At 51.3% G+C, this 142,835-nt stretch overlaps 5 protein-coding genes and 15 non-coding genes across 27 annotated transcripts in view; 13 read left to right on the top strand and 7 right to left on the bottom strand.

Moving 5' to 3' along the window:
* LOC144947153 (protein Wnt-7b-like) overlaps positions 1-3,100 on the top strand; it is a 23,708-nt gene extending 20,608 nt beyond the window's left edge. Inside the window, exons 6-7 of the mRNA XM_078876347.1 lie at positions 1,680-1,997; positions 2,995-3,100. Coding sequence (XP_078732473.1) covers positions 1,680-1,997; positions 2,995-3,100 — 424 coding nt within the window. The remainder of the gene's footprint in view (positions 1-1,679; positions 1,998-2,994) is intronic.
* A 21,850-nt stretch (positions 3,101-24,950) lies between these two features.
* On the bottom strand, positions 24,951-38,379 carry ATP5F1C (ATP synthase F1 subunit gamma). 3 transcript variants are annotated; one of them, XM_078876601.1, is made up of 10 exons: positions 38,267-38,379; positions 36,193-36,227; positions 35,085-35,216; positions 34,036-34,240; positions 33,215-33,358; positions 32,931-32,995; positions 31,405-31,560; positions 30,961-31,057; positions 29,677-29,706; positions 24,951-25,241 (listed from the first exon to the last, which is right to left on the bottom strand). In XM_078876601.1, the coding sequence occupies exons 1-9, from the start codon at positions 38,305-38,307 to the stop codon at positions 29,700-29,702; spliced, it is 882 nt and encodes a 293-aa protein (XP_078732727.1). In that variant the 5' UTR covers positions 38,308-38,379; the 3' UTR covers positions 24,951-25,241; positions 29,677-29,699. The 3 variants fall into 3 exon arrangements, with proteins under 3 accessions (XP_078732727.1, XP_078732728.1, XP_078732729.1); XM_078876602.1 differs by lacking the exon at positions 29,677-29,706; XM_078876603.1 differs by lacking the exons at positions 24,951-25,241; positions 29,677-29,706 and having other exon boundaries at positions 30,957-31,057.
* An 850-nt stretch (positions 38,380-39,229) lies between these two features.
* Positions 39,230-39,370, top strand: LOC144947386 (U4 spliceosomal RNA). The gene has a single exon (XR_013640044.1). It is a non-coding gene; the product is annotated as a U4 spliceosomal RNA (small nuclear RNA).
* A 1,158-nt stretch (positions 39,371-40,528) lies between these two features.
* Positions 40,529-40,669, top strand: LOC144947380 (U4 spliceosomal RNA). The gene has a single exon (XR_013640038.1). It is a non-coding gene; the product is annotated as a U4 spliceosomal RNA (small nuclear RNA).
* A 1,469-nt stretch (positions 40,670-42,138) lies between these two features.
* Positions 42,139-42,279, top strand: LOC144947379 (U4 spliceosomal RNA). Its single transcript, XR_013640037.1, has one exon. It is a non-coding gene; the product is annotated as a U4 spliceosomal RNA (small nuclear RNA).
* Positions 42,280-43,218: 939 nt separating this feature from the next.
* Positions 43,219-43,359, top strand: LOC144947378 (U4 spliceosomal RNA). Its single transcript, XR_013640036.1, has one exon. It is a non-coding gene; the product is annotated as a U4 spliceosomal RNA (small nuclear RNA).
* A 1,461-nt stretch (positions 43,360-44,820) lies between these two features.
* Positions 44,821-44,961, top strand: LOC144947407 (U4 spliceosomal RNA). The gene has a single exon (XR_013640062.1). It is a non-coding gene; the product is annotated as a U4 spliceosomal RNA (small nuclear RNA).
* A 934-nt stretch (positions 44,962-45,895) lies between these two features.
* Positions 45,896-46,036, top strand: LOC144947381 (U4 spliceosomal RNA). Its single transcript, XR_013640039.1, has one exon. It is a non-coding gene; the product is annotated as a U4 spliceosomal RNA (small nuclear RNA).
* A 1,461-nt stretch (positions 46,037-47,497) lies between these two features.
* On the top strand, positions 47,498-47,638 carry LOC144947383 (U4 spliceosomal RNA). Its single transcript, XR_013640041.1, has one exon. It is a non-coding gene; the product is annotated as a U4 spliceosomal RNA (small nuclear RNA).
* A 1,908-nt stretch (positions 47,639-49,546) lies between these two features.
* Positions 49,547-49,687, top strand: LOC144947401 (U4 spliceosomal RNA). The gene has a single exon (XR_013640057.1). It is a non-coding gene; the product is annotated as a U4 spliceosomal RNA (small nuclear RNA).
* A 1,065-nt stretch (positions 49,688-50,752) lies between these two features.
* Positions 50,753-50,893, top strand: LOC144947392 (U4 spliceosomal RNA). The gene has a single exon (XR_013640049.1). It is a non-coding gene; the product is annotated as a U4 spliceosomal RNA (small nuclear RNA).
* Positions 50,894-51,873: 980 nt separating this feature from the next.
* On the top strand, positions 51,874-52,014 carry LOC144947391 (U4 spliceosomal RNA). Its single transcript, XR_013640048.1, has one exon. It is a non-coding gene; the product is annotated as a U4 spliceosomal RNA (small nuclear RNA).
* Positions 52,015-53,247: 1,233 nt separating this feature from the next.
* LOC144947389 (U4 spliceosomal RNA) lies at positions 53,248-53,388 on the top strand. The gene has a single exon (XR_013640046.1). It is a non-coding gene; the product is annotated as a U4 spliceosomal RNA (small nuclear RNA).
* A 1,175-nt stretch (positions 53,389-54,563) lies between these two features.
* Positions 54,564-54,704, bottom strand: LOC144947406 (U4 spliceosomal RNA). The gene has a single exon (XR_013640061.1). It is a non-coding gene; the product is annotated as a U4 spliceosomal RNA (small nuclear RNA).
* Positions 54,705-55,624: 920 nt separating this feature from the next.
* On the bottom strand, positions 55,625-55,765 carry LOC144947382 (U4 spliceosomal RNA). The gene has a single exon (XR_013640040.1). It is a non-coding gene; the product is annotated as a U4 spliceosomal RNA (small nuclear RNA).
* A 998-nt stretch (positions 55,766-56,763) lies between these two features.
* Positions 56,764-56,904, bottom strand: LOC144947385 (U4 spliceosomal RNA). Its single transcript, XR_013640043.1, has one exon. It is a non-coding gene; the product is annotated as a U4 spliceosomal RNA (small nuclear RNA).
* A 1,593-nt stretch (positions 56,905-58,497) lies between these two features.
* Positions 58,498-58,638, bottom strand: LOC144947402 (U4 spliceosomal RNA). The gene has a single exon (XR_013640058.1). It is a non-coding gene; the product is annotated as a U4 spliceosomal RNA (small nuclear RNA).
* A 4,725-nt stretch (positions 58,639-63,363) lies between these two features.
* LOC144947152 (retroviral-like aspartic protease 1) lies at positions 63,364-73,437 on the bottom strand. Its single transcript, XM_078876346.1, has 3 exons — positions 72,734-73,437; positions 70,411-70,941; positions 63,364-63,462 (listed from the first exon to the last, which is right to left on the bottom strand). The coding sequence occupies exons 2-3, from the start codon at positions 70,927-70,929 to the stop codon at positions 63,364-63,366; spliced, it is 618 nt and encodes a 205-aa protein (XP_078732472.1). The 5' UTR covers positions 70,930-70,941; positions 72,734-73,437.
* A 739-nt stretch (positions 73,438-74,176) lies between these two features.
* Positions 74,177-107,345, bottom strand: LOC144947339 (inositol hexakisphosphate kinase 1-like). Of its 6 annotated transcripts, none has more exons than XM_078876609.1 (8): positions 107,194-107,345; positions 95,333-95,503; positions 94,395-94,550; positions 93,550-93,720; positions 82,956-83,196; positions 82,462-82,712; positions 81,938-82,113; positions 74,177-80,626 (listed from the first exon to the last, which is right to left on the bottom strand). In XM_078876609.1, exons 3-8 carry the CDS (start codon positions 94,504-94,506, stop codon positions 80,123-80,125), a joined length of 1,455 nt encoding a protein of 484 aa, XP_078732735.1. In that variant the 5' UTR covers positions 94,507-94,550; positions 95,333-95,503; positions 107,194-107,345; the 3' UTR covers positions 74,177-80,122. The 6 variants fall into 6 exon arrangements, with proteins under 6 accessions (XP_078732735.1, XP_078732737.1, XP_078732736.1 ...); XM_078876611.1 differs by having other exon boundaries at positions 93,550-93,717; XM_078876610.1 differs by lacking the exon at positions 107,194-107,345 and adding an exon at positions 105,173-105,372.
* A 29,201-nt stretch (positions 107,346-136,546) lies between these two features.
* Positions 136,547-142,835, top strand: part of HSD17B10 (hydroxysteroid 17-beta dehydrogenase 10) — a 9,850-nt gene continuing 3,561 nt past the window's right edge. The window contains exons 1-4 of the mRNA XM_078876599.1: positions 136,547-136,583; positions 139,545-139,712; positions 140,476-140,640; positions 141,336-141,464. Coding sequence (XP_078732725.1) covers positions 136,560-136,583; positions 139,545-139,712; positions 140,476-140,640; positions 141,336-141,464 — 486 coding nt within the window. The 5' untranslated portion in view covers positions 136,547-136,559. The remainder of the gene's footprint in view (positions 136,584-139,544; positions 139,713-140,475; positions 140,641-141,335; positions 141,465-142,835) is intronic.

Genomic DNA, 142,835 nt, shown 5'->3' with positions numbered 1-142,835 from the left:
TACCATCATCACTATTTCTACCACTGCTACCGCCACCACCATCGTCATTACCATCATCACTATTTCTACCACTGCTACCGCCACCACCATCGTCATTACCATCATCACTATTTCTACCACTGCTACCGCCACCACCATCGTCATTACCATCATCACTATTTCTACCACTGCTACCGCCACCACCATCGTCATTACCATCATCACTATTTCTACCAATGCTACCGCCACCACCATCGTCATTACCATCATCATTGCTATTTCCACCACCGCTATCACCGCCATCATCACCACCACCACCACAATATTCACCACCACGACCACTATCTCCACTCCCACCAACACCACTATTTTCACCACCACCACCACCACTACCACCATCTCCACTCCCACCAACACCACTATTTTCACCACCACCACTACCACCATCTCCACTCCCACCAACACCACTATTTTCACCACCACCACCACTACCACCATCTCCACTCCCACCAACACCACTATTTTCACCACCACCACTACCACCATCTCCACTCCCACCAACACCACTATTTTCACCACCACCACCACCACTACCACCATCTCCACTCCCACCAACACCACTATTTTCACCACCACCACCACCACTACCACCATCTCCACTCCCACCAACACCACTATTTTCACCACTACCACTACCACCATCTCCACTCCCACCAACACCACTATTTTCACCACCACCAACATCATCACCACCACAACCACCATCTCCACTCCCACCAACACCACTATTTTCACCACCACCAACATCATCACCACCACAACCACCATCTCCACTCCCACCAACACCACTATTTTCACCACCACCAACATCGTCACCACCACAACCACCATCTCCACTCCCACCAACACCACTATTTTCACCACCACCACCACCGTCACCACCACGACCACCATCTCCACTCCCACCAACACCACTATTTTCACCACCACCAACATCGTCACCACCACGACCACCATCTCCACTCCCACCAACACCACTATTTTCACCACCACCACCACCGTCACCACCACGACCACCATCTCCACTCCCACCAACACCACTATTTTCACCACCACCAACATCATCACCACCACAACCACCATCTCCACTCCCACCAACACCACTATTTTCACCACCACCAACATCGTCACCACCACAACCACCATCTCCACTCCCACCAACACCACTATTTTCACCACCACCACCACCGTCACCACCACGACCACCATCTCCACTCCCACCAACACCACTATTTTCACCACCACCAACATCATCACCACCACGACCACTATCTCCACTCCCACCAACACCACTATTTTCACCACCACCAACATCATCACCACCACGACCACCATCTCCACTCCCACCAACACCACTATTTTCACCACCACCAACATCATCACCACCACAACCACTATCTCCACTCCCACCAACACCACTATTTTCACCACCACCAACATCGTCACCACCACGACCACCATCTCCACTCCCACCAACACCACTATTTTCACCACCACCAACATCATCACCACCACAACCACCATCTCCACTCCCACCAACACCACTATTTTCACCACCACCAACATCGTCATCACCACCACGACCACTATCTACACTCCCACCAACACCGTCACTATTGCCACCACCCACCCACCACCAGCTGGAAGCCCCGCAAGCCCATCAGGGAGGAGCTGGTCTTCCTGGAGAAGTCCCCCGACTTCTGCGAGGAGGACGCGCGTGCCGGCGTGGCGGGCACGATGGGGCGCCGGTGCCAGCCTCGGCCCGGAGCCGGGGGCTGCGAGATTTTGTGCTGCGGTCGGGGATACAACACGGTGCTGCTCCACCAGCACCACGTGGACGACGTGGACGATGACGTGGACGATGATGATGATGACGACAGCTTGACTAGGGACGGCGATGATGGTGGTGGTGGTGGTGGTCGCGCTGCGAAGGGCAGGTGCAACTGCACCTTCCACTGGTGCTGTCACGTCAGCTGCTCCGCTTGTGCACGACACCAGCAGCAGCAGCGTTGGCGTCGTCGCAGACGCACGGAGGTCCACACCTGTAAGTAGGTGGTGCCGCCACGGCGGGGAGAGAGCAGGGGAGAGCGTGAGCTGTGATGATGATGGTGGTGATTATGGCGGTGGTGAAGGTTGTTGTGATGGTGCTGATGATGATGATGATGGGTAATTTATGACAGTGATGGTGACGATGATGGAGATCACAGTGGCTGGTGACATTGGTAACGATGATGGCAGTGGTGTTGGTTGAGATTAAAACGATGATCGGCAATTGATGCTTGTGATGACACTGGTAGTGATGATTAAAGATGTTGGACGTTGTAATAGTGGTGATGATGATGAAAGTGATGGATATTGGCATGGTCTTATGTGATCATAGTGGTGGTGGTGGTGCTAATGACGAGAAGATCATAGTGAAGATGGTCAAGTTAGTGATGATGGTAACAATGATAATTGTGTTGGCAATGAAGGTTGTGGTATTGCTGCTGCTGCTGCTGATGATGATGATGATGATAAGTACGGTTGCAAGATAATGTGAGAGTAAAGTTAACGCATGTGCAGCACATTTGGGATTGGATATCAGTGGCGAGGCAATAGCTAAAGACGCAAGCCAACAGACAGCTCTGTAGCTGCACTGTGTCCTGTGCTAAACCACACGAAGCTTTGTCAGTAAATAAAAATACCCCATAAAGTTTCATTAATGCTAATAGATATAATATAAAATGTGATTGGAGTGCAATATTATTCTGTACTCTGGGTAATAAATAATGGCTATTCACACCATCGTTTGCTATTTTTGGTTATTTGACACCGCTGGTAATCGTCGCCGGCAGGACAACTCAGCTCCACATCCTCCTGTCCCACATTAACCCACTTCTTCTCTAGCCCGTACCACTCAATCATCCACTCACACATCAGCCCGTCTCTTCTTTTGCCCATGCCGCATCCGTTTAGCTCCTTCTATCCGGCCAAACAGAAGCTGCTTGGGCAAGCGGTGGCTAGGCATGCGGGCCAAATGACCGAGTCAAACGCAGCCTCTCCTGCCGGAGGAGCTCACTGATGTTTCCGTATAACAAATCTCTCAAGAATCTGTGAGCTCACACAATCCAGTCTGGCTAACCCTGGGATGGATCATGGGCAGAGCAGCCTGAATGTTTCAAACCTGTGCAAGTGCCTTTGATGTGTCTGTGAGGTGGTGTGTAAAAAAAAATGGGTCCACGTTTCGCAAGCGTAGTGAAGAGGGCATACCCGTGGCAGAGAAGACCCGGAGCTTCATGTGCCGATGAAAAGATAATGGCCAGTCAAGTGATTCAAAGTGAAACCACCGCTGCCAAACCGGAGCTGGTCATAAGCACACTGCCCACGGTATGGGAATTCCTCCACTCTCTCCACAACTGGCCCATTACTCATGAAAAGGTTGAGGGGGTGCAGTGATTGATGACACCACCTACACAGGCGGTGGCTTTGTTTGGGTTGGGGCTGATGGTAAGGGCCCCACCTCTTCGTGGCACGCTCCGTGTCAGGCGCAAAGAGTTTGCAACTCCTCCAGAGTGAGCGGCAATTCCCAGATCAACCGCATACGTAACACAGTTCGCCAGTCGTGAGCCATCCCGACACAAGCACGCAACTGCACTGCTGCTGCTGTATATGTGAGGAGCTCCCAGCTGCTACCTCGCTGCTGCACTCGGTAGGGTTCAGGGCGATGCAGCAGTCGAGGTAATTGATTGGTGTTCCAGCGCGCACCGATTCATTGGGCTCACTCCCTCATTTACCCACTCACTCACTCACCCACTCACTCACCCACTCACCCACCCACTCACCCACTCACCCACTCACTCACTCACCCACTCACCCACTCACTCACTCACCCACTCACTCACCCACTCACTCACCCACTCACCCACTCACTCACCCACTCACTCACTCACTCACCCACCCACTCACTCACCCACTCACTCACTCACCCACTCACTCACTCACTCACCCACTCACTCACCCACTCACTCACTCACCCGCTCACCCAATCAGGGTGATTGATTAATGATCCAACGCTCACCGATTCACTGCACTAGCTCGCTCACTCACACACTCACCCACTGACTTATCCACTCACCTAATCACCCAATCGCCCAATCAGGGTGATTGATTCATGATCCAACGATCACCGATTCACCACGCCCGGCCGCCTTTTGTCTCCCCAGTGACGATTTTTTTTGCACACCGCACCAGGTACTCATTTGAGGCTGAGTCGACCTAGGGGAGGCCCCATGATCGGTTCAGATAATCGCCTCCGGTGTTGGCCGTGAGCGGTAATTGAACTGGGGTGGCCGGGTTCGCCATACAAGACAAAGATCCCCCGTGTAGCCTGCACAGACTGTTGGGGGCAAGTGCTGTTAGCGAGCACCTATAAAGGCCGCAACGATGCACGCCACACACACGCACTGCACCACGGCAATCGTGAGCAACAGACAAGGGAGCGGTTGGATGTGGCTACTAAAATCCTTCCCGGAGCAGAGTTCCCTGGACAGTTCCGGCCGGGGATTAAACGCCGCTGTTGGAGGCCAACAACCGCCATCAACAGCCTGTTGTGGGCAGGGACTCGGGCTCGCCATACGAACGTGGAATTCTCATCACTGGCTCGTGCGCTAAACGGGATGTTGCACGCTCGATTGAGCAGGAAGAGAGACAGCGAGTCTTAAACAAAAACAACTTTTCATCATCGGGGACGACGTCATCGTCACCATGATTTAATACAGGGTGGCCCAAAAATCAGAACACATGGGGTTATTTCATTTAAATTTCGATTTAAATGGTGGTTTGGCTGCTGCAGCTCCTTACTATTAAAATTCCTTCCCTTTATTACTGCTAACCCTACTTCCTCCCTTTGTTGCTGCTAATCCTACATAATGCACGGGCATAATATGACTTTGAGACCCCCCCCCCACCACCTCCTACGCATTCCACAAGTAGTGACTAATCCCATATCTGCATTTTCCATAAATATGCTAAATTCCTCTGTTGATATGCAAATTAATTTGTCAAGGCACCCTTCCCTCCTCTAACCCAGCTTAAATATACGCTGCCAAGCTTGGTGGTGTTCATTCAGACGCTGTCTTTCCGACAGACCTGTTCTTCACCCGAGGACGGCTGCTTGCGTTGTGGCCGAAACGTCGTGAGAATTGTATTTTATTATGTTTTATTTTTATTATTTTATTATTTCCCTTCTACGTGACTTTACCGAAAGAACCAATAAGGTTATTTCATTTACTTTAACAGTGGCATGAAAATTTTTTTACTGTCTATGCTTTAAGCTAATATGTATCTGTTATCGTTATTAATATGGCTTCTAATGGGGATCACCTCAAATGCGTAGTTTTTCAAACTCGAGCGAGAGCCACTGAAATGAATTTAGACATCAAAACATAATCGATTAATGTTTTTAATATTTAACCGTGTAGTCTTGACAACAACAAAAACAGTTCAAAAGTAACTTCAAAAGTAACTTAATTAAATACTGTAGCCTCATGCGAGTGTTAAAATAAGTATACTATCATAACCCTGACTTTTGGGCCAGCCTGCATATGCAATGTAAAAACTATTTTTTTTATTTTACCACGCAAGCCCCATTGAACTATAAAGCACTTTTTCGCAGCAAACTCGGCACAAATTATCGCCTAATCAAGTGGCTTTTCACGTGGCCGTTTATCGCGGTCAAACACTCCGAGCGCACGTGTCTCAAAGTGGAGGGGAAAACCGGAGGACCCGGGAAAAAATGCCACGCGACCACGTGGAGCGAGACCGGCAAACTCCGAATATACAGCAGCAGGCGTCAGGCTCGGGATCGAACCCACGACCTCCTGTATACCAGGCGAGGTAGTTAACATCTCCTAGCCACCGTGATGATGATGAGAGAGAGAGAGAGACGCAAACTCCAAATAGACAACAGCAAGCGTCAGGCTCGGGATCGAACTCACAGACCTCCTGCACACCAGGCGAGGTAGCTAACATCTCCTAGCCACCGTGATGATGATGAGAGAGAGAGAGAGAGACACGCAAACTCCAAATATACAGCAGCAGGCGTCAGGCTCGGGATCGAACCCACGACCTCCTGTATACCAGACGAGGTAGTTAACATCTCCTAGCCACCGTGATGATGAGGAGAGAGAGAGAGAGACACGCAAACTCCAAATATACAACAGCAGGCGTCAGGCTCGGGATCGAACTCACAGACCTCCTGCACACCAGACGAGATAGTTAACATATCCTAGCCACCGTGATGATGATGAGAGAGAGAGAGACACGCACACTCCAAATATACAACAGCAGGCGTCAGGCTCGGGATCGAACTCACATACATCCTGCACACCAGGCGAGGTAGCTAACATCTCCTAGCCACCGTGATGATGATGAAAGAGAGAGAGACACGCAAACTCCAAATATACAACAGCAGGCGTCAGGCTCGGGATCGAACTCACAGACCTCCTGCACACCAGGCGAGGTAGCTAACATCTCCTAGCCACCGTGATGATGATGAGAGAGAGAGACACGCAAACTCCAAATAGACAACAGCAGGCGTCAGGCTCGGGATCGAACCCACGACCTCCTGCACACCAGGCGAGGTAGCTAACATCTCCTAGCCACCGTGGCTCATACACTAGACACAGTGCCTGTGACGCATTTCTACCCGAAACTTTCCAGCGGATTTCACGACACCCCCCCCCCCCGCTTTCTTTCCGCTTTCTTCCCGCACCACGCGGTGTCTCTACGGCTGACAGCTCCGAGCGGCTCCCGTTACCAACCTCAAAGGGCTGGGGGCACAACGCACGGCGCCTGGCGTCTCCAACCCCGTGGTGTTCAACCCCCCCTCCGATCACCCCCACCAACACCCCAAAGACAAAGATCACCCGTATAGACGTACTAGACTGTTGGGGCAAGTGCTGTTATCGAGCAACTTTAAAGTAAAATAAAAAATGTTTACACTATGAGACCTCCTTTACCAGTGGCAAAATATAGTAATTGACTGCTTGTGTTGTGGTTATTGCAAACATGATGCATTGCATAAAGGTGTCAGTGTTTGTACCAGTTGAAAGGGTAAAAACCTACTACAAAAAAAAGTGTTTATTTTTTTTTTACCAGGTAAAGCCCACTGAGCGATGTGGCTCTTTTTCCAGATGCGACCCTTGGCCACAAATGATAGCTCAACGAAGTGGCTTATCACGTGGAAGTGGCATACGCGAAACGCACGTTGATTCTAAATGCGGACGGGAAAACTCGGAGGAGAATCCACGCAGCCACGGGGAGAGAGACATTCAAACTCCAAATGTACAGCAGCAGCAGGCGTCACTATCGGGAGCGAGCCCACGACCTCCTGTATACCAGGCGAGGTAGTTAACATCTCCTGGCCACGGTGATGATGATGAGAGAGACACGCAAACTCCAAATATACAGCAGCAGGCGTCACTGTCGGGAGCGAGCCCACGACCTCCTGTATACCTGGCGAGGTAGTTAACATCTCCTAGCCACCGTGGTGATGATGACATCTCAGCAACGTGGAGTCTCTCCTAGCCACCGTGGGTGGGTGGCCAGCACCACGCCCGGCCGCCTTTCTCTTCAGAGTGGCGATGCTTACACATCACACACCACCAGGTACTCATTTGAGGCTAAGTCGATCTTGGGGAGGAGGCCCAGGACCGGTTCAGATAATCGTCATTGGTGTTGGCAGTGAGCGGAAATCGAACTTGGGTCGCCAGGTTCGTAGCGCAACGCGCGCACCACGACACTACCGCTCCAAAGACAGAGGAAAAGATGCCCCGTATAGCCTTAACAGACTGTTGGGGCAAGTGCTGTCCGCGAGCACCTATGAAGGCCGGCACGGTACACGAAGCGGTGGGTGGCAACACCACGCCCGGCCGCCTTTGTCCCCCCAGAGACGATGTTTACACACCGCACCAGCTACTCACTTGAGGCTGAGTCTACCTAGAGGAGGCCCAGGACCGCTCCCCCACCCCCCACACACAACAACAACAACCGCCATTCGCCACTAAGTGGCAGTGACGTCACCACGACGCTTGTGCCAGGCCATGTGCACCTTGAGGCCACGTGAAGTGTCGAACGCCCGCTGGCAGGAGGTCACGGGGCAGACCCAGCAGGTGCCACGGGTCGACTGACTGAGATGACCGAGATGACTGGCTGATGCACCACCTGTGCCCCCTACTGTGCCAACTTGCTGTGCTTTAGCCACCCGGCGCTCCGCTCGTTGTTGTGAGCGTCGCTCCTCCGCCCTCGGTTGTTGTTGGAGGACGACTGCCTCCAACTGCCCAGTAGCGTCCTTCACGAGCCTCCTCCACTGAGGCCGATCTTGACACCGCTGGTACCAGTCATCGGCAAGTCCACCCAGCTCCACGTCCTCCTGTACCACATCACTCCATCTCTTCTCTAGCCCCCACAAAGATCCCCCGTATAGCCTTAACAGACTGTAGGGGCAAGTGCTGTTAGCGAGCACCTATAAAGGCCGGAACGGTACACGAGGGGGTGGGTGGCCAGCACCACGCCCGACCGCCTTTGTCTCTCCAGTGGCGATGTTTACACACCGCACCAGGTACTCATTTAAGGCTGAGTCGACCTAGGAGAGGCCCAAAACTGGTTCAGATAATCGTCACTGGTGTTAGCCGTGAGCGGGAATCGAACCCGGGTCGCCAGGTTCGTAGCGCAGCGCGCTAACCGCTACACTACCGCTCCCCCCACACACACACACACAGACACCCTCACCCCCCACCCGCCCCAGATCCATCACCGCGCTGCCCTCGTTCGGCACCGTCACGTCCCTTGAGGACGGCACAATGCGACGCTTTGTTGTCAGGAACATCACGCGCATCGCCAAGTGCCGGAGGAGACGAGGAGAGGGAGAGAGCGAGAGGTGGTGGGGGTTTACATAAAGCAAAGTTATAAAAAAAAAATACGAAATGATGAACGAAGCAAAGTGCCGAATACACCGAGCATCTTCTTGTTTCCACTGATCGTAAAAAAACACGAGTGGCGTGGGGTTGTAAGGGGGGTTTGGTGTCTCTCTCTCTCAATCTCTCTCCTCGCTCGCTCTCTCCCCTCGCTTTCTCTCGCTCGCTCGCTCTATATTTTTTTCTCTTTCACGATCAGTGGAAACAAGAAGATGCTCGGTGTAGTTTGCTTCGTTCATCATTTTGTATTTTTTTGTATTTTTAAACTTTGCTGTATGTAAACCCCCACCTCTCGCTCACTCTCTCTCTCGCTCGCTCTCTCGCGCGCGCTCTATCTCTGCCGCTGGCTCTCGATCTCTCTCGCTCACTCAGCCAGCCAGCATCCTCCTGAGGTCATTCATGGGCTCGAGTCCTCGGGGCTGGGTGTCTCTGTCGCAGGGGAGGTGGGAGGGGGATGCCGCGGGGCTAGGAGATGTTAACTATCTCGCCTGGTATGCAGGAGGTTCGTGGGTTCAGACCAGACCCTGACGCCTGTTGCATATTTGGAGTTTGCACGTTCTCTGTGATGTTTCTCTCCACTGTTAGAATGAACATCACGCGTTTCGAATGTTGGGCTGCTATATAATTTCCCCACGTGATGAGCCACTTCGTTGAGCTATCATCTGTGGCCAAGTCGCTTCTGACAAAAAGCTACATAGCTCAGTGGGCCTTTACCTGCTAAAATAAAATAATAAAAGTTTAAATCGTGAATGGCCATTTCAGAAGCACCCTCCCACCCCTCTGCCCCAAGCGACCCTTTGAGATGGAGGGACGGGGCGTGGGTAGAGTTGTCTCTGCTTCTCGCTTGATCTCTTTTTCTTTTTTTTACGATCAGAGGAAACAAGATGCTCTTCTTGGTTCTTTTTATTTTTATTATTTTATTATTTCCCTTCTACGTGACTTTACCGAAAGAACCAAGAAGATGAATCCCTGCAGTCGCGAAAGCTTTACATCGAAAGAAGATGCTCGGTGTAGTCGGCACTTTGTTTCGTTCATCATTTCGTTTTTTTAATGTGCCCCCCCCCCTTTTTTTAAATGAAAGATTTCACGCTCTCTCTTTCTCCCCTCTCTCTCCTCCACCCTCCTCCTCTCCTATCTCTCTCCTCTCTCTTTTTTATCTCTCTCCTTCTCTCTCTCTCTCGTGCGCTTCATATTGGCCAAAGGCTCGAAACGTCAAGCGGCCAGCAGCAAACAGCACTGTCAGAGGTGTCATAGACAAGAGTTGACACCCGCTTGTGAGTTGAGTAAGGTCTTCATAACAGCGGTGCGAGGGAAGAAGCAGAGGGGGAAGTGGGGTGACCTGCAGTGTGGTGAGCGGGTGGGTGAGCGGGTGGGTGAGTAAGTGTGTGAGTGAGTGTGTGAGTGGGTGAGTGAGTGGAGTGAGTGTGTGAGTGAGTGTGTGAGTGAGTGAGTGAGTGTGTGAGTGTGTGAGTGAGTGTGTGTGTGAGTGAGTGAGTGTGTGTGAGTGAGTGAGTGAGTGTGTGTGAGTGAGTGAGTGTGAGTGAGTGAGTGTGTGTGAGTGAGTGTCAGTGAGTGTGTGTGTGAGTGAGTGTGTGAGTGTGTGCGTGTGAGTGTCTGAGTGAGTTAGTGTGTGAGTGTATGAGTGAGTGTGTGAGTGTGTGAGTGAGTGTGTGAGTGAGTGTGTGAGTGAGTGTGTGAGTGTGTGTGTGAGTGTATGAGTGAGTGAGTGTGAGTGAGTGAGTGTGTGAGTGAGTGTGTGAGTGAGTGAGTGTGTGAGTGAGTGTGTGAGTGTGAGTGAGTGTGTGAGTGAGTGTGTGAGTGTGAGTGAGTGTGTGAGTGAGTGTGTGAGTGTGTGAGTGAGTGTGTGAGTGAGTGTGTGAGTGAGTGTGTGAGTGTGTGTGTGAGTGTATGAGTGAGTGAGTGTGAGTGAGTGAGTGTGTGAGTGAGTGTGTGAGTGAGTGTGTGAGTGTGAGTGAGTGTGTGAGTGAGTGTGTGAGTGTGTGTGTGTGAGTGTGTGAGTGAGTGTGTGAGTGTGAGTGAGTGAGTGTGTGAGTGAGTGTGTATGTCAGTCGACCCTTGGCACCTGGGTCTGCCCCGTGACCTCCTGCCGGCGGGCGTTCGACACTTCACGTGGCCTCAACGTGCACCTAGCCTGGTGACGTCACCGCCACTTAGTGGCGAATCGCGATTGTTGTTGAGTTAGTGTGTGAGTGAGTGTGCGAGTGAGTTAGTGTGCGAGTGAGTGAGTGTGAGAGTGTGTGAGTGAGTGTGTGAGTGAGTGAGTGTGTGAGTGAGTGTGAGTGTGTGAGTGAGTGTGTGAGTGAGTGTATGAGTGAGTGTGTGAGTGTGCGAGTGAGTTAGTGTGCGAGTGAGTGTGTGTGAGTGAGTGTGCGAGTGTGCGAGTGAGTGAGTGTGTGAGTGAGTTAGTGTAGCGAGTGAGTGTGTGTGAGTGAGTGAGTGTGCGAGTGAGTGTGTGTGTGAGTGAGTGTGTGAGTGAGTGTGTGAGTGACTGTGTGCGAGTGAGTGTGTGGGGTGACCGTGTGCGTGAGTTGTAGCCGGCAGTGTGGGCGGTTGAACAGAGTGTGTGGACGAGATGAAACGGTCAGTGTCTTATTGACCGAGTCATTCACGTGCAGGGTTGGAGGATGAATCGGCGAGCGAAGCTCACGGTGTAAGTAGCGATGCGAGGGCGACACGGAGGTGACACCAACTCGTCCCAGTGGGTGCTGGATCACCACGACTGGGACAACACTAATTCAGCTGCGGATGATATTTCAGACAGAAGCAACTTTCGCCCCCCCCCATCGCTAGGGACGTGTTCCGACTCTGCACGAATCTCCTGTCGCCGCCAGCCTTTGCAAATTCTCTATTCTTTGTGTCTTTCGGTAGTAGCGTAGAAAGGTAAAAAAAATATTTTAAAAAATTAATAATAAAAGAAACAAAAAAACTACGACGTTATCCCCCGCCCCGGGGGGTGGGGGGGGTGAGTTTGTTTTATTTTTATTTATTCTCTTTTGGTTTATTTTTCTGGGATGGTGGCGGTGTTGGTTATTGAACACGGGAGCCTAGGGGCAGAGAGAGCGGGGGGGGCGCGGGGGTTGCTTGAGACCTCGTGTCGGGCGAGATGAGATGATACGGCTGTGTGGGTGTGTCTGTTGCGTGTGCACCTTCACGTACACACATCGCTGATACAGGTGTAATGTAGTAACTCGGCGGGAGACGACTTCACGGGTAACACACTCTTTATTTTATCAAACTCGTTTACAGGTGACTAACACCTACTTTGTATCTCGGGTGACAAACACCCACTTAGCTATCTCGGGTGACAAACACCCACTTAGTATCTCGGGTGACAAACACCCACTTAGCTACTCGGCGACTAACGCCCACTGAGCTACTCGGATGACCAACATCCACTTAGCTACTCGGCGACTAACGCCACTGAGCTACTCGGGACACTCCCTGCCCGGGGTATCCGTCTCGACTGTGGGTCCCCAGCCCGACCCACGGGGGCGTCGGACCCCGGGTCCCACAGCCTCGCCTCCGAGCCACACAGGGCCCCGGTCCCCACAAGGACGGCGGGACTAGGGGTCTCGGGGCACTAGGTCTTCAGCTCCGTCTTCGGGTCTTCAACTGGGTAACTCTCCTCGAGTGCTCTCGCGCGTCCCCCTTTATACCCCACCTGCGGACGTCGCTGCGAGCACCCACTTATTCGACCAATCGCCGGGCGCTGGCTACGATCCTCTTTTCCCACATCTCATCGTGCCTCACCACCCACGCCGCGCCGCCCCGTCATCTGTCACTCCCGGCGCGCGCGTCCACACCACGCCCACAACGCGTGCCCAACCCCGCACCCCGCGCCGCCCCGTGATCCATCACTGTCACAGTCGGCGCACGTCAATACCACCACTACATCACCCCCTACCACATAGCTCGCAGCCGACCCGGCTGCTATAAAAATATACAAACCGCCCTGTGTGCCCCGTAACACAACACAACAACAAGAACAACAACTAACTTAACAACACAACACGACGCGAACACTACCATCCGCAACCCTCAACCAATGCCACCGCGACAATAGAACAATATATACAAACCGGCGAGTGACAATAGCAATGTGTATGCAAAAAGGAAAATAAATGGAAATTTTTTTTTTTCTTTCGACTCGTGCAGTGTCCCCTTCTTCTTCCGAGCGTCCCTACAACGGGACATTACCCCGGCAGAGGGGAACACCGGGCGAGCTCGGTGTAGAGAAAAAACGTCTTCATGAAAATTGTTGAGACCTAGCCCGAGTCCGCCTTGCCGGTCCGTCGTACGGCACCAGACGCGGTTGAACGTCCAGTGGTGCCGGCGGTTCAGGAAGACATCGGCCAGGCATCGAGGACCCGTGCGTGCCCCGGGGTTCAGGCTCTCGACGGTCAGCAGCCGTCAAGCCCGAGGCACCTGGGGGTGGGTCAGGTGGAGACACGTGAGGATCAGCCTGCGACACCTCCCTCCCCGAGTCGACGGTCACATCACACGCCCGGTCGTCACGGCACAGATTTAATCTGTATACTCTGGGGTCGTGCAACCCGCACAATTTCCACCGGTCCCCTCCAAGGTCTCAACAACTTGGGGGACGTAGCCAACGGTGCATGTGGACAATGCAGCCAGGCCTTATCGCCTGGTTTCCAATCATGCGTATGCACCCTCCGCTCATGCAATTTCTCGTTCGCAATTTGCCGCGACCGCGAATTCAACCTTGCCGCCTCCCGCGCTTCAGTCAATTTGGCGATATTAAATTTGATGTGGTCTGCCAATTTAGATTTTGCACGTGGCTGGGAAATCCCCAGTTGGACGTCCATGGCCGGATCGGCCTCCCGCCCATACATAAGAAAAAATGGGGAAAACCCCGTCGCCGCATGAGGGGCCATTCGATAGGCCGCGAGTACCCCCGGCACCTGTAAGTCCCAATCAACCTGATCGACGCAGACCTGTTGGCACAACATAGACGTAATCGTCCTGTTCAGACGCTCAACCATCCCGTCAGTCTGCGGGTGGTAGGGGGAAGTACGCACTTTCTTTGTACCCAACAGGTCGCACACCTCGCGCAACAAAACGCTCGAAAAATTCTTTCCTTGATCCGTCAGCAAGCGTTCGGGGGCGCCCTTGTCCAAAACATAACCCTGGACAAAGGCGTCCGCCACCGCCGCAGCCGACTGGTTGGCGAGCGGCCATGCCATAGGCCATCGGGTGAAGTATTCCACGCCAACCAGCAGGAACCTATTTCCCCTTGGTGTAGCCGGAAAGGGCCCCAAGATGTCCAACGCTACCAATTCGTTTATACGCGAAACCTGAATGGATTGCAGCGGTGGATTAGCTGCCAATGGTGGCGGTTTCCTTTTGGCGCACCCTACGCATCCCTTAAGAATATTCGCCACGTCGTTACCCATCCCCGGCCAATAATAGTCTCGCTGGATTAGGGCGAGCGTTTTGTGAAAACCCAGATGCATGAGCCGTTCATGAGCTGCCAGAACAACCCTACCCCGCATAGCAACAGGCACAACGAGCACGTGACGCCGGGACATGTTGTCCCACTTCATCAAAAGGCCCTGTCTGCACACCCAGGAACCGACCCGCGCCTCCCCTTCCTCGGGAGCGCCAACTTTCCGACGTAGCGTAAGTAGGGAGCTGTCGGACATCTGGAGGCGGCCCCACTCAATGAGGGGCAACGACAACAGCGAATCCCTCCCCGTGGGGGCGTCCTCTCCCGGGGTGTCAGTGGCGGCGAGCGCAACTCCCGGGGTGCCGGCGACCGGGGGTTTGCACCGCGCCGATCCCAACAAACATGTGCAGTCCGTGCACGGAGGCAACCGCGACAAGGCGTCCGCATTTGAGTGTCGCAACCCCTTGCGGTAAATCGTCGTGAATTGGTAGTCTTGAAGGACCTCCAACCATCGGGACAATTGGCCCGATGGCTGTGCCACGCGCATAGCGTATTGTAGAGCCGCATGGTCCGTACGGACCGTAAAATGACGGCCGTAAAGATACGGCCTGAATTGCTGTGTAAAAAACACAATGGCTAACAATTCACGACGAGTTACGCAATAGCGTTGTTCGGCGGGGGAAAGAACTCTACTACCGTAGGCGACCACCCGTTCAACCCCCCCGACCACCTGTGAGAGCACCCCCCCGATACCCGTATTGCTGGCGTCCGTGTCAAGCAAAAACGGTTGTGTGAAATCGGGGTAACACAAGGGGGGAGCCTGCACCAAGGCGTCACGGAGGGAGCCGAACGCAGCCTCCTCTTCCGCCCCCCAGTGAAACCTCACACCCTTAGCCGTCAAAGCGTGCAGGGGCTTGGCTATGGTGGCAAATTGCTTGACAAAACGACGGTAATAGGAGGCGAAACCAATGAAACTACGAACCTCCGTGACCGAGGTTGGCGTTGGCCATGAGCTGACGCAATGCGTCTTAGCAGGGTCCGTCGAGATCCCTGAACGACTCACGATATGGCCCAAATACCTGACCGATTCCCGAAGCAGAAAACATTTAGCCGGTTTAAATTTAAGCTTAGCGGAACGCATCCTGAGGAACACCGCTCTCAGTCGCTGGAGGTGCTCCTCGAAAGTCCGACTAAAGACGATGATATCGTCGAGATAAATCAAACAGGTATCCCATTGGAGGCCCGACAAAACCAATTCCATGAGTCTCTGGAACGTGGCGGGAGCGGAATGTAAGCCCATGGGCAAACGGTTGAATTCAAATAGGCCCCCAGGTGTCCGGAAAGCAGTTTTAGGTTTAGACTCGTTATCGAGTGGCAATTGCCAAAATCCAGAAAGCAGATCGAGTGTGGAAAAAAACTGCGCTCCCGCCAAGGCATCCAGCGACTCATCCATCCTGGGGAGCGGATACGCATCCGCCATCGAGATTTTGTTTAAGCGGCGGAAATCGACACAAAACCGCAAGGACCCGTCCTGTTTCTCTACTAGGACAATAGGAGCACCCCACGGACTAGAAGAGGGCGAAATGATATCGGCCGCCAACATATCATTAACCGCCGATTGCACATGTTCCTTCTCGGCTGGGCTGAGCCGGAAGGGATTCTGACGAATAGGGGCCGCGTCCCCTGTAGCTATGTGGTGGCGCAACAGGTCAGTGCAGCCGATATCGTACTTATGTTTGCTGAACACGTCAGCAAACTCGATTAGCAAACCCCTCAATGCTCCCAATTGCACCCCGGACAAGTTAGCAGAACCGGCACACAACGAGTCCAACCACTCAGTCCCCTCATCACTTGGAGGATGCGACTTAACAGTGAAATCTGCTTGAGCCACGAGCCGTTCCTCAACGGGTAGCGGCGCGGCGTGAGCCAGCACCGTTCCCTGCACAATTACGGCCGGCCGCGACCCCGTATTCAGGACCATTACGAACGGCTCACTGTCCCCTCTCACCATGGTTTGAGCAACCGCTAAGTCGAGGCCCCTACTGGCTCTGTTAGACGGCCCCAACAGCACCCCCTGTGCCTCCGCACCCACCTCAAGTGGCTTCCTGAACCGAAGGGGTACTAACATTTGCGATCCCGGGGGCACCCGTACAGTGTGAGTCGCCAGCGCCTGCACCGTCGCACAAACCGTGCGCACTTTGGTAGGGCTCGACAAGAACGCAACCCGCCGACCTGACGGAAGCTCTATGCAGGCCTGATCTATAAGAATTTTGATGGGCATTTTGGACAAAAAGTCCGTACCTAGCAAACAGGGAACGGCCAGCGATGATGATACAAAAATAGGGCCCGCCAATTTGATGTCACCAATGCAAATAGTCGCCCGAATCTGGCCGATGATCCCCAGGGATCCCCCATTCGCCGCATAAAATGGCACGTCTACTGGCAGAAGGGGTCTACTTTGGACGGGAAGAATGTTATAAATAAGGTCCGAGATGATGGTGGCCGACGCACCCGTGTCAACAAGCACCCGGACCTCAACCCCGTCAATGAACCCCGTTACCACGGACGACCCCGCCGACGCAGCCACGATCCTGTGGGCCAATTCGGACCACTCGACTGCTTGCGGGCCGCGTACGGACCCCCCTCGCCGAAATGAACCCCCGGCACCCAGCCGCGAACCCCCCACCGCGAAGCGGCGACCCGAATGTGCCGTGTTTGTGGACCGAACGTGTGAGGTGCCGCGACTTGCCGGGTTTTGTTGGGATGACTTGTGGCCCTGGTCGTCGTCCCGACGTGGTCCTGTGGCGCGCTGACGCGGGGCCCGGCACCCGGCTGCGACGTGACCCCGAAGGCCGCAGTTGTAGCAGACGACGGACGTCGTAGGTTTCGGTTGCTCCAGCTTGCGGGGCGAACGTGTGGGCGAACGACCTCCCGTTCTCCACTCCCCCGGACGTGATGCAGCGAAGGCCTGCTCCTGCACCGCAGCTGGCTGAGGTTCGGCGATCGTGGCGGCCAGTGCCGCGTTCCCCGCCCATTTGCAGACGACCCCCGGCTTGCGTTTGAGGACCTCGTACGCGTGAATGCTCGTGGCGATCGCCAGGGAGCATATATCCATCTCGTCCGCCACGTTGATGGGGACCCCCAACTCGTGGGCCAACACCAGCAGCTGCTCCGTCACCATGGCGTCCTTCCCCTCCTTATCCATGCGGGGAAAAGCTGCGTCCGCCAAGGCGAGTAGTGCCGTGCGATAGGCGAGCGTCGTTTCTCCAGCCACCTTCCGCCGATCGTAGAACTGGTGGCGACACGTGGAGGGCGGCCCGAACACCTTCGCCATCAGGTGTAGTGCGGCCTGGAGCGTAGAGCGGGACGACCTTGCAGCAGATGTGAAGGCTGCAAGCGCGTCGTCGTCAAGCATCGCTGGCAACGCACGCAGGGCAGTGGTGTCGGACCACCCCGACATCTCCTGATGAGCGAGGAACCTTCGTTGGAAGGCTCCCCAGTCGCCCCCATCCGCCTTGAACGCCGACAGCGCGGGCAATCTTTGCTGGAGGACCCGATCGTCGTCGACGTCGGAGAGATTTTCCCGTGCTCCGCTGTAGTTGTGTAAAATGTCGGCTCGGTTGTCAGGCGCAAAATGGAGGGCTCCGGCGCGCGCTGATGACGTGGGCTGCGCTGCGCGGAGGTGTCCGGCCACGTGGCGTCCGTCTTTCCCGCCAATCGGTGGCGGCCCCCCAAAAACGGCGGCAACTTCCAGACTTTTGGCGCGAAGCGCCTTTTGGCGGGAATCCTCCACCGTCGCTTCCTCCACGACCCCCGCAGCCGTTTTTCCGCTCGCCGGAACGGAGATGTCGGCCAAGACAGCGGCGGCGGCGAGTAGCAACTCCGCCAACCGGGCGTGCGCGTCCTGGAGGCTGGTGTCGGAGGCAAGCGGAGCGTCGGCCATCACCGCGAAGTGCTGCATCGGCGGCAACTCCTCGTCCTCTACTCCCGAGGTCGGTGTCCCCGGTACGCCGTCGTCGTCCCGACCTCGCTCGTGGGTACGGGTAGTCTTCCTCGTGTCCATACTCCTTGAAGACAGGTTTACTTCTGACGCCAGTTGTAATGTAGTAACTCGGCGGGAGACGACTTCACGGGTAACACACTCTTTATTTTATCAAACTCGTTTACAGGTGACTAACACCTACTTTGTATCTCGGGTGACAAACACCCACTTAGCTATCTCGGGTGACAAACACCCACTTAGTATCTCGGGTGACAAACACCCACTTAGCTACTTGGCGACTAACGCCCACTGAGCTACTCGGATGACCAACATCCACTTAGTATCTCGGGTGACAAACACCCACTTAGCTACTCGGCGACTAACGCCCACTGAGCTACTCGGATGACCAACATCCACTTAGCTACTCGGCGACTAACGCCACTGAGCTACTCGGGACACTCCCTGCCCGGGGTATCCGTCTCGACTGTGGGTCCCCAGCCCGACCCACGGGGGCGTCGGACCCCGGGTCCCACAGCCTCGCCTCCGAGCCACACAGGGCCCCGGTCCCCACAAGGACGGCGGGACTAGGGGTCTCGGGGCACTAGGTCTTCAGCTCCGTCTTCGGGTCTTCAACTGGGTAACTCTCCTCGAGTGCTCTCGCGCGTCCCCCTTTATACCCCACCTGCGGACGTCGCTGCGAGCACCCACTTATTCGACCAATCGCCGGGCGCTGGCTACGATCCTCTTTTCCCACATCTCATCGTGCCTCACCACCCACGCCGCGCCGCCCCGTCATCTGTCACTCCCGGCGCGCGCGTCCACACCACGCCCACAACGCGTGCCCAACCCCGCACCCCGCGCCGCCCCGTGATCCATCACTGTCACAGTCGGCGCACGTCAATACCACCACTACACAGGCACACGACATACGCGTAGGGGAGCGGTGGTGCAGCGGTTAGCGCGCTGCGCTGCCGCTACGATGAGCTGGCGGAGCCGGGTTCGCGTCCAGCTCACGGGTCGACACTGAACCGGTCTTGGGCATCCCCTAGGTCGACTCGACCTCAAATTAGTACTTGGTGCGATGCGTAAACATCGCTACGAGGGAGACAAAGGTGGCCGGGTGTGGTTGTTGACCACCCCACCCCCTCGTGTGCTGTGTCGGCCTTCATAGGTGCTCGCTCCTAGCACTTGCCCCAACAGTCTGTAGGAATATTTGTCTGTCTTTGTGCATCTTCACGTACACACATCTCACACGCACACATTATGCACGATACACACGTACACAACACACACTATACACTACATACATGCACTATTCGTATATACACTATTCATACATATGTAGAGGGTTCACTGGAGACACACACTCGACTTTGGAGGCAACACGGGATAACGATATAGGTGGTAACTACCACGGTTAACTCCACCACAACGGGGTAACTACATAACTGGGTCAGGTCAGTAACACACTGCCTGACCCACGGTGACGACTGAAGCCCGAAGATCGAAGATACGTCGCACGGCGAGTTTCATTCCAGACGACAGCCCCGATTGGCTCTCGGCACCTCCCTCTTATGCCCCTGAGCGTGGCCTGGCTCCGCCCTCGGCCACGCCCCCCTTCTGGATCATACTAGAAGGTTCTGGGCCATACACCACGTGTCTCTCTCATTCGCTCTTGGCACCCCTCATTATCCTGTCCTGGTGATGTGCCCTCTGGGGTTCACCCAGACTCTCACCTCCTCAACTGCCCTCTCTCTCTCTGACAGTCACCAGTACCATGCCCCCTTCCATGCTGGCGCTAACGCGGTAGTGACCCAATATACGTCACTACACATACACAACATGCGTACACTATTCATGCCTATTCATGACAATAACCGGCGACCCCAAGACTGTGCCAGGCTAGGTAGGTGCACCATGAGGCCACAGGACAGACCCAGGTGCCATGGGTTGACCAACTGAGATAACTGGCAAATGTACCAGCTGTGCCCCCGACTGTGCCAACTCGCTGTGTATGGCTCCACACGTTGTTGTGAGCGTCGCTCCTCTGCCCTCCGTTGTTTCTGGAGGGGCGACTGCCTCCAACTGCCCAGAAGCAGCGTCCTTCACGAGCCTCCTCCACAGAGGCCGATCTTGATGACATGGCTGGTACCGTTCATCGGCAAGTCCAATCATCTCCACATTCTTCCGTGCTCTTCTCTAGCCCGTGCCATGCCCTCTATCCGGCCAAACAGAAGCTGCTTGGGCATGCCGTGGCCGGGCATGTGACCCAGGCAACGCAGCCTCGCCTGCCGAAAGAGCTCACTGATGGGACTGTGTCCAGATCTTTCAAGGATCAGTGAGCTCCTCACAGAATCCAGTCTGGTGAGACCCAAGATTTCGTGTGCTTTCGATTTACCAGTTACCGGTTATCAACGGTACTTTATACCCACACACTTCATAATATTTACCCTCCATACAATTGTAGTGTGCTAATTCACAGACACTAGTAAGGAGGTCCTCTCTCTCTCTCTCTCTCTCTTATTCCGGCCTTCACAGCCTGAGGGGATGACTGCATACCAGCTCGGGACAGCCAGCACGCTGCCAGACCCACAGCTTGAAAAGGGCGAAGATCACGATGTTCACAGCATGACGAGTTCCACTGCAGATCGCAGCAGCCCCGACTGAGTGGGAGCTCGCCTTTTATCCTCCCAGCGTGGCCAGGCTCCGCCCTCGGCCACGCCCTCCTCTGGATCCCCCAGGTGGCTCCGTGCCTTGCCCACAGGTCAGCTGGTAGAACGGGCTGTTACCCCTAATTGTATTGTCTACCAATCCCCCAGCGGCACGCGCTCCAGTGACTCATTCAATGTCACTACACAAAGACTATTCATGCATTCTAGATTGGAAGCTTTCGTGACTGCAAGGATTCATACTCTTAGTTCTTTCGGTAAAGTCACGTAGGTAAAAAATGAAATTAAAATAAATAAATATTACATACTTCATGCAGCACACATTATGCATATGCGATTGTAATAAAACACCTACAGACACTGTTAACAGTGTACACAATACACAAACGCACTTTAAAATAGCATGCATCGACAGCAGCAGCCATTTGCCACTTAGTGGCGGTGACACTCGTTGTACCAGGCTAGGTGCATGTTGAAGTGTGGAAGGCTCGCTGCTGCTGGCAGGAGGCCACGGAGCACTGCGGGCCTGTGACATGATGTTATAGAGGCGCACTAAATAAAAGAACAATATTAAAACACACAAATATTTAACTTGGATAGTAAAGTAACTGTATTTTTTCATTTGCTACACAGCCAGATAATACGACAAATCGCTAACTTTAAACACCCTGTCGTTCATAAAAGTTGAAGGCAGTATAGTACTATAGCGATAGAGCAAGTGCAGAATCACTGAACCGGAATTGATAGCTTGAAAGCATTTAGCACGGAGCCCGTAGCATATGCTACTTGTGCTACTGGGATAATCCGGCACTGGACAGACCCAAGTGCTATGGGGTTGACTGAGATGACTGGCAGATGCCGAAAATAACACTGGTAGGAACCTCCTGGTTCTACCAGCCCACAGGGGATTATTGTGCCCGTCCGTCCGTCGTGAATCCAAAAATGGGAGGGGTGGGGCTAGGTGGAGAGGGGAGGGTGGGGAGGAGCTAGGTGGGGAGGGTGGAGCTGGGTGGGGCTGGGTGGGGAGGGGCTGGTCACCCCGTGGTGCCCTTATAAAACTCTACGTTTAACCTACTCACGCCGGCTTGTGCCCGCCCTCACAGTCGGCCATATTTGCGGAATACACCACGCCGCCGTTGACCCTGGCCATTGACCGAGCAACCCAACGTTCCTACCAGCTCCCTCCGCAGGAATGTGTTGCCAGCACCATGCCCGACCGCCTTTGTATCTCCAGTGTTTACACACCGCACCAGGTACTCGCTTAAGGCTAAGTCAACCTACGGGAGAACCAGCGCCGGCTCAGGTATTCGTCACCGATGTTGGCTGAGTGGGAATCAAATTCAGGTCACCGGGTTCGCAGCGCAGTGTGCTCGCCACCACATTTCCACTCCTCACCCAGTAAAACAACTCAGTACACAGCACCATATAAACAAATTGAGTAAAAATGATGCACTCATCTCAATGCTCACTAGGCTCATTGATGATGGTGATGGCATGCAACCAACACAGATCTGTACGGCGCATGAGAAATGCAAACCGGACAGATTTCATAAGAGAACAGCTCCCTCTAGCGATTATTTTTGTTATAATAAAACACTTCGTATTCAAAAATAGTTGAAAAAGCCTGTCTTCGCCAGGCAAACGTTTTCAATGTATAATAATGAACCTATTATTTTTTTACAATTTGTATCTACGATCAGACACTAACTACTACTAATAATTGTCTTTTTTTATAATAAAAACATTACTAAAAATTATTAACTTAATAATCTAGGCGGAGAAGCTCCTATCTTGTACGGTTTGCAAATTATTCAGATTTGAACATCATAAAATGCGTATTTTTTCGTTCAAACACGCTTGAATCCGAAAAATGTAAAAAACTAAAAAAGACAGAACAATGGTTTTCGCTTTACTTTTATTTGCTCTTTAACACTCTATCAAACGAAAAACCCGCAATCAAATATTTTGAACGGTTCCTAAATTACACTACGCACAAACATGTTTATGGGGCACTTAAATCGAGATTTGGGGGCCTTAAAATGAAAAATCTCGGATTTTCATATTGTTCCTGTTGTCTGTGTCCCAAAAGCTATTTACAAAATTTCATCTTTCTATCTTGGTAAGTACCCTAGAAATTATTGAGACTAACAGATTAAAGTCTTCATTTATACAGATAAATTACGCACCTTTCCATCCGTATATTAAAGTTGGGGGTCCGTCTTATTATCCTTCAGCGTTTTGTCCACGCTTGTGTATGCGAGCGTGTCCGTGTGTGTGTCTACTGCTGCAGCAGCGTATCCAAGCAGCTTGTTTAGCCGGATAGAGGGAAGAGGCTAAACGGGCACCACACGGGCTGGAGAAGAGATGGAGCTGATGCGGTATGGGAGGATGTGGAGCCGAGTGGACTTGCCGGAGATTGCTACCAGCGATGTCAAGATCGGCCTCTGTGGAGGAGGCTCGTGAAGGACGCTGCTACTGGGCAGTTGGAGGCAGTCGCCCGCCAGCAACAACGGAGGGCGGAGGAACGACGCTCACAACAACGTGTGGCGCGCCGGGCTGATACAATACAGCAATTATTTTTGTGGTTTCACGCTTCAACACACCGGTGGGCTTAAGCAGTGAACTATGTCTTTTTTCAACGTGACACTTTTTTTCCGATTGGCCGTGTCGGGTGGTGGAGGGTTACGACACATTTATAAATAACGCGATCTAAACCCAAAAACGTTGATTATGAATATTGGTCGCGAAAGCCTACGTGTCAAACAATACAGCAAGTTGGCACGGTAGGGGGCAGCACAGCTGGTGCATCTGCCAGTAATCTCAAAATCATCCCACGGTTCCCTGGATCAATCCGGCGACCTCCTGTCAGCGAGCCTTTGAAACTTCACGTGGTCTCAGAGTGCACTTGGGCTGGCACAGGCGCCGTGAACAGCAGCGGCTGTTGTTGTGGGTGTGTGCAGGTCTGTGTAACGTTGACACCGGGAAACAGTTTACGGTGCATCTTTCTTTTCGAAGGGCTTTAAAATCCAAGAGACTGTCCGATTTTAGCATTAAAACAAGTTGTGCGTCCATCGGAGTTTTACAGAAATATTTCCTTTCCGGGCAAGCCAGAGGTTTGGCATTGCCACAACCCTGGGTTCAATCAGATTCTCGGTCGCACAAACCGTGACAGGAATGGGTCTCTCAAGTGCAGCGAGTGGATGGACTTCAGCGTGGTCACGATTGATTTGCAGACTTGCACAGGGGGAACAAATTCACGTAGAAAACCAGACTCGTGTAAAGTGCCATCAAGATTTGAAGCTTTCGTGACTGCAAGGATTCATACTCTTTAGGTTTTTTCGGTAAAGTCACATCGGTAAAAAATAAAATTAATAAAATAGAAATAAAATATTAAATCACTTATTTTATTTCTTTTATTAATTTTCATTTTATTTTTTACCTACGTGACTTTACAGAAAAAAACCTAAGAGTATGTGCCACCAAGAGTTGCTCTGGCCACGATGGCATCTTGCAGACGCTTCCCTCGCCGTCTGCACCCAAGTCACACTGTATGCACCCACCTTGTCAGATGAGACGCGATGCTGGTTGAAACCTGGGATAGATTGCCTGCCAATGTCACAGGCATTGTCGGCTTGGGCTGGACAAATTGTGCATTGGTGGTGGCACAGCATTACAAGTTGAACATTATTATTACAAAGACAAATGTTCCCCGTTTAGCCTCTAACAGGCTGTTGGGGCAAGTGCTGATAGTAGCAGCACCTATTATGGCCGGCACGGCACACAAAGTGGTATTAAGCTTTGGGGGAAAAGTGAAAACGCATAAGTGTGTGTGAACACAACAGAATTGTATTAAAGCCATACCATCCAAAAGGTGAACATTTCATGAGGGCAATAGGTTTTTATTTGTTGCAGTACAGAACCACACGTTAGACCCAACGATACGCTCTAGTGCTGCCAATGTGTTTATTATCAGGACACACACCGCTATTGCATGGGTGTTGGCCACGTAAGTCAACAATCAATACGGTGGTGGTTGTTGTTGTGGGTGTGTGCAAAAGTAAGTCGACAACAACAACACGATGGTTCCTCCGCAGGCTCTGCACGACACCCAGGATGCAGCGATTCCAACTTCTCCAGGCGCCATCCGGCGGCGGGGGGAGGTGTGTTATCTGCAAGCACACGCACGGAACAGGCCGTATCAAGGCACCAACCCCACAGCTGGGACGATCACTCAATTACGATAAATTTAACTTTTAACAGACTTTTTTTCTCGTCATTGAGATTGGCTATTTGTGCCATTGTTTGACCATACTTCACCGGTGCGGATCGGAGCATGTTAACGAGGGCAGGAAGCGAAGACGCGGGAACAGAGGTACGGTGCAAAGGGATTCTGCTACACTGCCCCAATGTGGGCCACAAGTTCCACGAGCTGACGATGTGCACGTTTAAAGTTTATTTTCATCTATATTTATACACTTCCTTAGCTTTCCCATACTGTGCACTCCTCTTGTTCTTCGTATTGTTTGCTGTTGTTGTAATTGTCCAACGCGCCCCCACTGGACTATTGTGGAGAAACAAGAACTTCACAGCTGATTAGATTCTTACAGTCCAAATCAAGATTCGGATTCTGACCCGCACCCCGCGTGGGCCCAGGTTGATGCACGGTGGTAGCCCACACACGGCGTTATACAGGCCAAGAACCCTGCTTAGCTTCTGGGATCTGATGCAACTGGGGGGGGGGGGGGGTGATTTTAGCCATAAAGGATATCCAATTATTCTGATGATAAATGAGTCTACGATTCATCAAAGACAGTCTCACGATAAGGCTGGTCAGTTGGGATGTTGGCGATTGTGTACGTGTGTACAGTGGTAAAGTCACGTATAAAGATAAAATAATAAATTAAATACTAGCATACGACGTTTCTATTGCAACACAAGCAATCATTATCAGGTATAAATGAAATAGAAACACAAATCTAGTATACTGAGAAATGGAATGCAATACAACAGAGAGTCAGAAACTAGATTTGTGTTTCTATTTCATTTATACCCGATGATGATTGCTTGTTTTGCAATCGAAACGTCGTATGCTAGTATTTAATTTATTATTTTATCTTTATATGTGACTTTACCGAAAGAACCAAAGAGTAATTCCTGCAGTCACGAAAGCTCCAAATTAAGATTGTACAGTGGAATCTCGGTATACGTCGTTAATTCGTTCCAGAAGGTAGGACTTGTACCGAACATGACGTAGACCAAACTAATTTTTAAATCCTTTATATAAAGTTCACTTGCTTGCTTGCTTGCGCGCTTACGACCATGCAAATCTTTCGGTCGTTTTTTAACCCACTTCCCGTGATCAAATCGAGCTGACATTTTGCACACAGACTCATTGTGCGTGACAATTTATTTTCGTGAAAATTTTTTTCCAAAATTTTCCACTTTTTAGGAAAAAAATGTTTTCATATTTTATTTAAAATACCAATGTGATAAAAATGAAACTCTTACTCAAGAAAAACAGAAATGAATAATAAAATAAAACCGATGCCACGCATATAAAGGATTTATAGTGAAAAACGTTGTTTTTACGGGTTAATTTTTATTCCCACAAAAAATAAATGGAAAGGAAATAATCCGTTCCAGAGTATAAGAAATTATATTTTATATGGCATATTATACATTAATGGGGTTGTATAAACTAATTTAGACACTACTTATTACTAAAATGCATACATAAATTAAAATAAATGCATAAAAAAATAAAAATAAATAAAAATAAAATTTAACATCGCTTGACCCTCATGGTCTTATAGAAAACTTCCTGCCAGGCTTTGTGTATCAGAGTTACACAGTGCACAATATTAAAATGCTCTTTCCGGAACTCTCTGAAAATTCACAGAGAGTTCTAGCAAGGGTTGTGCACTGAACGAGATCTACCGTACAGGCTGACTGAGGAGCGGCGCTTTGTCTCAGTCGTGAGTGGGGTCTACGCGGGTACGCAGTGACTCATCCCGACCCATACAAGTTCTAGCAAGCGGCCGTATCCCAAGCAAGACGTCGTATCCCAAGACATTTTTTCTCTCGTCAAAACACGACGTATACCAAATTCGACGTATTTCAAAGCAGTCGTATACCGAGGTACGACTGTATGCTGAATTTCTTTCGCACCGTACGTATCCAACCGTGCTAATCGGAGGTGCGGAAGGAAGGACAACAAACTAGAGACAAAAAGCAGTGATTGTGAAATGTCTGCGATTGTTTGGGTGCAAGAATACATTATTAAAATAACAAACTAAATAACTACAAACAAGGCAACTTCATTCCGAACTACATAACTATGCATATATATCCAAAGCACGCAGTTAATTACTTAAAACGTTTGAACTCACTACGAGACAGACTGCCAAGGAATGTACGATATTTTTAATTATGAAAAAAAAAAGAACAGGGTTTGCCATTTCCGGCAAACTATACCAGCGTTAAGATATTAAAACACCAAATCGACACCAATTACAAGGTATCAAGCCTGCATTGACCTCACACGCTTGTGGTAATGCACGCAAATAAATGTTTTGACTATTACAATTTTAACATTTGTATTATAGCCTATTCTTCTTTTTCATCATTTTGAAACCGGCAAAAAAAATCCCTTAAAAATATTGAAAATTTCGTCCAAAACAAAAACAAAGATCCCCCGTGTAGCCTGAACAGACTAGTGGGCGTGTGCTGTTAGCGAGCACATATGAAGGCCGGCACGGCACACGAGGGGGTGGGGGGTGGCCGCCGCCACCACCACCACCACGCCAGGCCGCCTTTCTCCCCGAGTAGCGATTGTTTATACACTGCCCCAGGTACTCATTTCAGGCAGAGTCGGCCTAGGGGAGGCCCATGACCGATTGAGATAATCGTCACTGGTGTTGGCCGTGAGCGGGAATCAAACTCGCGGCGACGGGTTCGGAGCCCAGCGCACTAACCACTGCGCCACCCCAAAAAGACAAAGATCCCCCGTATAGCCTTAACAGACTGTAGGGGCAAGTGCTGTTAGCGAGCACCTATGAAGGCCAGAGCGGTACACGAGGGGGTGGGTGGCCAGCACCACGCCCGGCCGCCTTTGTCTCCCTAGCGGCGATGTTTACACACCGCACCAGGTACTCATTTGAGGCTGAGTCGACCTAGGAAAGGCCCAGGACCGGTTCAAATAAGCGTCACTGGTGTTTGCCATGAGCGGGAATCGAACCCGGGTCGCCAGGTTCGTAGTGCAGCGCGCTAACCGCTAAACTACCCCTCCCCATGCGCCACCCCAAACAGACACACAAGCGTGCGCGTACACCGGCAGTGTGAATGGATAACCTTGCAATTAAATTATCTTTTAAACTTGTAGTTTGGGGGGGGCGGGGAGGGTGAAGACATAGACCTCGGTCGTCTGTTTTTAATTGTTGCTCATTAAAGTAACCGGGGAGTCCCTGCCGACACGTTTGCGGCCACGCGGGTAAACGGAGTCCCTGACGCTCGGACGAATGGACAGCAGCCAATGAACGAGCAAGGAAATTAGAATTTAAAACCAGCGCGGTTAAATCTAGATTTGAAGCTTTCGTGACTGCAGGAATCCATACTCTTTGGTTCTTTCGGTAAAGTCACGGAGGTAGAAAATACAATTGATCACGACGTTTCGATCGTAACACAAGCGGAACTGCTGGATTATATTTTTTTATCCGCCTGAGGACGACCGCTTGCTTGTGTTGCGATCGAAACGTCGCGATTTATTTTAATTTATACCTACCTGACTTTATCGAAAGAACCAAAGAGTATAAGTGCGGTTGAGTTAATACGCAAATCCGTACGAATCCGCTCACGTACATATTGAGATGTTGGCCGACATACATTTTATCAGAAGTTTGGGTTAGATCGCGTACGTATAAATGTGTCGTAACCCTCCACTATGCGACACAGCCAGTAAGGTTGTCACGTAAACAAAACGTGGCAATTAGTTACTACTTCAGCCCACCGGTGTGTTGCAGAGTAAATCCACAACGTTTACAATTTGAGTAGTACGACGTTTCGCTGGTAATTACATCCAACATCATCGGGCGATTTGTCAGAATACGACACATTTATACTTACGCGATCCAACCCAATTTTCCACACCGTCTTAACCCTTTCCCCATTCCGATGACGTGCGTGATGATATAAAAAAAATTTCTTCGGGTTCCGTTTCGATCGAAAATCAAAAGTAACTTTATCGGTGCCGAGGCTCCCACTAGACCATGCGAGAGGGCGTGTGGCACAGTTTTGGCGTTAGCCATCGTAGAGAGTGCAGTGTTCGCGTCGCTACGGTTCTGTGGTGAGCACAATGCCTTTCAAAACCACGGCGCTACTACGCCTAAGTAAGATTAACCCAGAGCCGCTTGCACGTTTCCGAGATTCAGTGGTGGACGTGACACCCACGCCCCCCCCCCGCAACTTGCAGACATCATCTGAACGGTAAAGGGTTAAATGACCGTATCTCAAGAGCGGTGTTTCATGCGACGCTTTTCTGCAGCGCGCCGCCTATCGCTCTGAGGGTTTGGTAAAAACTGACAGTGCGACATCAAACGTAAAAGGCACCTTTATCGATGGCCTCTCAACTTCTATGTGCTGATTAGATTGGAAGAAAAAAGCCACGTGTTACGCATGCAAGAGGCATTAATAAGAGACATGCATTGATTCAGATATGAGAAAACACGAGATATGCAACGTACTGTAACAGTTCTTGAGTTGTGTGTGCAGCGTCGCCGTTCATTCAAATTCCATTTCTCGCAATAGCCGAGGAATGCGGCGGCGGCAGCAGCCAGGCGATGAATCGGTGCTACCGAAAATTGGCCAAGATCTGTTGCCCTCTCTATGTCAACATGTTTTCAGCCAATTACTTAGTGTTTATATGTGTGGGAGAAAACACGGAGCACTCGGAGGGGGAAAACCCATGCCATGCTGTCAAAAGCGTGTTAAATCGAGTTAACAAACAAGAATTTGAGACGCGTACGTAGACGTGTTTGGATATTCACGAGGATTCCGATGAAAATTATTGTCCAAGAGATGGGCCAATACAAACGAGGCATTACAAATGAGAGAGTACAAACGAGATGGATCATACTGATAACTCGACACTCACGGGGGCACACGAAGGACGGGCGGTACAATTGGAAACAGAATTCACGGGACACGCAAACACACAAACAAGGCAGGCAGAACACACAAGACATTGCAAGCGAGACAGATAATTAGACGAGTCGGTACGCAAACGGTCGACATGACAGGGGTTTGGAAAGTATGAATGAGAAACGCACATTGCAGAGCGCACACAGGGAAGACAGTACAAAGGAAACGAATTACGTAAATGACACGTAAGAAAACACAAAAGTACAGGTGAGAAACACAACGTGAAATGGGACCCATTACAAATTAGTAAGCTCAAAAGAGACGGACAAATATAAGTGACAATTATCACTGAGAAAAGTCCAACAATGAGAGGTACAATGCCCAATGCGCACAGCGTATATGGGCCGGGCAGTACTAACAATACAAAGACAAAGATCTCCCGTATAGCCTTAATAGACTGTTGAGGCAAGTGCTGTTGGCGAGCACCTATGAAGGCCGGCACAGCCCGGCCACCTTTGTCTCCCCAGTGGCGATGTTTATACACCGCACCAGGTACTCATTTGAGGCCAAATAAACCTAGGGGAGGCCCAGGACCAGTTCAGATATTCGTCACTGGTGTCAACCGTGAGCGGGAATCAAACCAGGGTCGCCGGGTTCGTAGTGCAGTGCGCTATCCGCTACGCTGCTACTCCCCACGCAAACAAAGAAGACAGAGACCGGCAAGACAAGCCAATGCCGCTGGGTGTGGCTTACAGGGCGGCAGCGCCAGAGATGATCTCGATGAGCTCCTTAGTGATGACAGCCTGGCGCGTGCGGTTGAACGTCAGAGTCAGCTTGTCGATCATCTCCGCTGTGGACGGGCGACAGGAAACAACCACGACCGCGGTTAACCCACAGACGCGGTTGCACCACAACTGCCGGTTGTATCACAACCACGGTTAAAGAGCCACGGTGAAATCACAACCCCCGGTTACTCTACAACTGCGCTTAATCCACAACCGTGGTTATACCACAATGGCAGTTAAACCACAACTGCTGGTTATACCACAACCGCTGTTATACCACAACCACGATTTACCCACCACAACGCCGGGGGACACACACACACAGAGACGTGTGGTTGGAACACGAAGACGTGGGGTGGGGTCAAGGAGACGCAGGAGGAGGACACGGAAACGCGAAGGGGACACTACTCACAGGCGTTGTTGCTGGCGCTGTCCATGGCGGACATGCGGGAGCTCTGCTCGCTGCAGGCCGACTCCTTCATGGTGTAGTAGACAAGGTTTACGAGCGCAAACTCCTGGTAGTTGCGCAACACGTCCGCGTCGATGTCATCGTAGATGGTCATGCTCTCTGCGGTGCGACAGCGTCGTTTTGGCGGTCAGCGGGCGAAGGAACGGCGGAGAAACGATTTAAAACGGGGAAGAAAGATAAACGCAAACGCATGGATCACGGAAGGCCTTTTCAACGCGCGCTTGCCCTCGGCAGTGTTTAACATATAATGTCACGATGCCCGATCCACAGATACGAAGGAGACATCACGGCGATGATACACTCCACGACTCCTGCCGTGGTTATTTGTGCTCGACCACCCGAATGTGAAATTGTAGTTGTTGCTCTGTATTTACATCAGCATTTATATGAACTCGCAGAATTAGCGATAACGATGTTATGTTTCAAGCTGCGCAAGGCGGTGGCATCACGTGACGCTTGACGTGTGGCATCGCGAAGTGTGATAATGGCATCAAGGAGAAATCTTTTTTGGGTTGTTTTTTTTGCGACAAGTTTTGGACACTAACCCCTTTAAATCGATTTCAGAGTTGTTTTTTCCTAGGGGCGAGTCCCCAATAGCTACACAAACTTTACCTAAAGTTTTCTTCAAATTGCATCATCTTTACGAGAGTCTTGCTGGACAAACGTATAAATATAAATACAGATGAGTCAGCCGCTTAGTACGCAGCTGATAATTCACTATGTAGCACGATTTTTGTTCCTGGGTAGTAAGTGTTATTTTCTAATTGTCATGCCTCAAAAATATAGAAAATGGCTATTATTTCCCACAAACTTTGCTTTTGTGATCAGAACTTTACGTGACACAAACGCACACCACGTTTTCTCATTGAAAATAGGCAAATTTCAAAATAGCACTGTCCTGGTCACAATAGCAAAATTCATTTCCTGCACTTTTGAGGCATAAGCAATTAGGAAATAACACTAACAACCCAGGAAAAAAAAAAATATATATATTGTTTTGTTACACTGTGTATAATGATACCCTGTATTTATCCAGTAAAGTCACACTAAGACTACCGCGCTGGCATGCGTCCCAATTAGAGGTCGTGCGATGAGTTGATTAAGTCGATTCATCAACGACAAATTGATATCCTTCCATCTTTGTCTTCAATCACCAGGCCACCTTGGAAAACGGTGGCCCGCACCCACAACCTGCCTCTCGGAGGCGGGAAAATCCCCCCCCCCCCCCAGCGTGACGCGACCGAAATGAAGCCCGGCCCATCACCTCCCGTCCAGCGGCACACAGGTTGAGAAAAGGTGAAAATTTCGTATCTGCGACTCTTTTCATGCGGATCGGTCGAGTAATTGAAACGATCATCGGTAGAAGAATCGACTCCTCTAATCGTTGGGAGAGCCCGGCTCTGTCACAAATGCTCACAAATTCCACCACCACCACCAACATCGATCCTATTAACCTCCTGACCTCTTACCAGAGTTGGAAATGGTCTCCAGAGAATAGATGGGCTTATTCTCGGTCTTGTACGACACCACTGACCTAAAAAGAAGTAAGCAAACACAGCGCAAAATTACGCACAGCGTACAAGCGGACGCAAGCGTTCGAGCTGCCACACGGCAGAAAGACCCCAGTGTTACCCCCGAAGCGAAGAAGTTTCACACTCGGGGGAGGGGGGGGGGATGTTGAGAAGAATGGAATTCGTGCAACGCAGATTGCGGTGTATCTACGCTCGATGTTATCTCCCCTTCCGGCGCTCACCGGAAGCGGTTGAAGAACAGGGTCCCCTGGTCGAACTCGAAGCCGCAGTCGAGCAGCTCCTTGGCGATGAAGCTGGCGTCGGCGAAAGAGGGCGGCTTCTTTCCCACCTCACGGAAAGTCATGTACAGGTGCTTGCCGTGGGTCCTGCACGGACAATGGACACGTACACGCGGGCGTACAGGTGTTGATACTCGTCCAAAGAAATACCGAGGATGTTTATACACACGCGCAAACTAGATGTGTGTTCATGAGTATCGGCTCATCAATCGGAATATAATAGAAAATTAGCCCTAGACAAAAGTTTATCTGAACGGATTTTTTTACGAAGGACACGGAAAGTATGACGTCACGGGACACGTCACTCTTATTACATCGCTTCCGCCAAACGTGGCTGTCGCTTGGCATTTGGGCGATGCCAGTGGTGTGTTTGCGCTTTCAATTATTACATCATGCTCATGACCCAAAAAATCCCACAAAAATATGCAAGTCCTAAAAAAAAATCCCAAGATTTTAAATCCTAACATCATCACTAACACCTACACACCTACAGATGTTGATATACACACATCTGCAGAGTTGTTGTGACACACTTAAATATAAATGTCTTTGTCTTATGACATGACACCAGTAGCATAACTAGAATAAAACCGAGCAAATATTATGAAAATGCCAAGAAAACCAAAAGCATCTTAATTGACCCGTGGAAAAAATTAAACGCGTATTTGTAAACTATGCTGCTACTCGTTCACAAAATGCATCAACTTTGCAGAAAAACGATGACAAACGCCGCATTCGCCGCAAAAATAAGCCAAATAAAACACCTCTGCAGGATGCCGCGCACTTTGTCGCCAATTGACACCACCATGACGTCTTTGCCCTTGGAGGTGAGGTCACCGATCTGGAGCTTGATGGCCTTGGAGATGTTGGAGTGGATGGCCCCACAGAGGCCACGGTCCGACGACATGGCCACGATCACATGCTTGGGCTTCTCCTCCGGCGCTTTGATATCCGCCTTCTCGTACAGGGCTGTGCAATTCGGAGCAACGGCGTCAAACAAATTCAGCCGGTGCAGAAACGCGCGGAAGCGAGTCTCTTCCATCACCCGGGACGCGTGAACGTAACCACTTAGCGCCTGCGTTGACGTCCTTTATGACGGGTGCCCCAAACAACGAACTAACTCCGGTAATGGGGAAATCAGTCCGGTCAATATTCGCTTCTTCCCCTTAATGTGTACAGTATTTATTACACTACGTTAATTTTAGAACTTTCGTGACTGCAGGAATTATTATTTGGTTCTTTCGGTTAAGTCACGTCTAAAGATAAAATAATAAATTAAATTAAATAATAGAATACGACGTTGCAATCGAAACGTCGTATTCTATTATTTAATTTAATTTATTATTTTATCTTTAGACGTGACTTAACCGAAAGAACCAAATAATAATTACACTACGTGTTTTTATTTTTAAATAGGTCAAAATCGGACGAATAAAAGTTGGAAAATTAGTTGTACAATACATTTACAGTACTTTGGTCTTTAAAAATATTTTACAGTACAGTGTCGTAGATGTAACAACACGACAAAGGTGAACAGTTATTGCTTGACGCTTGGAGAGTTTCAACAGAACAGGTTGGTATGGTGTTACAATACTGTACTGTATTATTAATGTAGAGGTATTATTACGGTTTGATTTTTCTACTATGAAAAGCATTACAATATTTTATAATGATCATTACTAAATTATCAATAGTTTGGGTGCTGTCGGGTGTGGATTTAGTGCTCAAAGTACATCATTTGTCCATTAACGGAGGGTTCACTGTACATACGTACGTGTTTGTGTGTGGGTGTGTGATTCTGCTACTCACTCACCAAGGGCACCCTGGCCGTACGCACGTGCCGGCTTAAGTTCCCGCTCTGCACGAGCATACTTTGCGGCAGACACCATCTTCATGGACTTGGTGATCTTCTGTATGTTCTTGATGGACTTCAGGCGAAGGGAGACTGGGTAACAAGGTGGGGGGTGCATGAGTAACAACGCACATGCAATCAGTCGTCTCCTTATCTCTCTTCTTTCACTACTAGCATGGCAACCGTTCATGAGCTTCATACATTTGTTTTACAAAAGCGCAACCCACGTGTGGAACAATATAATTGAAATTGCATGATGTTCATCTCGATATTGACTCCATCTTAATGCGCTACTTGGTTTCAAAGCCATTTCTTTTCTTAAAGTATATTTTACATGTATGCAAAATGTTTTAACTATAAATGGCCACAAATGCAGAAATAATTTACGTTCGGTTAACGTCAGTTTATTTTTCTTAACCACGTGTGACCAAGGGACCAGAATTTAACGCGTGGGCTTTCACGAACATTGTTTTTTTTTTTTTGGTCAGATCGCATGAATGCAATCGTGTCAGAAAGCCAACACAGCCAATTATAATAAAGGCTGCCACGTGAACAAAACGTGTCAATGAGTTACCACTTCGGCACACCGGTGTGTGTGTCTTTTCTCTCTGCCACACCGTCGTGCGGTGACTTTCATCCATCAGCGGCTAGAGCATGACTGATGATAATAACATAGCGTGGGAAGACCTTCATCCAGCAGTGGCCGAACCATGGCCGATGGTAACAGTGACAAATGGTATGGGGAATTCCTCATCCAACAACGGACAGAGCATGACCGATGATACTAACATAGCGTGGGAAGACCTTCATCCAGCAGTGGCCGAACCATGGCCGATGGTAACAGTGACAAATGGCATGGGGAATTCCTCATCCAACAGCGGACAGAGCATGACCGATGATAATAACATAGCGTGGGAAGACCTTCATCCAGCAGTGGCCGAACCATGGCCGATGGTAACAGTGACAAATGGTATGGGGAATTCCTCATCCAACAGTGGCTGGAACAGGGCTGCTGCTGAGGCCAATGACGACGACAAAGTCAATGTATGACGTGCAAAGCTGTACTTACTGTCCTTCAGGGTAGCCATGCTCCTGACTTGGCCACTGCAACGAGCGCACACAAGCACGCATCTTTACTCGCACGGCTCATTCGTTTTATGCAGACACCGCACGTAATTTGCAATCGTATTGCACTGCATTGGACAATGCCATTACTGTAAAGCGTCTAGATGCGACCACGTTTCAAGACGCTAGGCAGAGACGGCGGCATTTTTTTTTTCGGAAAGATGGGCAGTGGAAAATATTGACGTCTTGAGCCTGGATTTGAATCGAGCAAAATTCCTGATCAAAGTAACTATGAACACCCCAACCCCAGATTGCATTACCAATAACCCCCTGAAGGACACAAAGATCCCCCGTGTAGCCTTAACAGACTGTAGCGGCGATGTTTACACACTGCACCGGGTACTCACTTGGGGCCGAGTCGACCTAGGGGAGGCCCAGTACCGGTTCAGATCATTAATCGTCACCGGTGTTGGCCGTGAGCGGGAATCGAAACCCGGGTGGCCGGGTTCTTAGCGCAGCTCAGCGCTAAGCGCTACACTACCGCTCCCCACCACTGAAGGACACACGAACAGACGCCTGACATTGCTCAATATCCGACAGCCCGCAGGGGTCGGCAACTTACGACTCATGAGCCGCGTGCGGCTCTTCAAAGACTGCGGGCTTCGTGATCGTGATTTTAATTAAGGACCACACCGCCGTCTCGTATTCTCCGCACAATGCATTGCGGGCTCTTGAAATATTGTGGGGGGTTTTTGTTGTTGTTGGGTGTTGTTGTGCGTTTGACCGAATTCGAACAAAAACATGTCTCATCTTCATCATTAGACCTCATTTGCCAGTATCAAAATATAATAATAGGGTTTTTCCCCTTTGTTAATAGTATTATTATACCTCCTTTGCCAGTACCAAAATATAATAATAGGGTTTTTCCCTTTTGTATTATTATATTTTGGTACTGGCAAAGGAGGTCTAATGATGTAGATGCTCACCCCGAGCCCTCGTTACTTTGATAGTGAATTGTCTTTGAGCTGTGCGCCTTTTGGCGTCCTCTGGTCGAGCACCAATTGGGTCGAGGCTCAAAAGAAAGCTGTCTCTGGTGTGGACCAATCAGTTTCAAGGACAATGCATGTATTATCATTTGGAGTTTTTTTTTGCATTTTGACGGCAAGTATTGTGGTTAATGCAGTAACATGAATCTTTGTTAAAAGGTTTCAGTTTTGTTGCCAGAAAAAAGGGGATAACCCCTATTATTACGTCTCATCTTATTATTTCGGTTTCCGATCACGTCCCCTCCACTGAGACAATGGCAACTGAATAATCACCGGGGGTCATTAATCTGTGTCAGCCACCCGACTTCAGATTCCCCGGCCAACTAACATCGAGTGGCGTGTGACATCTCCCCGGGGCCCAGATCTCCGACCCACCCCTCCCCACCTTGACTTACCCGCACTGACCAGCGCGGTGAAGTATGTTCGAACGACCCCATGACTGACACGACGAGGGGGGGGGCGCGTCTTCATCCAGCAGTGGATTGAGAATGGTTCGCTATAGTTTGTAGATCCCGGCAAGTTGAGTGCCTTATCACCACTAAGCTCAAGTCCCCTTGACGTGAGGGCAAAGTCAATGTAACCTCAACGCTTGAATCAACCCAACCGCACGCAAAGTGTGACAATTGCAAACAAGTGCTGCTGCCGGACAACGATGTAGCCGTAGTTCGATTGTTTAAATTTTAATACGGATTAAAAGTTCCCCTAATTAGTACAAATCGTTAAACGTGTCCCGAAGCGCTCTTTACATTTCCAACCACGCTTAAGCAACCTCGGACTCGTGCCTCGCTTGCTATTGGTCCAATGAGCATCACGTGTGCCAAACGCACCAACCCGCTGCGAGCTTCCGCCCATCGCGTCTACCAAATCTGAACGGCGGCTCGCGGCCTACCCGCGAAGGCTTTAGTGCTTAAACCGGTGGCAAAGCGCTCCGCAACTTTAAAAACAAACAAAAAAACCCCCACGAACGAGGAGCCGAAGCTCGCTCTTCGCCCGGCGCGCGACGCCGATCTAAACACCGCCGGGGACTCTCACCATTGCGGCTGGAAGACGTGCAGCGAGACGCGGGAGAACATCTTTGCCCAAGCAATGAAGGTCAACTCACGAGCCGAGGACCAAGAACACCCTCAGCCCCTCCCCCCCCTCACTGACGCCTGAGAGAAGCCCGCGTCTGATTGGCGGAGAGCGCCTCATAATTTAATTTATGCGACAGATTGCACGCGATCCTCTGCCAGGGGGAAATGGGCTTATTTCATTGGTTGAGAGCGGCATAATTTATGAAACATAGGCAATGGCAATATTTCATTGGTTGAGAGCGGCATAATTTATGAGTCAAAGGCAATGGGCTTATTTCATTGGTTGAGAGTGGCATAATTTATGAGCCAAAGGCAATGGCAATATTTCATTGGTTGAGAGCGGCATAATTTATGAGCCAAAGGCAATGGGCTTATTTCATTGGTTGAGAGCGGGATAATTTATGCGATAGATTGCGAGTGTTCATTTGCCAGGGGGAAATAGGCTTATTTCATTGATTGAGAAAGGGGTAATTTATGAGACAAGAGCAATGGTCTAATATTATTTGCGATTTAACAGGATATAATACATACGCGATATATATACCGTCAAACTCTCACACTACACGCTACAATTGGTTTAAAAAAGAGTTTCCGTATGCGTGGACCACTTAAAAATATATAGGCGGACACCACTTCGAAGTCACGTGTTGTATACCGATGACGTCAGCAAGCCCCAGCCATCACCTCCCGTCCAGCGGCACACGCCGGAAGAAATACCCCAAATGTAAACATTTCTCATCATCCAAATAGTCGAGTAACTGACGTTCCTTCAAATATTGAGGCATATAGTAACATCTTTTCGTGATATATAAGCAAATTAATTTTTTTTTGTGGATGTGTTAGTTTTAGTACTTGCATGATCCCATGGCGTTGAGGTAGGGCCGCGTGACTTAAGAGGGAACGGGGCCGGCCTCAACAAACCAGCTTTGCGCAGTGGCAGTATCGTAGCCAATGAGGTTTATCCGAGGCGCGATTATTGCTAATTGAAAACTTTTCCCAATACCCCGCCACGCTGACTTGAAACACAGTCGGCGTCGGCAATTTTTGCAAGCTCTTTCGGGAGTTTTGGGTTGTATAATGAAGTGTAGAATTGTATTCTGTCCCACGTATATGATTCCATACTTTTATTCCATGAAATCAACAGCAAATTTCGATTTAAAGCTTTCGTGAACGCAGGGATTCATCTTCTTGGTTCGTTCGGTAGTCACGTAAAAGGGAAATAATAAAATAAAACATAATAAAATGATTCTCACGACGACGACTGTTTGAGTTGTGGCCGAAACGTCGTGAGAATTATTTTATTATGTTTTTATTATTATTTTATTATTTCCCTTCCACGTGACTTTACCGAAAGAACCAAGAATTTCAATATCTGTAAGCTCTGCCCCTTTCTCCTTCGGGGCCGTCCATAAATGACGTCACGCGATTTTGGACCTCCGCCCCCCCGTCACACGGCGTCACAGAAAGTCAGACCCACCCTCAAATATGACGTCACAAAGCTCTGCCCCCCCCCCAAATAAAACATGCTTCAAATCGATTTAAGCTATTGTCATTGTAGTGTGTATTTAATGTGCCGCATCACTGATGCTGTAGGAGAAAACATTTATTAAAAGTCGATTTAATTAAGTAGAACGTGTTGTCTATATTTATTTAAAGTTGCGCATTTTTACGTGACTGTCACATTTCTCAAGCCCCCCCGCCCGTCACACATTGTTACGAATGTCTGACCCCCCCCCCTAGGTGCGTGACGTCATTTATGGACGGCCCCTTACAACCAAAAGTATAAGGGAACAGCCGATTTCTGAATAATTAAAAGGTAAATATTATTTAGCTTCTCAACCAAAAATATCCCCGGTATCACAAAGCCTCGCATAAATTATCGCACTCTTAACTTTATTTGCACTTTAACAGGACACCACTTCGAAGTCACGTGTTGTATACCGATGACGTCCCCAAGCACCAGTCATCACCTCCCGTCCAGCGGCACACGCGGGAAGAGGCACGGACAATGTTAACATATCTCCTCATCCAATTAATCGAGTAATTAACTATCGGTTTCATTAAATTATTAAAATATGTTTCGTAAAATCTTTATTGTATTATATGACAACATGAAAATTATTTTTTTAGTGGATGTGTTGATTTAAGTATTTGAATGTTCCCATGGCGTTGAGGTACGGCCGCGTAACTTAAGAGGGAACGGGGCCGGCCTCAACAAACCAGCTTTGCGCAGTGGCAGTATCGTAGCCAATGAGGTTTATCCGAGGCGCGATTATTGCTAATTGAAAACTTTTCCCAATACCCCGCCACGCTGACTTGAAACACAGTCGGCGTCGGCAATTTTTGCAAGCTCTTTCGAGAGCTTTGGGTTATTTAATGAAGTGTAGAATTTGCTTGAGGTTTTTAAGGTAGCAGAGCCAATACATGGTTATAAACACGTTTTTTTCGGAGTGGCCAGGTAGAAACTTGGTTGGACAGCGCATTAGTGCACGCCAGACAAATAATCCCTGGTGGACAGTGTGGAACCTGTTGTTCCGACCTGTATAATGTCGTGTATAGTGTAGTGTGTAGGTTAAACGTTGAGTTTTATAAGGGCACCGCGGGGTGACCAGCCCCTCCTCACCCAGCCCCGCCCCTTCCCACCCAGCCCCACCCCTCCCACCCCCCACCCAGCCCCACCCACCCTCCCCACCCCAGCCCCCTCCCCACCCTCCCCTCCACACCCAGCCCCTCCCCACCCTCCCCACCCAGCCCCTCCCCACCCTCCCCCTCTCCACCCAGCCCCACCCCTCTCACCCCCACCCTCCCCTCCCCATATGCACGGTGGGCAGTGTGGAACCTGTTGTTCCTACCTGTATAATGTTGCACTGGACTGCCAAGCCAGAGGTCACAGACCGAATCTCTCAAACTGCTTTGCACCCAATAAAGTTAACTAGTCAGCCCATGGCTGCTTCGCCGGCACTATAGTTATGCTGTACTCTTTCCATGAAATCAACAGCCAAGTTCAATTTCCGCAAGCTATGCCCCTTTCTCCTTATACCCTGCCCCTTCGTAATAAACAATGATCAGGCCCAGTTGTTTCTGCTTCTTCCACCCCCGCGCCTTTCCTTTTTAGGCCCCGCCCATTATCATTTAGGCCCCGCCCATTGGTGTCTAGCCCCGCCCCTCCCCCTGGCACATGGGGTGGGGGTTGTGAGAAGGGGGGCAGTGTGCGCGTGTCGCAGTAGGACCAGAATGCCTCTTAGAGCAGCCAGATAACAACAGATTGATTAGCCCGTTGTCAACCAATAAGGTGACGGTATTTCTAATTATTGGAAAACTACCATTAAATTTTAAGCTATAGAAAAAGGTATCACTGACTTCTTGCATTTGTTATTCCACTTGCAACCAAAAGTATAATGGAACAGCCGATTTCTGAATAATTTAAACGGAAAAATAATTTTACTTTTCAAACAATAAAATCCAAGGTATCACAAAGCCTCGCGTAAATTATCGCACTTTAAACCTTATTTGCGCTTTAACAGGACACCACTTCCAAGTCACGTGTTGTCTACCGATGACGTCCCCAAGCACCAACCATCACCTCCCGTCCAGCGGCACACGCGAGAAGAGGCACGGACAATGTTAACATATCTCCTCGTCCAATTAATCGAGTAATTGACTATCGGTTTCATTAAATTATTCAAATATATTTAGTAAAATCCTTATTGTATTACATAAGCAAATCAAATGTTTTTCTAGTGGATGTGTTTATTTTAGTATTTGAATGACCCCATGGCGTTGAGGTAGGACCGCGTGACTTAAGAGGGAACGGGCCGGCCTCAACAAACCAGCTTTGCGCAGTGGCAGTATCGTAGCCAATGAGGTTTATCCGAGGCGCGATTATTGCTAATTGAAAACTTTTCCCAATACCCCGCCACGCTGACTTGAAACACAGTCGGCGTCGGCAATTTTTGCAAGCTCTTTCGAGAGCTTTGGCTTGTTTAATGAAGTGTAGAATTGTTTTCTGTTCCCCGTGTTTGATTCCATCAAATCATCAGCAAAGTTCAATATCTATAAGCTCTGCCCCTTTCTCTTTCGGGGCAGTCCATAAATGACGTCACGCGATTTTGGACCTCCGCCCCCCGTCACACGGCGTCACGAAAAGTCAGACCCCCCTCAAATATTGTCACAAAGCTCTGCCCCCTCTCCCCCCCCCAATAAAACATGCTTCAAATCGCTTTAAACTATTGTCATTCTAGTGCGTATTTAATGTGCCGCTTCACTCTGATGTTGTAGGAGAAAACATTTATCAAAAAGTATCTTTAATTAAGTAGAACGTGTTGTCTATATTTATTTAAAGTTGCGCATTTTTACGTGACTGTCACATTTCTCAAGCCCCCCCGCCCGTCACACATTGTTACGAATGTCTGACCCCCCCCCCCCCCTAGGTGCGTGACGTCTTTTATGGACGGCCCCTTACAACCAAAAGTATAAGGGAACAGCCGATTTCTGAATAATTAAAAGGTAAATATTATTTAGCTTCTCAACCAAAAATATCCCCGGTATCACAAAGCCTCGCATAAATTATCGCACTCTTAACTTTATTTGCACTTTAACAGGACACCACTTCGAAGTCACGTGTTGTATACCGATGACGTCCCCAAGCACCAGTCATCACCTCCCGTCCAGCGGCACACGCGGGAAGAGGCACGGACAATGTTAACATATCTCCTCATCCAATTAATCGAGTAATTAACTATCGGTTTCATTAAATTATTAAAATATGTTTCGTAAAATCTTTATTGTATTATATGACAACATGAAAATTATTTTTTTAGTGGATGTGTTGATTTAAGTATTTGAATGTTCCCATGGCGTTGAGGTATGGCCGCGTAACTTAAGAGGGAACGGGGCCGGCCTCAACAAACCAGCTTTGCGCAGTGGCAGTATCGTAGCCAATGAGGTTTATCCGAGGCGCGATTATTGCTAATTGAAAACTTTTCCCAATACCCCGCCACGCTGACTTGAAACACAGTCGGCGTCGGCAATTTTTGCAAGCTCTTTCGAGAGCTTTGGGTTATTTAATGAAGTGTAGAATTTGCTTGAGGTTTTAAGGTAGCAGAGCCAATACATGGTTATAAACACGTTTTTTTCGGAGTGGCCAGGTAGAAACTTGGTTGGACAGCGCATTAGTGCACGCCAGACAAATAATCCCTGGTGGACAGTGTGGAACCTGTTGTTCCGACCTGTATAATGTCGTGTATAGTGTAGTGTGTAGGTTAAACGTTGAGTTTTATAAGGGCACCGCGGGGTGACCAGCCCCTCCTCACCCAGCCCCGCCCCTTCCCACCCAGCCCCACCCCTCCCACCCCCCACCCAGCCCCACCCTCCCCACCCAGCCCCTCCCCACCCTCCCCTCCACACCCAGCCCCTCCCCACCCTCCCCACCCAGCCCCTCCCCACCCTCCCCTCTCCACCCAGCCCCACCCCTCTCACCCCCACCCTCCCCTCCCCATATGCACGGTGGGCAGTGTGGAACCTGTTGTTCCTACCTGTATAATGTTGCACTGGACTGCCAAGCCAGAGGTCACAGACCGAATCTCTCAAACTGCTTTGCACCCAATAAAGTTAACTAGTCAGCCCATGGCTGCTTCGCCGGCACTATAGTTATGCTGTACTCTTTCCATGAAATCAACAGCCAAGTTCAATTGCCGCAAGCTATGCCCATTTCTCCTGATACCCTGCCCCTTCGTAATAAACAATGATCAGGCCCAGTTGTTTCTGCTTCTTCCACCCCCGCGCCTTTCCTTTTTAGGCCCCGCCCATTATCATTTAGGCCCCGCCCATTGGTGTCTAGCCCCGCCCCTCCCCCTGGCACATGGGGTGGGGGTTGTGAGAAGGGGGGCAGTGTGCGCGTGTCGCAGTAGGACCAGAATGCCTCTTAGAGCAGCCAGATAACAACAGATTGATTAGCCCGTTGTCAACCAATAAGGTGACGGTATTTCTAATTATTGGAAAACTACCATTAAATTTTAAGCTATAGAAAAAGGTATCACTGACTTCTTGCATTTGTTATTCCACTTACAACCAAAAGTATAATGGAACAGCCGATTTCTGAATAATTTAAACGGAAAAATAATTTTACTTTTCAAACAATAAAATCCAAGGTATCACAAAGCCTCGCGTAAATTATCGCACTTTAAACCTTATTTGCGCTTTAACAGGACACCACTTCCAAGTCACGTGTTGTCTACCGATGACGTCCCCAAGCACCAACCATCACCTCCCGTCCAGCGGCACACGCGAGAAGAGGCACGGACAATGTTAACATATCTCCTCGTCCAATTAATCGAGTAATTGACTATCGGTTTCATTAAATTATTCAAATATATTTAGTAAAATCCTTATTGTATTACATAAGCAAATCAAATGTTTTTCTAGTGGATGTGTTTATTTTAGTATTTGAATGACCCCATGGCGTTGAGGTAGGACCGCGTGACTTAAGAGGGAACGGGCCGGCCTCAACAAACCAGCTTTGCGCAGTGGCAGTATCGTAGCCAATGAGGTTTATCCGAGGCGCGATTATTGCTAATTGAAAACTTTTCCCAATACCCCGCCACGCTGACTTGAAACACAGTCGGCGTCGGCAATTTTTGCAAGCTCTTTCGAGAGCTTTGGCTTGTTTAATGAAGTGTAGAATTGTTTTCTGTTCCCCGTGTTTGATTCCATCAAATCATCAGCAAAGTTCAATATCTGTAAGCTCTGCCCCTTTCTCTTTCGGGGCCGTCCATAAATGACGTCACGCGATTATGGACCTCCGCCCCCCGTCACACGGCGTCACGAAAAGTCAGACCCCCCCTCAAATATTGTCACAAAGCTCTGCCCCCTCCCCCCCAATAAAATATGCTTCAAATCGCTTTAAACTATTGTAATTCTAGTGCGTATTTAATGTGCCGCTTCACTCTAATGTTGTAGGAGAAAACATTTATCAAAAAGTATCTTTAATTAAGTAGAACGTGTTGTCTATATTTATTTAAAGTTGCGCATTTTTACGTGACTGTCACATTTCTCAAGCCCCCCCGCCCGTCACACATTGTCACGAATGTCTGACCCCCCCCCCCCTAGGTGCGTGACGTCATTTATGGACGGCCCCTTACAACCAAAAGTATAAGGGAACAGCCGATTTCTGAATAATTAAAAGGTAAATATTATTTAGCTTCTCAACCAAAAATATCCCCGGTATCACAAAGCCTCGCATAAATTATCGCACTCTTAACTTTATTTGCACATTAACAGGACACCACTTCGAAGTCACGTGTTGTATACCGATGACGTCCCCAAGCACCAGTCATCACCTCCCGTCCAGCGGCACACGCGGGAAGAGGCACGGACAATGTTAACATATCTCCTCATCCAATTAATCGAGTAATTAACTATCGGTTTCATTAAATTATTAAAATATGTTTCGTAAAATCTTTATTGTATTATATGACAACATGAAAATTATTTTTTTAGTGGATGTGTTGATTTAAGTATTTGAATGTTCCCATGGCGTTGAGGTACGGCCGCGTAACTTAAGAGGGAACGGGGCCGGCCTCAACAAACCAGCTTTGCGCAGTGGCAGTATCGTAGCCAATGAGGTTTATCCGAGGCGCGATTATTGCTAATTGAAAACTTTTCCCAATACCCCGCCACGCTGACTTGAAACACGGTCGGCGTCGGCAATTTTTGCAAGCTCTTTCGAGAGCTTTGGGTTATTTAATGAAGTGTAGAATTTGCTTGAGGTTTTAAGGTAGCAGAGCCAATACATGGTTATAAACACGTCTTTTTTCGGAGTGGCCAGGTAGAAACTTGGTTGGACAGCGCATTAGTGCACGCCAGACAAATAATCCCTGGTGGACAGTGTGGAACCTGTTGTTCCGACCTGTATAATGTCGTGTATAGTGTAGTGTGTAGGTTAAACGTTGAGTTTTATAAGGGCACCGCGGGGTGACCAGCCCCTCCTCACCCAGCCCCGCCCCTTCCCACCCAGCCCCACCCCTCCCACCCCCCACCCAGCCCCACCCTCCCCACCCAGCCCCTCCCCACCCTCCCCTCCACACCCAGCCCCTCCCCACCCTCCCCACCCAGCCCCTCCCCACCCTCCCCTCTCCACCCAGCCCCACCCCTCTCACCCCCACCCTCCCCTCCCCATATGCACGGTGGGCAGTGTGGAACCTGTTGTTCCTACCTGTATAATGTTGCACTGGACTGCCAAGCCAGAGGTCACAGACCGAATCTCTCAAACTGCTTTGCACCCAATAAAGTTAACTAGTCAGCCCATGGCTGCATCGCCGGCACTATAGTTATGCTGTTCTCTTTCCATGAAATCAACAGCCAAGTTCAATTTCAGCAAGCTATGCCCCTTTCTCTTTGTACCCTGCCCCTTCGTAATAAACAATGATCAGGCCCAGTTGTTTCTGCTTCTTCCACCCCCGCGCCTTTCCTTTTTAGGCCCCGCCCATTATCATTTAGGCCCCGCCCATTGGTGTCTAGCCCCGCCCCTCCCCCTGGCACATGGGGCGGAGGTTGTGAGAAGGGGGGCAGTGCGCGCGTGTCGCAGTAGGACCAGAATGCCTCTTAGAGCAGCCAGATAACAACAGATTGATTATCCCGTTGTCAACCATTAAGGTGACGGTATTTCTAATTATTGGAAAACTACCATTACATTTTAAGCTATAGAAAAAGGTATCACTGACTTCTTGCATTTGTTATTCCACTTACAACCAAAAGAATAATGGAACAGCCGATTTCTGAATAATTTTAACGGAAATATAATTTTACTTTTCAAACAATAAAATCCACGGTATCACAAAGCCTCGCGTAAATTATCGCACTCTTAACTTTATTTGCACTTTAACAGGACACCACTTAGAAGTCACGTGTTGTATACCGATGACGTCCCCATACGCCAGCCATCACCTCCCGTCCAGCGGCACACGCGGGAAGAGGCACGGACAATGCTAACATATCTCCTCATCCAATTAATCGAGTAATTGACTATCGGTTTCATTAAATTGTTTAAATAGATTTAGTAAAATCCTTATTGTATTATATAAGAACATCAAAGGTTTTTAAGTGAATGTGTTTATTTTAGTATTTGAATGGTCCCATAGCGTTGAGGTAGGACCGCGTAACTTAAGAGGGAACGGGCCGGCCTCAACAAACCAGCTTTGCGCAGTGGCAGTATCGTAGCCAATGAGGTTTATCCGAGGCGCGATTATTGCTAATTGAAAACTTTTCCCAATACCCCGCCACGCTGACTTGAAACACAGTCGGCGTCGGCAATTTTTGTGAGCTCTTTCGAGAGCTTTGGGTTGTTTAATGAAGTGTAGAATTTGCTTGAGGTTTTAAGTTAGCAGAACTTTCCGTGATTGTAATAATTGTAATAATTTTGCACCGGACTACCCAGCCAGAGGTCGCAGACCCAATCTCTCAAACTGCTTTGCACCCAATAAAAACACGTTCCTTCGGAGTGGGCAGTTAGGGATATGGTTGGACAGCGCATTCGTGCACGACAGACAGACAAATAATCCCTGGTGGGCAGTGTGGAACCTGTTGTTCCTACCTTTAACAGGACCCTGCGGAGTGGGCTGGTAGGAACGAATAACCAAAGAATATAAACATAATGTATTATTACACTTGTTTAGCCAGGAAAGCCCCACTGAGTCTAAAGGTTTTTGTAGGGTACTGCCAAGTGTTTGCAGTAGGGGGCGATGTTGCTACACCGAATCGGACGATACGAAGGGAGAGTGTGAGGCCTAGTTCTAGGCTTTAGGCGTAGCTGTAGGCGTTAGGCCACTGTGAGATAATTTGTAATTTAAATGTTTTAATTATTTATGTAAAAGCTTTAAATGTAAATGTTTCTATTTTAAAAACATCAGGGAATGTAACATTGTAAAACATTAACTCCCTTTCACACACGCGGGGGTACGATACGAAGGGAGAGGTTGAGGCCTAGTTCTAGGCTTTAGGCCTAGCTTTAGGCCACCGAGAGTTAATTTTAAAATTAAATGTTTTCATTATTCATGTACAAGCTTTAAATTTAAATGTTTCTATTTAAAAGCATCAGGGAATGTAACATTGTTAAACATTAACTCCCTTGCACACACGCGGGGGTACGATACGAAGGGAGAATGATAGGCGTAGTTCGAGGCTTTAGGCCGAGCTGTAGGCTTTAGGGCGCTGTGAGTTATTTTTTAATTTCAAAGTTTTAATTAAAAGCTATCTCAGGGAATTATAAGGGAATGTTACACTTGTTTAGCCAGGAAAGCCTCATTAATTTAAATATTTTAATTAAAAGCTATCTGAGGGAATTATAAGGGAATGTTACACTTGTTTAGCCAGGAAAGCGTCACTGAGTCTAAAGGTTTTTGTAGGGTCATGCCAAGTGTTTGCAGTAGGGGGCGATGTTGCTACACGGTCGGACGGACGGTCGGACGGACGATATAATCTATTGTAGGCTGCTCCACTTCGTTCCTACCAGTATAACCCTCAATTATGTAAAACATCAGTGTGTTTATACGTCTGGGCCGGGTAGAGTGTTTCTGCTTAAAGAAAAATGTGTAATGGTTTTTTAAAATCCTATTTAAACTCATTTGTTTATTATATGTTAATGTTGACTGAAAGCTTTCGTGACTGCAGGAATTCATATTTTTTGGGGCTTTCGGTAAAGTCACGTAGATAGAAAACATCGTCGTAGTTTTTTCTTATTTTGTTATTTTCTTTGAACCTATCTGCATGACTTTACCGAAAGACCCAAATAATATATTTGTTAATGCTACGTGAGTTTGGACACAGTTCTAAGTATATATGACGGGCGATGACTTCTGCGCAGTATCTGATGTAATTAGATGATCCAGTACCGCTGACCAGAGAGGCTTAGACTCTGTAGCATTACCACGACGAATCCGCCGTATGAATGACGTCACCAAACCTCCCGTCCAGCGGCACACGTGGGAAGAGGTCGGCAAAAGTCTGAGTACTCTCCAGTTAATTTCCTCATCCAATGAATCGAGTAATCGACTATAAAAATATTCCATATTAGCAAAAATCTTTATTGATATATTTACGAGATTATACCCAAAAAAAACGTATTCATATATAAAATCGTAATATTTGTTTCGAATCTATTCGGTTATTTTCAGCTTTGGACTGATCCCATGGCATTGAGGTAGGAACGCGTGACTTAAGAGGGAACCGGCGATGCCAACAAACCAGCTTTGCGCAGTGGCAGTATCGTAGCCAATGAGGTTTATCCGAGGCGCGATTATTGCTAATTGAAAACTTTTCCTAATACCCCGCCACGCTGACTTGAAACACAGTCGGCGTCGGCAATATTTGCAAGCTCTTTCGGGAGCTTTGGGTTGTTTAATGAAGTGTAGAACTTGCTTAAGGTTTTAAGGTGCCATGGTTATAATAATTTTGCACTGGACTGCCAAGGCAGAGGTCGCAGACCCAAATTCTCAAACTGCGTTCCACCCAATAAAAGTAACGAGTCAGCCCATGGCTGCATCCCTGGCACGGCAGTTATGTTGTTCTCTGTCCCACGTGTTTGATTCCATACTTTTATTCCATGAAATCAACAGCAAAGTTCAATATCTGTAAGCTATGCCCCTTTCTCCTTATACCCTGCCCCTTCGTAATAAACAATGATCAGGCTCAGTTGTTTCTGCTTCTTCCACCCCCGCGCCTTTCCTTTTAAGGCCCCGCCCATTCTCATTTAGGCCACGCCCATTGGTGTCTAGCCCCGCCCCTCCCCCTGGCACACGGGGTGGGGGTTGTGAGAAGGGGGGCAGTGCGCGCGTGTCGCAGTAGGACCAGAATGCCTCTTAGAGCAGCCAGATAACAACAGATTGATTATCCCGTTGTCAACCAATAAGGTGACGGTATTTAAATTATTGGAAAAATTACCACAAGATTTTAAGCTACAGAAAAAGAGTGTCACTTACTTCTGGCATTTGTTATTCCACTTACCACCAAAAGTATAAGGGAACAGCCGATTTCTGAATAATTAAAACGTAAATATTATTTTGCTTTTCAACGAATAAAATCCACGGCACCACAAAGCCTCGCAATAATTGATCGCACTCTTAACTTTATTTGCACTTTAAGAGGACACCACTTAGAAGTCACGTGTTGTATACCGATGACGTCCCCAAGCGCCAGCCATCACCTCCCGTCCAGCGGCACATGCGGGAAGAGGCACGGACAATGTTAACATATCTCCTCATCCAATTAATCGAGTAATTGACTATCGGTTTCATTGAATTATTAAAATATGTTTCGTAAAATCCTTATTATATTATATAAGCAAATCAAATGTCTTTTTTAGTGGATGTTTTTATTTTAGTATTTGAATGATCCCATGGCGTTGAGGTAGGGCCGTGTGACTTAAGAGGGAACGGGCCGGCCTCAACAAACCAGCTTTGCGCAGTGGCATTATCGTAGCCAATGAGGTTTATCCGAGGTGCGATTATTGCTAATTGAAAACTTTTCCCAATACCCCGCCACGCTGACTTGAAACACAGTCGGCGTCGGCAATTTTTGTGAGCTCTTTCGAGAGCTTTGGTTTGTTTAATGAAGTGTAGCATTTGCTTGAGGTTTTAAGTTAGCAGAACTTGCCGTGATTGTAATTATTGTAATAATTTTGCACGGACTGCCCAGCCAGAGGTCGCAGACCCAATCTCTCAAACTGCTTTGCACGTTCCTTCGGAGTGGGCAGGTAGGGACTTGGTTGGACAGCGCATTCGTGCACGACAGACAGACAAATAATCCCTGGTGGGCAGTGTGGAACCTGTTGTTCCTACCTGTATAAACCTCAATTATGGAAAACATCAGTGTGTTTATACGTCTGGGCCGGGTAGAGTGTTTCTGCTTAAAGAAAAATGTGTAATGTTAACAAAAAAATCCAATTTAAACTCAATTGTTTATTATAAGTTAATGTTGACTGAAAGCTTTCGTCACTGCAGGAATTCATATTTTTTGGGGCTTTCGGTAAAGTCACGTAGATAGAAAATAACGTCGTAGTTTTTTCTTATTTTGTTATTTTCTTTGAACCTATCTGCGTGACTTTACCGACAGACCCAAATAATATATTTGTTAATGCTACGTGAGTTTGGACACAGTTCTAAGTATATATGACGGGCGATGCCTTCTGCGCAGTATCTGATGTAATTAGACGATCCAGTACCGCTGACCAGAGAGGCTTAGACTCTGTAGCATTACCACGACGAATCCGCCGTATGAATGACGTCACCAAACCTCCCGTCCAGCGGCACACGTGGGAAGAGGTCGGCAAAAGTCTGAGTACTCTCCAGTTAATTTCCTCATCCAATGAGTCGAATAATCTACGATCAAAATATTCCATATTTGCAAAAATCTTTATTGATATATTTACGAGATTATACCCAAAAAAACGTATTCAGATATAAAATCGTAATATTTGTTTCGAATCGATTCGATTATTTTCGGCTTTGGACTGATCCCATGGCGTTGAGGTAGGTACGTGTCGCTTAAGAGGGAACGGGACGGCCTCAAAAAACCAGCTTTGCGCAGTGGCAGTATCGTAGCCAATGAGGTTTATCCGAGGCGCGATTATTGCTAATTGAAAACTTTTCCCAATACCCCGCCACGCTGACTTGAAACACAGTCGGTGTCGGCAATTTTTGCAAGCTCTTTCGGGAGCTTTGGGTTGTTTAATGAAGTGTAGAATTTGCTTGAGGTTTTAAGGTAGCAGAGCCAAAATCTGCCATGGTTATAATAATGTTGCACTGGACTGGCAAGCCCAGAGGTCGCAGACCCAATTTCTCAGACTGCTTTGCACCCAAACACGTTCCTTCGAAGTGGGCAGTAGGAACTTGGTTGGACAGCGCATTCGTGCACGACAGAAAGCTCGCGGGTCACGTGACGCACTTCAACTAATCCGGGAGTTTACATGTTTGGGAGGGGCTATGCACGACAGACAAATAATCCCTGGTGGGCAGTGTGGAATTGTTGTTCCTACCTATATACAATTAACTAGTCAGCACATGGCTGCATCTCCAGCACGACAGTTATGCTGTTCTCTTTCCATGAAATCAACAGCCAAGTTCAATTTCCGCAAGCTATGCCCCTTTCTCCTTATACCCTGCCCCTTGGTAATCAATAATGATCAGGCCCAGTTGTTTCTGCTTCTTCCACCCCCGCGCCTTTCCTTTTTAGGCCCCGCCCATTCTCATTTGGGCCACGCCCATTAGTGTCTAGCCCCGCCCCTCCCCCTCGCACACGTGGTGGGGGTTGTGAGAAGGGGGGCAGTGCGCGCGTGTCGCGGTAGGACCAGAATGCCTCTTAGAGCAGCCAGATAACAACAGATTGATTAGCCCGTTGTCAACCAATAAGGTGATGGTATTTCTAATTATTGGAAAAAATACCATTAGCTTTCCAGCAATAGAAACAGTGTCACTGACTTCTCCCATTTGTTATTCCGCTTACAACCAAAAGTATAAAGGAACAGTCGATTTATGAACAATTAAAACGTAAATATTATTTTGCTTTTCAACCAATAAAAATCCACGGTATCACAAAGCCTCGCATTAATTATCGCACTCTTAATTTTATTTGCACTTTCACAGGACACCACTTCGAAGTCACGTGTTGTATACCGATGACGTCCTCAACCGCCAGCCATCACCTCCCGTCCAGCGGCACACGCGGGAAGAGGCACAGACAATGTTAACATATCTCCTCATCCAATTAATCGAGTAATTGACTATCGGTTTCATTAAATTATTCAAATATGTTTTGTAAAATCCTTATTGTATTATATAAGCAAATCAAATGTTTTTCTAGTGGATGTGTTTATTTTAGTATTTGAATGACCCCATGGCGTTGAGGTAGAGACGTGTCGCTTAAGAGGGAACGGGCCGGCCTCAACAAACCAGCTTTGCGCAGTGGCAGTATCGTAGCCAATGAGGTTTATCCGAGGCGCGATTATTGCTAATTGAAAACTTTTCCCAATACCCCGCCACGCTGACTTGAAACACAGTCGGCGTCGGCAATTTTTGCAAGTTCTTTCGGGAGCTTTGGGTTGTTTAATGAAGTGTAGAATTTGCTTGAGGTTTTAAGGTAGCAGAGCCAAAACCTGCCGAGATTGTAATAATGTTGCACTGGCAAGCCAGAGGTCGCCGACCCAATTTCTCAAACTGCTTTGCACCCAAACACGGTTCCTTCTGAATGTGTGACGATTGGGTTTTGAGAAATGTGACGTCACATCAAAATGCGCAACTTTAAATATATATAAACAATAGAATTGTTATAACAACACAAATTTTTTTTGATTTTCATTATTAACTATTTGATTATTTAAATTTACTAAGGTCACCTTTTATTTATTCCATGAATGAGCATTTTGCTTCTCCGTGGGGGAATTGAGAAGCATACATTTTGTAAATGTTTAAATGATTGCTATTAAACATTTTGATTTTAATGATTCTACCAGGGCTTTTCATTCTGTGGAATGAAAATATGATTTTTATAATTGTACTCTCCATTTTGCTTCGTTCTACTACAAAGTTTCAAGTATTTTTTTATAGTTATAATTACTTTTAATTTATTATAATTATGAGAGAATTTCAATATAATATTCTGAACATCTGCAGTTTTAGTTCGACGTTAAACATTTTCAAGTGAATTTTATGCGAAATTGCAGCTTTCCCAACGCCTCCTTTTTATTACGTGTTTTCTCCTACAACATCAGAGTGCATCGCCACATTAAATACGCACTACAATGACAATAGTTTAAAGCGATTTGAAGCATGTTTTATTTTCAGAATGGAAATATGGTTTGGGGGGGGGGGGCAGAGCTTTGTGACGTCATATTTGAGTCGAGTCTGACTTTTTGTGACATCGTGTGACGAGGGGGGGAGGGGGTCAAATCGGCCAAAATCGCGTGACGTCATTTATGGACGGCCCCTAAAGGCCCCTTTCTCTTAGGGGCCGTCCATGAATGACTTGATTTCATGGAATAAAAGTATGGAATCAAACACGTGGGACAGAAAACAATTCTACACTTCTTCTTGGTTCTTTCGGTAAAGTCACGTAGAAGGGAAATAATAAAATAATAAAAATAGAACATAATAAAATACAATTCTCACGACGTTTCGGCCACAACGCAAGCAGCCGTCTTCAGGTGAAGAACAGGGCTGTCGGAAAGACAGCGTCTGAATAAATTCTACACTTAATTAAACAAGCCAAAGCTCTCGAAAGAGCTTGCAAAAATTGCCGACGCCGACTGTGTTTCAAGTCAGCGTGGCGGGGTATTGGGAAAAGTTTTCAATTAGCAATAATCGCGCCTCGGATAAACCTCATTGGCTACGATACTGCCACTGCGCAAAGCTGGTTTGTTGAGGCCGCCCGTTCCCTCTTAAGTCACGCGGCCCGACCTCAACGCCATGGGATCAGTCCAAAGTAGAAAATAACCGAATCGTTTCGAAACAAATATTACGATTTTATATATAAATAGGTTTTTTTGGGTATAATCTCGTAAATTTATACGTAAAGTTTTTGTTCATATTTAATATTTTGATAGTCGATTACTCGACTCATTGGATGAGGAAATTAACTGGAGAGTACTCAGACTTTTGCTGACCTCTTCCCACGTGTGCCGCTGGACGGGAGGTTTGGTGACGTCATTCATACGGCGGATTCGTCGTGGTAATGCTACAGAATCTCAGCCTCTCTGGTCAGCGATACTGGATCGTCTAATTACATCAGATACTGCGCAGAAGGCATCGCCCGTCATAGATACTTAGAACTGTGTCAAAACTCACGAAACATTAACAAAAATATATTATTTGGGTCTTTCGGTAAAGTCACGCAGATAGGTTCAAAGAAAATAACAAAATAAGAAAAAACTACGACGTCATTTTCTATCTACGTGACTTTACCGAAAGCCCCAAAGAATATGAATTCCTGCAGTCACGAAAGCTTTCAGTCAACATTAACATACAATAAACAATTGAGTTTAAATTGGATTTAAAAAAAACATTACACATTTTTATTTAAGCAGAAACACTCTACCCGGCCCACACTGCCCACCAGGGATTATTTGTCTGTCTGTCGTGCACGAATGCGCTGTCCAACCAAGACCCTATCTGCCCACTCTGAAGGAACGTGTTGTTATTGGGTGCAAAGCAGTTTGAGAGATTGGGTCTGCGACCTCTGGCTCGGCAGTCCGATGCAAAATTATTACAATGACGGCAGGTTCTGCTAACTTAAAACCTCAAGCAAATTCTACACTTCATTAAATAACCCAAAGCTCCCAAAAGAGCTTGCAAAAATTGCCGACGCCGACTGTGTTTCAAGTCAGCGTGGCGGGGTATTGGGAAAAGTTTTCAATTAGCAATAATCGCGCCTCGGATAAACCTCATTGGCTACGATACTGCCACTGCGCAAAGCTGGTTTGTTGAGGCCGGCCCGTTCCCTCTTAAGTCACGCGGTCCTACCTCAACGCCATGGGATCAGTCCAAAGGCGAAAATAAACGAATCGATTCAAAAAAAATATTAAGATTTTATAAATAAATCTGTTTATGGGTATAATTTCGTAAATATATAAATAAAGATTCTTAATACTATTTAATATTTTGATAGTCGGTTACTCGACTCATTGGATGAGGAAATTAACTGGAGAGTACTCAGACTTTTGCTGACCTCTTCCCACGTGTGCCGCTGGACGGGAGGTTTGAATACGTCATTCATACGGCGGATTCGTCGTGGTAATGCTACAGAGTCTAAGCCTCTCTGACCAGCGGTACAAGATCGTCTAATTACATCAGATACTGCGCAGAAGGCATCGCCCGTCATATATACTTAGAACTGTGTCCAAACTCACGTAGCATGAACATAAATATATTTTTTGGGTCTGTCGGTAAAGTCACACAGAGAGGTTCAAAGAAAATAACAAAATAAGAAAAAACTACGACGTTATTTTCTATCTACGTGACTTTACCGAAAGCCCCAAATAATATGAATTCCTGCAGTGACGAAAGCTTTCAGTCAACATTAACATATAATAAACAATTGAGTTTAAATTTGATTTTTTTTTTATAAACATTACACATTTTTCTTTAAGCAGAAACACTCTACCCGGCCCAGACGTATAAACACCCTGATGATTTCCATAATTGAGGTTTATACAGGTAGGAACAACAGGTTCCACATTGCCCACCAGGGATTATTTGTCTGTCTGTCGTGCACGAATGCGCTGTCCAACCAAGTTCCTACCTGCCCACTCTGAAGGAACGTGTTGTTATTGGGTGCAAAGCAGTTTGAGAGATTGGGTCTGCGACCTTTGGCTTGGCAGTCCGATGCAAAATAATTACAATTATTACAATGACGGAAGGTTCTGCTAACTTTAAAACCTCAAGCAAATTCTACACTTCATTAAACAAGCCAAAGCTCCCGAAAGAGCTTGCAAAAATTGCCGACGCCGACTGTGTTTCAAGTCAGCGTGGCGGGGTATTGGGAAAAGTTTTCAATTAGCAATAATCGCGCCTCGGATAAACCTCATTGGCTACGATACTGCCACTGCGCAAAGCTGGTTTGTTGAGGCCGGCCCGTTCCCTCTTAAGTCACGCGGCCCTACCTCAACGCCATGCGATCAGTCCAAAGGCGAAAATAAACGAATCGATTAAAAACAAATATTAAGATTTTATAAATAAATCTGTTTTTGGGTATAATTTCGTAAATATATAAATAAAGATTCTTGTTAATATTTAATATTTTGATAGTCGGTTACTCGACTCATTGGATGAGGAAATTAACTGTATAGTACTCAGACTTTTGCCGACCTCTTCCCACGTGTGCCGCTGGACGGGAGGTTTGAATACGTCAGTCATACGGCGGATTCGTCGTGGTAATGCTACAGAGTCTAAGCCTCTCTGGTCAGCGGTACTGGATCGTCTAATTACAAAAGGAATCGCCCGTCATAGATACTTAGAACTGTGTCCAAACTCACGTAGCATTAACAATTATATTACATGGGTCTTACATTAAATTCACGCAGATAGGTTCAAAGAAAATACAAAAATTAACTACGACGTTATTTTCTATCTACGTGACTTTACCGAAAGCCCCAAAGAATATGAATTCCTACAGTCACGAAAGCTTTCAGTCAACATTAACATATAATAAACAATTGAGTTGAAATTGGATAGAAAAAATAACATTACACATTTTTTATTTAAGCAGAAACACTCTATTCGGCCAAGACGTATAGACACACTGATGTTTTGACCAACTGCATCCACAAGAGGGCGCCGCAGGCCATACAAGGCCATACAGGGCCTCCCTCGTACCTCTTCATGAACGCGAAGTTATACTGGTAGGAACCTCCTGGTTACACCAGCCCACAGGGGATTATTGTGTCCGTCGTGCAGGGAGGGGATGGGTGGGGAGGGAGGGAGGGGCTGGGTGGGGAGGGTGGGGAGCGGCTGGGTAGAGAGGGGCTGGGCGGGGAGGAAAGGGTGGGGAGGGGCTGGGTGGGGAGGGTGGGGAGGGGCTGGGTGGGGGGTGGCAGGGGTGGGGCTGGGTGGGGAGGGGCTGGGAGGGGAGGGTGTAGGGGAGGGGTGGGGCTGGGTGGGGAGGGGTGGGGCTGGGTGGGGAGGGGCTGGTCACCCCGTGGTGCCCTTATAAAACTCAACGTTTAACCTACTCACGCCGGCTTGTGCCCGCCCTCACAGTCGGGCATATTTGCGGAATACACCACGCCGCCGTTGACCCTGGCCATTGACCGAGCAATTCAACGTTCCTACCAGCTCCCTCTGCAGGAATGTGTTTAAATAGACTTTTTGATAAATGTTTTCTCCTACAACATCAGAGTGAAGCGGCACATTAAATACGCACTACAATGACAATAGTTTAAAGCGATTTGAAGCATGTTTTATTTTGGGGGGGCAGAGCTTTGGGACGTAATATTTGAGGGGGAGGGGTCTGAGTTTTTGTGACGCCGTGACGAGAGGGGAGGGGGTAAAATCGTCCCAAAATCGCGTGACGTCATTTATGGACGGCCCCAAAGAAGAAAGGGGCAAAGCTTGCAAATATTGAACTTTGCTGTTGATTTCATGGAATAAAAGAATGGAATAAAACACGTGGGACATTAAACAATTCTACACTTCATTAAACAACCCAAAGCTCCCGAAAGAGCTTGCAAAAATTGCCGAGGCCGACTGTGTTTCAAGTCAGCGTGGCGGGGTATTGGGAAAAGTTTTCAATTAGCAATAATCGCGCCTCGGATAAACCTCATTGGCTACGATACTGCCACTGCGCAAAGCTGGTTTGTTGAGGCCGGCCCGTTCCCTCTTAAGTCACGCGGCCCTACCTCAACGCCATGGGGTCATTCAAATACTAAAATAAACACATCCACTAGAAAACACATTTGATGTTCTTATATAATGCAATAAGGATTTTACTAAATCTATTTAAATAATTTAACTCTCTACCCGGACCAGACGTATAGACACACTGATGTTTTCCATAATCGAGGTTTATTTTTCGTTGTTGTTGTTGGGTTAGATCGTGTAAATTTTAGTGTGTCGTTATACCCGCCACCAACCAACACGGACAATTCGCAAGGCTCAGTCACGTAAACACAACGTGCCAATTTAGCTGCGCCTTCAGCACACGCGGTGCAGTGGAGAGTGACACCACCCACGTGACGTTGACAAGTCGAGTAGCACGCACCACGTGAACACGTCGCGTACGAACGATGTTCTTTTTTAAATCCTTTATATTAAGTTCGCTTGCTTGCTTGCTTGCGCGCTTACGACCGTGCAAATCTTTCGGTCGTTTTTAAACCCACTTCCCGTGATCCAATCGAGCTGACATTTTGCACACAGACTCGTTGTGCGTGACAATTAATTTTCGTGAAAAAATTTTTCCAAAATTTTACACTGTTTAGGTAATTTTTTTAAAAAGATTTAATTACCAATTGCTTAACGCTGGCAGACAATCATCTGACCCATAGGCGGCAGCTATCTCAAGCCAGAGGACGAGAGGACTCTAGCCGCCACTCTAGCCGCCACGCATATAAAGGATTTATAGTGAAAAACTTTGTTTTTACGGGTTATACTTGTTTACCAAGTGCATCCACAAGAGGGCGTCGCAGGCCATACAAGGCCTCCCTCCCACCTCGTCATGAACGCGAAGTTATACTGGTAGGAACCTCCTGGTTACACCAGCCCACAGGGGATTATTGTGTCCGTCGTGCAGGGAGGGGCTGGGTGGGGAGGGGCTGGGTGGGGAGGGTGGGGCTGGGTGGGGAGGGGAGGGTGGGGAGGGGCTGGGTGGGGGGTGGGAGGGGTGGGCCTGGGTGGGGAGAGGCTGGTCACCCCGTGGTGCCCTTATAAAACGCAACGTTTAACCTACTCACGCCGGCTTGTGCCCGCCCTCGCAGTCGGGCATATTTGCGGAATACACCACGCCGCCGTTGACCCTGCAGGCCATTGACCGAGCAACCCAACGTTCCTACCAGCTCCCTCCGCAGGACAATGTGTTTCAATGCTCCTCCCTATGTAAAGGCGCGGCACTGCAATGGCTCGCTCACGTCGCTGCTGGCGGAAGGGGGTCTCCAGTCCAGGGAATTTGTCTCGTAGCCTTCCATGCTTGGGCTCGGACGTCTTGAAAGAGGTGTCAGTACCTACGCGTTAACCCACCGCACGCGTCCCTCCACTCAACACGTTCGTCAAAGAGCACGCTGGGGAGGACATGCTAGGCGACGTTTCGGGCAATGGCCCCTTCTTCACGGCACGCAGAGAGGCCAGAGGAGTCGAGGTTTTACTGCTGGGCGGAGTGAGGTCGAGGAGCGATTTAAGAAACATTGCCACCATTGTTCCATCTGCCGCGCCTGGAGATAAAAAAAACTAATTCGAGGCTTTTGTATTGCAAGTCCAGTATGCTAACCCTTAACACGACGGCAAGCATTGTCGTAAATAATACATTCATTCATAATCTGGACTCCCCCCAATTAGTGGGGTTACGTAACCAATCTCTCAGCACAGCACCAAACCCAAACCCAGATACGTTTACAATTCTCAGCCGTTTGTTCGTCCACTGCTGCATGAAGGCCTCTCCGCTCGTTGCGTTGGTCGTGGGAGTGGCTTAACCATCCGCGCTGGTCAGTGTGTGGGTTTGGTGAAAGGTGGGCACACGCCACCGTCGCTGATGTAATGTGGCACCGCTGACAGCCGTGCGTGGCCCGGAATCCAACTCGTTATTGCATAAAAAAAAACCAGTTTTTAATAATAATGGTTTAGTCCATTTCAATATTTACAATCCGCACTATTTATTAAAAGGGAACTTTTTGGAGCAGGCTTTGACTTCCCGGGTCTCATCAGCACACTCATCCACGCGATTATTGACAACTTGCAGCTCGGCACACGGCAGATGCCTGCGCGGCGCGACTCACGACCTCCTCTTGATACCAAGATCCAGGATGGTCATCATCATGTCTATGCGCCGCTTCTCGGTGGCAGCCCCAACAGTCTGGAACGCCATCATCCCTCTGCACATTCTCAGCATCACCTCAATCGCCTCCTTCAAGAGAAACTTAAAAACTCACCTCTACAACCACGTGCTTTCGAGCGACTCTGAGCTTGGCTCCGCGCCTCTGAGTTGCGGCCACTACGTCTGCAAATTTTGCGCGCGTTACAAATTGAACTATTATTATTATAGACGAGATCACTCGAACCTAATATAGCAAATAGAAGACACATTGCGTCGGCATCAGCAGGCTGCGCTGCACTTAGCAGACGCGTCTGACCTTGCCTACGCAAGGCCGTGGCAGAGACTCAAACTTGGTCGACAAATTCCCACACTCGGGGGGACTCGGGCAGATGGGTTGGCACAGCTTTGGTGCGGATGCACAGCGGGCGGTGGTGGTGGTGGGGGTGGGTAGTGGCTACGGTTTCCACTTTTGATGTACGTACGATCTGGGACGTGTCGTGCGTGGCGAGCAGAAGGACATCTCACAATGCCAGAAGAGGTGGGAACCGACGCGCAAAATGCATTGGATGTTGAACTCCTTTCGCGCCGCGCGAATTTGGGACATTTGAAGCCCCGTGAAGCCTTGGGGGATTTCAGCAGGAGAGTTATCTCAACCAGAGCACGATCCTGCGAAAACCAGGGCAGGTGGCAACTCGAGCTGGGGTCTGGGGCCCATGGGCTACAACACTCACCACCAACACTCACCATTTCATCATACATACAACACTCACCACCACATCATCACACATACAACACTCACCATCATCATCATCATCACACCTACAACACTCACCACCACATCATCACACATACAACACTCACCACCACATCAGCATCACACCTACAACACTCACCATCATCATCATACCTACAACACTCACCGCCACCACATCATCACACCTACAACACCCACCACCTCACCACCACCATCATCATCACCTACAGCGCTCACTACCACCGCATCGGCATCACACCACCAACACTCACCATCATCATCACACCTACAACATTCACCACCACATCATCACACCTACAACACCCACCACCTCACCACCACCACCATCATCATCACCTACAGCGCTCACCACCACCGCATCGGCATCACACCACCAACACTCACCACCAACACTCACCACCTCACCACCACCACCACCATCATCATCACACCACCAACACTCACCACCTCACCACCATCATCATCACCTACAGCGCTCACCACCACCGCATCGGCATCACACCACCAACACTCACCACCAACACTCACCACCAACACTCACCATCATCATCACACCACCAACACTCACCATCATCATCACACCACCAACACTCACCACCAACACTCACCATCATCATCACACCACCAACACCCACCACCTCACCACCACCACCATCATCATCACCTACAGCGCTCACCACCACCGCATCGGCATCACACCACCAACACTCACCACCAACACTCACCACCAATAATGGTAGGTTTTTACCCTTTTAACTGGTACAAAACTGACACCTTTATTCAAGGCATCATGTTTGCAATGACCACAACACAAGTAGTCAATAAAGCAAACAAAAAGAAGCAACTCTGATCAGGATAATAATATGCACTGTCCTTGAAGTTGATTGGCCCACACCCGAGACGGCTTTCTTTAGAGCCTAGTCCCCATTGGTGTAGGGCCAGATGACACCAGAAGGCGTACAACTCAAAAACAGTGCAATATCAGAGTACCAGTTAAAAGGGTAAAAACCTACCATTATATTTTGCCACTGGTAAAAGAGATCTCATAGTGTAAATACTCACCACCAACACTCCGCGACCTGCTGGTGGTGAGTGTGTGGAGGGGGCCCTGCCAGTTCCGGCTGCAGGCGTCAGCCGGACCACCTCGCAGGGGACATCTGTCTGCCCCGGGCTGCGGCAGAGATTATTGTGACTCGGCACGAGGCGCAACGTTCTGGAGTCGCCACGGGCGACAACTCGCGGATACATTTAGGATGTTGAAATATGGCAGCGGCTCGCAACAACAAGAACGCAAAATAAGGAGGGAGCGGGGGGGAGCTTCGTCCAGCAGTGGATTGAAGGCGGCCGACAATGCGGATGATGATGATGATGTTGTTTAGCTACCCACGTCGGCGCTAGGCCGGAGGAGCGTACCTGTCAAACCCCTTAATCAGTGCCCTTGCCTGATTACAGACCAACTCAGAACTTGTTGGTCACCCCGTGTGCCCTTAGAAATCTCAACGTTCATCCTACAAAGTGCCATCATCACAAGGGACAAACACCAACAAATAGACAATCACCACTAGTACACTCACCACTACATACCTGTCAAACCCCTTGATCAGTGCCCTTGCCTGATTACAGACCAACTCAGACCGTATTGGTCACCCCGTGCCCTTATAAATCTCAACGCGCATCCTACAAAGTCCCATCATCACAAGGGACAAACACAAACAAATAGACACATTTCATATATTTGTTGCCCGTATTGAAACGGCTGTACGCCGTATGGACCTGAAAACTCAATTTCCCTGCACAAGCATGCGGGATAAACCGTCTGGGTTGACACGGTACGGAGTAGGGTTGGTGGCACGCGACTTGAGTGTGCCCACCGCCACAAGCTGCGGGAGGTACATTGGGTGGCGTGCGCGATCGATGCGTTCATTTGTCTTTCTGGCTCGGCAACCGGGGCGAAACGTAGCTTGAGAAAGAGGTCGCAAACGGGGTTTGATTCCTTACCCGTACCCGTACCCGGCCGCACCAGGGTCGAAAACGGGTACCCGTACCGGGCCGTACCCATACCCTACCCGTACCCTACCCGTACCCGGTACCCTACCCGTACCCGGCCGGGTACGCGTAGGGTACGGGTATCGGGTACCTGATTGTGACCTCTGGGATGAAGCCATGTTGCAGGCACGTGTGGGTTGATTCTAGGAACTTAAATTGTGAGAAGAGACAAGACGTTGGGAAATGAGTGACAAACGGTTACTCACCAGTGACTCACGGCCTACCCGAACCCGGCCGCACCAGGGTCGCAAACGGGTACCCGTACCCGTACCCGGCCGGGTACGGGTAGCCGGGTATCGGGTAGGGTACGGGTATCGGGTACCCGGTTGCGACCTCTGGCTTGAGGTAAGCCCCTCCGTGTCGTGTGAGTAAGACCCTCCGCGTAACACCAAGATAGCAGCAGCAGCAGCAAGCTCGCTCGCTCGCTATCGTTGTCAGCATTGCCGAACGGAGACGCCGATGCGGTAGGGTGGAGAGAGAGAGGAGAGTTGGTGATCGAACACGGAGATCGGTTCACGTTTCACTCCTCGTGCCAAACGGATGGGTGGGTGGGGGTGCAATGCCAACCGCGCTGGAACGCCAATGGGGGCAGATTTATTTCTGAAGAGGGCCTGATAACTTTAATCTAAATTGTCTTATGGTTGTTATTGTTTGACTTGCATTCCACTGGGATTTTTTGCACACAGCGTTGAAGTGCGGTGTTTTTTCTAGGAGACTTTGCTGTTTTTTCCTGGATTTTCCTGTTGCGTGTAGTCACTTTAAGATGTTTCTTGTTCAGGTTTTTGTTTTGTTTGCGGTTGCACCCGAGTCAAGAGCCGCATGGCTCACAGGGTTATACCTATTCTTAGGTTTTTTCGGTAAAGTCACGTAGGTAAATATATCAAAATGAATAAAAGTAAAATAAAAATAAAATAAAAATCACAACGTTTCGTGGACGGAAGCTTGTGTTGCCTCCGAAACGTTGTGATTTTTATTTTATTTTATTTTTATTTTACTTTTATTAATTTAGATTTTTTTACCTACGTGACTTTACCGAAAAAAACCTAAGAATATGAATACTTGCAGTTACGAAAGCTTCAAATCTAGAATTAGGGTTATACCTAATACATGAAACTGAAATTAAACTGAAAATTGAAACCACCGCCACATCCCCGCTTCCTACCCCTCCCTCTCCCTCCACCAGATCCCGCAGACGCTGTTCAGTGGCGTCGTAACAACTTTCTCATGTTCAGGGTGGATGCGGCAATCGATTCGGGGGGGGGGTAGATCCAGGGGGGGCCCAATGTTTGATTAGTCTCGCACGGGTCGCCAAACATTATTGCTCGAATTAAAATAAAATGTGGGACGTCAATTAAAGCATTTTCGGTTATAAAAATATAATTTAAACCGCGTTTAAAATAAAAGTTGTTCCTTTACACCGTTGTTGGAAATGTATCTCACGGTGGCTGCCAAGGGGGGCCCAACTCGTAGCTGGCCACCAGCGGGGGGAGGGTGGACGGGTGGGGGGGGGGTCAAGGCACCCCCCCCCCCCCTGGCTGCCCCACGCTCGATACGCTCCTGGGACGAGACCGATGATCGTGGCTTCGATCCCGATCCCGACGCCTGCCGTATAGTTGGGAGTTTGCGTGTCTCTCTCTCTCCCCGTGGTCACGTGGAATTTTCTCCGGGTCTTTTTGGTTTTTTTCTTCCCCTCCACATTTAAAATCAACGCGTCCTTTAAGAGCATTTGGCTTCAATACATTATCACGCGATAAGCCGCTTCGTGTTTGTGATGGCCCAGTGTCGCTTCTGAAACAGAGCTGTGTGGGGGTCGCTAGCCCCCGAGATCCCTCCCTCGGTACCCCTAACGGCCGGGTTAACCTCATTACTCGCCCCCTCGCTGCTAGGCGAACCGCTGCTGCGTTCTTCACCCATGGGGTGAGAGCCGTCGCTCCAGGATTCTCCTCCCCCGCGGGTCCGCGTAGTAGGCATGTTTAATTACGTACGCGCACACCCACACACAGCTCCGCGCGGCACTCACTCAACCCTGACCACTCACGCTAGGATCGCGCACCTGTATTATACACGTCGTGAACGTGCGCGCACACACGCCTACAGCTCCACACGCGATACCCACTCTTGCGCCGCTCTGCGCCGCGCTCGCCGCTCACGTTATGATCGCGCACCTGGAGTACGCTGATTACGCACGCCGCGAGCTTACGCATACACAGTACCACACGCGTTCACACTTATAACACGAGATCACACGAGGCCACGATCAGCTATTAATGATTTATTATCCGCTACCTGGAACTAGATGTTAAATCAGTGAGTCGACGAGGCTGGCCTACGCTGATACCTCTATACCTATTCCCGATTTATCTGCTATGATTCTAATTCACCTTCTTACTCACTGTTAAGGGTCCACGGCGGTCCGCTGATCCTTGTGCTAACAGCGTACCTCGGTGCGTCGCACGGACGTCCGGGTCGCTGGCTGGAGCTGTGTCTCGTCGCCTTGCGCTGGAGTAAGAAAACTATTTCCCCTTTTTGCCCCACTATTTATCCTCTCTACATCAAAGGGAGGCTGCGCTGAACAATGGGCTCGTGCACCTCGAGCCCGCGCACGGCGGTTCCGGCGCTTTTGATATGCTAATCAGTGAGCGGCGTTGGGGGCGTACATCCTAATTACTCCCTTACCCTTCCTAACAATGGGGCCTGTGCGCTCAAGCATAATGTTCCCAACCCTCCATGACTATGCGCAAGAGTCCATGCGGTCCCGCTATTCATGCTGTCCCCTCCCTCCTCCGCCTGTCTCGTCGACCCGTGGGGGTGTGTGTGGGGGGAAAATGCGCCTCCACCGCGGTGGCCGAATGCCCCATGCCGCGACCCCACCATATTAAGGCTGGTCGCAGCGCCGCGGCGCCACGTAGCACGGGGGAGGTCGTCCAATTCCCTGATCGCCGGAAACCGTGAAAGTTTAATCCCGATAAGGGCTTCTCGGATAAAAACCGGTCGGCCAGGTGACCTCCCCACGAGCTCTATGGGGGGGGGGGGAATGCGTGCGGGTGTGTCCGTGCGAGGTGAGGTGAGGGGGACACGGGGTCGGCTCCGTCGCTTGGTGGTGGCGAGGTCTTAGATGGGGCGCCTGCTGAACGGCTTCGTGGCGGCGGCATGACATAGCCCCCCGAGGTGCTGGTCCCCGTCCCGGGTTGACTGGAGCACCTTGCTTGAGCCGCGCCCACGAGGAAACGCTGCGGGATCCGAGGGGTCCGTCCGGCCCTCGTGGCTGGTCTCGGGGTGGGTGGCTCCGTCCTCTGCAGCTCCTGCGGCGGCCTCCTCCTCCACTCCAGCGGCTCTCCCTGTACCTCGGTACCTGCGGGCTGGGGTACAAACTCAGAAGCGGAGGGGTTTAGGGGCCGTCGTCCGCGCCGTCCCCTGGCGGGGTCGGGGCGTCTCGGGGGCCCGGCGGGGCCCATGTAGGGTGCGAGGCCCCCCAACACGAGGGGTGCGGGTACTCCGGGATTACGGGGCCTTCGAGTGACGGGGTTCTCTCTCGCCGGGGCCGCTTTCCACGGTTTTAAGCGGCGGACGTTGACCACCGTCTCTCGATCCCTCTCCCCGCCATAAATTAGTACCGTCCAGGGGGAGATCTGTCGCACCACGGTCCAGGGTCCCCGCCAGTAGGTCGTCAGTTTCCCCACCTGCCCGGCCCCGACGCGAGGGGTGTGTAGCCACACCTTAGCGCCTGTCAGGAATAAGGGGGGTTCCATGCGGGGTCGGGTGCCCTGTTCCTGCCGCCGATGCGCGGCTTCCCCTTGCGGGTATGCTCGACCTCGGGCTTCTCGCAGGGTCTCCAACAGGTGTTCCACGGGGCGGCTTCCTTCCTCCGGCTGGGGGGAAGGGACGCCGAATAGCAGATCTGCGGGTAAACGAGACTCACGGCCGAACATCATTAAAAACGGGGTTTGTCCCGTCGACGTGTGTACGGTGGTGGCGTAGGCGAAAAGGGCGTAGGGGAGGTGTTCGTCCCAATCCCGTTGATTTGCGGCCGCCATACGTTTGAGTTTCCCCGCTAGGGTCTGATTCATGCGCTCCACCATACCGTTCGCTTGGGGGTGGTACGCTGTGGTTCGGTCCTTCTGGATTCCGAACTCTCGGCACAGTGCCTGGAACAACTCGGCCTCGAACTCGCTACCCTGGTCGGTGAGGACTCGTTCTGGGATCCCGTGCTTAAGTACGTAGTGTTCCACGAATGCCCGGGCCACCACCAAGGCCGTTTTATCAGGGATGGCCACTGCCACGGGGTAGCGGGTGAAATACTCTACTGCGACTAGGATATATCGGTTGCCTCGATGGGATCGCGGGAATGGCCCCTGTAGGTCAATCCCGACCAGCTGATTCGTGCGGCTGACGCGGAACGGCCTTAGGGGTACCTGGTATCGTGCCGGTTTCGGCCCGCACTGCTGACAGGCGCGGCAGCCCTGTACCCAGGCCGCCACGTCTTGTGCCAATTTGGGCCAGAGATACTGGCGACGCAGGGTCTCTCGAGTGCGTCGTTCCCCATCGTGGCCCCCGAGTGGGTGGTCATGCACCAGCCGAAGCAGCTGGGGTCGCACCTGGGCAGGAACACAGATGCACCCCGGCTGGCCGGCCTCGGTTAACTCCCGTACCACTCCGTTCTGCACACACAACCGGGCATACAAACCGCTCCAGGGTCCTGGCAGGGCGCTCTTTTCCTCCCGCAGTGCCGCCTCCACTGCCGCCAGATCGGGATCTCGCTGCTGGGTCTGTCTCAGCTGCTCGTCGTTCAGGCCCGGGAAGGCGCAGCCGACGTCCTCCTGGATCCGTCCGATCGGGTCCCGAGCCGCGGGTCCCGCGCTTGCCGGGCGGTCGACGGGATCCTCGGTGCCACCTGTGAGGGCCTCTGTGGCGCACACTGCACTCTCTCTCGCTGGGGGGGGGTCAGTGGCCGCGGCCGCTCGGGGGTCCGTTGCCTGCCGGCAGCGTCCCCCCGTGAAACACGGGCAGGCCTCCTCCGCCCTTGTCTCAGCGTCCACCGTGGGTCGCCTCGACAAGGCGTCCGCGTTTGCATGCGTCCGGCCAGCCCGATACTCGATTTGCAGGTTGTACTCCTGCAACTGCGCCAACCACCGGGCCATCTGCCCCCGCGGCTCCTTGAATGTGAGAAGGAACTGCAGAGCATAATGGTCAGTGCGTACGCGACATTTCCTGCCATACAAATACGGCCGGAACTGCTTACATGCGAAAATCACGGCGTACAACTCTTGGCGGGTCACGCAATAGTTCAGCTCGGCCCCACTCAAGGTCCGGCTGGCGTACGCGATGACTCGTTCCGTCCCATCCTGTACCTGTGACAACACCGCGCCCAGCCCGCTGCTGCAGGCGTCGGTGTCCAAAATAAAATCGGTGGTAAAATCGGGGAAAGCGAGGGTGGGGGCGTGGGTGAGGTGGTCTTTGAGAGTGGTGAAGGCCGTCTGGCAGGCCCCCGTCCACTGGTAGGGGTGCTTAGGGGAGGTGAGTTGGGTGAGGGGGCGTGCAATCTCGCTGAATCCCTTTACAAATCGACGATAATAGGTGGCGAGCCCCAAAAATGATCTGATCTCCGTCAGATTCCTTGGCCGTGGCCACTCCACTACGGCGCGTACCTTCTCCGGATCAGTGTGCACGCCTGCCTCGCTGACGCGATGCCCGAGGTACCCCACCTCGCGTTGTGCGATGTAACACTTACGTGGCTTGAGCTTGAGATGAGCCGCTCGCAATCGCTGGAACACCTCTCGTAGCCTGGACCAATGCTCAGACAAAGATCTACTGAACACTATCACATCGTCCAAGTAAATCAGGCACTGTTCCCATTGCAAGCCCCGCATCACCAACTCCATCAGCCGCTGGAACGTCGCAGGCGCATTGGTGAGTCCGAACGGGAGTACTCGAAACTCGAATAGTCCCATCGGGGTGGTGAATGCGGTTTTCGGCCGATCCTCCTCCGCCATCTCCACCTGCCAGTACCCGGACGCGAGATCGAGGGTGGAAAAATATCGCGCTCCGGCGAGGCTGTCGAAGGTGTCATCGATGCGGGGTATGGGGAAGGCATCGCCGAGCGTGACTGCATTTAGTTTACGGTAATCGACGCAGAACCGGGTTGACCCATCCTTTTTCGTAACTAGTACCACTGGGGCTGACCAGGGGCTCGCCGAGGGCTGAATTATGTTATCGCGAAGCATGTCCCCAACTGCCTCTTTGATTTGGGCGCGTTCGGGTGCGCCCACTCGGTACGAAGGGAGTTTGATGGGTCGGGCTGCACCGGTGTCAATTTGGTGCTTAACAAGATCGGTCCGACCCACGTCCGAGTCGTGCTCACTGAATACGTCGGCATACTCCCGCAGTAACTCGCGCAGCCGATCGGCCTCTCCCTTAGGTAAATCCGCCCATGGTACATGTAACGCGTCGAGCAGGGGAATGACCTCGGCTCGGGGAGTCGGGCCGACTCGCCAGGCCAGGTCCTGGTCACCCTCAGGACGACCGGGGTCTTCAGCCCAGAGTGCGAACACCGAGTCGTTAGAGTGGCGTGCGTGCAGGGGGTGTACAGTGGCTATCGGGGTGCGCCGCCGCAGTATCGCTGGGGTACTGTGGGGGTTAAACATCCGCATAAACAATCGGCCCCCATCTGCGTTTACCAACGTGGCGGATCCCACAACCCCATACCGTTTTGCCAACTCCGGGTGAGGAGTTAGCATTACCTCCCCTGATGGTCGGAGCGCGGGGTCGGTGGGGAATGTTGCCACCGGCACCAGCATTTCGGTGAGCGGGCCGATGGTGACTGCCGTCGCCAGGATAGCGGCCACAGGTGCGAAGCGGAGGCGCGTCGGTTCTCGTCCCAAGAACGGTATCCGCTCGCCGTTGCTCTCCATGGTGGCGCATCGCTGGCGGGGTTGCACGTTGAGTCCCAGCCGTTCTAAGAGGTCGGTACCTGCGATACACTCGTGACACAACGCACTCGACACGTAGAACTCCTGGGTGCACACCTGACTGCCTATGCGGACCTCTAGGGTGGCTCTCCCCAGCAGCCCCATTCCGGCTCCGCTCGCCGTGTGCAGCGCGCGGTCCGGTGCCTGCAGGTGACGCACGTCGACCCCGATCGCGCTGCAGTGCGCTGCGCTCACGAGCGAGGCCACCGCCCCCGTGTCCAGCAGAATTCGGGTACGCACTCCGTTTACCTCCCCTTCCACCAGCGACGTGGCCCCCGTGATCCCCGCCACCAGCTCCCGCAGCCAGTCGTCAGGAGTCACCGTTTCCGTTGGCATTGTTGCTGGAACCTGTGTGGAGATCACTCGCTCGCCATTATTCTCACAGCTTGTTTGTGTCGGGGCTACGTCGATTTGACCCCCCGGTGGTCCCCTCTCTAGGGGGGCCTTAGTGTTTGACCTTAGCTCTTGTCTAGCTCGGGCGACCTGCGGACAGTCCCTCCTGAGATGCCCTCGCCGATCGCACACATAACACGCCCGGGGAGGGGTGGCGGTTCCGTAGCGGGTCCCCTGTCCGCTCCCTCTCCCTCCCCCAGTACGCAGTTGCCCCACATCGGACTCTAATTGGGACACCCTCCCGGCTAGTCCCCCTACTGTCGAGCGTAGTTCACCCATCTCAGACTGGAGGGTCTTCATATTTTTATTTGCTTCCTCGCGTACCTGGGTTACCCTCTCACCTACGTGGGTTACCTTACCGTCCATTCGGTCTACCCGGCCAGCAATATCTCCAATGCCGGTCTGTAACCCGGCTACCCACCCCGGGGTAGTCTCGCTGGGTCTCTGGGGCTCCCTTGCCCGTCCCCTTACTGCAATGGCGAGCTCTTCCTCCTCGTCGGAGAGTAGGCTCGCTACGGCGCACTCTCGTCCCCTCCCTCGAGGCTGCGCGCGCTCACCCGAGAGTTTCTCGCATTTACGCGCGCGCTCGACGAGGGTGCTAAAGGAGAGGCGTGCACCGTCTACATTTGGCTGCCACCACGGGGTGCGTGCCAAATATCGCTGGATTTTACCGGCGGCGAGGCCCTCAATTATTTTTGCCTCGTACTCTGGGTACGCGAGCTGGGTCAACATGCGCACATCCTCGGCGTAATCTCGTAGATCTTCGCCGGGTTGGCGGCGGCGTGCCTCTAAGGCCGCCTGCGCATCCTCCTCGTCATAGGCGCCGAAGCGCCGTTCGAGTTCGCACATTAATTTTTCCCACTGAGTTTGTACGCTTGCGGGCAAAGCTTCCACAAAGTCAGCTGCCCGTCCATCTAAATGTAGCTCTAACTGCTGCAACGCCTCCTCATCTGACCACCCATTAACCTTTTTCGCCCCCCTGATGCTGCGGGCAAACGATTTCCATGTTGGAATTCCTTTGCCCGTAAATGTGCATTTGATTTTAATCTGGGTTGGGGGGCCTCTTTCCCTTGGGGGTGCGGGGGATCGTCCCGTTTCTGACACCAATATGTGGGGGTCGCTAGCCCCCGAGATCCCTCCCTCGGTACCCCTAACGGCCGGGTTAACCTCATTACTCGCCCCCTCGCTGCTAGGCGAACCGCTGCTGCGTTCTTCACCCATGGGGTGAGAGCCGTCGCTCCAGGATTCTCCTCCCCCGCGGGTCCGCGTAGTAGGCATGTTTAATTACGTACGCGCACACCCACACACAGCTCCGCGCGGCACTCACTCAACCCTGACCACTCACGCTAGGATCGCGCACCTGTATTATACACGTCGTGAACGTGCGCGCACACACGCCTACAGCTCCACACGCGATACCCACTCTTGCGCCGCTCTGCGCCGCGCTCGCCGCTCACGTTATGATCGCGCACCTGGAGTACGCTGATTACGCACGCCGCGAGCTTACGCATACACAGTACCACACGCGTTCACACTTATAACACGAGATCACACGAGGCCACGATCAGCTATTAATGATTTATTATCCGCTACCTGGAACTAGATGTTAAATCAGTGAGTCGACGAGGCTGGCCTACGCTGATACCTCTATACCTATTCCCGATTTATCTGCTATGATTCTAATTCACCTTCTTACTCACTGTTAAGGGTCCACGGCGGTCCGCTGATCCTTGTGCTAACAGCGTACCTCGGTGCGTCGCACGGACGTCCGGGTCGCTGGCTGGAGCTGTGTCTCGTCGCCTTGCGCTGGAGTAAGAAAACTATTTCCCCTTTTTGCCCCACTATTTATCCTCTCTACATCAAAGGGAGGCTGCGCTGAACAATGGGCTCGTGCACCTCGAGCCCGCGCACGGCGGTTCCGGCGCTTTTGATATGCTAATCAGTGAGCGGCGTTGGGGGCGTACATCCTAATTACTCCCTTACCCTTCCTAACAATGGGGCCTGTGCGCTCAAGCATAATGTTCCCAACCCTCCATGACTATGCGCAAGAGTCCATGCGGTCCCGCTATTCATGCTGTCCCCTCCCTCCTCCGCCTGTCTCGTCGACCCGTGGGGGTGTGTGTGGGGGGAAAATGCGCCTCCACCGCGGTGGCCGAATGCCCCATGCCGCGACCCCACCATATTAAGGCTGGTCGCAGCGCCGCGGCGCCACGTAGCACGGGGGAGGTCGTCCAATTCCCTGATCGCCGGAAACCGTGAAAGTTTAATCCCGATAAGGGCTTCTCGGATAAAAACCGGTCGGCCAGGTGACCTCCCCACGAGCTCTATGGGGGGGGGGGGAATGCGTGCGGGTGTGTCCGTGCGAGGTGAGGTGAGGGGGACACGGGGTCGGCTCCGTCGCTTGGTGGTGGCGAGGTCTTAGATGGGGCGCCTGCTGAACGGCTTCGTGGCGGCGGCATGACAGCTGTACACTGTAGCTCAGTAGTGGGCCTTACCTGCTAACATACAAATAACACTGGTCAACAAAAAAAACCCATTTTTTCTGGCCTGGAATTTTGCAGCTGTTTTAGACTAATTTCAGGGTGCTGATTCCAAATCTGATCTCAGATTTGCTCTATCACATCTCAATTTATGCTATCGGCATACCCCATTTTCATTGATTTTACCCGAAATTAACTCTGTCACTTATGATTGCAAGTTGTTGCGAGTCAGTGACTGCTTTAGTGTTAAAATATGGTGCTGTATTTTTAGGATAGTGTGTTTATAATATCATTTTATGTAGATATCCACATTTATTTAATATTTTTCTTCTGCAGTTTTTATTGAAAATTCAATATTTGATAGACAAAAACTGATGCCAGATTTGGAATCAGCACCCCACAATTACCTTAAACCCGTTGGAATACCTTATGCCAGAAAAAGTGTGTTGACCAGTGTAATGAGTGTTTTTGAAAAATTCGATGGTGCTGTTTGTCGCTGGCCCGCACGCCGCTTTCGGCCTGTTAAGACGAGAGACGCCGCGCTGTGCTCATGGACAATCCGCATTGACTTTGTTGTTTTTACCTTCGACTCCTCCGAGTTCGGAGGTGGGGGAGAGGGGGGGGTGTGCCGGGCTTCGATGCGAGAGGAGGCCCGGAACACCGGCAACACGCGGCGACACGAACAGCCAAGGCCGAGACGAAAGTTAGCGAGTACAAATCGACATTTAATATGTTCAGGTGACAGTGGCGGGCGGGGTGGGGGGTGGGGAAAGACGAAGGTCACGCGCGCTACAAGTCGACAATGCGCAAACTTCAAAGAGGATGAGGCGAGGAAGTTTTTCGTTTTATCTTCTTTCGGTAAAGTTACGTAGAAGGGAAATAATAAAATAATAAAAAGAACACATAATAAAATACAATACAGTAATAAAAATAAAACATAATAAAATACAATTGTATTTTAAAATACAATTGTATTTTATTATGTTTATTTTCATTATTTTATTATTTCCCTTCTACGCGACTTTACCGAAAGAACCAAGAAGATGAATCCCTGCAGTCACGAAAGCTTTAAATCGACATTTTTTCGATTTAGTTTTTTGTTTGGACGCGTTACTCTGCGCATTCTACGGCATTGAGGCGAGCGCGACAAGGCACGTGACGCGCCACGCGACAAGGCACGCGACGCGCCACGCGACAAGGCACGCGACGCGCCACGCGACGTCGTTTTTAGGTGGAGGGGGCGACCCTCCTAAGAGTGGCCCGAGAGGAGGAGGAGGGGGGGGGGTCGGAGGGCAACCCGTGGCCTCAGGGGCCGCGCGCGATGGCTCTTTTGAGGAGCGCTCCGCGACCGCTCTTGATGAAGGGACCACCACGCCGTCTCCGTATTCACCACGTTGCATTGCGGCTCTTGAAATTTTGAGTTGGTAATTTTTTGTATATTTTTTGCCGAATTCGAAACAAAAAAAAAACGCGTCTCTTCTCGTTATCTCAGTTTGCCTAGAGATGAAGAGACAGAGACTTGTAAGAGGAGACGTTTCCGGCCAATGGAGCCTTCTCAACAGCACGTGGGGGATGCCACACAGAGGTACAGCCACTCACTCCCTCTCTGGCCCATGTGCTCTGAACAAGGGCTAATGCCCGAAACGTCACCCGTTGTAACACCGTTTCTTGTTAGGGCCACACAGTGTTGTTGACGGATGTGTTGAGTTGTTGTTATTTTTACCTACGTGACTTTACCGAAAAAACCTAATAGCATGAACAGACTTCTTCGCTGCCACAAAAACAACAAAAACCCAACGGTACATCGTTTTCCAAAAAGGCATCACACCATCTAGGAGTGGAAGGGGGGGGGACGATAAAAATCCATCGCCAAAGTGGTTGAAGTCAAATATACAAAACGAGTCTCGTAACGACTCCTCGATTAAGCGAATCTCATCGGGTCCTACAGTTGCCTCATCATTGCACACCAAGCCGCACTGACCGGCGCGGTGAAGTATGGTCAAAACAAAAAATGGAACAAACGGGACACGAACGATGACAAGGCCGACACGTGCCGCGCCGAGGCCTGCATCATCCAGCAGTGGATTGCAGATGTGATTTTTATGTTAAATAAATATTAGTATCATTGTCAACTTATCATACAAAAATATACATATATATAACTGCCATTACGTGCAAACATAGTTACCCCAAAGAACAGAGAGAGAGAGAGAGAAACTAAAAGTCACACAATATTCACCACGAAAAGCGAAAATGGAATTATTACATCATTAGGAAAGTGCTAACATGGAAAATATAATTCCGCAACTTGATTTGTGTAGGGTACTTGAGGCTGAAATTTGGAGCGGGGTACGCGATAGATGCCTAGCCATGTCACGAAACAGTGATTAACATAATTTTAAATCGGCTCCCTCTCAAATTTCCAGATTCGTCGTATAAATAAATACACACACGGAGGTAATCACAGCCAATATGATCATTGAGATTAATACGATCATTAATTTTTTTGTTTTTGCGACGAACGTAGTAACGATTCAGCCACATTTTTTGGCGCGTTTCCCTCCACCAGCCAACACAGCCGAACAAATGAAATGGTCACGTGGTGTACAAGCGTTTGACGATTGCCATCGGTTGCCTTGGCGGCAAAACCGGCGAGTCGAGGAACGCTTCTCAACAGTGAAGAGGCGAGACGTTTCGCTTGCAACTGCGTCAGACATCGTCAGGATCGCGTTTGGCTGTGTCGGGTGGCGGAGGGTTCAACAACACAACTTTGGTCAGATCATTACATGCCCTGATCCAAACATCAATTGATAATTTTATATATACATTTCATATATATGATATGGTCGAACAGGTGACAGTTGCATTGTTCATCACTGTGACGACACTTCTTCTTGGTTCTTTCGGTAAAGTCACGTAGAAGGGAAATAATAAAATAATAAAAATAAAACAATAAAATAATTCTCACGACGTTTCGGCCACAACGTAAGCAGCCGTCCTCAGATGAAGAACTGGTCTGTCGGAAAGACAGCGTCCGAGGACGGCTGCTTGTGTTGTGGCCGAAACGTCGTGAGAATTATTGTATTGTTTTATTTTTTATTATTTTATTATTTCCCTTCTACGTGACTTTACCGAAAGAACCAAGAAGATGAATGCCTGCAGTCACGAAAGCTTTAAATCGAAATGTGACGACACTGTCGTCAATTATGAACCGTTGCGATTACAATTGCCATGACATGCTGAGCGGTGGCTTTCTTCGGCCGATGCAAACCAAACCAACAGCCCGTGCCACGTGGCTTTCAAACCAGGGGCGGAGATCCTGCACTTTGCCTCGGGTTGAATAGAACGTTCAGTTACCTTTGGCAGGTAACCACAAACACGCACACCTCAGTCCCTTCTGTCACCGCACGAGGCCTCTTGGTTAAGATGCTTTTTTTTCCACTGGCTGTTTGCCATGCCGAGCCGGGGCGCCACTGTGGCTAGGAGATGTTAACTCCCTCGCCTGGTGTACAGGAGGTCGTGAGTTCGATCCCGACCCTGACGCCTGCTGTATATTTGGAGTTTGCGTGTCTCTCTCTCATCATCATCATCACGGTGGCTAGGAGATGTTAACTACCTCGCCTGGTGTACAGGAGGTCGTGAGTTCGATCCCGACGCTGACGCCTGCTGCTGCTGTATATTTGGAGTTTGCGTGTCTTTCTCGCGTGGATTTATCCTCCGGGCCCTCCGGTTTTTCTCCCTGCATTTAGAATCGACGTGCATTAAGATTATGTGCCTGCTATAAATTTCCACGCGATAAGCCACTTCGTTGAGCTATCATTGTGATAGCCAGGTCGCTTATGAACAAGCGCTGTGTAGTAGCCCAGTGGGCCTTACCTGATGCAAAAAATGTATATACATCCACAAAACCAAACCGTGATGCGCTGCTGGAACCTCAGAGCAGAGGTCGCAACCGGGTATCCGATACCCGTACCCTACCCGATACCCGGCTACCCGTACCCCGCCGGGTACGGGTACCTGTTTGTGACCCTGGTGCGGCCGGGTACGGGTAGGCCGTGAGTCACTGGTGAGTCACCGTTTGTCACTCATTTCGGGTAGGGTACGGGTACAGGTAGGGAACGGATACCCGTACCCGGCCGGGTACGGGTAAGGAAACAAAACCCGTTTGCGACCTCTGCTTCAGAGCAACATCTGGATCTGTCTTGGGGCCAAGAAGGGCCAGGGATGGGCCTTCAGGAAACATTCGTTGCGTCGTTACACGGCGAGGGCTCTCTCAATGCATTTTCGGGTTGCCTCGCTATGTGTCGCTCGGCGTGATGTCCGACGTTTCGCTGCATGTGCTGGGAGCTTCTTCAGGAACTGAACTTTCTCGATGATGCAGCGTAGCCAGCTGCTGCTGGTTCTTGACGCGGATTGGCTCGGCAAGAAAAGAGTTGAGTTGCTCGGCTCAGTTCCTGAGGAAGCTCCCAGCACGCGGAGCGAAACGTCGGACGTCGTGTCACACAACACGCGCACGGTACAACCCGAAAACGAAGAGGAGAGAGAGAAGTACACGAAAAATAAATCGTCCATCAGCTCCCGTGACAACAACAACAACATCAACATTCGCACAGTGGGCCCACGCAGGCCAAGAGGGCACCACGACCAGCTGGGTACAGCGGCTCCCACGCTCACCGACGGCCAGGTCGGAGGCCTTAACGAACGACCCGCCTCACGGGTCACCGGCCAAAAGCACGCCGGCGGCGCTACGAATGATGGCTTTAATCTAAGTTGTCTTGTGGTTGTTGTTGTTTGACTTGCATCCCACTGGGATTTTTGCACACAGCGTTGGTGTACGGTGCTTTTTTTCTGGAAGACTTTGCAGTTTTTTCCTGGATTTTTCTGTTTGCGCATAGTCACTTGAAGATGTTTTCTTGTTCATGTTTTAGTTTTTTGTTTGTTGCGGTTGCAGCAAATTCAAGAGCCGAATGGCTCACAGGGCTGTACCAAATACATGAAACTGAAAACTAAACTGAAGCTACAGCGTAGGCCGCGTGGGTCATTCGTTGCCAAGGCCGTGAACGGGGACCTCTGGGTCGTCGTTAAAATCCTCCGTTACCTTCCACCACAGCGCAGCGCCAGGCCGGATGCTGCCGCCATGAAATATTAAATATCTTCCTCTCGTACTAAACGGTTTCCTTTCGCCCCCGTCGCACGAATGCGTGCTGCGTTTATAAAAAAAAACGAACCAGTAGAATAAATTACCACAATTACTTTTTTTTTCTTTCTCCGAGCGAGAAAGTCAGACCTCCCACAGGCATTTACGTTCCTTAATCAATGTGCTTTTTAGGTGGGTACAAGGAAGAACGTCAGCACCCAGACGATAACGAACGCCGAACAGATGTGTGCGCGCGATTTAAAATGCTTAATCGAGAAGAGGGCTATAACCCTCTACAAAATAAATATATGACGATAATAACAACGATGATGACGGCCGTAATAATCATAACAATCATTCCCTCTGTGTACCAACGTGAATTACGCGGTCGACCGGTTTACAAAACGCACGGCGACGCAGCCTCACTCCCTCACAAGTTCGTAGACAAACGCAGCGGAGTGTGCGCCACGCGCGTGTGTGCGTGCGTGCGAGTAAGACGCTGCCTTTTGCGTGCCGGTAACTTCTGCCACAGCGACCGCGCATTTAAAAACCAAATGGCGTGGGAGGGCCGCTCACAACCCAGCAACGGGCCCACGCCCCCAAAGAACGCCAACGTTCCGCCCTCTCCCCCCCACCCCCACCGTGCCTTCCACACGAACATCTTCAAAATGCCTCTGCGAGCTAAGTCTGGTTATAAATACGCTAAAAAACAGCACGCTACCGTGGAAAGCTTTCGTTGGAATCTTCTTCTTTGGTTATAACGCGCGCAAAAAAGGTCCACCTGGACCATGACCCCGCAATACCAACCCAAGACGTCGCAAACGTCGCGCAAGAGACGGAGTCGATTCGGAACCCCCCCCACCCCCCCCCGCTGGGAGGGACCGAGTCACCGGTCCCTTGTTTAGTTCTGTGGAGGGCACGCTTGGACTGCGGTCCCATCTTCGCGACTAGTGCAAAAGAAAACCACACGCACAAAACCAGGAAGACGGATTCCCACACCGCGCGCCAAAGGAGTAGCAATGGCGGCAAGCGGTGGCGGCAAGCGGTGGCGGTGACCGTGGCGGCGGCCGTGCCATCGGGGGCTCTAAGCAGAAATATATTTGTAGGCCCCCCCCCCCTCTCCGGCCCACCCGCCTGCCCCCCTCACTTAGATTCATAAACTCATAGCCAGACGACAGAAGAGGTACAGACGCCAGGTGGAGATACGCAGAGACGAGAACAGAGAGGCGGACATGAGACAGATTGGGGCCAGGAGACGGAGTGCAATGGGAGGAGAGAGAGAGAGACACGGATACGACAGCGTTGAGAAGAGATTAATTAGCTCGCCCGTGTCCATCAGGATCTCAATTCGAGTGGACGTTTGTCTCACCCGTACTTTCTCCACAGCAATTTGGGGCCCCTTGTGCTACTTGGGGGCCCTGCGCTTTTGCTGAGTTTGCGTGCGCCTTGCGCCACCAACCGGTGGCGGCTCTCACGGCGTCGACAGAAAGGGGGGTCCATCTCGCTCCCCCCCCGCCCTTCAGCTGTTGGCGTTTCCGATTTCCTCCAGAATCCGGATCAGGTTTTGCAGCCCGAAAATGTATCCCTGGTCAGGCCCGTCGTGCACGGTGGTGTCCTCGCGAAAGCCGCTGCAGGTCGTGTGGGCAAAGTCGATCATCCGCACGTCCACCTGCGGCGGTGGCGTTGTAGCCGCAGCGGCAGCATCCGACAACGACGACGACGACGACGGTGAAGGCACGGCGGAATCCGGCGCCGTCATCGCGGCCGCCGCGGCCCACGCGTGCGGCTCCGTGCCGTCGTAGATGACGAGCAGCGAGCTGGAGTAGAAGCGGAAGGAGGAGCGCGACTCCAGCACGGACTGCAGCGCTCGCAGGCGCCTCGTCACCGGCGCCAGCAGCTCCGTGCGCAGGCGCCGCCCGTTGTGCAGGAACTGGAAGATGGCCCGCTGGAAGCCGTCCGCCGACAGCTCGCGCCCGTAGTACTTGTTGCGGCACAGGAAGTCGTTGGTTTCCGCCTGGTAGACCTACGGAGGGAGGCGGGGGAGGGGCGGTGGTGACGGCGGTTGTGCGGTCAGCGCATTCGGCCACGAACCCGGCAACCACCTGAGGTTGATTCGCGGTCACGGCTGAAGGCGGTTCCGCGACTTGGTCAAACTGTCTATCCATCTGTGCGTCCGTCGGTCGGTCAGTCTATCCATCCGGCGGCCTGCTGGACAGTTACGTCTGTGGGACAGTCTGTTTGTATGTTGTCTCGTTATTTGTCAGTCAATCGGTGTTGGTCAGTCCATCGGTCTGCATCGTCTGCCAGTCGATCCGTCAGCGCATTAGTCGCTTGATCAGTGAGGCGCTCTGTCGCCGAGCCTGAACGGTCGATCGGTCTGTTGGTTCGGCAGTCCGTAGGGAAGGCTCACTGAGCTGGAAAGCACTTTTTCAGAAGCGACCTGGCCACAACTGAGAGCTCAACGAAGTGGCTTGTCACGTGAAAATGTAAAGCACACTGCATGTGAATGTGAAAGGAAAAACCTGAGGACCCGGAGAAAAATGCACGCGACCACAGGGAGAACACGCAAACTCCAAATATAATACAGAAAGCGTCAGGGTCGGGATCGAACCCACGACCTCCTGTATACCAAGCGAAGGAGTTTAACACATCGGCTTTCAAGACCAATATCCATAAGAGTTTATTTTTTTATTAGATCTCGTAAATATAAATGAATCGTTTGTCAAGCCAACAAAACGTTCCAATTATTCACTAGTTCAGCACACCGCTGTGTTGGAGGAGTAACCCCACGACATTTACAATTCGAGCGCCGCAACGTTTCGCCGCTAATTACAACAACCAGCCTCACCAGGCGATAGCCAGAAGTGCGGAGAATTCCTCTAGCTGTCAGTTCATCAGTCGGTCCATCGGTCACTGCGCGCGCGTCTGCGCAGACACGCGCGCGTCTCTGTGCGCGTGTGTCTGCGAGTGTGTGTCTGCGAGCGTGTGTCTGCGCGTGTGTGTCTGCGCGCGTGTGTCTGCGAGTGTGTGTCTGCGAGCGTGTGTCTGCGCGCGTGTGTCTGCGAGCGTGTGTCTGCGCGCGTGTGTCTGCGAGCGTGTGTCTGCGAGCGTGTGTCTGCGCGCGTGTGTCTGCGAGCGTGTGTCTGCGCGCGTGTGTCTGCGAGCGTGTGTCTGCGCGCGTGTGTCTGCGAGTGTGTGTCTGCGCGCGTGTGTCTGCGAGCGTGTGTCTGCGAGCGTGTGTCTGCGCGCGTGTGTCTGCGAGCGTGTCTCTGCGCGCGTGTGTCTGCGAGTGTGTGTCTGCGAGTGTGTGTCTGCGAGTGTGCCGCCCGCTCACCTGCATGCCGCAGATGCGCACTCCGAGCGAGCCCGAGGTGCTGCGGGCGCACTTCTGCATCTGCCGCGCCTTCTTCTCCTCGGAGGCGTCGTCGCCGTGCTGCCGCGTGCCCATCTTCAGGTCCAGGATGCACGGGCGCGAGAAGCGCGACACCACGTTCTCCAGCAGGAGGAAATCTGCGCCGGTACGCCGGGGAGGTCAAGGAGTTGCGTTGTAAATCTGGCGGCGCCGACAGGCGGGAGTCGGGGAGGGAGGGAGGGAGAGGGGGGGGAAGGCGGTGGGGGTGGCGGTGGCGGTGACGCGTGGGGGCTCCTCGTCGAGCACGCACACGAAGGAGCGAGGAGTCCGTTTACACGGCAGACGCGGGGACCGTCGAGAGATTTATTTAGCTTTTGGCGGCACGTGGCGACGTCCGGCGCGGCGGGGGGGGGGGCCCGCGTCCCAAGTGAAACGATCGAATGGAGACGTGAAGGAATGAACGGCAGAATGAGTCGACGAACGTATTCATGGAGGGGCAAGGATACGGAAGAGCTGCCGCTCGTTGGCCTCCGACCACATGCGGCTCATCTGCTTGCTGTGGCAACTCATGCGCCACGTGTGCAGGCTGCAGTTCCCGTCGCTGGCGCCGTGCGCGTAGCTGCTGCTGCCGTTGTTGTTGTTGTTCTCGCTGAGCTCCACGGTGACCTGCGTCTGGAAGCGGAGCTGCACCTCCAGGCTCTTGACGTCCGTGTTGCTCACGTGCAGCTCCAGCTCCACGCTCTCCACCTCCTGCGAGCTGCAGCCAGCAGCAGCAGCAGCAGTAACAGCAGCACACAACAGCAGCAGCAGCAGCAGTAACAGCAGCAGCAGCAGTAACAACCAGCAGCAGCACGCACCAGCAGCAGCACGCATCCAACAGCAGCAGCAGGAGCCATCGATTGTGATTTTTCACTGCTTGTGACTGACTGACCGACTGGGTTTCTGTCTATGGCTCTCTGTGTAAGTCCGCGTGTCTCCGAGCGCACGCGAGCCAACCGACCTGGTGGACACCTCCTCCTGCTCGCACCGCTCGCCGCTGCCGCCACCGTCGGACGACACGGCGGAGGAGCGCGTCGTCACCGTGCGCCGGAAGTGCTGGTGCCGGGCCCGGCAGCCGTCGGGCGCCGTGGCGGCTGCGGCGGCGGCTGCGGCTGCGGCCAGCTCGTCGCGCTCCGAGTGCGGGTAGGCCACCAGGCTGATGTAGCCCTCGCTGTTCTCCTCGAAGCAGACGGACACCACTCCTGCCGGAGGCCCGACGGAGCGGCGGGGGGAGTGGAGGGGGGGGTTGGGGTCAGGGGGTTACTTTCGTTGGTTTTTCGTTCGGCCAGAGCAGCAGCAGCAGCAGGGTGCGTTGGCACTCCGGCGGTAAGGCTGGTGACCACCCCGCCACCCGACCCTGCCTGGGCAGCTGGAAGCGCCCGGCTTCAGGTCACCACCCTGGGGCGCCGTCCGTCACGCCGTGACGCGTGGAGAGACGTGGTCGCCGACGGAGTGCGGAACGAAACGTGAAAAGCGCGTCCAAGAGAAGCGCGCGGAGGATCGCGCCTGCGATTGCGTCGAGAGGCACAGCGGGGACGGGGGGACGTACGCAAGCCGCAGACGAAGCCTAGCGGCCGTCGAGAACGGGGGCCTGGGCTCGCGGCGGAGCGACAGCCGGCGGGAGGGAACGCGTTTGCCCAGAGAGAGGAAGTCCGCCACGGAGACGGAGGGATGGAATTGGCTCGTGCGCAGGCGCTGGGTGGATTACTATTGTCACGTCGCAGTGCCGTGGTTTCGGGAGGCCTTCAATCCAGCAGCAGATGGAACAAGGCTAACGTTGAAATTTCTTTTTTTAGACAAATAAAAAATCGTCTCCTCCCCAGGGCTGTTGTCCTGCGACTGATCGCTGCGAGGACCCCCAGGTGAAAACGGTGGCGAGATGTTAACTACCTCGCCTGGTACGGAGGAGGTCGTGGGTTTGATCGCGACCTTGACGCCTGCTGCTGTATATTTGGAGTTTGCGTGTGCGTCTCTCTCTCTCTCTCTCCCCGTGGTCGCGCGGTTTTCCCCCCCGCATTTAGAATCGAGTATTCGGCTGTTGTGAATTTCTGCACCCTAAGCCACTTTTCGTTGAGCTATTATCATTTGTGATAGCCAGGTCACTTCTGAAACAGAGCTACGTAGCTCAGTGGACCTTACCTGATAAAACTAAAAAAATAGTTTAGTTCTAGTTTCAAACGTCCTCCTGGCAGCGCGTCGCGTCGCGACGGCAGGAGGGACGCGGCCGAACCTACCGGAGATCTGTGAACAAGAGCTTCATAGCTCATCGGATTCCTCCAGTAAAAAAAAAGTAGTCTGATTCCGATTGTTTTACAGCGAGTAAAAGAAAACAAACAACGGATTCGTTATTTTGGCCGCTGCTGCCGTTACGGATTCAGCGGCGCCAGCTCAGCAGCTTGTTCCTCCGGGGCCCACCACCACCAGCACCACCACCCACGCCGGCCACCTCGCCGTGGCGTTCTACCCCAGCCAGGCGGCTGTCATCGGACCGTTGGAGCAAAGCACCTGCGCTTTGAAAAAACTAAAGCAAACGCAAAGAATAAAAACCGAGCGCCTTAAAACTGACGCAGGCCACAGGTAATAATCCGCAAACGGCGCACCGACCTCGTCCGCGGGAGGCGAGAGACACGGAGAGAGACACGGAGAGAGACAAGGAGAGAGACACAGAGAGAGACACGGAGAGAGACACGGAGATACACGGAGAGACAAGGAGAGAGACACGGAGAGAGACAGAGAGAGACAAGGAGAGAGACACAGAGAGAGACACGGAGAGAGACACGGAGAGAGACACGGAGAGACAAGGAGAGAGACACAGAGAGAGACACGGAGAGACACGGAGAGAGACAAGGAGAGAGACACGGAGAGAGACAAGGAGAGAGACACGGAGAGACACGGAGAGACACGGAGAGAGACAAGGAGAGAGACACGGAGAGACACGGAGAGAGACAAGGAGAGAGACAAGGAGAGAGACAAGGAGAGAGACACGGAGAGACACGGAGAGACACGGAGAGAGACAAGGAGAGAGACACAGAGAGAGACACGGAGAGACACGGAGACCCGGAGACGCCCCCCCCCCCCCCCGGTGAGACGTGGAGGACCTTTACAAGATGTTCCCGCGAATTAAGCAGGAGGGGGGGGGGTTAAAATCCACCTCGCCAATCAGCTTTTGCCAAAATCCGATCGGGCGTCGCACGAGCGCCAGGATGAAGGGTGAGCGCGTTGAAGCGTTGAGGCTGACGTTGTTTACGAGCGGAGGAGGGGGGGGAAGTTTGGGGCTTTAGGCGCCGCCGGTGGATTGGTGGTGCCACGGTTAGCGCCCTGGAAATGTTGAGTTGGCAGAAACCTCTGCGACTGAAATACAAAACAGTCCTGAGCCGTCCATTCACCAACCTACATTGAGCAGGGTGGTGAAGTATGGTCAAACCATCCCCATGACTGAGGGTTATGTGGGCAGGCGTTTCATCATGAAGGTTCATAGACGCTTCTGCGGGGCCGTCTGGAACGCTGTTCCTTCCGACATTAGGAAGCCACTGGAGCTAAGCACTTTTAAATCAGCTAGTTTGAAAACTAATTTCTTTAGAACTGCTTTTTGTACACTATGGGAACCTCATTTGCCAGTAAAAATATGATAATTGGTTCTTTACCCTTCTATCTGGCAACAAAACTGACACCTTTTTACAAGGAGTCATGTTTGCATAGACCGCAATACCTGCAGTCATAATGCAAACAAAACACATAACTCTGATAGGACAGTGCACATTATCAGAGTTATGTTCTTTTGTTTGTATTATGACTGCAGGTATTGCGGTCTATGCAAACATGACTCCTTGTAAAAAGGTGTCAGTTTTGTTGCCAGATAGAAGGGTAAAGAACCAATTATCACTGCTTTTTGTGTTAAGTTTGTTGTCCTTCCCCCGCATGGTTGGTTACGTACGGTGCGAAAAAAGTTCAACAGACATATATATAAGACTCAGCCTCAATTGAGTACCTGGTGCGGTGCGTAAACATCGCCACTGGGGAGACAAAGGCGGCCAGGCGTTGTGCTGGTCACCCACCCCCTCGTGCGCCATGCCAGCCTTTAAGAGAGACTCGTGAACAGCACATGCATCATCCCTTTTCCTGAGTCAGGGATCGAACCCAGCGACTTCTCGCTGTTAGACGCAGGTGTTACCACTACGCCACCACCGCCGCCCTACATTGTAAAGGTGCAGTGATTGCACACGATGGTGCAACGATGGTGCAATCACTGCCGCTACCCACGCATGGGGAAAGCCGAATAGCCGCTCCGGGCTCCCCACCTCCGATTAGCGCGGTTTGTCTACGTACGGTGGGAAGGAAGTTCAACCTACACACGCAAACAAACACACACGGACATATTCGACGACACGTCGCAGTCATATTGGATCACTTTTACCGGCGTTATCGTCGCCGCCGCCCCCTCCATCCACCCCCCCCACCCCCGTGACGGATGGACGGACAGACGCGCGTCCACAACGTACGTACCGAGCTAACGCACGGACGCACGCTTAGAGAGAACCTCCGTCGTAAAGCGTCGACACCGATGCGTGGGGGCGTTTCGCTCGGCAGGGAGGAGGCGGGGAGGGGAGGCAGTGGGGGGGGTTTATGACGACGGCATTAATAATGATCGCCCGACCGAGAAGGCGACGAACGCGCAGCAGCGGCCAACGCGCGCGACCTCTCGTGAGCGAACGAGGCCCACGGATCAGACGAGGAGGGGGGGCGGGCGTGCACACCGTGTGTGTCCGCGCGTGCGTGTGTGTGTGTTCACGTGTGTGTTCACGGACGCGTGTATATTTAGAGACGGGCACGTGCCCACCGCGAAGGCCGTACGGCAGTGGCGCCGCGGGGACGCGCGAGCGATAGAAGCCGCGAGCTCGGTGTGCGGGCGGTCAACCCCCTCCTGAGCCCATGGCCTCCCCACCACCACCACCAACTCCCCACCACCACCACCACCTCCCCACCACCATCACCACCTCCCCACCACCAACACCTTCTCCCCACCACCACCAACTCCCTACCACCACCAACTCCCCACCACCACCAACTCCCCACCACCACCGCCTCCTCCCCACCACCACCAACTCCCCACCACCACCAACTCCCCACCACCACCGCCTCCTCCCCACCACCACCCCCTGGACCCTGGAGAGACCCCGCGGAGCGAAAAACGACGGCCGTGGTTTATGATCCGTTTGCGAAAATAGAAAGGCCCCGCCGAAGGTGATTTCGAAAGCGCACGCAGCGCGTGCCGGCAATTAAACAATCGCCAGTCGATTTTCAACCTTGTAAGTGGTTCTCGGCGAGTGTCATTAGCGTGGGCCACGCTGGAGGGCTATTTTTAGGCTCCCTTAGTAATGTTCCAATGCCAACGTGCGCCCGGGGAAATAGTTTCCAAACCGTCCCTGCGGTTTCCGAAAGTTCGTTCTCGCGCCCGCCCGCCATCCATATGGTTCACTCGCCAACTCACCAGTCTGACTTCCAAAAATTTGCATATCCATGTGCTCACCCGCCCGCCCGCTCTCAACCTTGCAGTCGCTCACTCACCCGCTCCCTTACCCACTCACTCACTCCCTCAACCACTCGCTCACTCGCTCACCCGCTCCCTTACCCACTCACTCACTCGCTCAACCACTCGCTCACCCACTCCCTCAACCACTCACTCACTCGCTCACCTGCTCCCTTACCCACTCACTCACTCCCTCGCTCGCTCAACCACTCCCTCACTCGCTCGCCCGCTCCCTCAACCAACCACTCACTCACTCGCTCGCTCACCCGCTCCCTTACTCACTCGCTCACCCACCCACTCCCTTACCCAACCACTTTCTCGCTCACCCGCTCCTTTACCCACTCACCCGCTCCTTTACCCACTCACTCTCCCGCTCACCCACTCCCTTACCCACTCACTCACCCACTCACCGCAACCACACGCGAAGATGCATACCGCTGGGAGGACAGCAGCAGACAGGGTCGCCTTTAATAATCTAAGGAGGTGGAATCGAACCGACGACCTTCAGGTTCGCAGGTCCAGCGTGCTCACCATTACGCCCCGGAAGCTTCGCTGTGCTAACTCCATCACAGAGTAGATTACGCATCGCACCTCCGATTAGCGCGGCTGGCTACGTACGGTGCGGAGGAATTCAATATGCATAAAAACTAAGTACATATACACGATAATACTGGTAGGAACCTCCTGGTTACACCAGCCCACGGGGGATTATTGTGTCCGTCCGTCCGTCGTGCAGGGAGGGGCTGGGTGGGGGGGGAGGGGCTGGGTGGGGAGGGTGGGGAGGGGCTGGGTGGGGAGGGTGGGGCTGAGTGGGGAGGGGCTGGTCACCCCGTGGTGCCCTTATAAAACTCAACGTTTAACCTACTCACGCCGGCTTGTGCCCGCCCTCACAGTCGGGCATATTTGCGGAATACACCACGCCGCCGTTGACCCTGCAGGCCATTGACCGAGCAACCCGACGTTCCTCCCAGCTCCCTCCGCAGCAGGCATGTGTTACGTAGAGTATATATCATTATTACGTTTGGGAATCGAACCCGGGTCGCGGGGTTTGTAGCGCAGCGCGCTACAAGCTACACTACCGCTCCCCACATAAACATACACATATACACACACACATATACACACACACATATACACACACATATACACACACATATACACACACATATACACACACACATATACACACACACATATACACACACACATACACACACACATATACACACACACATATACACACACACATATACACACACACATATACACACACACATATACACACACACATATACACACACACATATACATACACACATATACACACACACATAAACTCCGTACGCTGACCGAGCTGCCAATCGTCAAGACACGTCGACAGCGCAACGCGATGGTGAAGTAGGGCCGACAGCTCCCCCCCCCCGTCCCACTCTTGCACCCCCCACTCCCCTCTCTCCTCGCCCAAGAGAGGTGGGTGGCGCGGTTCTGCGTTATCTGAGCGGCGGCGGCGGTGGTGGCGGTGGTGGCGGCATTCCGCGCGGAGAAGTCGGAACGTAAACATTGTACTCTTTGGGTCTTTCGGTAAAGTCACGTAGGTAGAATATATAAAAATATATTATTTTGTTATTATTTAATTAGATAGAGGAAAATAACAGCAGAAAAATAATAATAAAAATCTTCTTTTTTATATATTCTATCTACGTGACTTTACCGAAAGACCCAAAGAGTACGGATTCCCGCGGTCACGAAAGCTTCAAGTCAAGATTTCACGTCAACGTTTTTGACCGCGGCCGCAAGTGGTCGGCGCGACCGTGCGTTGGGTGCCGGTGAGCTGGTGGCGAGCGAGATCTCAAAAGCGGTCCCGGGACTCGCCTAAGTCGACTCGGCCGTAAACGAGCACTCGGTGCGGTCCGTGAACATCGGCACATGGGAGTCACACCACCGCTTCAAGCACCTCACCGGCCTTAATAGGCGCTCGCTAACAGCAACCTATGTAGGCCAAGAGGGCAGATCTTTGCCCTATATGCTGTACGTGCAAATGCTTATATAAGTGCGGACGCGTTTGTTTACATATACGATGACGGTGCATCGTCACACAGGGAGGGAAAATCATCGTCACGCGTTGGCTCTGCGATGGTTTTCAGGGTGCGTCTGCGCTAAAGTCTAACTAGCAGCAACGGTGACACCGAGACGACGCTGATATTGGACAATTATAACCAAAGTTACCGTGACCCAGAGTTTATATCCAGAATTATCGGGAACCCCCCCCCCCACCGTTACAAACGGACGGATGAGACACAGACGGACGGACGGACAGAGCTCACGCCTCAATGCTTTCAGCCGTGGTTGGGGTAGCGTCAATAAGAAAGTTACGCGTCAAATAAAAAAAAATCGATAAACACAACGAACTCCTCACCCCGCTGACGACGCGGGAGGTTTGACGACACGTGCGGTTGATTTTATCGCTCCGCGCGTTCTGAACATCGTGTTTCATTCCGAGCGGAGCCGGGTTCCTAACTGGAGGAACATCTGCTTTTGAAAGAGAAGGCTGCCCGCCCGTGCCCGCCCGCCCGCCCGCCCGCCAGCGTAACCCGAGCCACCGCAGCTGGTCCCCGGGCACAGCGGGTCAGGCGGGTCGGAAGAAAGTGCACGCTCGCACGCTAATATCCCACGCACGCCGACGATATCACCCTCCGCACGCTCAAACACGCCTCGCCATTTCCGCGCGCGCGTTCCCCCGTCACTCGCCTGCGGGGCCACGTGGGGCGACGCGCGCGAACGTTGCCAATCGGTTCGGTTCGTGCGGCGAGACTCGCCGAGTCGAGCCGAGTTTTTGTTTTCTTTTTCCCTTCCCTCCGCGGCGCGTATCACAGTTTTAAGAACCGCCAAGGTGCAGCCCGGCAAAACTGCTTTGCCCACGGGTCGTTTTGGCCTACTCCTCCGCGCCTGCTGAATGTCTTGCAAGAGGTGGGAGCGCCCACACTTGACCCCACCACAGACGACCTGCCGAGCGGCTAACAGTGGGGGAGCCCAGCGGGGTGGATAGGGGCGGGCGGGGTGGTTGGGGAATTAGAAATGGTGTCCAATTGTTTCCGCTTCTTCCTCCGTATGGATGCCGATGTAGATGCAGGGCAGCAACTCAAATTTCACATCCAGGTGGTCAAGCCGGACAACCGCGTCAGGAGCAGCGGAGTGTGACGTCACCTTCCTTTGTCGTGGATCGCGTCTCTTACGTGTTGCACGGTTCGTTCTGCACGACCACAGTGCCACGCTGCTGGAGAGGCTTTAATTTTTCATTTGTGCATCAGGCATCCGTATCTGCTGCCATGGTTCGTGCGGCGGATGCGGTTTAGGGTGGACCATAGGGCTTCGTGGACGATGAAACCCAGGGGATCTCGTTTCAACGGCAAGTGTCGGGACACGGAATCGAACCGGCTGCTTCTGGGTTGCAAGTCCACGGCGCGTGGGACCATTGCGCCAACCTCGGCGCTATCAAGCGGCGAACGCGCGAGGCTGCAGCACACGCTGAATGACAGAGCCCACGGCGGCCTTGGCTGGCGGTGAGAGAGTTAGACAGATACCGCCACGCGGGGCCGCGCGCGTCCCCCCTCGCTTTTGCGGCCGGCGGCTAATGTTAGGCTGAGTGAACCTGGGGGAGGCCCGCGGCTGGGTATGTAGGAAACCGGCGTAGAGCGTGGGAGAAAAATGTTCCGGCTCCTGTAACCGGAGTCGAACCGGGGACGGCGTCGACACACACCGATGACGTGCAGCGGGACTTCACGACACGGGCGAAAGCCTCACGTTTCCCCGCCTATTAGGGAATCGGACTCGGGTCGCCGGGTTCATTGCGCGGCGCGCTAAACGTTGCACCGCCGCTCCCCGCGCGCGGCGATGCAAACACACACACGTGAGCTCACGAGCAGGAATTAACACGAGTGACCAGAAGGGAGAGACATCCTTGACCGCAACCCGGGCATCTGTCATCAGCCTCCCGCCCCCGCCTCCGCATCCACACCAGATGGAAATGGGAAATGCCACCGGTGTAGCCAGGGAAAGGGCTTGTCGGACTACGTCGTCAAGAAACAACGCGGGGCGCACGACAAGTGCGGAGCGCAGAGCGTAAACAAATTCCCTGTCGCCGGAGAGCGGCGTCCGGGGGCTCTGAGTGCTTCGGGACAAACAGAATTCTCATCCAAAGGGCTCGGATCCACTTTCGGTAAAGGCATCTAGATCGCGGGCGGGCTGATTGGTGGGTTTACAGGCTGGTTGGTGGGCTGACTGACTGATTGGTTTGTGGGCTGGCTGACTGACTGACTGGCTGGTTGGTGGGCTGACTGACTGATTGGTTGGTGGGCTGGCTGACTGACTGGCTGGTTGGTGGGCTGACTGACTGACTGACTGGTTGGTTTGTGGGCTGGCTGACTGACTGACTGGCTGGTTGGTGGGCTGACTGACTGATTGGTTGGTGGGCTGGCTGACTGACTGACTGGTTGGTGGGCTGACTGACTGACTGACTGGCTGGTTGGTGGGCTGACTGACTGATTGGTTGGTGGGCTGGCTGACTGACTGGCTGGTTGGTGGACTGACTGACTGACTGACTGGTTGGTTTGTGGGCTGGCTGACTGACTGACTGACTGGCTGGTTGGTGGGCTGACTGACTGATTGGTTGGTGGGCTGGCTGACTGACTGACTGGTTGGTGGGCTGACTGACTGACTGATTGGTTTGTGGACTGGCTGACTGACTGACTGGCTGGTTGGTGGGCTGACTGACTGATTGGTTGGTGGGCTGGCTGACTGACTGGCTGGTTGGTGGGCTGACTGACTGACTGACTGGTTGGTTTGTGGGCTGACTGACTGACTGACTGGCTGGTTTGTTGGCTGGCTGACAGCAGCAACAGCAGCAGCAGCAATCCCTTCCATTAGCCCTGAGCCCTTCGCAAAAAGCAGCGCGAGGTGTCCTCCGGACGGGCCTATAAATACGCGCGGCCTCTATTAACGCGCCACACGGAGTGCACCGCCCTCCCCGCCGCAGTGTAAATCCGGCGCGCTTAGCCCCCCGCCTGGCGGGGGAAGCCACAACACGGGGAAGATAAAAGCGAGAGGTGAGCTCCCCCGGCCCATTATTGCGAGCGGTTGTTTGTGCCTCCGAGTGTCCGCATCGTTACGCGCTCCGCTCAGAATAGCCGCGCCACCGACACACTTCCTCGGTGTTTTCCCCGCCGAGGAGGGAGATGAATGTCAGGTCTGAGCACCAGCGGGTTCGGTCCGCCGATTGCCTTCTATGGCTCTATGTGCAAGTCTATGGGTCTCTACGTAGGTCAATGGCCCCTCCATGTACGTTTATGGGTCTCTATGCAAGTCTATGGCTCCCTATGTAAGACTATGGGTCTCTATGCAAGTCTATGGCTCCCTATGTAAGACTATGGGTCTCTATGTAAGTCTATGGCCCTGTATGTAAGTCTATGGCCCCTCTATGTAAGTCTATGGCCCTGTATGTAAGTCTATGGGTCATGAATGTTGGCCAATGCCCCCCAGCAATGGACCGGACATCCACATGTGTATGTGTGTGTGTGTTTGTTTCAGTGTGGCAGAGCGGTGGTGCAGTGGTGATGATAGTTAATTGCTGTGCTGGCGATGGTAGCAGCGGTGGTGGTGGTGATGGTAGTGGTGGTTGTGGTGGCGATGGTAGCAGCGGTGGTGGTGGTGATGGTAGTGGTGGCTGTGGTGGTGATGGTGGATTTAGTAGTGGTGGATTTAGTAGTGGTGGCTGTGGTGTTGGTGGCGGTGGTGGTGACGGTAGTGGTGGCTGTGGTGGTGATGGTGCATTTAGTAGTGGTGGCGATGGTGGTGGCGGTGGTGGTGGTGACGGTAGTGGTGGCTGTGGTGGTGATGGTGGATTTAGTAGTGGTGGCTGTGGTGTTGGTGGCGGTGGTGGTGACGGTAGTGGTGGTTGTGGTGGCGATGGTGGTGGCGGCGGTGGTGGTGACGGTAGTGGTGGCCGTGGTGGTGGCCTTGGTGGAGCGCGTACCTTTGTACTGCGGGGTGAACTGGCGCATGTCCTGCGGCAGGCTCTGGTAGAAGCGGTGCTCGCGCGAGATGAGCGGCTTGCAGATGGTGTGCTCGTCGTAGCGCAGCATGCTCGTGTGGCCGCCCACCTGGTGCACAAACGGCTCCAGCTGGACGCCCCGCCTGCCCGCTGCTGGGGGACCACACGGAGGAAGATGGAACCGAAAAGCCGGAGGTAGGCCGCGGTGGTAGCGGTGGCGGCGGTGGGAGTGGTGGGAGTGGCGATAGCGGTGGTGGCAGTGGAAGTGGTGGTGCCGGTGGTGGTGGCGGTGGTAGTCGTGGTGGTAACGGTGGTGGTGGTGGCGGTGGTAGTCGTGGTGGTAACGGTGGTGGTGGTGGCGGTTGGTAGTGGTGTTGGTAATGGTAGAGGGAGGGGTGGTGGGAGGGGTGGTGGTGGCGGTGGTAGTGGCAGTGGTAGCAGCGATGGTGGCGGTGGTAGTGGTGTTGGTAGTGGTGGTAGTGGTGGTAGTGGTGGTAGTGGTGGCCGTGGTGGCCGTGGTGGCATTGTTAGTCGTGGTGGTAATGGTAGTAAAGGCGCCGGTTGTTAGTGGTGTTGGCAGTGGTAGTGGTGGCGGTAGTGGTGGCGGTAGTGACGGTAGTGGCGGTAGTGGCGGTAGTGGTGTTGGCAGTGGCGGTAGTGGCGGTAGTGGCGCTAGTGGCGGTAGTGGCGGTAGTGGCGGTAGTGGCGGTAGTGGCGGTAGTGGTGTTGGCAGTGGCGGTAGTGGCGGTAGTGGCGCTAGTGGCGGTAGTGGCGGTAGTGGTGTTGGCAGTGGCGGTAGTGGCGGTAGTGGCGTCCCACTCTCTCACCTGCCGGACCAGGGACGAACGTGTCGAGGGCGAGGCGCGTGGCCGAGTCCCTGCTGCCCCTGCGCTCCATGCTCCGCAGGGGCTCTAGCATGCACATGTCTCTCCTCACCATGGGGCTGGGGCGGCACACGCTCGCTCCTGCACAGCCTCACGCCGCTAAACGACAGCAGCAGCAACAGCAACAACGACGTCAATGTCAACCGCAGCTGTGATGACAGCAACAGCGGCGGCAAGAGAGTTGTGCTTCAACTTCGGCGCTCAGCTGAGACGATGATAATTGTCTCAGGGTGCCACGGTGGCCAGGAGATGTTAACTACTTCGCCTGGTATGCAGGATGTCGTGGCTTCGATCCCGACCCCTGACGCCTGCTGCTGCTGTATATTTGGAGTTTGCGTGTCTCTCTCTCTCTCGCTGTGGTCAAGTGGATTTTTCTCCGGGTCCTCCGATTTTCCCCTCCACATTTAGAATCAGCGTGCATTTAGAGTATTTGGCTGCGAGACATTTGCACGTGATAAGCCACTTCGTTGAGCTATGATTTGTGGCCAGGTCGCTTCTGAAAATAACGGTTAATACCAAAAATATAAATTGTACATTTTTTAGTGATTTGTTTACCTTTCTCCGTGCCCCTAACTGGACATCTGTGAAAAAGCGCTTCATAGCTCATCGGATTCCTCCTCCTCCTGCAGTATAAATAAATATTCTGATCCCGAATTGTTTTATAGCGAGTAAAAGAAAACAAACAACGGATTCAACATTTTGGCCGCTGTTGCCGTTACGGATTCAACCGTTGGGTCTCGGCGGCGCCAGCTCAGCAGCTTGTTCCTCCGAGGCCCACCACCACCACCACCACCCACGCCGGCCACCTCGCCGTGGCGCCCTGCCCCAGCCACGCGGCTGTCATCGGACCGTCGGAGCAAAACACCTGTGCGGGGTCGCACCTCTCCGCAGACGGGTATGGAGCCGGCGGAGTGGGCACGGCGCTTGTGGAGTGGCGGCGTTGGGTACGGCGGCGATCGGAGGCTTCGCGAGTCCCCCTACGACGAGTCGCGTTTGCGTCCGTACGCCCCGTCGCCTGCGGGCTGTTCTCGCCAACGGTCCGTCCGCAACGTCTGCCGACACAAAGCAAAACAAACAAAGGTCGTTTTACATCAAATACGGGGGAGGGGAGGGGGGTGACGTGGCAGCTGTGTGAACCGTCCGCGCACCTGGACTTGCAAAAAACAGATCGCCGGCTCGAATCGATCACCCGCCAAACCGCATGTCCAGCAGTGTACACAGACGTTGTCACCGGTGGCGGGGTGAAGTGTGGGTACTCCCCCCCACCTCATTCACGAGTAGGCAGCAAAACCCTCGACGGAGAGGCTCACGGCGGCCCGCTCTGGTCAGGGCCGCGTGTACGTCGGCAGCGGCGCGGGAAGGTACATTTCATGGCTGCGCCTTTATTCTTTTTAGCGTCACCAACCGCGGTGTTTGTTAAACAAAGAAAAAAACAAAACCACAACCAGCGCGCACGTCCCCGTAACCCGACGGCGGAACGTTTCGGGGGTAAACAAGCGGCAGCCGGGCGCGCAGAAACGGGGGAGAGGACTCGGCAAGGTCGGGCACAACGACCCGCCGGTGCGAGAGACACGATAAATTATGAATCAGACTCTGGCGTCGAGTGACCGGAGGGGGGGGGGGTTGCGAGCGCGTCCCGTCCGTACGGAGCTGAGCGTGGGAACGCAGCTGCGATCGGCGCGAGAGTTCATTTTGTTGTTTATATAACTTCTCCCCCCCACCCATAATTTTATGTGGTGAGTGCGATCGCCGTTTGCGGCATCATCGGGGAAACCTCGCAGAGCAGCCCGAACCTGCCCTCGCGTCGGAGAACGGCCCACGGAAGCGTATATCGCGGAGCCGACGCTGAGATCCATTCAAGTGACCTCTGATGCACACCGCCCTGCATATGAGAGTGACGTTCGGTGCATGACACGAGTCAAAACCGATATTTACAATTCTGAGAACCAAATATATTGCGATGGGTTTTGTTTGATAAATACAGGTCATTAGTGACCAGGCTTAGTCCATCAACTCACTACACTTGAGAGCCCGGTTTAACCACAGCTCTCGGTCGATGCGAGTCTCTGGGTCTCGATGTGAGCCAGTGGGCATTTCAGTAAATCTGTCTGTCTCTATGTAAGTCGATGGGTCTCTTTACGTGAGTCAGTGGTGACCATCAACTCCCTGCACTCGGCTGTGGCCCGGATCTGAATGCAGGGACTTGCAGCTAGTTACTGTATGTACGCAATGTTGAACTTCTTTCGCACCGCGCGTAGCCAACCGAGCTAACCAGAGTGAGACCGTCAACCCAACGAACGTCAGAACACAGTTCCATCGCAGGCAGCTGGTTGCGTCGGAACGCAGGAGCTTATCGGTGCCAAGCTCGGCGCTCTTCCATCCACCTGGCCACTGACACTCGCAAGAGCGATTCAGAACACCATTGGAACCTCATTTGCCAGTAAAAAATATGATAATTGGTTTTTTACCCTTCTATCTGGCAACAAAACTGACACCTTATTTACAAGGAGTCATGTTTGCATAGACCACAATACCTGCAGCCATAATGCAAACAAAAAATATAACTCTGATCATATATGCACTGTCCTTGAAGTTGATTGGTGAGGTTCCAATGGTGTAAATGCTTACCCCGAGCTCTCATACTCTGATGGTGCATTGTCTTTGAGTTGTGCGCCTTTTGGCGTCATCTGGTCCAACCCATGTGAGACTAGGCTCTAAGGAAAGCTGTCTCGGGTGTGGACCAATCAACTTCAAGGACAGTGCATATATTTTCAGAGTTGTGTTTTTTGTTTGCATTATGGCTGAAGGTATTGTGGTCTATGCAAACATGACTCCTTGTAAAAAAAGGTGTCAGTTTTGTTGCCAGATAGAAGGGTAAAAAAACAATTATCAGCGATTCAGAAATCGATCGTCAGCAAACTCGGCTCACGCCACCCGCCCAGACTTGCGCCAGCCCGGAGCAAAGGTGGGCAACACGGCGGTAAACATTCAAACCGTGTTACGAAACAATCGCTCGCAACGCAAGACTGAAACGGCAATAAATGTAGACTTGTTGTGGTCGTGGCTGCGGAATTGTTGCGGTTGCGGCGTTCTTGTGGCCGTGGTCGCGGTGTTGTTGTGGTTGGGGCATTGTTGTGGTCGCGGCGTTGTTGTGATTACGATGTTATTGTTGTTATTGTTGTGGGTTTGTTGTCGTGATGTTGCAACAAACACAATGGAAAAAAAAAACCGAGCAGAATCGGGCGACTGTGTTTTCATTGCCGGCGCAGTGAACAGGCGGTTGTGAAACGCGTTACGTTTCGACAACTCGACGCACGCGATTACGTCACCGTCATCGTTCGTGCGTGCCAGTGTGCACGTGTGTGTGCATACGCATGTCTGTGGGAGTACGGGTGTGTGTGTTTGCCGGTGTGTGTTGAGACAGTGGGGGGACACACAGCTGGTACAGCATCTGCCAGTCCATCTCGCAGTCGGTCAACCCGACGGCACCTCGGTCTGTCCCGTGACCTCCTGCCAGCAGCGGCGAGCCCTCCACACACCACGTGATGGCCTCAACGTGCACCTAGGCTGGCACACGCACTGTGCCGACGGTCCAGTGCTTGTGCCAGGCGTAGTGGTGAATGGCATCTACACCACTCCTTCATGTCCCGTCACGACCTTAACAGGCGCTCGCAAACAGCACCTGCCCCATTGGTCTGTGGGGTTTTTTTTCGTTTGTTGTTAACACAGTTGCCGAGAGCAAAGGGCCAGAGGCCAAAGAACGTCGAGCGGTCAGCAACAAACATCACTATCAACGTTGGAACAGACAAGAGTGTAACACGCTTGACCTTGGGAAAGAGATTATACGACGATGGGAAGAAGGGAATTCTCAGGTGAAACAGTGCAAGGGAAGAAGCAGGGTGAGAAGGGAGCTGACCTGTAGTGTGGCGAGTGAGTGAGTAGGTGAGTGACTGGGTGGGTGAGTTTGTGAGTGAAGTGAATCAGTGAGGGCCGTATCATCAATCACCCTGACTGGGTGAGTGACTGAGTGAGGTAGCAGCTGGCTGATCCACCACTAAAGCGGCAGCAGCAGCAGCCCAACTTCAGCTGAGTTTGTGCAGCGTTGCAGGAGTGAAAACCGTTTGGACTTCATGAAGTCATTGCATGACAGCTCACATGAGAAATAAATAGGTTTTTTTACCCTTTTTTCTGGCAACAAAATTGACACCTTTTTTTACAAGGAGTCATGTTTGCATTGACCACAATACCTGCGGTCAGAATGCAAACAAAAAACACACTGATAATGTATGCATTGTCCTTGAAATTGATTGGTCCACACCAGAGACAGCTTTTCTTAGAGCCCAGTCTCACACGGTGCTCGACCAGAAGACGCCAAAAGGCGCGCAACTCAAAAGACAACGCACCATCAGAGTAATGACGGCTCAGGGTAAGCATTTACATCATGAGGGATCCTTTGCCAGTAGCAAAATATAATAATAGTTTTTTTTTATATGATGATGATGAAGCTCACATGAGATTGCTGTGCCAAGCACATTAATGTTTTTTTTTTAACGATGGATAGGAATATAATTTGTCTTATGTAACAATCTGGAAGATACACAGCAGCCCTTTGTCCTTGTACTCCACACCGATGACGTAAGCACGAGTTTTGAAATAATGATGCATTGGGGCGCATTCACGTACACAGCAATAATTATTAGGATTATAATATTACGATGATTGCACTTGTTTACGCTGGCACAAGCCCTCGCTGAGCCTCAAGGCCCTTTTTGCAGGAGGGTCTTGCCAAGTTTTTTGGGGTAGGGTGGGAGGGTGCGAGTGGTGGGGGAGCGATGTTATTGCTGATGCTGCGAATGACTCTCAAATTGAGCCATTTCCAGGAACGTTTTATTCCTGCCAAAATTGGCATGTTTTGGTCAAAACCGGTAACACTGTGCGGTTCGGATTTTCAACTATGGGAAGAAACTGGAGATATCCGGAGGAAATCCATGCATAACAAGGGGAGAATGTACAAACTCCACTCACTCACATTCACTCTACAGAACAGGGGGAGATCATACAAACTCCACTCACTCTGCAGAACAGGGGGAGATCATACAAACTCCACTCACTCACATTCACTCTACAGAACAGGGGGAGATCATACAAACTCCACTCACTCACGCTCACTCTGCAGAACAGGGGGAGATCATACAAACTCCACTCACTCACATTCACTCTACAGAACAGGGGGAGATCATACAAACTCCACTCACTCACGCTCACTCTACAGAACATGGGGAGATCATACAAACTCCACTCACTCACGCTCACTCTGCAGAACAGGGGGAGATCATACAAACTCCACTCACTCACACTCACTCTACAGAACATGGGGAGATCATACAAACTCCACTCACTCACACTCACTCTACAGAACAGGGGGAGATCATACAAACTCCACTCACTCACATTCACTCTACAGAACAGGGGGAGATCATACAAACTCCACTCACTCACACTCACTCTACAGAACAGGGGGAGATCATACAAACTCCACTCACTCTGCAGAACAGGGGGAGATCATACAAACTCCACTCACTCACATTCACTCTACAGAACAGGGGGAGATCATACAAACTCCACTCACTCACACTCTACAGAACATGGGGAGATCATACAAACTCCACTCACTCACACTCTACAGAACAGGGGGAGATCATACAAACTCCACTCACATTCACTCTACAGAACAGGGGGAGATCATACAAACTCCACTCACTCACACTCACTCTACAGAACAGGGGGAGATCATACAAACTCCACTCACTCACACTCTACAGAACATGGGGAGATCATACAAACTCCACTCACTCACACTCTACAGAACAGGGGGAGATCATACAAACTCCACTCACTCACTCACTCACACTCTACAGAACATGGGGAGATCATACAAACTCCACTCACTCACACTCACTACAGAACATGGGGATAACATACAAACTCCACTCACTCACACTCACTCTACAGAACATGGGGATAACATACAAACTCCACTCACTCACACTCACTCTGCAGAACATGGGGAGATCATACAAACTCCACTCACTCACACTCACTCTACAGAACATGGGGATAACATACAAACTCCACTCACTCACACTCACTCTACAGAACATGGGGATAACATACAAACTCCACTCACTCACACTCACTCTACAGAACAGGGGGAGATCATACAAACTCCACTCACTCACACTCACTCTGCAGAACATGGGGAGATCATACAAACTCCACTCACTCACGCTCACTCTGCAGAACAGGGGGAGATCATACAAACCCCACTCACTCACACTCACTCTACAGAACATGGGGATAACATACAAACTCCACTCACTCACACTCAATCTGCAGAACATGGGGATAACATACAAACTCCACTCACTCACACTCACTCTACAGAACATGGGGATAACATACAAACTCCACTCACTCACACTCACTCTACAGAACATGGGGATAACATACAAACTCCACTCACTCACACTCACTCTGCAGAACATGGGGATAACATACAAACTCCACTCACTCACGCTCACTCTACAGAACATGGGGAGATCATACAAACTCCACTCACTCACACTCACTCTGCAGAACAGGGGGAGATCATACAAACTCCACTCACACTCAATCTGCAGAACATGGGGATAACATACAAACTCCACTCACTCACACTCAATCTGCAGAACATGGGGAGATCATACAAACTCCACTCACTCACACTCACTCTACAGAACATGGGGAGATCATACAAACTCCACTCACTCACACTCACTCTGCAGAACAGGGGGAGATCATACAAACTCCACTCACTCACGCTCACTCTACAGAACATGGGGAGATCATACAAACTCCACTCACTCACACTCACTCTACAGAACAGGGGGAGATCATACAAACTCCACTCACTCACACTCACTCTACAGAACATGGGGAGAACATACAAACTCCACTCACGCTCACTCTACTGAACAGGGGAAATCATACAAACTCCACTCACTCACGCTCACTCTACAGAACATGGGGCAGAACATACAAACTCCACTCACTCACGCTCACTCTACAGAACATACAATCCGCAGACAGAAAGACGCCCGCGCCGGACATCGAACCCAGGCACCTTCTTGCTGCAAGGCAGCACCAGTGTTTACCATTGAGCGACAACAACAACAAATTCGAGAGCCGGCAGATGTTCATGCGCGGTGACAGCAGAGAAAAATGTGCCTCTTACCTAACGCTCAGACTGCCGCCGCCACTACCACGTTACGTAACCCGCTCGCGATGGAGCAATTACTGCGATCACATCCGCAACGCCGATTTGCCCTCTGCAGCCGATCACGCTGTGGGCAAGGCCGGCAGCGGTTACGCGACGCTAATTTCGAAGCCCGGCAACCCCCACCCCCCCCCGCGGGGGGTAAGGGGTGGGGGAGGAGGTTAAATCACGCCCGGCTCGCTGGGTGATTCAAAACAATGAAACGTGCCGCGGACGGAAATTCCGCGGGCCTGGCATCAGGGTCGGGATTGAGCCCACGACCTCGTGCGTACCAGGCGAGGTAGTTAACATCACGCCAACGTGGCGCCCCTAAAGAAACTCACAGATAGAGAGATACAATGATGGCCTCACTGACTGACAGACACAGATGCCGATGGACTTGCCAAGTGACGAAGACTGATAGACCAGCCGACAGACAGATGGACAGGTAAAAAATTAATTCGTAAAAACAAAGTTTTTCACTATAAATCCTGTATATGCGTGGCATCAGTTTTATTTTATTATTCATTTCTGTTTTTCTTTAAAAAGAGTTTAATTTTATCACATTGGTATTTTAAATTAAATATGAAAAAAAAAAATCCTAAAAAGTGTAACATTTTGGAAAAAAATGTTTTCACGAAAATAAATTGTCACGCACAACGAGTCTATGTGCAAAATGTCTTGCGCGCTTACGGTCGTAAGCGCGCAAGCAAGCAAGCAAGTGAACTTAATATAAAGGATTTAAAAATTAAAGGGCTGACCGACCGACCGATCAGCCCATGCGCGCGGATGAGTCGGATTGTCGCATCGCCGGTGACTTGGGGAAGGCGGCCTTCGTCCAGGTGTCGATAGAACATGACTACCGCCGCCGACGCTGACGATGTCGTCAGTGACGACGCACCACCTTGTCCACTCGATCGTCTCGGTGGGCCCTCCGTCTGCTTTTAAAATACGAATAAAACCCAAGGCGAAAGAAAGCCGCTAAAAGAGAAAGAAACCTGTCACACCACTGGAACCTCCTTTGCCAGGAGCAAAATGTGAAAATTGGTTTTTTACCCTTTAATCTGGCAACAAAAAAAAGGTGTCAGTTTTGTTGCCAGATAAAAGGGTAAAAAAACAATTATATTTTGCTACTGGCAAAGGAGGTTCCAATGGTGTAAATGCTTAACCCGAGCTCTCATACTCTGATGGTGCATTGTCTTTGAGTTGTGCGCCTTCTGGCGTCATCTGGTCCAACACCATGTGAGACTAGGCTCTAAGGAAAGCTGTCTTGGGTGTGGACCAATCAATTTCAAGGACAGTGCATACATTATCAGAGTTGTGTTTTTTGTTTGCATTCCGACCGCAGGTATTTTGGTCTATGCAAACATGAATCCTTGTAAAAAAAAAGGTGTCAGTTTTGTTGCCAGATAAAAGGGTAAAAAAACAATTATCAAACCTGTCACACTTACCCGTGGCAGCGTCGTTTAGTTTAGTAAGCCCCCCTCCGACTCTGATTCCGGTCTCATGAGGTGGCAATCTGTGACTCGGGCAATGCTAAAAATAGACGCTTTTAAAATTTTTGGATAATACCCCAGTGCCGATGTCAAAAAATACCTCTCGTAAGGCAGGATTTGCAAGAGAGACGTGTCGGGCGACGCGTGAGTGGCTCTGTGAGACTCTGCGATGAGCCAGACAGCTCGAAACTAAACAACTTTTTATTCTACTTTACCAAGTAAAGCCCACTTAGCAAAATAAAAATTTTTTCAGAAGCGACCTGGCTGTCGCAAATGATAGCTCAACGAAGTGGCGATTCACGTGGAAATTGATAGCAGCCAAAATACTCTAAACCCGTGTTGATTCAAAATGTGGAAGGGAAAAACCGGAGGACCTGGAGAAAAATCCATACGGACGAAACTGGCAAACATTGATCAAAATCGTGGCTTTGGCCATGGAAACAACTGCGACGAGCACGGTTGGCTACGTGTGGTTTCTACGTACATCCGTACATACGTACGTAGAAACAAACACAGAAAACGAACGATAAATCAAACGAAGCAATGCACCTGTTACGCCCCCGACAAACGGAGAGAAACATCGTTGTTGGACATCCAGGAGACTTCAGGGACTCCGGGAACCCTGGACACGCACAACCACGAGCGTAACGACACCCTGGGATAAAACGCCGGGGCTACAGTCGTAGCGTTATCCCACCCTCAAAACATCCCGACCTGGTCGGGTTCACCCGCTTCCCACAACCCAGCACAGCGGCTGACACTTGCGTTGGTTGTCAAAGGATCTGCGCGGAGTTCCGACCGCGGCCAAACGAGTGGCCAGCAAGGGAGGTGTTGTGGCGTTGTCACCGCAATCAAGTCCGACGACACGTCGACAGACAATGACCAAACACGAAAACTTCGCAAAGGGGCTAATCCTCGAGACTACTGAAATCTCAACGCCGCGTGGTTTAAACAAAAGCTAGCTTTTAACATCTGTACCGTAATCGCAACGCTACCACACTGCCGCTCCCCACCATAAACACAATCACGCAGACACGCAGACACACAAACACACAGACACACGAACACACAGACACGCAGACACACAGACACGCAGACACACAAACACACAAATACGCAGACACACAGACACACAAACACACAAACACACAGACACACAAACACGCAGACACACAGACACACAGACACACAGACACACAGACACACGAACACACAAACACACAGACACACAAACACACAAATACGCAGACACACAGACACACAAACACACAGACACACAGACACACAGACACACAGACACACAGACACACAGACACACAAACACGCAGACACACAGACACACAGACATACGAACACACAGACACACAGACACAAACACAGACACACAGACACACGAACACACAGACACACAAACACACAGACACACAGACACAAACACACAGGCACACAGACACACGAACACACAAACATAGACACACAAACACACGAACACACAGACACGCACACACGCACACACACGCACACATCATTAACAGCACGACCACAAAGCCGGGGTCAGACGTAGCGGTCAGCAGCTTCTTCTTCTTTGTCGTTGACGCCAAAGCGTTGGCAGCGTCACCGCGCCGCGGGGGTTGCCAAACCACCCAGAGGGCGGCCGCACGGGTTCGAACCGGCGGCAGCGCAGAACGAACCCCGGACACGCGCGCGTCCTCCCTGCGGGCTCTGCGACGTCTCCCCACACCGTCTCCCCCAGCGTCTCCCTCCTACCGTCTCCCTCCTACCATCTCTCACACCGTAGCCATCCTCCAAACCTCTCCGACGAACAACCCCCCCCTCCACAAACCAAACAACAATGAACGCCGTCCGAATCTCGGCGATAAACAACACGCGCGGGAAAAAAACAGGGAACGCGTTGCGCACGCGAGCCTCACCAGGTGCTGCAGGAGTTCTAATCGATGGGGGGGGGCCGGTACGGGCGCTCTCTGTAGGTAAATCAAAACAAAGCGGGCTGCAGGGGTAGGGTGGAGCGGGCTGAGGGGTGGCAGTGAAGTCAAAACGAACTCAGCCTCCGCTGCCTACGCTCGTTCCGTGTGGTGGCGTGGGGGACGAGTGGCGTGGAGGGCGAATCGCGTCCGTGTGAGAGCGTGAGAGGGATGGGGGCAGGGGGCGTCAGAGGGAGAGCGTGTGGTGGTGGGGGGGTAGAGAGAGGGGGTAGAGAGAGAGAGTGAATGGGTAAGGAGAGCAGAGCGTGAAATCTTTTTGTGAAATCTTTCATTTAAAACGGGGGGGGGGGGGTTTACATAAAGATTTTTTTTAAACGAAATGATGACCCAAGCAAAGTGCCGACTACACCGAGCATGAGAGAGAGGGAGGAAGGGGGAGAAGAGAGGGAGATACGGAGAGACGGCGAGCGATGCGAGCGGGGGACGTCACAGACCGACACGCGCTCAAAATAGCTCCCAGCCACCGTCTCTCCTCTGTCCCTCTCTCTCCCTCCCTGTCCCCACTCCCTCCCAGTGTTGTTCCACTCTTCACCCCCCCCCATCCTCCTCCTCCCCTCCTACACATGCCCCCCACCACCACCACCGCCACCGCCCCAGCTCGCTAATTCTAACTCTTTACCGGTGACAATTAGCGTTCGCGTGGGGGAACCCCGTTGGCCCGCAACCTCCCGCCCTATGTCGACATGGAATACATTAGCGCACGCCGTGCACCGCGGCCGTGCGTGCTCCTCGCCGTGGCCTGTGCACTGCAAGTCGCCGACTAACATGGTACAGCGACGCAGCGAACGGGAGAATACGCAAGTGAGATTGAAGCCCTGGGGAGGACCCAAAGGCTTACCTATAGAGCCTCGTAGACTTAGAGACCAAATAGACTTGCATAAGAGACCCGTAAACATAGAGACCCACGGACTTAAATAGAGACACGTATACTTACATATAGACCCACTTACTTACACAGGGACCCATAGACTTACACAGACACCCATAGACTTAAATAGAGACCCGTAGACTTACACAACAGTCTCATAGCCTTGCACAGAGGTCCATAGACTTACATAAGAGAGCCATAAACTAAGAGCAGGGCTTAATTCCAGCCGGCTCTGTCCTGGTCAGGCCACCCGTGCAGCAATAGATGTCCACACCACCGGCCACACCGCATTCAGCCCGGCCACACCACAACCAGGCCGCCCACTCGCTACGCGGCCTCACCGCTACCACTGCTCATCTGCCACCTTACTCCGGTCGACCGGCGTGTCGTCTCCCACGGAACGCCGCGCGTGGTTTTTTTTCACGCATCGCGGGGGAATCCCATTGCGTCAGGCGGACGCCGTAGGACCACAACATCCCATTTACATCGAGATCCTACGGACTTATATTGAGCACCCGCAGACTTACATCGAAACCCACACAACGTACAACACACACTGCGCGCACGCGTTCGCTCGAGAGGACTATGGCTCCGTTCCGATGTGTCCTGCGGCCGTGCCGCGTGTCGTTCGGCACGGTGTCCGACGTTCCGCTGCGCGTGCTGGGAGCTTCTTCGGGAGCCGAATGCTCCACTTTTGAGCACCCTCTGTCCCTGCACGGCACGACCGTAAAATAAATAAACCCTACTCGGCAGCAACGGCAAGATCACCGTTACGATTCAAAAAGTACTGAACGTTCCTTGGATGTTCCAAGCTCGAGACGATATTTGACCAAAACGCAACGTCAACAGGCGAAGCCGCTTATTAACCTGCGCCGCGTTCCAACTTAAAAAAAAACAACGACTCATCGCGTTTTTAATTCCCAAACTTGCTTTTACGAGTTATCGTCTTACGCTGTCCGACCGTGTGTTAGCGTGCGTGCGTGTGCGCGCGTGTGTATATATATACGCTATATATATAGTAAACAGGTTTTGGCTGTTCCCTCCGTAACCGTAAATCGTAGCGCAAAGAGGACATACTCACATGCCCGCGAGCCGAACTTGGTTGTGAGCCGCGGGCCGGCGCAATAAAAGTGTCCCCTGCCGCGGTCGACCGCCGGCTTGCCGATGCGCGTTCGCCGCGACGCGTCACCGGGGGAGGGCGCGCGCGCGTGCGCGTGTGCGCGCGTGTGTACGACACGCGCGCACACGCGCGCTCACGCGCGCGCGCGCGTGAGCGGTGAGCGGTGGGAGAAACATAAACAGGAGCGCGACGCGCACGGGACACACCTCCAACACGCGACTTCGGATCAACGCGCGCGCATGCGCGTGCGCACACGCGCAACGAAAGCGAGCCGGGCAGCCCTAGGCATAAGGCGAGCCTCACTGCTGCTGCTGCTGTGTGTGTGTTGAACTTCTTTCGCGCCGTACGTAGCCAAACCGCGCTAATCGGGGGGTGCGCGCGGCGGGGGGGGGATGACAACAATCTCAACACAAAAAGCAGTTCTAAAGAAATGAGTGTTTCAATCTCGATGATTTAACAGTGCGCAGCTCCCAGCGGGGGTTTCCTCATATCGGAAGGAAGAAGGAAAGGGAGGAAAGCGAATTAAAAGTTGCAGAAGTTCCATCACAGGACGAACCGCCAAGTCGCGTAGCCCGCGAGCTCACGTGCGTTGCCCACCCCATGCCGAACGAATCGCAACGAAACAATTCATGGAAGTTTGTTGAGGACATCATTCTCATTTGGCTCCTTGAGATCTGGTCCGCTGCACTCGGGCACCGATTACAATGCCACCCTCATCGCCCCCCCCTCCTCCCCACGCCAACCCCCGCACCTCCGATTAGTGCGTTCGGCTACGTACGGTGCGATAGAAGTTCAACGTACACACACGTACACACACGCGCACACACGTACACACACGTACACACACGCACACACGCGCACACACGTAACATTGCGTAACGGCAGCAGTGGCCAAAACGCCGCGCAGCGCGATCAGGGAGCCTCGATGATGAACACGCGAGTAAGGGGAGCCAGGCAGACGCATCCACGGGGGACTCCGATTAGCCGGGTCTGCGACGCACGGCGCGGAACAAGCTCACCGTACTCACCGTACACAGAAGAACAAGCTCACCGTACTCACCGTACTCACCGTACTCACCGTACGCACCGTACTCACCGTACGCACCGTACTCACCGTACTCACCGTACTCACCGTACGCACCGTACTCACCGTACGCACCGTACTCACCGTACTCACCGTACTCACCGTACGCACCGTACTCACCGTACTCACCGTACGCACCGTACTCACCGTACTCACCGTACTCACCGTACTCAAAAGGCGCACGAGCGCGCCAGGAGGAGGGCAATGCCCGCCGCTAATCGCGATGGAATGCGCGAGACCGCCCATATGTGGGCATTCGCATCGGGCGCGCTGCGCGTTGCGTTTTCGCAGCGGTGGGGCGGCCGGGTTGGCTCAGGGGTCAGGGGATAAGAAGCCTGGGTTCGAGTCCGGGTTTCAGACGCTGCCCGCGACTGACGCGGGTTTCCGCGCGTACCGAGTTGACAATAACCAACAACAACAACAACAACAACGCGTAAAATCTTGGTTTCACACTGCAGGTTGAATAAATTGCCATACGGCAGGGTCATTGGAAGGGGTCTCGGAGGTAGCTCTGTCATATCTACTTCCAAATCGTTGCACGGCGAGACGTCAAGAGCACAATCTCAGCGGCGCCGCGGTGGCGAGATGTTAACCCCCTCGCCTGGTGTGCAGGAGGTCGTGATCCCAAACCCCTGACGCCCGCTGTATATTTGGAGTTTGCATGTTCTTGCAGTGGACGGACGGATTTTTCTCCGGGTCCTCCGGTTTTTCCCTCCACATTTAGAACCAACGTGCGTTTATTTGGCTGCTGTACATTTCCACGTGGTGATAAGCCACTTCGTTAAGCTGTCGTTTGTGGCCAGGTCGCTTCCGGCTCAGTGGGCCTTACCTGATCAAATAAAAAAATCGTTTTCGGTTGAGGCAATAAAACTTCGGGAACAAGACATATAATAAATTCCCCACACCTGCATTGCAAGACTGACAGCGAGAACCCTATACAATGTTCAACAAATTTCGATGTAAAGCTTTCGTGACTGCAGGGATTCATCTTCTTGGTTCTTTTGGTAAAGTCACGTAGAAGGGAAATAATAAAATAATAAAAATAAAACATGATGCTGCTAATCCGGCATAATGCACGGGCATATGACTTTGAAACCCCCCGCCCACCTACGCATTTCACAAGTAGTACTAATCCCATATCTGAATTTCCCATAAATATGCTAAATTCCTCTTGATATGCAAATTATTTTGTCAAGGCGCTCTTCCCCCTCCAACCCAGCTTAAATATACGCTCCAAGCCTGGGGTGTTTCATTCAGACGCTGTCTTCCCGACAGACCTGTTCTTCACCTGAGGACGGCTGCTTGCGTTGTGGCCGAAGCGTCGTGAGAATTATTTTATTATGTTTTATTTTTATTATTTTATTACTTCCCTTCTACGTGACTTTACCGAAAGAACCAAGAAGAACGTTCGACAAGGCGCAGTGCACTTATCCAGGATAAGCCACACCGAGACTCAAGGTTCTTGGGATTTTGGAAGTTTCACACATCTCAAGGTGATCCACTCACCCTCGCCTCCACACCCCAGGATCGGAGGCTTGCCCCTTCACGGCCGGCTCATTGCGACACTCAGTGCCGGATTAAGCTAGTGCGGGGCCTGTAGTATGTGTTATAAAGGGGCCCTAAATAAAAAAAATATTAAAACACACATTTTTTACTTGCATAGTAAAGTAATTGTATTTTTTCATTTGCTATACAGCCAGATAATACGACAAATCGCTAAGCTTAAACACCCAGTCGTTCATAAAAGTTGAAGGCGGTATAGTACTATACTCATAGAGCAAGTGCAGAATCACTGAACCGGAATTGACAGCTTGAATGCGTTTAGCGCGGGGCCCTTTAAAGTGCAGGGCCCGTAGCATATGGAGCTAATTTTGCTACGAGGATAATCCGGCACTGACGACACTCACCGCCACGGCATCCCCAATCCGGTAGTGCCTGTCAATTACCTTAGAATGTCAGTAATTGAACTGGAGCCTAATTCAAAGGGCACATCTTTCACAGTGGATAAAGTTTCACTGGCATTAATTTTCACATCCAATCACCCACGTGTTTAAATATACCCGAAATAGACAGGCCTAAAAAAAAAATCTAGCAGGGTGAACCACATTTATGTTGAACTTCTTCCGCACCGTACGTAGCCAACTGTGCTACAATCGGAGGTGCGGGGGACGTACAACAAACTAAACATTTATAAAGAAATGAGTTTTCAATCGAGATGATTTAAAAGTGCATTGCTCCAGTGGCTTCCTAATATCGGAAGGAAGAGCGTTCCAGACGGCCGCAGAAGCGCATCTGAAAGCGCCGGGGCTGTGCGGTGACCGCCGCTGTTCGATGGTTAGCCCACAAGCCACCGCTATGAGGATGACCGGAGTTCGCTCTCTTCTATTCTGCACGACTGACCGTGGTCTCGGCGTTATTAGACGCACGAGGCAATAAGACGCACCCCAAAATTGTGCCCGGAGTTAATAGAGTTATACAAATCTGGTCACACACACACCAGAAAAAGACTAAGATCCCCCCAGTAGAGCCTTAACGAGCACCTATCAAGGGTGGGTGGGCCAGCACCACGCCCGGTCGCCTTTGTCTTCCCAGTGGCAATGTTTGCACATCGCGCTAGGTAGTCATGTTGAGGCTAAGTCGACCTAGAGGAGGCCCAGGACCGGTTTAGATACTCGTCACTGGTGTAGGCCGTGAGCGGGGAATTGAACTTGGGTCAATGGGTTTGTAGCGGCAGACCAACACACACTAACGCACACTCACACACACTAACGCACACTAACACTAATACACACTCACTAACAAAGATCCCCCGTATAGCCTTAACAGACTGTAGGGGCAAGTGCTGTTAGCGAGCACCTACACTCACTAACACACACTCTAACACACACAAAGACACACTCACACACACGCAGCAGAGCGGATTATACAACACACGGCCAACGTTCTTGAATTACAGGGGTGAAAAGTGCGATCGTCTAATCCGGCGAAGACAGTAACACTAGCAATGCCTTACCAGTGTGTGCGCTTCACCGACCCTACAGGTAACAGTGAAACCAAGGCTTACCTGTGTGTGTGTGTGTGTGCGTATGGGGAGCGGCGATGCAACGCTTAGCGCGCCACGCTAAGAACCCGGCGGCCCAGGTTCGATTCCCGCTCACGGCGAACACCAGTGACGATTATTATCTGAACCAGTCCTGGGCCTCTCCTAGGTCGACTCGGCCTCAAATGAGTACCTGATGTGATAACATCGCCACATTAGAGACAAAGGCGGCCGGGACGTGGTGCTGACCACCCACCCCCACGTGTGCCGTCCCGGCCTTCATAGGTGCTACTTTCTAACAGCACTTGCCCCAACAGTCTGTTTAGGCTGTACGGGGGATCTTTGTCTTTGCTTTTATATGTAAGCAATTTAACACGTGTCAGTGTTTGTGTAAGCCCATCCACGTGCCCCTCGTGACAACCTCTCCGCGTTGCCCTTCAAAGACTTCTGTCCGTCCGTCTGTCTGTCCGTCTGTCCGTGTGTCCGTCTGTCCGTGTGTTGAGGCTGCTCCCAACAAAACCACCAAGGGGAGCCAAAACGACGCAGGGGGGGGGGGGGTGCGTTGCGATCCAGAGAATGCGGCGGTCGCTTCACTTTATACGGACAGCGGCGTTCACGCTCGCTAACTATACGGCCACGGAATAATAGCTAATTGCCAATGGCGCCATCCATCGCAACGGCGACAGGGCCCTTGTTCATTATAAAACTTGTAAACGCGTTTTTTTCTATTTGAGCACGTAAGGCCACACTGAGTTACGCAGCTCTTTTTCAAAAGCGGCCTGTCCACAAAGGAGAGCTCAACGAAGTGGCTGATCACATGGACATTTATATAATACTCTGAACGCACGACGTGATCGAACCCACGGCCTCCTGTAAACCCAGCGAGGTAAACGACGTGGAAAAGTCCATCATCGATGTATAGGAGCCAAATACTCGAAACGTGTGATGTTCATTCTAAATGTGGAGGGAAAAATCGAAGGACCCACAAACAAACATTTCCACGCGATTCACGCGGACCGAGACGCCAAATATACCGCAGCAGGCATCAGGATCGGGGATCGAACCCACGCCCTCCTGCACACCAGGCGAGGTAGTTTGCATCTCCTAGCCACCGAGGTCGCCATCCACTGGTAAAACACCGCGGCGTTCACGATCCGAGGGGTGGCAGCGGCCGAGCCGAGCGGCAATCACGCGCTCATGTCAGGTGAGTGGAAAGATTGAGACACTTGGCCGTAAACCAGCATATATTTATCTGCGCCCACTGTCGCCGCTGTGCCCGGGGCGCATGGAGCGTGACCTAGAAATCAGAAAAAGCCCGCGAAGGGATTGTAGATATGCCGCGGCTGTTTTTAATTCGCCCCCTCCCGGCGTCGTGACACGAAGACGCCGGACGACTCCCGCCGCGGAGGTCACGCCGGCGAGCGTGGTGGGGAGCGGTGTTGCGGCACCGGGGCGCGGTCCCCGGGAAGATGCCTTCACGTAGCTACTTCTGAAGTCGACGACGCAGGGGCAGCTCCACGATGATGTCGGCACGTACGTTGAACCGAGGCGGCCACGCAGGCTGGCTCAACCGGGGGCTTCTCCCGATAGGTTTCTGAGTTTTTGGGCATCCCCAACGACGCCACGGATGTTAGCCGCAGTCGGTCAGGAGTGAGCTCGGCTCGCCGGGTTCGCGGCACTGTGCTCTTGCCGCTGCTCGACCCAGGCTGTAGCCAACGGATGATCGACCCTTTCCCGTTCCGATGACTTCTGCAAGTTGCTGAGTGGGTCCCGTTCACCGCTGAATATCGCAAGGCGCAAACGGCTCAGCATAAATTTTATTCAGAGTCGTAGAAGTTGTCTCGCTGCAGAGAACTGCAGTGACACGACCGCACTCTGCGATAGCTGGGGCCAAACTGTGCCACGCGCCCTCCCCGCATGATGGCCTTGTGGGATCTTCGTTACTAATTAAGTTATTATATTTCAGATGACGTACACGTACGTCAACGGAACGAAGGTTCGGCGGAAGGCCGTCCGAGGTGTGGCCGTCGCGGTCGGGGGAGGCTAATATTACCGGCCGTGACTTCACAGGCAGGGCTCCTCGCTGATTCAACACTCCTTATACGACCCTGCACACCGATCGCATTCCCACCCCCACTCCACCAACACCAGCCCAGCCGCCACCGGCTGCCCCCACCCAGCCCCCCCCCGCGCCCCCCGCCCCAGCCCCACCACACCGGGGCACACGCCCACACACACACACAAAGATCCCCCGCGTAGCCTTTAACAGACTGTTGGGGCAAGTGCTGTTAGCGAGCACCTATGAAGGCCGGGGCGGCACACGTGGGGGTGGGTGGGTGGCCAGCACCACGTCCCAGCCGCGATGTTTACACATTGCACCAGCTACTCATTTGAGGCCGAGTCGACCTAGGGAAGGCACGGGACCTATTCAGATAATCGTCACTGGGTGTTGGCCGTGAGCGTGAATCGAACTCGGGTCGCCGGGTTCGTAGCGCGGGGGAATAAACCCACAGCATTTACAATCTCACGACTACATCGTAACGTGCGTATCTCCTCCGCACCACGCGTCCCTCTGCCCGTCTCTCGAAGCTGTCTGCGTTGGAGATCGCCCGTCCCAAGCGCTGGTCCAGCCTCGAGCCCGCTTTCGTTTCGGAGATCTCAAGCTAAGCAGGGATTTGATTTGCTCATTAGCGCCGGCGTGAATCATAACAACCTCTCAGCTGCTGCCCCTGTACCCTCCACTGGTTCCTGCAGGCGCGCGAGTCAACTCCGAGTTATATAACCTCATCACTCGCGGGACGATTCCTCGGCGGGCGGCACGAGCGGAAAGACGGGACGGAGTTCTGGATGAGGACCGGAGAGTTTTGAGGTCCAGCCCCCTCTGAGCTGGACAGTGGGCAAACTGAATGTCGAACGGAGTGACCGGTCGGCTGTGATTGCTCGCGAGGGACACCTGTTGACGAACGTCAACATCCCCATCATCTTTTTCGATTTAAAGCTTTCGTGACTGCAGGGATTCATCTTCTTGGTTCTTTCGGTAAAGTCACGTAGAATGGAAATAATTAAATAATAAAAATAAAACACAATAAAATAATTCTCACGACGTTTCGGCCACAACGCAAAGACAGCGTCATTCAGACGCTGTCTTTCCGACAGACCTGTTCTTCACCTGAGGACGGCTGCTTGCGTTGTGGCCGAAACGTCGTGAGAATTATTTTATTATGTTTTATTTTTATTATTTCCATTCTACGTGACTTTACCGAAAGAACCAAGAAGATGAATCCCCATAATCATCATCATCATCAGATGTACAAGCACAATGTGCGTGCATAATGTATGTTGATTACCATATGAATAACCCAATCCGGTAATGCATATCCATTGTAATTTACATGCATTCAATAACCCCCCCCACCCCGAACTGGCCTTCGCACCTGATTGGCTCACGAGGAACGACGTCACATTCATCCCCTAATTTAAGAACGAAACAGGAGGATTTCTCTTCTTGGTTCTTTCGGTAAAGTCACGTAGAAGGGAAATAATAAAATAATAAAAATAAAACGTAATAAAATAATTCTCACGACGTTTCGGCCACAACGCAAGCAGCCGTCCTCAGGTGAAGAACAAATCTGGCTGTCGCCTGATGATGCTGTTTGTAATGACTGGCGAAACGTCGTACTCATGATTGTAAATGTTGTGGGTTTGCTCTCCAACACACCGGTGTGCTGTACTAGTAACGAATTGGCCACGTTCTGTTTACGTGACAAACCTTTTCAATTGGCTGTGTCGGGTGGTGGTCAGTTTAACGACACATTTATATTTACGCGATCGAACCCAAAAAAAACCTCTATTACGGATCATCATCATGAGCAAAGTGCCAAGTATAGGAAATGTGAGCAAGTCACATAACGCCTCAATGCCCGAATCACAAATACGAAGGGGGAGGCTTCATCACGGCTGTGATGCACTGCGCTACTACCGACGTGATCATCTGCATCAACATCGGCCGTGCGAAGAAGCTCGCATGACTGATGCATCGTAAAAAATGTCAGTTTTTTTATGATCTCACCAAAGTGTTCTCCGGAGTGTAAGACCCAACCCCAAACTTGTGCCCAGTGTCAATACAGCTGCACAGATCTGGAGCACAAACACGCATACACACAAAGATCACCCGTATAGCCTTAACAGACTTTTGGGGCAAGTGCTGTCGGTGAGCACCTGTGAAGGCCTGATGTACAGTATTCAAACCTGCGTGATTTCATCATCAACATACCACCATCGGTGTTATTTATTTGTTTCATTATCGTACAACTACGGCACTACGAATTGTCGAATGAAACGTCTGTCTCACGATTGTCACCCTCCCATCGTAATTGCACCGATGCAATCAAATGTCACCGCTTCATCGTCACACCATCGACGTATCGGCATTTGCCGCGTTTCATCTGCGTGTGCCGTTTGAAGTTTGTCCTTGACCTCCACTTTTAACTCGACCACCAAGAGTTCTACGTGGAAGACAGATGCCCCTGCCGCTCGCACTGCACGGTGACTTTGGTGGTGTGGTGGCAGTGGTGGTGGCGGCGGTGGTGGTGGCAGCGGTGGTGGCAGTGGTGGTGGTGGTGGTGGTGGCGGTGGTGGCGGCGGCGGTGGCGGTAGTGCAGTGGTTAGCGCACCGCGCTACGAACCTGGCCACCCGAGTTCAATTCCCGCTCACGGGAAACACCAATGACATTTATACGAACCGGTCCTGGGCCTTCCCTAGATCGCCTCAGCCTCAAATGAGTACTTGGTGCAATGTGTAGTAAACATTGCAGCTCATGAGACAAAGGTGGCCGGGCGTGGTGCTGTCCACCGTCCCCCTTCGTAGGTGCCCGCTAACAGCACTTGCCCCGTCTGTTAAAGGCTACACGGGGGATCGTTGCCTTTGATCTTTGATGGTGAACGGCGGTGGTGGTGGTGGTGGTAGTGGCTACACTGCTGCTGCTGCACGCGGCTGTCTGTGACCCAGCGCTGTGGAAGCGGCAGCAGCAGCAGCAGCAGCGAGAGTTGGTGGATCACCGCACACGAACGCCGCTAAGCTCCCTCCCTTCTCCGCGTGGGTCGGCATCGATGAGGTGCCGTACCACCCTGGCTCGCCAGGTGAAGGCGGTGCAGCAGAGCGCGGACTAATCTCATCCGCTTGAACGTCGGGCCCCCCCACGGGCCCCCCCCCAACCCCGGGCCCCCCCCACCCACACGCGTGGGGTTTTTTTCGGGGTGCTCCGGTTTCCTCCCGCAACGGTACGCACGCACGCACGCTCACCAATTGGCTGAAAACATCGTAATAAAAACAAAAATTCGATTTAAAGCTTTCGTGACTGCAGGGATTCATCTTCTTGGTTCTTTCGGTAAAGTCACGTAGAAGGGAAATAATAAAAATAATAAAAATAAAAGATAATAAAATAATTCTCACGACGTTTCGGCCACAACGCAAGCAGCCGTCCTCAGGTGAAGAACAGGTCTGTCGGAAAGACAGCGCCTGAATGACGCGTGACTTTACCGAAAGAACCAAGAAGATAAAAAAAATTTAATTTTAAAATAGCATCGTCCATATTAATGGAATCCCATAACGATGCACATTAATTATATAAAATACCAATTCCCTTTTTTTAACCAGGCAAGGGCCCACTCAGCTGCGTAGTTCTTCTTCAGAAGCGACCTGGCCACAAATGATAGCTCAACGAAGCGGCTCACGGACAGCCACTACCAAGAACATATAAATAAGAACCCTACTAGCGAGCACAATCTAAAATTAATCAACAAATTAAGAAATGGCACCAAAACAAAGAACCCAATCTTGATCGTCCGCGGCTCCACGCTTGCGGACCGCGCAAGCGTTGTGTGATGAGGCATAAATTCCGCTGCATCTATAAAAAAAAACCTCTCCATTCATATCATCATCATCATCCTCACACTCCCACCGCTGTGGTGAGATGGCCAAACACAACTGCGCATATCTATTGCCCCGAGATCCGAGCCGAAGAAAACAGGTCATCGACACCTCCTCCTACGACCTGGTCGCTGCCGAGTAACGAGGCGGCAGAGTTTGCGCTCGCTAAGCCTTTAAAGTCGCGAGCATTCGGCGCTCGCGGCGACGCCGCCGCCTGCCAGAACGACCACGTCCGTTGCTCAAGACCCGAGCTGGAACTACGGCGCGGCCAAAACAACACATTGCGGAATCCAAGACGCGATGACGAGCTCGCAGGCACGGTGCGCACGTCTATTTCGAGAGAGGGGAAGAGGCGATCGGTTAGGCCAGTGGTGCTTGACCCGGGCTGCCCGCACTCCTCTGGGGGTGCGAGCGCCTTTTGAGAACCAAAGGGATGCAGGCTGCGGTAAAAGGTGAGAAACCCTTTGGTTTACACTGAGACCGCCTTTACCAGTGGCAAAATATAGTAGTAGGTTTTGACCCTTTCAACTGGTACAAAAACTGACACCTTTATACAAGGGATCATGTTGGCAATAACCACAACACAAGCAGTCAAAATGCAAACAAAAAGAAACAACTCTGATAATGATAATGATATGCACTGTCCATGAAGTTGATGGGTCCACACCCGAGACAGCGTTTCTTAGAGCCTAGTCTCTATTGGTGTTGGACCAGATGACGCCAAAAGCTGTCTCGAGTGTGGACCAATCAACTTCAAGGACAGTGCATATCATTATCATCATCAGAGTTGTTTCTTTTTGTTTGCATTTTTACTGCTTGTGTTGTGGTTATTGCAAACATGATCCCTTGTATAAAGGTGTCAGTTTTTGTACCAGTTGAAAGGGTAAAAACCTACTACTAACCCTTTGGTTCTTTGGGTAAAGTCACGTAGAAAGAAAATTAATTAAATAATAGAATACGACGTTTCGATTGCAACACAAGCAAACGTCATCAGGTAGAAATAAATTTGAGAGAGAGACGAAACACAGACACGGAGACACACAGACAGACACACAAGCAGAGAGAGACAACACAGAGACACACACACAGAGACACACAACACAGAGACACACAGACAGACACACAAGCAGAGAGAGACAACACAGAGACACACACAGAGAGAGACACACAACACAGAGACACACAGAGAGAGACACACAAAGAGAGACAACACAGAGACACACAGAGACCCAATGCCTCTGTGTCGAGGCCTTAAATAGAGAGAGAGAGAGGGGGGGGCAGAGAGAGAGGTGCGTCTGCTGGGTTCGACGAAGGGTCGGCAACCTGCGGCTCCGGAGAGACATGCTGGCACATTAAGGACTGCAGCGCGGCTTTTGAAATTCGAAAAAAAATGTCTCTTCTTCTTGTTACGTTGACCGCAGACCCCCTGACCATGGAAGTCCATGAGATTACCATGGACAGGGGTCGGCAACCTGGTGCTCTGCAGCCGTACGCGGCTCATTGAGGACTGTTTCGTGAAGTTATTTATTAAGGACCCACTGTCTCGTATTCACGTGCATCGCGGCTCATTAAATATTGAGTTCTTCACCGAATAAAAAAAAATGTCCCTTCTTATTTTGGTTGCCGACCCCTGTGTGAGGCTAACGGGGAGGTCTCGAGCCCGCACTTGAGCCAGGGGACAGGGAGTCGACAGCACGGGCGGCTAGGGGAGTGGAGTTCTAGACACGGTGGGGGGGGGGGGGAGTGGGGAAGAGGGGGGGAAGCAGAGGAGAATGAGCGACCTTCCACTGAGCTCAGGCTGACCGCAGACTCTGACAGAAGAGCCAAGGTTGCTAGAGCAGAGAGTGCGTGGAGAAGAGTAGAGTGGTAACAGAGCGGTGAGGTTCAACTAATGCAAAGGCCCTTATCATTCCCCTGCTGCACGATGGCATTCCCATGCTGTATACGCCATAGGGGCTTGGTTGACGATACCTTCACCGTACCGGTCAGTGTGCATCGGTGAAGTGATGGGGAACCCACGAGCAGTTAGTTCACTCTCTGTCGATGTTAGCCGCGACGGGGGAAATCGTGGGGGTCGTTTTAACCATACTTCGCCACATCGGCCAACGCGGATAACACTGGTCAACAACAACAAAAATTCTGGCCTGGACTTTTGCAGCTGTTTTAGACTAATTTCAGGGTGCTGATTCCAAATCTGATCTCGGATTTGCTCTATCACATTTCATTTTATGCTATCGGCATACCCCATTTTCATTGATTTTACCCGAAATTAACTCTGTCACTTATGATTGCAAGTTGTTGCGAGTCAGTGACTGCTTTAGTGTTAAAATATGGTGCTGTATTTTTAGGAAAGTGTGTTTATAACATCATTTTATGTAGATATCCACATTTGTTTAATATTTTTCTTCTGCAGTTTTTATTGAAAATGCAATATTTGATATCTCAAAAACCTGATGTGATAGACAAAAACTGATGCCAGATGTGGAATCAGCACCCCAAACTTACCTTAAAACCGTTGGAATACCTTATGCCAGAAAAAGTGTGTCGACCAGTGTTATTGGTGAAGCGAGCGAGACCGCCTCGGACCGGTTCACCGCTCAGCGCCGTCGTTGGCCCTTGACCGGGAGTAGAACTCGGGTCGTCGGACTCGTGTCACACCGTGACGCCGCTTCACGATCCGTTTTGGTTCGAAACAAGTAAGCCCGTAAAAACAAAGTTTTTCACTATAAATCCTTTATATGCGTGGCATCGGGGCGGCTAGAGTCCTCTCGTCCTCTGGCTTGAGATGGCTGCCACCTATGGGTCAGAAGATTGTCTGGCAGCATTAAACAATTGGTAATTAAATATTTAAAAAAAAATTCCCTAAACAGTGGAAAATTTTGGATTTTTTTTCACGAAAATGCATTATCACGCACAACGAGTCTGTGTGCAAAATGTCAACTCGATTGGATCACGGGAAGTGGGTTAAAAAACGACCGAAAGATTTGCACGGTCCTAAGCAAGCAAGCGAACTTAATATAAAGGATTTAAAAATGTTTCAACGGCAGAGGCGGCGGTGACGGCAGCAACACAGCCACCCCCTCCCTCCCCCACCGGTTGAGGCTCTGTATTCGAAAATACTTCAAAGGACGGTGCATTTCAGTTTACCAAGCGGGTTACATCTCACCACGGGCACTGCGGGAAGACGGAGATAAATAAAGTGATGCCTACTACGCCTTCTGTCAAACAAACTCTGCATAAATTCCCGCTGGCCCCTGGCCAGCGACAATGACAAAAAAAATACAAGCTGGTAAGAGCCGACACAAAGTGAGCCTCTCTCCGGCTCGCTTGTGCCGATCGCCCGACGTTTCGCTTCCAGAATCAGAATATTTATTTATCCCGCAGGAGGAGGAATCCGATGAGCTATGAAGCTCTTTTTGACAGATGTCCAATAGGGGCACGGGGTCAGAACGGTTACAACAACAAACAAACAAAACACGAAACACGATAGGGGTGCAAATTATAGGACAAATCACTTAAAAATATATATACATAAACAACGTTTTACCTTAACAGGTAAAGCCCATTGAGCTATTAGCTTCTTTTTCAGGAGCGACCTGGCCACAAATGACAGTTCAACAAAGTGGCCCATCATCATCATCACCACGTGCAAATGCACAGCAGCTTCTTCGGTTTAACCCCCATCACGTTGCTGTAGAAGAAGCTCATCCGCTTGGAGAACATCACGGGGCGACATGGTGGCTGACCCTCGCTCGGGCTGCGGAACCTAAAATTATTCCTTCGTATGGCACGTGAGCAACAGTCTGTGTCGATGATGCCATAGTTGGATGTTAAGGCCCTTCAACCAATCCAAGGCGGCGGTCGACGCAGTGCGGATTGCAGCGATATCGCCGGGGTGTGAGTGGATGGCCCACTTGTCGGTGATGCGTTTTATGCTTTGGGCTTTACAGGCGTCTCAAACGTATTGGTGGAAGTGGGCCACCCACCCCGTCCGTATGAGTTCCTCTAGTTCCCGAAGAAGCTAGCGGCGGCGCGTGGAGCGAAACGTCGAACATCGCGTCGTACGTAGCCGACCGCGCTAATCGGGGGTGCGGGCGGAAGGGCAACTAAACACAAAAAGCGGTTCTCAAGAAATTAGTTTTCAATCGAGATGGTTTAAACAGGGGTGGGGAACCTTTCTTCTGCCAAGGGCCATTTGGATATTTGTAACATCATTCGCGGGCCATACAAAATTATCAATGTAAAAATTAGCCCGTTATATTTGGTCAAACATTTAATTAACTCGCCCCTAATGCGATGGCTGGAACTGCTTCTCTTTGGCAAAAGGCGTGTGATGTTAGCTGCTATTGACGATGTTGCTACTCGCAACTGCTTTTCCAGGTTTGCTCCGAGATTTATTGAATTTCGAGTCCCGCCTGCGTTTGCCTTGGCAGGGCCAGAGACCAAATGATCTCGCGAGCGTTGTACGGCTCGCGGACCGGACGTTCTCCACCCCTGGTTTAAAGACTCACAGCGCAGCACAGCAGCGCAAACGCGGCAAACTCACGCGGCAACGCGAGCCCCGGAGGAACAGAAATGAACGCGTTGCTGTGAAATGCTGCGATGTTACACAAAGTGCTGGGGATGCCAGCCCTGAAATAAACAATGCCACCACTTGAGTGATGGCTGATCTTGTAATTTGAAACTGGTCCCCCCCCCCCCCGCTTTGTCTATTGCACAATTATCAAAAAAATAATTTACTCATGGAAGTCTCAGCCGTACGTGAAGACTTCCATCAGGGGTCCTACGTAATAAGTGGGCGAGGGAGAGCGGTGGGACAGCGGTGGCGCACTGCGCGATGAACCCGGCAGCCTGAGTTCGACAAACATCGTTGGCGAGTGATTTCTGATTTGGCATCGGGGGTAAGCACCTTCACCGCAAACCCGGATTGACCAGCGTGGTCAATGGGGGGGGGGGGGGGGCACAACGCAACATCGTGCTCGAATCGCAAATGTCGTGGGTGCACTCTCCAACACACCACCGGTGTTCTGAACTAGTAACTAACTGGCACGTTTTGTTTACTTCGCAAACTCTTACTGATTGGCTGTGTCGGGCGGTGGCGGGTTTAACAACACATTCATATTTACGCGATACAACCCCAAAAAAATATTCATTATGAATAATATTGGCCGCGAAACCTACGTGTGAAGCTGCTGCCGCTACGGCACTTTTAAATCTCGATTGAAAACTCATTTCTTTAGAGCCGCTTTTTGTGTTTAGTTTGTTGTCCTTTCCCCCGCACCTCCGATTAGCGCGGTTGGCTACGTACGGTCCGAAAGATGTTCAACACACACACACACATGTTTCTTTGCGCACTTTTCAGAACATTGTTCAAATTTTTTTCGCCAGGTTTGCGGGCCGTACCTCGTGTGGCGTTCGGCACGGACGCGCGACGTTTCGCTCGCCGTGCTGACAGCTTCTTCAAGTGATTAGCCCAACCCGCGACAGCATTTGTTACACCCAATGCACACGAACCACAACGATTACGCAACTGAATAGAGAAGGCTGCAAGGTTTGGCTCAAGATAGGGTCGAGCAAAACAAAAGGACAGACGTATTAAGCAGCAAATATTATAACCTACTGTTCACGCAACTACGAAACAAACAAGTTCGGAAAAAATCATGCAAGGAATCATATTCTTGGGTTTTTTCGGTAAAGTCACGTAGGTAAAAAATTAAAATTAATAAAAGTAAAAAAAATCACGACGTTTCGGAGGCAACACAAGCTTCCGTCTTCAAGTGGAACATGCAAGGAATGTGCACAAATTTCCAACTGAACGCGTGACGACGGAAGTTCACTGCGTGTCCGGACTGGATATCAATAAACTGGATGGAGGAAGAGGAGGGGGGGGAGGAGGAGGAGGTAAAAACAAGAAGAAGAATGGAAAATTCCGCTGACACACAGCGGCGGACACAGAGGGTGGGCACTCACCTCCCGGCTCCGATTGCTAAAAAGAAAAAGATGGTCCAGTGCCAGGCGAGGCCTCTGCCAGTTTGACATTTGAGGAGCGGTCCGAGCACCCTCGAGCCAGGTCCCGATCCGGTTGCGAGCAATCCGGTGCCAACTTTGGCGGAAGCGTCAAAAATAATCCGGGGGGCGTACAAGTACAACTAAAAAGTTGTTAAAACGCCGGTGCCTACTTCCGCCGCGGAGAAGGAGCGAGTGAAATTCCGCTCGCGTGTGGAAGAGCCGGACGGATTGTTGGATTGCGAGACTGGGAGAGATGGCGGTGGTTGTCAAAGACCTTCATCGAGTTGTGGATAGATCATGGTTACTGCTGCTGATGGTCATGATAGGGGCATTAGCACGCATCACCCCTATTCATGACCCTCGCATACAGGATTTAGAATTCACGTTTTTGTTCCAGTCAAGGTCAAGAGGTCATCATGGCCAACGCTTCCAAGGCCACCACGCCTGCCCCTTGCTTCCTTCCGTCCACAAGATCTTGTCGCCATCCCTCGTAACATTATCACACCGAGTTACGCAACATTTCCCGAATAAAAAAATACAACCGTCGATGTCGCTTCGAATCGGCTGAAATACCCCTCCCACCTCTTAAAGGAGACCCAGAGACAGACACTGGCAAAGGTCAGGCCGCCCTGGTTAAGCCTGTGAGTGCACAGGAATTACCCTGTGCAAGTTACCGCAAGCGTTTATTTGATAAAAGAGTAGGTCACAGCTCAGCATCTGCTAACACACCGGTGTGGTGAAGTAGTAACTAATTGGCGCGTTGTTTACATGATAAACCTCACCGCCTGCCGGGTGGTGAAGGGTTACCACGCATTTATACTTACGCGATCTAACCCAAAAGTCTTTATTATGAATAACACTGGTCGCGAAAGCCTACGTGTTAAACTTCTGCTAAGTAAAAAACACAACAATTCTCGCGTTGAAATAACCACTCGTAACATCGTGCCCACCAGCAGGCCGGTGCTGCGTCACTTTGTGCCACACAGGGGCAGCTGCCATCAGGGGGTCCCCCCAGACCAGGGGTCGGCAACCAAAATAACAAAAACTCCTCAACATTTCAAAAGCCACAACGCAACGTGACACACACGAGACAGCGGTCCTGGATAAAACATCGTCACGAAACGATCCTTAAAAGATCCGCAACTCAGCTCCGGAGCCGCAGGTCGCCGACCCCCGCCCTCGATTAAAACAACGAATAAAACCTATTCTTGACTTTACCGAAAGAACCAAGAATATGAATCCCTGCAGTCACGAAAGCTTTAAATCAACCTACAGCTGTGGGCACCGGAATAATGGAGGCGGAGATGCGATGCGAGGCGCTCTGATGATGCTGGGGGATTCGTTCAAAGCAGGCACGCCACAAATTCACGATCCGTAATCCCTATTCTCCACAACCACTCCAACGGCGGCAACAACGACGGCGATCACGACGACGACGACGACGGTGGTGGTGGTGGCTCAAAACGGTAATGAAGATGGACAACCAACGACAAGGGGCTGAGGGTCGGCTGTCGAAGATGACGAAGCCGCTATTTTAATCAACACCGACCGGGCTCAACGCCACGGCTCCCGTCCAGCGGATTGAACTGCTGACCGCAACAAAGCCCCAACCAACACTGCCCCCCAAACATAGCGCCCGCCTACCCCCCCCCCCCCACCGGCTAAGTCCGGCGTGCGCTGAATGAGCTACGAGCGCAGGTGCCTTCTTTGGCAGGTGCCCTCGCGACCGTCGCGGATTTCCAGACTTTTTTTTTAAATCCTTTATATTAAGTTCGCTTGCTTGCTTGCTTGCGTGCTTGCGTGCTTGCATGCTTGCGCGCTTACGACCGTGCAAATCTTTCGGTCGTTTTTTAACCCACTTCCCGTGATCCAATCGAGCTGACATTTTGCACACAGACTCGATGTGCGTGACAATTTATTTTCGTGAAATTTTTTTCTCCAAAATTTTACACTTTTTAGGAATTTTTTTTTTATATTTAATTACCAATTGCTTAATGGTGGCAGGCAATCATCTGACCCATAGGTGGCAGCCATCTCAAGCCAGAGGACGAGAGGACTCTAGCCGCCATGCATATAAAGGATTTATAGTGAAAAACTTTGTTTTTACGGGTAAATTTTTCTTTGCTCCTGGCGCTCGACGTTGTCCGCTGCCCCACGCACGGCTGCCCCACGCCCGTGTGGAGCATCGGGCGAGCGCCGGATTGCTGCTGTGTGAAAATAATGTCAAGAGTGATTTTATTGACCCCCCCCCCCCCCTTAAGACGGTCACCCCATCGTGCGCTTTGTTCATGCTTTTTGTTTGTTGCGGTTGCACCCGATTCAAGAGCCGAATGGCTCGCAGAACTATACCTGATAATTGTTTTTTTACCCTTCTATCTGGCAACAAAACTGACACCTTTTTAGAAGGAGTCATGTTTGCATAGACCGCAATACCTGCAGTCATAATACAAACAAAAGACATAACTCGAATAATGTGCACTGTCCTTGAAGTTGATTGGTCCACACCCGAGACAGCTTTCCTTAGAGCCTAGTCTCACATGGGTTGGACCAGATGACACCAACAACCAATTATCATATTTTTACTGGCAAATGAGGTTCCCATAGTGTAGAACTATACCTAATAAATGAAAGTGAATCCGTCGCAAGACTGAAGGATGGCGATGGCTTGGGGAGTCCTCCCTACAGGAGTGGATACACAATGGCTGATGATGATAATTAATCATAGTGACATGCCTGCTATAAGACAATCATCTTTTAACGCAGTTCTTAGTAGTTCTGTTCTGCTTCTGCGGCCGTCTGGAATGCTCTTCCTTGCCGATATCATAGGAGCCACTGGAGCTATGCACTTTCAAGTTATCTACATTAAAATTTTAATTCTTTAGAACTACTTGTTGTGTTCAGTTTTCTGTTCTTCCCCCGCACCTCCGATTAGCGCCGTTGGCTACGTACAGTGCGAAAGAAGTTCACCCTACATACGTACAGAATTTAAGACATGGTAACCTTACAAAGGTCGCCCTGTGAATTGGAAACAAGAAGTCGAGAACTCTAGACTCTTCCTCGGGCCATGCTTACAGCAACATCAGTGTCAAATTGCAAGGCGAGTCAGTGGATCTGTATGTGTTTACACATACATATATAAACACATACGAAGGCGAAGATCCCCCGTATAGCCTATAGAGGCAGTAGGGGCAAGTGCCGCTAGCAATCAGCTATAAAGGCCGGAACGGCGCACGATGGGACGGTATGGTCAGCCCCACGCCCAGCCGCCTTTGTCTCCCCAGTGCTGATGTTTCCACACCGTACAAAGTTCTCATATAAGGCTGGGGGGGGGGCTCCAGGTCCAGGTGACATATTCGCCACTGATGTTGCCTATACGCGGGAATCGAACCCAGGCCAATCAGGTACAATAGCCAAGCGCCCTAACCACCGTGCCACCAATCGCCCCTAAAACCTAAAATCTCCACAACACGCACCACGCTTAACCCCCAAGGAATGTCGTCAGATCAATTTCGTCAGATCTCTGCAGCTAATCTGGTTTGCGCCTGGCTAGCGATTGTACGGGCGGCCACCAAGCACAACGGTTGGCATAGGCTGCGAGGATTGATGTCGCAGCGCAATACATGCAAAACATCCTTCGTTGTTCCGTACTTCCACGCCCTCTGTTTTCACAAACGAACGGTCAAACAGCAACAACAACAACCCACGCACAGCGCTCCGTGTGGATCGATGGGGGAGGCCCTCACACGGCAGCTATATCGGGTGGGTAAGGGTTCATTGGGTATCACGCGAATCTCCGCACCACCCGCTCTGTGAGATCGATGGCGGTGTAACCCACCGTGGAGATGCGATGTTGGTTCGCAGCTGCTGTTGAGCGGTAAGCAGTAGCGGCAGGAGCAGCTGTTAAGAAAGAAAACGATTTTATGGGACCTTCTTTGCCAGCGCCAAAATATGATAATAGGTTTTCCCCTTTTTTCTGGCAACAAAGCAGATGTTAAGATGTTAAAACAGCAAACTAAAACCTTTTACAAGGCATCGTGTCTGCATTAACCACAATACTTGTGGTCAGAATGCAAAAAAAAACATACTCTGATAATATATGCATATATTTTCAGAGTATGTTTTTTATATATGCATTACTCTGATAATATATGCAGAAATTATCAGAGTATGTTTTTTGCTTGCATTACTCTGATAATATATGCGGAAATTATCATATTGGTTTTCTTTGCATTACTCTGATAATGTATGCAGAAATTATCAGAGTATGTTTATTGTTTACATTACTCTGATAATATATGCATAAATTATCAGAGTATGTTTTTTGTTTGCATTACTCTGATAATATATGCAGAAATTATCAGAGTATGTTTTTTGTTCGCATTACTCTGATAATATATGCAGAAATGATCAGAGTATGTTTTTTGTTTGCATTCTGACCACAAGTATTGTGGTTAATGCAGACATGGTTCTTTGTAAAAAGGTTTAAGTTTGGCGTTTTAACATCTTAACACCAAAAAATAAATGTGAAAACCTATTTTCAAACAAACGATTGTTTATCCTGGCCGAGAGATCGACCCCCTCCCACCGCGTGGGCTCGTGTTGCGCGCGCCACGATGTCCTCTCTCGGCACGCGTAACAAAACAACAACAACAAAACGCAAAACAACAACTCAAGTGCTGGGATAGGCGCAGTGGTTAGCACGCTGCACTGTTACATTGCCGGTCATTGCAGCCGATTAACGTCCCGGCACGCTGTTCCGGGAATTGTTTTGGCACGACACATCCATCTCCTCGCCTTATATTTCTCTTTTTATTTATAAACAAAACACCTGTTCGTGGGATTATAGGAAGAGGGTTTGCAACACGACAGCATTATTATTATGATGATGGATAGGCGTACCCTGGGTTCTCGGTGGCAATGCCTTACGCCAATAATTATCCCTATGACAAACCGGACTGGCTGCGGCAGAAATTATCGATTGAGAGATTAAAGCCCTCCTCACCAACCAGGCATTGACCGTTGTGGTGAAGTATGGTTTTAAAAAAAAATTCTCCCTCAAACAGGCATGGCGTGTAAGGGCCTTCATCAATTGGTGGATTTTATTACTATATTACGGAACAGAACTATTAAGAGCTGCGTTAAAAGACGATTGTCTTATAGCAGGCATGTCACTATGATTAATTATCATCATCAGCCATTGTGTATCCACTCCTGTAGGGAGGACTCCCCAAGCCATCGCCATCCTTCAGTCTTGCGACGGATTCAGTTTCAGTTAAATTTTTTTGGTATAGCCCTGTGAGCCATTCGGCTCTTGACTCAGGTGCAACCGCAACAAACAAAAAACATGAACAAGAAAACATCTTAAAGTGACTATGTGACTATGTGCAAACTGAAAACCCAAGAAAAGACAGCAAAATATTCCACAAAAAGCACCGTACACCAACGCTGTGTGCAAAAATCCCAGTGGGATGCAAGTCAAACAACAACCACAAGACAACTTAGATTAAGGCCATCAGTCTAACTCCGTACCACAACAAACAACCATGGCCAAACCAAAATCTTTTCGAAATCACCAAAATAAAGCCATAAAAGCAATGCAACAGCGATCATAGGAACTGTGACCGAATTTTCACAATAAACGACATCAACAACATGTACCACCAAAACCCTGCAGCCATAGCTAGCCTGAGTCAACAAACCATTGAGCTCCCGCACACAAAATATATTTCATCCCTCCACCTCCACGATGGACAGTCTCGTTCTTCATTGCAAGGCCTGTGGGCTCTTGGGGTCCCCTGGTGTCCATGTGTGAATGTTAGTTTAACACGTAAGGCTTTCGCGACCAATATTATTCATAATCAACGTTTTTTTTGGGTTAGATCGCGTTATTTATAAATGTGTCGTAACCCTCCACCACCGACACGGCCAATCAGCAAAAAAAGTGTCACGTTGACAAAAGACAAAACAGTTCACTGCTTTAGCCCACCGGTGTGTTGAAGCGTGAAACCACAACATTTACAATTTTTGAGTAGCACGACGTTTCACTGGTAATTGCATCTAGCATCATCGGGCAATTCGCCAGAATGTGGTCACACACACAAATGTGTCAACACCCCATCGTGTTGTCAAACCCCAATGGATTCTAATGTGTGGCGGCCCTCAAATTGATGTCTTATCACCCCCTGAAAATGAGTGAAGAACACTGGCATGTACGGTGTCTTCCCTTTCGATTTAAAGCTTTCGTGAGTGCAGGGATTCATCTTCTTGGTTCTTTCGGTAAAGTCACGTAGAATGAAAATAATAAAATAATAAAAATACAACGTCGTGAGAATTATTTTATTATGTTTTATTTTCATTATTTTATTATTTCCATTCTACGTGACTTTACCGAAACAACCAAGGTTTCTTCCCTGTGTTGATTGCCACTCCATGATTAGACTCGAACACTGACCATCATTCCTTCTAGGTATGACGTCCCCGGCCAAAGCCCGCTCACTTGCTTTACTTAGCAGTCAACAAAAATGTTTACTTAACTTTCGTAAATAAAAGTAGAGCAGAGATGGCGTGATGTGACCAAATATATTTTTAATGGTGAAAACATCTCAGCCACCACCACCACCACCACCGCCTCACTGCCATCTGCGAGTGACAGTAGTTGCTTTCTCCAGTACAACAGAATATCAGAATCAGAGTTTGTATTCACACTGGAAAAACCCGATGAGCAATCAAGCTCTTGTTCACAGGTGTCCAGTAGTGTTTGGCAGATGTCCTGCACAGATGTCCTCCTGGACAATGCCATAGATTCTCACTGGACGGATTGCAGCGAGTGAGTGCGCAACAACAACAACAACAGGGCATGTTGGGACCAGAGGAGAGAGATGTGGGACTGCTGCCCGGTATCCATTCGGAGCGGGTGGTGCAGTGGTTATCGATTATGTAGCCCCCACCGCCTCATCCCCGCCGCCTTGACCAGCGAGGTGAAGTATGGTCCATCAGACTGAGGTGAAGTATGGTTAAAGAACTCCCACGAGCCCGATCAGAACGCGTTGGTGGTGGTGGTGGTGCGGCCCTCATCCAAGCAGCGGATTTGACAAAAGGCGGGGCAGTAACGGCGTGAGCCGCGGTTGTTTTATGAACAACAACTCACGACAACAACAACAACAACAAAGAGTGAGGGAGGGGGGGTGCGCGTTACCTTGACTCCCAGGGGCAGCAGCGGCGTCGTGTAAACAACCCCACACAATGCACCGCTCCGATCGGTTTGTTTACTGGGCGCGAGGCCACGCCCCCGCCCCGCGACGAGACCACGCCCACCTTGGTGACTAGCCACGCCCACGGAGACGAAGCCACGCCCCCAGTTTCCGGCCCGTTCACTAGGCCACGCAGACTGAGACGAAGCCACGCCCCCAGCTTCCGGTCCGTTCACTAGACCACGCCCACGGAGACGAAACCACGCCCCCAGTTTTTGGTCCGCTCACTAGACCACGCCCACTGAGACGAAGCCACGCCCCCAGTTTCCGGTCTGCTCACTAGACCACGCCCATTGCTATGAAGTCACGCCCCCTCACGCTTCCGGCCCGCTCACTAGACCACGCCCAGTTTACCGAGACCACACCTCCTAATCGCAAGCCTCCCCACCCACTCGCCAATAGAACACGCACATTACCACGCCCTTCCTTCCTCCAGGATCCGCCCCTCTAGACCACGCCCACGTAGACGAGACCACGCCCATCTGCCCAAAATCACGTAGATAGAAAAGAAAAGATAATTTCACAAAAATTAATACATTTAAAATAATAAAAGCAAAAACATTTCTCTATTATAAAAAAAATTCTACCTACGTGACTTTACCGAAAGAAACAAGAATATGTTGTGTGATTTGTTGACCTTTCCGTAACTATGCACTGCTATCGCGTTTTTGTATTGTTTGTTATCGTTCTGACCCGCCCCCACTGGACAAAATACCCTCTTGAGGTGCTTCTCGAGAGCTCCCTCGAGTGAGATGAGTGGCGTGGACAAGACGACTGAACATCTGTGGGGGGAGGGGGGGAAGAGCTTTATAGCTCATCGGATTCCTCCTGCGCTGTTTGGGTCTCATTCTGTTTGGGCCACTCGACCACGCCCACCTAGGCGAAGCCACGCCCACAGAAGAACGAGGCTCCGCCCATCCGCCACTAGACCACGCCCATCGTTCAGAGGTCACACCCATCGCGAGATGTCACTCTGAGGGTCAACTTCTGTGATCATGAGCGTGGTGTTATTATCCTCATGGAGGAGGCTCGTGAAGGACGCTGCTGTTGGAGGCAGTCGCTCTCCAGCAACAACGGAGAGCAGAGGAGCGACGCTCACAACAACGAGCGGAGCGCCGGGCGGATAAAATAGAGCAAGCTGGCAAAGTGGGAGTGGTACAGCTGGGTGCATCTGCCGGTCATCTCAGTCAAGTTCATGTATTAGGTATAGCCCTGTGAGCCATTCGGCTCTTGAATCGGGTGCAACCGCAACAAACAAAAAACTAAAACATGAACAAGGAAACATCTTAAAGTGAATATGTGCAAACAGAAAATCCAAGAAAAGACAGCAAAATATTGCAGAAAAGGCACCGTACACCAACGCTGTGTACAAAAATCGCAGTGGAATGCAAGTCAAACAACAACAGCCAACCCACGGCGCCTGCTGCGTCTGTCCCCGAGGCCTCCTCCTTCACGTGGCCTCAAAGTGCACCTGGCCTGGCACAGGCCCCTTGGTGACGTCACCGCTACTTCGGAGCGAATGGCTGTTGTAGTTGTGTATCACTGCCAATGTAGCATCAGCAACACCAGATCATCTGATTTATAATCTGGCTGTGTGCGTACAATGTTGGGCAACTCCATAGAGCGGGGAGAGGTGGACAGGTGAGGTGATTAAACCGTGTTAAGGTGTTCTCTCAAAACTCACCTGTTTCGCCTGGCATACACATACATTACTATATTTTGCCACTGGTAAAGGAGGTATCATAGTGTAAATGCTTACCCCGAGCTCTCAATACTCTGATAGTGCGCTGTTTTTGAATTGTACGCCTTTTGGCGTCATCTGGTCCAACACCAATGGAGACTAGGCTCTAGGAAAAGCTGTCACGGGTGTGGACCAATCAACTTCAAGGACAGTGCATATCATTATCACTATCAGAGTTGTTTTTTTTTGTTTGCATTTTGACTGCTTGTGTTGTGGTTATTGCAAACATGATCCCTTGTATAAAGGTGTCAGTTTTGTACCAGTTGAAAGGGTAAAAACCTATTACTATACACATTCCTGTCAACCCCTTATCAGTGCCAACCTTATTACAGATCAATTCTGACCCTATTGGTCACCCCGTGCTCCTTATAAATCTCAACATTCATCCTACAAAGTCCAATCACAAGGGAGAAACACAAACAAATAGACAAACATGTACAACATGTATAAGAATACGGGTAAACCATTAGGGTTGACAGGTATGCATACATGTATGACCAGTGGACTTCGGACTTTATAGTACCTTATTTATACTTCCTAACCACTGAGACCCCTGCACGAACTGCGCCTAATAAATGTCAATAATTATTACTAGGTGTATTAAAAAATAAAAACTCGCGAGAAAATGCATAAACTTTGAGCATTCGAAAGTGACCCAAATTCCGGATAGGAGACCCCAAGAGATGGCGAGACATTGCTGTTTGAAGCACTTTATAAATAAAGTAGAGTGGATGTCAAGTGCCATCTGTGTTGACTTGGCAACACACTACCCCACTCACCCAACGCCACCCCCTAATAACAATACGAAAATAACTCAACACGTTCGCCAATAACACGGCCTCAAAAGGGAGGGGAAAAAAATTAGGTGACGTTTCGGGCAATGGCCCTAAGAGATGATTGTGAGGTGGTGCTGGAATAAAGATGTGTTGAAGGTGGCGCGCTGTAGTTCGTGTAAGTTGTATGTACGTTAAACTTCTTTCGCATCGTACGTAGCCAACGGTGCTAATCGGAGGTGCGGGAGGGGAAGTTGTTGGATGAGGATAAAGGGTGAGTTAATTCTAGATTTGAAGCTTTCGTGACTGCAAGGATTCATTAATAAAATAAATCAATAAAGTCACGACGTTTCGGAGGCAACACAAGTCTCCGTCATCAGGTGGGACCGTCACAGCCAGAGTTGCCTCCGAAACGTCGTGATTTTATTGTTTTATTTTTATTAATTTTAATTTCATTTTTTACCTACGTGACTTTAACGAAAGAACTAAGAGTAAATGTGAGTCAGTTGTGATCAAGATTTGGGGGGGGGGGGGGGAGACGACCTCGGGATTCTACGGTGTGCGGTGGTCGGGGGTGTATCACCATGGGTGGTCATCGTCTTCGCATCGCGTTGCGACCGAGGATGAAGTCAGCTTGACATCTGAATATCTCAGCTCCGCGTGATCGTGACACCAGCGGCTGAAGTGGGCCCCCTCCCACGGCCCCTCCCCCCCAATGTTGACGCTGCGATTTGACATATTCTCGATCATTCTCTGTCGCTCGCTCCTTGTACGCGTTAAAAGTCGCTCGATTTTTTTTTCCTATGTCGCTGGGATTCGATTTTTTTTCTTCCCATCTCTCTCGCCGGGCAAACTCTCGCCGGGCAAACACGCACTCACCTACTTCTCATCTCACTCTACTCCCCTCCACGCTCTCTCCTGCCTCTCCCCTCTCATCTCACTCTACTCCCCTCCACGCTCTCTCCTGCCTCTCCCCTCTAATCTCACTCTACTCCCCTCCACGCACTCTCCTGCCTCTCCCTTCTCATCTCACTCTACTCCCCTCCACGCACTCTCCTGCCTCTCTCTTCTCATCTCACTCTACTCCCCTCCACGCACTCTCCTACCTCTCCCTTTTCATCTCACTCTACTCCCCTCCACGCACTCTCCTACCTCTCCCCTCTCATCTCACTCTACTCCCCTCCACGCTCTCTCCTACCTCTCCCTTCTCATCTCACTCTACTCCCCTCCACGCACTCTTCTACCTCTCCCTCATCTCACTCTACTCCCCTCCACGCACTCTCCTGCCTCTCCCTTCTCATCTCACTCTACTCCCCTCCACGCACTCTCCTACCTCTCCCCTCTAATCTCACTCTACTCCCCTCCACGCACTCTCCTGCCTCTCCCTTCTCATCTCACTCTACTCCCCTCCACGCACTCTTCTACCTCTCCCTCATCTCACTCTACTCCCCTCCACGCACTCTCCTGCCTCTCCCTTCTCATCTCACTCTACTCCCCTCCACGCTCTCTCATACCTCTCCCCTCTAATCTCACTCTACTCCCCTCCACGCACTCTCCTGCCTCTCCCTTCTCATCTCACTCTACTCCCCTCCACGCACTCTCCTGCCTCTCTCTTCTCATCTCACTCTACTCCCCTCCACGCACTCTCCTACCTCTCCCTTTTCATCTCACTCTACTCCCCTCCACGCACTCTCCTACCTCTCCCCTCTCATCTCACTCTACTCCCCTCCACGCTCTCTCCTACCTCTCCCTTCTCATCTCACTCTACTCCACTCCACGCACTCTTCTACCTCTCCCTCATCTCACTCTACTCCCCTCCACGCACTCTCCTGTCTCTCCCCTCTCATCTCACTCTACTCCCCTCCACACACTCTCCTACCTCTTCACTCTCATCTCACTCTACTCCCCTCCACGCACTCTCCTACCTCTCCCCTCTCATATCACTCTACTCCCCTCCACACACTCTCATCTCACTCCACTCCCCTCCACGCACTCTCCTACCTCTCCTTTATCTCACTCTACTCCACTCCACGCACTCTCCTACCTCTCCCTTATTTCACTCTACTCCCCTCCACGCACTCTCCTGCCTCTCCCCTCTCATCTCACTCTACTCCCATCCACGCACTCTCCTACCTCTCCCCTCTCATCTCACTCTACTCCCCTCCACGCACTCTCCTACCTCTCCTTTATCTCACTCTACTCCCCTCCACGCACTCTCCTGCCTCTCCCCTCTCATCTCACTCTACTCCCCTCCACGCACTCTCCTACCTCTCCCCTCTCATCTCACTCTACTCCCCTCCACGCACTCTCCTACCTCTCATCTCACTCTACTCCTCTCCACACACTCTCCTACCTCTCCCCTCTCATCTCACTCCACTCCCCTCCAAACACTCTCCTACCTCTCCCTTCTCATCTCACTCTACTCCCCTCCACGCACTCTCCTGCCTTTCCCCTCTCATCTCACTCTACTCCCCTCCACGCTCTCTCATACCTCTCCCCTCTCATCTCACTCTACTCCCCTCCACGCACTCTCCTACCTCTCATCTCACTCTACTCCCCTCCACACACTCTCCTACCTATCCCTTCTCATCTCACTCTAACCACCTCCATGCACTCTCCTACCTCTCCCTTATCTCACTCTACTCCCCTCCACGCACTCTCCTACCTCTCCTTTATCTCACTCTACTCCACTCCACGCACTCTCCTACCTCTCCCTTATTTCACTCTACTCCCCTCCACGCACTCTCCTGCCTCTCCCCTCTCATCTCACTCTACTCCCCTCCACGCACTCTCCTACCTCTCCCCTCTCATCTCACTCTACTCCCCTTCACGCACTCTCCTACCTCTCATCTCACTCTACTCCCCTCCACACACTCTCCTACCTCTCCCCTCTCATCTCACTCCACTCCCCTCCAAACACTCTCCTACCTCTCCCTTCTCATCTCACTCTACTCCCTTCCACGCACTCTCCTGCCTCTCCCCTCTCATCTCACTCTACTCCCCTCCGCGCTCTCTCATACCTCTCCCCTCTCATCTCACTCTACTCCCCTCCACGCACTCTCCTACCTCTCATCTCACTCTACTCCCCTCCACACACTCTCCTACCTATCCCTTCTCATCTCACTCTAACCCCCTCCATGCACTCTCCTACCTCTCCCCTCTCATCTCACTCTACTCCCCTCCACCTACTCTCTACCTCTCCCTTATCTCACTCTACTCCCCTCCACGCACTCTCCTACCTCTCCCCTCTTATCTCACTCCACGACCCCTTGCACACACTCTCCCACAGTCGACAGGGGAGGGAGGAGGGGCCCACCGTAGGCGCACACGTGGCTCAACGTGGCTTTCGGCGGCGGATCAAATTCAAATCTCCCGCGCGAACGACGCCCCTCCCCGCACACCCCGCCCACGAGCGCGGCTTCCCCAATTGGTCGCCGCGCCCGTGACGTCACGCCCGTGACGTCACGCGTGACCCGCCCCTTCGAGCACTCCTCACTCAACATGGCGGCGATGAGGCTGGTGAAGGTAAGGGGCAGGGCCGTGGTTGACCTCTGCGTTGCGTCCTTAAGCCGCGGCGGTCAACTCCGACGTAAGAGTCAGGCGCTACCTCGGCAATGCGATGCGCATTGAGGCACGAGCTTCTCGGTAAATATCGAGGTCGGAAACTGGAGGAATAAGCGGCGGGGGTGGTGGGGTCACTCGCCGTAGCGGTAGTTGGCGCGGTAAAGCCGGCATCGCGATCAGGCAAGAGCGTAGGCTTCCATACCGACCAGGCCGCGGCTGATTGTGCTCTGCGTTCTGCTCGCTCTGTCTCCTGTGATCAATGAATTATTGCCTCGCTGCTTCAAGATATTATTTCCAGCGTACCTCTTCGCTGGCTGCCTCGGGGTAGCAGCGTAAATTCCACATTGCGGTGACGTGGCCAGTACATCCATCCATATGCCACTTGCGAACGAGACGACAGCATTTTACCGTAACATCCTCACCCCTTACGAGTTCTCAACTGGGCACGCGAAATACACTTTAATAACAAGACTAGCGCTGTTATTTCTTACGAAGTGGTACGAGCTTTTATCGACCTTGCGTGATGATGGTGGTAATTGCCTTGGGGTTTTAAACTAAACTCCGCTAGCTGTCCAGATATAGTGGTGACTTCCATGCTGTTATGGTGAGGACAGGTTAATCTGGATTTGACGTTTTCGTGACTGCAGGGATCCATACACTGTGGTTCTTTCGGTAAAGTCACGTAGGTAGAAAGTAAAATATATCACGACGTTTCGGGCGCAACACAAGCGTCCGTCATCAGGTGAGACAATCACACAGTGAGGACAGGTCAGTAGTGACAGTCGCTGTCACTTTAAACTTATTTGTAGATATTTTTCAGAAGCGACCTGGCTACCACAAACGATAGCTCAACACTGTGGCTTTTCACGTGGAAATATTAGCAGCCAAATACTCTAAACGTGTGTTTCTTCAATTTAAACGTGGAGGGGAAATAAACCGGAGGACCCGGAGAAAAATCCACGCCACCACAGGGAGAGAGAGACACGCAAACTCCAAATATACAGCAGGTGTCAGGGTTGGGATCGAACCCACAACCTCCTGTATACCAGGCGAGGTAGTTAACATCTCATAGCCACCACGGCACTAAACAGGGTGGTGTGGTAAAGTATGGTCAACAAACCATGTGACTAAAGTTTGATTTGTTTAACCATGAGAAAACGAAAGAAGCCAAGTTTAGTCTCAATTTGCAGGCGTGACCTGGGGTTACCAAGGAAGCCTTCATCCAGCAGTGGATTGACAAAGGGCTGTAAATCAGAGGTTCATTATCTCTCTTTTTTGGAGAGGGAGACGGAGTTACGTAAGGTACAGTTACGCAACTGCAGCACTGTACTATATGTGCGTGCGTGGTGTGACCACTGTCCATTTATGTAACATGCCAGCAAGTTTCGTGGCCTTGAATAATACGTAAATGCAACTGTTTAATTTTACTCGTGTGCCATTACAAATGGGTCACATTCGACGAGTTGTACGGGCTTCGCTGTATCCAGCAGAGGGCAGCACGGCAATGTCCATTGTCAATATTTATACTGGTAGGAACCCACCGGTTCCACCAGCCCACAGGGGATTATTGTGTCCGTCCGTCCGTCGTGCAGGGAGGGGCTGGGTGGGGAGGGAGGGGAGGGTGGGTAGGGGCTGGGTGGGGAGGGGCTGGTCACCCCGTGGTGCCCTTATAAAACTCAACGTTCAACCTACTCACGCCGGCTTGTGCCCGCCCTCACAGTCGGCCATATTTGCGGAATGCACCACGCCGCCGTTGACCCTGCAGGCCATTGACCGAGCAACCCAACGTTCCTACCAGCTCCCTCCGCAGGACAATGTGTTACTGGAGGAATCCGATGAGCTATAAAGCTCTTTTTCACCGACGTCCAGTAGTATTGTCCACTGCACTGCTGGCGAGAGGGTCTCCACTTTAGGGAGCGCTAGAGAACCACCTCAAGAGGGTACTTGGCCTACTCTTCCACACTGGACCAGGCATGTCGTGAAAGGCGGCAGGAGCCACACTTTTATCCCACCACCACAAGCGACTCGGCCGAGGGAAAGATGCCATCGGCTCGATCTCCCGGCGTGGCAGTTGAAACATTGGCACAAGTCTCTTACACCCCCCTTCTTCTGTTCATTAAATCAGTATAAATGGGTGCGCAACATTTAAGTCGATGGGCACGTTGCATGTGTCGGGGTGAAAGTGTGGGTATGCCCACCACTGCCAAAGACGTCTCGGCAACGTGGAAGAGAAGGCAGATAATGCCTCCTAAAGCCTCTCCGTCTCGTGGACGCCCTTCCGAGAGCAGTGACGTAAGCATGTAAGTACAGGGCTACTACATAGCAATACCTAACTTCACTTGCCGGTCAAAGTTCGTCCACCCGCACTATACATGTGTAGAGGAGTAAAATGGGGACGTGACGTCAGGTGTGCCGTTCAGTGCGATCACGTCACGTCTCCTAGGGTACTTAAGGGATACCCCGTGACGTAAGCGAGGTCACTGTGGGAACGGGTAGAGTAAGCAGGGTGAAGAGGGAACCAGTGGGTAGAGAGAGGGATCGAATAGGGAGTCTGGGGAGAAGCCGGTGGTAGCCGTAGAGGTGCTTCTCTCTCCCCTCGGTGGAGTCGGCAGAGTCCACGATCTGACACGAGAGAGAGACCGGAGCGGAGCTAGCCGGCAGGGACCCGGACTCAGAGTAGGACCCCTAGCCCCTGGGAGTTGTGTACCCTGCTGTGTATTATTGATAAGCTTTAATAAACCCTGGCGAAAGCCCTTAACTTACCTCCGTCTCCGAGTGCGTCCGTGGGAGCTTCTCTACACATGGACAGGACGTGCTGTAATGCAACCAAAACAACACACGGCTGTACGCACCGCTCACGCCTCTGTACGCGCGGACACACAGTGGCGTCATCTTTTCACCCCCCCGCGTGATTGCGTGCAGGATGGGCTGGTGGCGCTGGTGACGGGGGGAGCGTCAGGGCTGGGCCGCGCCACGGCGGAGCGCGTGGTCCGCCAGGGCGGCCGCGCCATCCTCGTGGACCTGCCCTCGTCAGACGGCGCCGCAGTGGCGCGCGAGCTGGGGGACGCCTGCGCCTGGGCGCCGGCCGACGTGGGTACCGCACCGCCGGCAAACTGTGTAGCGCCGGCGTCGCCAAACTGCCATGACATCGCGGCGACTGATTCTGACACCGCCACCAGCACTGCCACCAGCACTACCAAGGCCACCGGTCTCACCAACAACACCGCTGCCAACACCAGCAATACCGAGGCCACTCCTGGTGTTGCCAGAGCTATCGATGCCACCGCCGCTGACACCACCGGCACTACCGAGAATCAGCGACACCACTCGCGTCATCGCTCGCCACCAACACCACCACCACCAACACTACCGATACAAAGATTAATTTCACGATATTCAATCAGCCGTTGCGAGAATAAAGTTAGTGGGGCATTGAAATCACCACCACTGCCATCACTATTGCCACCACTGCCACCAATGTCTCCAAACAGGGCCGTTGTGAACCTGGTCGTGTGTGTGTGCATGTTGGGTGGGGAGCTGTCGTGTAGCGGTTAGCGCGCTGCGCTACGAAGCCAACGACTTGAGTTCGATTCCCGCTCACGGCCACCAACACCAGTGACGAGTATCTGAACTGGTTCTGGGTCTCCCCTAGGTCGATTCAACCTCAAATGAGTACCCGGTGTGGTGGTGTGTAAACATCGCCACCGGGGAGACAAAGGCGACCGGAGCGTGGTGCTGACCACCCACGCCCTCGTGCGCCGTGCCGGCCTTCATAAGTGCTCGCTAACAGCACTTGCCCCAACAGTCTGTTCATGCTATACCGGGGATCTTTGTCTTTGTTGGGTGGGAGCAGGTGACGAGTGAGGAGGAGGTGGGGGCGGCGGTGGCCTTGGCGCGGGAGAAGTTTGGCCGTCTGGACGCGGCCGTGAACTGCGCGGGTATCGCCATCGCCCTCAAGACGTACAACTTCAAGCGCAACGCGGCGCACGGGCTCGCTGACTTCCAGAGAGTGCTGCATGTGGGTCACCTGCACCGGCACCACCAACACCGCCAACACCACCAGCACCATCAGCACCATCAGCACCATCAGCACCACCAACACCACTAACACCACCAGCACCGCCAACACCACCAGCACCATCAGCACCACCGGCACCACCAACACGACCAACACCACCGGCACCACCAACACCGCCAACACCACCAGCACCATCAGCACCATCAGCACCACCAACACCACCCGCACCACCCGCACCACCAACACCACCAACACCACCAACACCGCCAACACCGCCAGCACCATCAGCACCATCAGCACCACCCGCACCGCCAACACCACCAACACCACCAGCACCGCCATCATCGGTGGAACCAGCACCGTCAACACCTTCACCAACACTTTCACTACCTTCATCACCGGCAACACCAATGCTACCACCAGCACCATGATCACCAACGATGTTTGCCGATGTTGCTGTTGATGGTTGCGATGCGTGCGGGCGACCGTGGTGGTGATGTTGACGGTGACGATGGTTGCGGTGCACAAAGGTAAACTGGGAGGTTTAGACGGTGACGACGTTGATGACGACGGTTGCGGTGCGCAAGGGTGAACGTGGTGGTGATTTTGACGATGATGACGTTGATGACGACGGTTGCGGTGGGCAATGGTGAACGTGGTGGTGACGTTGATGATGGCGGTTGTGGCGTGCGCAGGTGAATGTGGTGGGCTCGTTCAACGTGATCCGTCTGGCCGCTGGCGAGATCGGGCGTAACGAACCGGACTGCTCGGGACAGCGCGGGGTCATCGTCAACACGGCCAGCGTGGCCGCGTACGACGGGCAGGTGTGACTCACGCGGGTTCTGTGCACAACAATCCCCGTTCACCGCTAAGGGGCGGTTATGTCACCACAGCACTTGTACCATGCTAGCTGGAAAGACAAAGATCCCCCGTTTAGCCTCAACAGACTTTTGGGGCAAGAGCTGTTCACGAGCACCTGTGAAGGCCGGCACGGCACACGAGGGGTTGGGTGGTCAGCCCCACACCCAGTCACCTTTGTCTCCCGAGTGGTGATGTTTACACATCGGACCAGGTACTTATTTGTGACTGAGTCGACCTTGGGGAGGCCCATGACCGGTTGGGATAATCGTCACTGATGTTGGCCGTGAGCGGGAATCGAACTCGGGTCGCCAGGTTCGTAGCGCAGCGCGCTAACCGCTACACCACCGCTCCCCATAGGTGCACACACACACACACTCGCCTTCAATCACACGCATTCACACAAACAAGACAATGATCTCCCACAGAGTGTTGGTGCAAGTGCTATTAGCGAGTAGCACCTGTGACTGTCAGCACGGCACATGAGGAGGGTGGTGTCGCTAGCACCATGCCTGCCCACCTTGGCTTCCCCAGTGCTGATGGTTTATGCGTTGCACCGTAAGCCACTGTTACGAATAAAAACATACACACGTGCACATATATACTCATGTGTTGTGTGTATATTCATGTTTGTTCATACGTGTGCAAACAGTGCATATTGTATGCATGTGTATGCGTATGCTTGTGTGTGGGGAGCGCTAGGGAGCGATGGTGCAGCGGTTAGCGCTACGCTGCGCTAAGAACCTGGCGACCCAGGTTCGATTCCCGCTCACGGCCAACACCAGTGACGATGATCTGAACCGGTCCTGTGCCTCCCCTAGGTCGACTCAGCCTAAAATGAGTACCTGGTGCGATGTGTAAACATCGCTACTAGGGAGACAAAGGCGGCCGGGCGTGGTGTTTTTTTTGGGGAGCGCTGGCGTAGTGGTTACTGCACGGCGCTACACAACCCAGCGACCAGTTTGATTCCCACTTACGGCCAACACCATGAGCGACGAATATCTGAACTGGTCTTGGGCCTCCCGGAGGTCAACTGGCTTAGAAAAAGTACCTAGTACTGTGTGTATAAAACATCAGCACTGGGAAGACAAAGGCAGCCGGGCTTGCTGGTGGCCACCCACCCCCTCGTGTGCTGATCCGGCCTTTGTAGGTGCTCGCGAAAGTCGCCTACAAAGGCCGTTGTCTATTCCTCTGTATGTGTATCTATCTGCCAGTCATCTCAGTCAACCCATGGCACCTGGGTCTGTCCTGTGACCTGCCAGCGGGTGTTCAACACTTCACGTGACCTTAAAGTGCACACAGCCTGGCATGAGCGCCGTGGTGACGTCACCGCCACT

Source organism: Lampetra fluviatilis, chromosome 44 (assembly GCF_964198595.1).
Source record: "Lampetra fluviatilis chromosome 44, kcLamFluv1.1, whole genome shotgun sequence".
NCBI classification, from domain to species: Eukaryota; Metazoa; Chordata; class Hyperoartia; order Petromyzontiformes; family Petromyzontidae; genus Lampetra; species Lampetra fluviatilis.
This window is presented reverse-complemented; position numbering and strand designations above follow the sequence as displayed.

Coding starts and splice junctions, on each gene's coding strand:
- LOC144947339 (XM_078876606.1), bottom strand. CDS start 102,602: ATGTTCTATCGACACCTGGACGAAGGCCGCCTTCCCCAAGTCACCGGC. Junction 95,504..102,510: donor GCGCATGGGCTGATCGGTCG/GTCGGTCAGCCC, acceptor TTGTGTCGGCAG/ACGTTGCGGACGGACCGTTG. Junction 93,721..94,394: donor GTTCGTCCCTGGTCCGGCAG/GTGAGAGAGTGG, acceptor GTGGTCCCCCAG/CAGCGGGCAGGCGGGGCGTC.
- LOC144947152 (XM_078876346.1), bottom strand. CDS start 70,929: ATGCCAACGGAAACGGTGACTCCTGACGACTGGCTGCGGGAGCTGGTG. Junction 63,463..70,410: donor TCACCGAAATGCTGGTGCCG/GTGGCAACATTC, acceptor TACCTCCCGCAG/CTTGTGGCGGTGGGCACACT.
- ATP5F1C (XM_078876601.1), bottom strand. CDS start 38,307: ATGTTCTCCCGCGTCTCGCTGCACGTCTTCCAGCCGCAATG. Junction 36,228..38,266: donor CACGTCTTCCAGCCGCAATG/GTGAGAGTCCCC, acceptor CGCTCGTTGCAG/TGGCCAAGTCAGGAGCATGG. Junction 32,996..33,214: donor CTGTTCTTCAACCGCTTCCG/GTGAGCGCCGGA, acceptor ACTTCTTTTTAG/GTCAGTGGTGTCGTACAAGA.